The sequence below is a fragment of the Mustela lutreola genome, chromosome 10 (assembly GCF_030435805.1).
Source record: "Mustela lutreola isolate mMusLut2 chromosome 10, mMusLut2.pri, whole genome shotgun sequence".
In the NCBI taxonomy this organism is placed as follows: Eukaryota; Metazoa; Chordata; class Mammalia; order Carnivora; family Mustelidae; genus Mustela; species Mustela lutreola.
The window spans coordinates 33,125,527-33,247,422 of record NC_081299.1 but is presented as its reverse complement, the minus strand read 5'-3'; the positions used below and the strand labels follow the sequence as shown (position 1 = coordinate 33,247,422).

General features: G+C 44.3%; 3 protein-coding genes across 4 annotated transcripts; 2 read left to right on the top strand and 1 right to left on the bottom strand.

The window, feature by feature from the left end:
- The first annotated feature begins 8,200 nt into the window (after nucleotides 1–8,200).
- On the top strand, nucleotides 8,201–9,147 carry LOC131810192 (olfactory receptor 2A12-like). The gene is given in 2 exon segments (XM_059137832.1): nucleotides 8,201–8,540; nucleotides 8,543–9,147. Coding segments are annotated over 2 exon segments (945 nt in total).
- A 6,631-nt stretch (nucleotides 9,148–15,778) lies between these two features.
- LOC131810201 (olfactory receptor 2A12-like) lies at nucleotides 15,779–16,726 on the bottom strand. Its single transcript, XM_059137852.1, has one exon. It carries the CDS (start codon nucleotides 16,724–16,726, stop codon nucleotides 15,779–15,781), a length of 948 nt encoding a protein of 315 aa, XP_058993835.1.
- An 18,397-nt stretch (nucleotides 16,727–35,123) lies between these two features.
- On the top strand, nucleotides 35,124–43,839 carry LOC131809419 (L-amino-acid oxidase-like). 2 transcript variants are annotated; one of them, XM_059136475.1, is made up of 7 exons: nucleotides 35,124–35,303; nucleotides 37,389–37,603; nucleotides 38,049–38,161; nucleotides 39,238–39,439; nucleotides 39,957–40,025; nucleotides 40,242–40,378; nucleotides 40,902–43,839. In XM_059136475.1, the coding sequence occupies exons 2-7, from the start codon at nucleotides 37,412–37,414 to the stop codon at nucleotides 41,725–41,727; spliced, it is 1,539 nt and encodes a 512-aa protein (XP_058992458.1). In that variant the 5' UTR covers nucleotides 35,124–35,303; nucleotides 37,389–37,411; the 3' UTR covers nucleotides 41,728–43,839. The 2 variants fall into 2 exon arrangements, with proteins under 2 accessions (XP_058992458.1, XP_058992457.1); XM_059136474.1 differs by lacking the exon at nucleotides 35,124–35,303 and adding an exon at nucleotides 35,686–35,756 and having other exon boundaries at nucleotides 40,902–43,838.
- The last annotated feature ends 78,057 nt before the right edge of the window (nucleotides 43,840–121,896 follow it).

Here is a 121,896-nt window from a genome sequence, read left to right as displayed (position 1 = left end):
TAAACTCTTAAAAGAAAAAGAATCTTATAGAAATGGAATCACATATTAAGTGTATATCTGGCTATCTGCTTTACAGGGAATAAGAGAGGCCCCTCAATGTGGCTATACACTATTTCATGGGCAGTTGCTAATGGGATGGGAGAAACTTGGAAAGAAGAAGATTGGAGGATTAATGATGTGGGATCTAGAGAAGGTCATGTGGATGTGCCTCTCCATGACCCAGAACACTAACACAAACGTGTGCTACATACACATGCACAGTGAGCATATGTTACCAGTTATCACAGCATATGTTATCACAGTGAGAACAGTGTTCTCCATTGCCATAGTTTCACTTGCAGCATCATCTCTGAACAAGAGACACACTTTATCTCAAAAAATATTTTTATATATGTCTGTGTGTATATATATGTATATGACAATGACCTTACACTCACAAAACTCAATGGTCTCTCATTGTGCCCAAACACCCAGAAACATCTGGGTCTAATGGGATGAAAGAGTTACTACTGAAGGTTCTGTTATCATGTCACATGGGAGAAAACACCCTGTAAGTTTCTAGTGTTGTTAAAGAACACAGTTTGTGATTTAAACCAGCAATCACTATATGGTACCATCTTCCTCTGAAGGGAAATATGGATCCAGGTGTGATGTGAGTGGTCCCTCTCTCGAATGCATGAGTTAAAACTCTGGAGAAATTTCTGCTTCCTCTCTGCAACTTCAGGTTTCGTGTGTTTGGAGGTTCTAGTGCTCAAAGGGGAACCCTTTCATTAGGAAAGAAAACCTTCATTCTGTTTAATTAGAAGCTGAGATTGCCTCTTGGCCACCACTGCCAAACCAACAGGCACAGTGACATGATGATGGTGAAACCTGACTACAATGTTTTTGGGCAAGAATGTAGGACATGAAGTGGGGAGAGGAACTGCATACCACTTCCTCCAGAGGGGAGCAAAGAAATGGGTGGCAACTGGCAGGAAAATGGACTGCAAGGTGTTACCCCCTTTCCCTGCTCTGTTCAACATAACTAATGCGTTCTTTTTTTTTTCTCTTCAACAAAAACATAGAGGGAGTTTGCAGATAGGAGGATGAAAGTCAGCTGAGGTTTTTCCCTGGAAAACCTGGACATACCTGGAAAACCTGGAGTATCCAGTATCCAGTATCCCCTGGACAGGATACTCACTTTGCTGAATTGAATTGCACATACTAATAAAAAGAATGATAAAAAAAACTTGAAGGGGGCTTTTGAAACACCATACTAACTAATATCTACAGCATGTTCCACTAACCTCCCTCCAGTGCTCATGGCAGCTGTTACTGATCAATCATGGCAGTCTTTCTCAGTGAGCCTGAGGTGGCTCAGCATCTGTCCTGATTGGTGTTCTAGGCAGTTGCCACCAACCAGAGTTTGAACATAAGACAACTCCATTTGCCATCTCCAAGTAGCACTAGTGTTGGACTCCAGTGACGTGATTACAAATCAAAGAAGGCTACTTCAGACTTCTCACCTAAGTCACCCAAGGGGCTGTCTCCCCCATCCATGCTTGGGACAGATTCTGTCCACAATTATGAGGTACCTTCTATGTGTCCTGCTCCAAGCAAGAAGCAGATTGAGAAGGAGATGTTGTAGGGTCTGATCACTCAGAGTCTCGTAGAAATACATGTTTGTAGGTCAAGCAGATCAACCATCTGACATACACTAGGGAGTCATGTCAAGCATAAACAATATGCATATTTTACCACTATCCATCCTCCTACCTAGTCATATTTAATCCCCACAGCTACCCTATACTGTTATTGCCTCATTTTACTGGTCCAAAAACTGAGGTACAGGGAGGCTGATATCTTGTCCAATACTATACTATCAGTAAGTGGCAGAACCAGGATTTGAGTTCAGACCTTCCAACTGGTCAGGACTTTGCTCCCATGTGCAATATTTATCAATTGTTCATCCTGAGCCAGGTTCCGTGTAAGAGCTCACAATTGTTGGGGGTATATTCTCTACCCTGCAGGAAGCCACAGTCTTTGGGGGGCATAGGATGTCAGAGCATAACACAGGCCAGTACCCAGCAGGGCACGATGGAGAGAGTGCATCAGGGCCCCAGGGACTGAGAGCAGAACAGAGCCCTTCCTTGCCATCTTCCTTTTCCTAAAACCTCTGTGGATTCTTTATGGTCCATGGAAGACTTCCCTAGCCTGCCTGCCTAACCCTTATGTCTTGCACTTCTCAATCCATGCACTTAGGGTAACTGACACCCACCCATCTGTCCCCTTGGACTTGAAGGCAGAGTAGGAGGAAGCCAGTGGAGAGCAGAGAGGTACTGAGCTAGGAGGCTTGGAGACCTGGGCATTGTAGGCATTGAGTGCCAGTCTGGGGAGGTGAAGTGTGGTCAGGGATTGGGAACGCTGTGATGGGCCCTGGAGAATCCCACAACACAGAGGCTCATTAGGAAGCTACTTGATTTGTCTTCCCTGAGGATCAGGAGCAGAATACAAGAGAGGGACCTAGCAGGCTCACAACTCATTCCACACTGAGCCCAGTGCCAGGTAAGGAGAGAAGGGGCAGAGGCAGGGGCCCAAGCCATGCAGTCCCATCCCTGGGTACCCATGCCTGTCCCCGCCTGTCTCACTAGATGCCTGATTCCTTCCTTTCTATCCACTTCAGGTCCTCCTAGGCAACTGCTCAACTTCCTGACCTTTGTCTTCCTGTGACATTGATTTCTCTCTGTACAATGACCCGTCTGTCTCTTTGTCCTTCTCTCTCTCTCTCTCCTTGTCTTTTGGGTGTGCTCCTCAGTTGAGGGGGAGAGAGGTGGAAGGAAGTTAAGGCTTGCTGCTGTGGAGATAACACAGTTGGCTCTCCATGGAGAATCTAGGACAAGGCCTTGGTAGGAGAGATGAAAGTGGGGATGAGAAGTTATAGAGGAGAGGAGCCGGAGGGAGATGTTAGAACTAGGAAGATTTGCAATGCTCTTAACTGGGAAGGGGAGGGAGATGAATGCTTCCAAACAGGATACTAATATCCTATCATTCCTCTCTGGTACAGCTCCAGGCCAGACCATGGGGTAGCTGCCGAGAAGCCTCACAGTGGACTTGGAGGCCATTCATCTATTCCTGGCCCTTCTATCCCCTCCCCCACTACACTCCTCTTTTCCTCAATTCTGTACCATATTCTGGTCACTGTGTATGTAGCAAGGACCGGGGATGGGATGCCTTCCGAGAGCCTACTGCAATTGTCCAGGCATCAGACATCACGTCCAGATGGAGCTGGAAAGAGCACAGAGGGATGGCAAAGTCCTTAACTCTTCCAGATAGAGTAGACCAGAGAAACTCCTGCCCCATCAGCAGATCGGTCACAATGCATTTTGACATTTTTCTTTGGTAATATAACTGTGTACTTTTTAAAAAATTCAATTGGCCAACATATAGTACCTCATTAGTGTTTGACATAATGTTCAATGATTCATTAGCATTTTGACATTTTGTTTGATCCTATCATGGGGTCAGCAAGTTCACAGCCTTCCAGGCCAACTGATTCCATTGAATCTTGCCTCCCTAATGTAACTCCCAACTGTACTCTTGAGACCACCCAGAACAAGTCTGAGATAAGTCTTCCATGTGAAAGCTTTTCAGAGAGTCGGCCCTTGGCTTCCAGAATGCCTTTCACCTTTTATTCCACGTGGCAAACATCCCCAATTGCTTCAACTCTCCCTCATATGATGTGGCTTCCAGACCTTACCTTATAACCTGTTTCAACATAGCCACACTCCCTTTAAAATGTGGCCCCAGAGGGGTTCCTGGGTGGCTCAGTGGGTTAGAGCCTCTGCCTTCGGCTCAGGTCATGATCCCATTTTAAAAAAAAAATGTGGCCTCAGAAATGAGAAACCTGCCCCCATAGGAAGTCTGGCTACTGCAGATATGGTTCCAAAATACCTTTTGTTATCTGTCAGCATTCTTTATCAATGTTGTCACTCACATTGACTTTTTATTTTTATTTTTTTAAGATTTTATTTATTTATTTGACAGAGATCACAAGTAGGCAGAGAGAAAGGAGGAAGCAGGCTCTTGCTGAGCAGAGAGCCCGATGCAGGGCTCAATCCCAGGACCCTGGGATCATGACCTGAGCCAAATGCAGAGGCTTAACCCACTAAGCCACCCAGGTGCCCGTAACATTGACTTATTAGAAAGTTTCCTTACACTGATCCACTTTCAGTCCTCAGTTATTGCCCAATGAACTGCTACCCCACCTATGCTGTTATGGTTGGCTTTTTCAACCTAAGGAAGGAACAAAGGATTTTAACTTTGTGCTACAACATTTCTTTTCTTTTTCTTTTTTTAAAGATTTTATTTATTTATTTGACAGACAGAGATCACAAGTAGGCAGAGAGGCAGGCAGAGAGAGGGGAAAAGCAGGCTCCCCACTGAGCAGAGAGCCCAATACGGGGCTCGATCCCAGGACCCTGGGATCATGACCTGAGCTGAAGGCAGAGGCTTAACCCACTGAGCCACACAGGCATCCCCAACATTTCTTTTCTTGACATCAGCTTCTTGTTCTATCCACTTGAGATTCAACCACTGGATTAGGTTGTCTTCCTCACCATCTATGTAAGAGGCTGTGAAAGAAGAAGTCATGAGACTGATTGGTCCAGGGGAAGATGATCTTGAATTTTCTGATCTGTATGCAACCCATTCTTACCTCCTTCCCTTCCATTTGTACTCTTCCTAAAGCTGCCTCTCATGACTTGTGCCCTTTGTCCTGCAGCTGCCCACTGCCTCAGAGGCCTTGCAATGTCACTTCTCCCTCTCTCTCTTTCAGCTTCCCCTGCAGTGTACATATATTCTGAACTCCCCTCTCTCTTAAAAAACAGCAACATAAGCAAAACACTCCTCCCATCTTATGTCCCAACCTTAGATATCTCCCCCTTACTCCACTTCACCACCTAGTTCACTTCTCAAACCTACTGGTGTCTGATTTCCACCTACATCGCTCCACCAACATTTCCCACTTACAAGCCAAGAATAATTTCCACATTATTATATTTTTAAAGTTTTACTCCTCCTGCCCTCTCTGTAGTGTCTGGCACCGTGTGCCCTTTGGGAGATGCCAGCTCCCTCAGTTTGCGGCTTGCTCTTGCTCAAACCCTGGCTCTTCCACTGCTGACCTCTCCAGGATCTGTGCCCCAGGGCCACTTCCAGTGCTCAGGAGAAGAACGAGGCACAAACAAGTCAGCTGTAAGAGAAAGGGAGCAGGGGATGACAGCTGAAAGGACTGTCGCCCTGAACAACTCCTCAGTCCCCTCTTTATTAGATACAAGATAACAACCAACAAAGGAGAAGAAGGTTATACATTCGTCATAGATCTTACAGGTAAACAAGAAGAAGAATAGGGTGTGCCTGGTCGAGCAGCATGGAATTTGTAGTAGCCCAAGCACACTTAAAGGAATTATCTTTACAGCAGGCTTTCTCTGAGGCAGCGGAGACAACGAGAAAGGGAAGCAGGCAGTGTTCCACAATGAGCGAGCTAGGCACCCCCAGTTGCTGGGCTTCAAGGACGGATATCATCCTCTCCACCAGAGGCCCACTGCTAGTACATGTTTTTCTCAAGGTCATCTTTAAGCATGCTTGTGTGACCAGCACAACTCCTCATTATTATATTTTAAGCAGTATATTATTCTGAGGGATGCTTACATCCCAGGTTGCAGCTTTTGATCCCTTGTGATTTATCTGAAGTGTCCAGGAGGGTTCTCATCCATTTTGACTTTATTTACCTCCAAAATTTTGATCTACCACTTAAATCTCCATCCTGAGTTTCAAGGTTATCTGTCCTATTCTCTGATGGGGAGATCCTCAAGGCTACCCTATGTTTCAAGCTCTATGTCTGTAACAGAGTTAATCATTACCTGCCAATTATTTTCTGCTCCATGCCATCTCTTCCTTCTCCACCTCTACCCAAGATTTGTCTTGAAATGGTTACCAAGCCTGAAACGTCAAGCTCGTTTTTGTCTCCTCCCTCTTACTCACCTTCCGAACCTCTCAGATACCAAGTTCTGTTGCTTCAACTTCCTATACTTCTCTCTAATCTCTCTTCTCTTCTTCATTGTCTAGAATGTTCCATTGCTTCTGCCTTTTCCCCATAACCCTCAAGTTGTCTTCCTCCAATGTCTTCTTCTAACTTCCACCCAAGAAGTGATATCTCTAAAACCTAAGCCTCAGTGAATTACTTCTCTGCTTAAAACTCATCTGCAACTTGCCATGACCTAAATGATCAACTCCATGCTCCTTATCAAGGTATATAATACCCTTGATTTTTTTATTATGTTATGGTAGTCACCATACAGCACATCATTAGTTTTTCATGTAGTGGTCCATGATTCATTGTTTGCATATAACACCCAGTACTCCATGCAATCCTCCTTAATACCTATCAATCTTTTCCCTCTTACCCTGTGCAGGGCTTGTGCTCTGTGGATGCCTGACTGCATCCGTGTTTATGGTTTGTGCTCCGTGTTTTCACAAAGCTCTCCCTTAGTTATGGTCCTTTACAACTATTACTCCATCTTTTTAAAAACTCTTCCTTAAGTTCTTTATTTAGTTAATTCTTGCTCATCCTTTAAGATTCACATCATGTGTCCTCTTCTTGGAGAAGTCTAACTCCCAAAGACTACCTAGCTGCTTCTGTAATGGTCTCCGGTGGTGCCCTGTACTTACTTCTATTAGCAATTATCATTTGACTGCCATTCATTGCTTACCAGTCTCCTTTCTATGTATGGTCTTTGGGGTCAGAGAGTTTTATTATTGTATTCCTAGTGCTTAGCAAAGAGGTTTGACTGCTAGCACATATTTCCATCATAGTGCTTAACACATTGGAATATGGTTTATGTCTCTATTCCTCTATTTCTCCAACCAGATTGTAAGCTCCTTGAGAATTAAGAATATAATTTGTTTGTCCTCGTCTCTTTGCCTCCTAGAACGGAACCTGGTACGTAAGAGTTGCTCAATTAATGTTTATTGACCATTTGATGAATGACACCATAAGGAAGGGAATTTGATGGGAACTTACATTACTAAGCTCCTGCTCTGTCCTAGTCATAGTGCTATAGGCTTCACACCTATTATGTACTCCTTCTCACAAGATCTCTTCCTGGTAGGTATTACACAGAACTTACAAAGAAGGAAATGGGTTCAGCGAGATTAAATTACTTGAACAGAGTCATCATAGTTGAAGTACCAAGACTTGAAGTCAAGTCTTCTGACTCCAAGTCCCATGCTCCACTAGAACACACCACCTTCTATGCACCACAATCAAGGAAACAGTCCTATCTTTTAAGATATAAACTGAATCCATGCACAGTCTTTAAATATGTCTCTCTTCCAATCATAAACCTCAACTGCAAGAAAGAAAGAACTCCAAGGGATAGGTTGGGAGGGGCTTCCCACCAGGTTGCAAGGATTCAGAGATACTGAAGCTGCCTTTAAGCAAACAAACAAATAAACAACAACAACAAAAACCTGGTTATTATTCTACCTCTCTTATAGTTTTAGGGTCAATCAGGCAGATTCCTCCCTTAATTCGTGGGTAAAGCCAGGAGAAGGCAGAGTGGTGAACAACTTCATCTCAAATAAAATCACATGTGAAGAAGCTTCCAGAGACTCAAAAGATTTAAGAAACACAGACATGGGTAAAATTTTCTAAAAACGTTTAACATTTCTGGATTCATATATCCTCCCATATTTCTGACTCACCCACTTTATATATCTGTAATCATGGGAAGGTTAGAGGACCAAAGAAAAGTGTTCTGAGTGTTTGGTTTTTGAGAAGATGGATGGGAGAACTCCAGATCATCACCCCCCTCTATAGCCAGAGCTAGGGGAGAAGAATCCCAATGTACTATGTGATGGTAGCTCCTGAATGACAAGAAAGCAGGTGACATTGCTGGGGCTGATATAATAAAATGAGTCTCTGGCAGTCTTAAAAAAAAGATTTGGGCCTGAGAAATAGAGAATACCAAGAAGATTTCCTTCCCTTTACCCTCCCCAAAGTTAGCCTCGTTCTGGCTAGACCTCAGTCTCTAACTTCATATTACTTCCAAGGAGTATGCAAATAATCACTGACTTTGTCAGCAAGTGATTGTCATGGTACCTGAATGTGCACCCTATGCTGGGTTATTAGTAGTTCTCTTTCTCTTCCTGCAGCTGAAGGAGAATGCAGAACTTCCCCTGGGACAACCACAGCTTCGTGTCTGAATTCATCCTTCTGGGCTTCTCCAGGGATCCCTACATTAATGTAATCCTCTTCAACATCTTCTTCTTTCTCTATCTCTCTACACTTGTGGGCAATGGGCTCATTGTCACCTTGATCCACATGGACTCCCACCTCCACACACCCATGTACTTCTTCCTCAGTGTCCTCTCCATGTTGGACATGAGCTATGTCACCACTACTGTGCCCCAGATGTTGGTACATCTGATCTGCCAGAAGAAAACTATCTCCTATGTTGGGTGTGTGGCCCAGATGTACATCTTTCTGGTGCTGGGCATCACTGAGGGCTGCTGTTCTCTGTCATGGCCTATGACAGATATGTAGCCATCTGTTATCCACTCAGGTACAAGATTATCATGACCCCATGGCTGTGTGGGGCAATGGTGGTCTTTTGTGGATTGTGGGGAATCAGCTGTTCCCTAGTCTACACTGTCTTCACGATGCGTCTGCCCTACTGTGGCCCCAATGAGATCAATCACTTCTTCTGTGAGGTTCCTGCTGTTTTGAAGCTGGCCTGTGCAGACACATCCCTCAATGACCAAGTGGATTTCATCCTGGGCTTCATCCTTCTCCTGGTACCCCTTTCCTTCATTCTGGCCTCTTATGTCTGCATCTTTGCCACCATCTTGAAGATCCGCTCAACCCAGGGTCGACTCAAGGCCTTCTCCACCTGTGCCTCCCACATCACTGTGGTCACCATGTTCTGTGGACCTGCCATGTTTATGTACATGAACCCCGGGGCCAATGCCTCCCCAGAGAGGGACAAGAAACTGGCTCTGTTCTACAATGTTATCTCTGCCTTTCTCAATCCCATCATCTATAGCCTTAGAAACAAAGATGTGAAGAGGGCTTTCCTCAAGTTAACAGGCTGGAGCAGGGCCTCTGAGTGAGGCCACCAGAGCACAGGAGGCCATAGCCAGAACTGAAACCACAAGTGCCACCCCATTCCATTGCATTACCCACTGGATAGGCAAGAATCACAGACTGAAGGAAGATAATACATAAGGAAGGTGCCTGGCTGTGACTTGTTGAGCTACCTTCAAACATTAAGAAACCCAACTTTACTGTAGACAAAGTGCCAATCAGGACTTATGTCTGATTCATTTCTCTTTCCCAGGGCTTAGCCCAGGATCTGGAACAAACAAAACATCATTAACATTTGCTAATCAAATGGCAGAGTTCCTAAGGATTGAGCCTATTAAATCAACTCAAGATGGCCAGGACAAGAAGACTGACAGGACCCATATTAGTGACTTTATTTTATCTCAGTCAGGAGCATGAAGAAATCAAAGAAACACAGTCTCAGGAGAAAGGAAAAGTGGTCTTAGAAATAGGGTTCAGAAATCGGTCATTGTTCATACAGCACTTCCCATGGGAGTATGGGTCCAAGGTACACGGAGAGTCCCTGTTGTGGTGAAGAGATATTTTGAGGGGCCCCCTTGTATACAGATAAAACATCACCCAAACCATTTCACACTAGGTCAGAGTGCATACTTTGCAGCAAACCCTCACCTTGTAAGATTGCTGTGAGAAGTTAATGCAAGTAAGCTTCTCAAAATAGTGCTCGATGCATTGCACGCTTTATATAAACATTGCCATTCTTGTTATGCTCTACTTCCCTTTCCTAATACCACAATTACCAAGCAACTGATCAAGACCATTTCAGCTTCAAAAGAGGGGCCACTTGGCTCTCTGGAAAGGATAGCTAACATTATAAATGAAGGGGTTGGCATTTGTTTATATTTCATTCTGGTGTGGATTTAGTAAGTCTGGGTCTGTCACCAAGAAGCTCATGAACTCTGAATTGGAAAAACTACAGAAAAATTATGACACCCTTTCAAGATACCAAATGAAGAGAACCTGATTACAAACAGCCAGCACTCCTCAAAAGATACCTTTACTGATATCCTCACATGGTAGAGCTTTTTAATTTTTTAAAAGATTTTATTTATTTATTTGACAGAGAGAGAGATCACAGGTAGGCAAAGGGGCAGGCAGAGAGAGAGAGCGGGGAGCAAGCTCCCTGCTGAGCAGAGAGCCCAATGCAGGGCTCAATCTCAGGACTCCTGGATCATGACCAGAGCCAAAGGCAGAGGCTTTAACGCACTGAGCCACCCAGGCGCCCCGGTAGAGCTTTTTACTTTTTTTTTTTTTTTTAAGATTTATTTATTTATTTATTTGATAGACAGAGATCACAAGTAGGCAGAGAGGCAGGCAGAGAGAGAGGAGGAAGCAGGCTCCCTGCTGAGCAGAGAGCCCCATGCGGTGCTCAATTCCAGCACCCTGGGATCTGTGACCTGAGCCGAAGGCACAGCCTTTAACCCACTGAGCCACCCAGTTGCCCCTGGGTAGAGCTTTTTAAATAAACATTTCTTCAACTCTAAACTGAGTAATAATGGTGTTACAAGAATACTCGATTCAAGAGGATACTGATGGGAATGGCAGGATATAATGATCATAATGGTGCTGGCTTGTTTTACCAGTGTCAGAACTCTTTGCCTATAGCTGTGGCCCCATAGACTGCCCAGCCCCTTGGAGGAGGCACAGAAAAGTTGCTCCACAGAATCTCAGCAATTGAACTGACCAGCCAGTACCTATCAAAAGAGTCAGGCAATACTCCAGAAGCAAGAAAGTAAAGCAACACTTCAGTGAAGCCTGGATTAGAAAGGTAAGCTCTCATGAGGAGCCCCTACTGACCTTCACAAAATCTCCAAGTTTTGCCTTCAATCTTTCTACGACCAGGGGGAAAAAAAAAAAAAAAAAAGGAAAGAAGCAGGACTTCCTGGCATTCATTTTATCTTTGTCATGATTCTGAATTCCCATAGCCCACAAAACTATCCCAGCTTTTCCTGTTCCAAATTTGGCTTTGAATTTGAAATCTAAATCACCTAATGGATAAAAGTGACAGGTTATTCAGTGTAATGATGCCATGGAAAAGTACTGTTAGATTCTCGCTTTGAACACAAAGGAAATTCGAGACTATTAAGCCACGTTGTGATTAATATCAGGCCTCTTTAACCTCAGAATTATGGAACTTCCATTAACTGATAGTCCTCAATAAAACCAAAATGGTTCCAACAAAAGTTATACAGAGAGGCGCCTGGGTGGCTCAGTGGGTTAAGCCTCTGCCTTCAGCTCAGGTCATGATCTCAGGGTCCTGGGATGGAGCCCTGCATCCGGCTCTCTGCTCAGCAGGGAGCCTGCTTCCCACCCCCCACCTGCCTCTCTGCCTACTTGTGATCTCTGTCTGTCAAATAAATAAATAAATAAATAAAATCTTTAAAAAAAAAAAAAGTTATACAGATTCAACCCAACCAGATATCATTGAAGGTATTTTGAACTCAGCAAATCAAGTAGTAATAATTGTGGCATTAATGGCAGTTATTACTAGAACTTGTATTTGGAAGGATAATATTTGGGCTCACATTTCACCCCTGGTTATAGGACATTTACTGAACATATTTCAGAAAGTAGTAAGGAAGGAGGCTCGAGGAGAGATGCTGGGCATTGGGAGAGAGCAAGCAGATACCACACAGAAGGACTGACAGGACACACCAAGCCCCCAGATTACATGGGCAAAGAATGGATAGTAGAGATATTACAGGAGTTAGTTACGCTTTCCAGGCTACATCAAGATAATAGTGGTACAAAATAGGAGGAAATGGAAGGACAAAGGGATTGGATTAGGCCAGAGAACAGTATGGTGGTATTAAGGTTTAGAGAGAACTGGGGGAGTTCTGGAGGACAGGGAGAATACAGGAAATTTAGACTTCAAGGTGCGCAATATTCCAGGTGTTTAGGAAAAAAGTTAATGCAAGAGTGTTGCCTCTAGGAAAAACTCAAGGAAACTTGACTGGGAAGGGAGTAAAAACCAAAGCAAAAAACAAAAAACAAAAACAAAGAAAACCTAATTCATTGGGACCCAAATTAACAGAGAATTTATTTAATAATAATTTCTTTTCCTAAAGATTTTATTTATTTATTTGACAAAAAGAGTGAGTGAAAGAGGAAACACAAGCAGGGGGAGCAGCAAGCAGAGGGAGAAGCAGACTTCCCACTGAGCAGGGAGCCCAATGCAGGGTTCCATCCCAGGACCCCAGGACCACGACCCTATCTGAAGGCAGATGCTTAACCAACTGATCCACCCAGGCATCCCTAACAATAATAATTTCTAACTCCATCCCTGAATATACATCTGCCTCCTATGACCTGTGCTGGTTTGTAGACCAAATTCCAAGAGGACAGGGACTGTGACTTCTTTCTGCAGTGCCAGGGATCTGGGAATGACAATGGGCAATCAACTGGCTCCCATCCGCGAACTATAGGGAAGCAGAGATGGAGGTAAAGCTGACTTAAATAAAACCTTGCTAGCTTTCTTGATTTCTTTAGTTCACCAACACACCAAGACATCACGTATCCTTCCTTCTTCCTTTGTCACATCTTTCAGCATCTCCCCATTCACTGCCGCCATCCATGACAAGCACCTTCACAAACCATGCCGAGATCTCCCTCAGTAAGTGCTCTTCAATCCAACCCCTCATCAGGTATCCCAAGCCATTCTTCTGAAAATACTGCATCACCACCTCTCCTCCACCCCATCCCCCACCCCTGATGCTTAAAAATACAGGTCGTTCATCATTGTTAAGATAAAATCCATTATCACCCTGAATTACAAACTGTAGTAATCTGTCCTTGTAGAAAAACTAATAAAACCTCATCACACTTTAGCCACTAGACTCACCTCTCCACTACCCTGATCCCTGACTGTCTAGTTGTAAAAGAGCCACCAGGTGGACATCCCACCTTCTGGAAGGAACTCCGACAGCCAAGAAGACTTCTCCTCCATTATCGAGGTAGCCCACTTCCCCACAAGGCCTGAAGCAGGAAGCTCTCATCAGCTACCAAGTTCCCTCCACCAACCCCATAGCTTCCTACCCTGTCCCCAGATGGGGGAAGGAAACACTTCAAAAACCCACGAGACCCTTCACTTTCTGCCTGAAGCCCTCTGGAACTGCTGCCTGGCTCTTTGTCATGACAGATACTGGAGCCCATTGGTGCAGCTGTACCCACCCACCCAAATGCCCTGCCTAGCCCAGGGCTGTTTCATCACTGAGTAAATGTTTTTGGACAATACTAGCACCCAAATCTGCACCTAAGTACCAGAGACGAAATCTCTATCACCCCCAAACCTGAGCTCTCTAGTCATTCATTATTCTCAGACTCTGCATATCCCTCCCTCCATTTACCCAAGTCCCCACTTCTCCCTTTCTCCAGTTCTGTCTCTCTTTGCCATCTTGGCTTCATATTCAGCCACTGCGCCCACAGTATCCTCAACCTGGAATTCTCCCTGGGGACACCACACCCCCTGACGCTCTCTAAGAGAGAAGTTCTTGGTTCTCATTCCTAACCTGTGAGTTCCCAGACATTCTCAACCCAATGACCTCTTCTCCCACTTCCTTTCTGGTCATCTCAAGCCACACCCACAATGGAGTCCATCACTCCTAAAACGGCACTGCTCCTCAGTAAGAATCCAAACATTCCCACTGCACTGAGCATAAAGTAAACACTTTCTATAGGGCTCATTAGGACTATCTCTTTCCTACTTCTCAATGTCATCTCTACCTCTCCTGCTCACTTTATAGTGACCATAGGAGCCTTCTTCCAGCTCTTTGGAAAATGCAAAGTCCTTTCCTGACCTGAGGCCTTTGTATCTAGTATCCGCTTGCCTGAAATGCCATTTTCCTGGCTCTTTGCAAGGGTGACTCCTCTCATCCACAGATATCAGCTAAACCTTAAACCTTACAAGGGCCTTAACCTGTCAGCTTTCAGTAAGTAGATTTGCCTCCATTTTTCTCTATTGCAGAACCTACTTACGTCCTGAGACAACTATAACTTCATTTCTCAATAACTGAGCTTAGTTTCCATTTTGAGCTATCACTCCAGTGATGAGAAAAATAATACTCATTGGGATTTCTATCTCCCTCTCCCTGACTCCAAGTTCTGGAGAACTTACAAAGTGCTGGGGTATGCAGTGGGAATAGGAATGGGATGAGAGGTGGTCTGGTCCTCTGTGTCTGGCACCCATTGAAGAAAACCTCATTCCTATGAGGTCATCAATCCTTCAGAGTCACTGTGGCATTGGGTTTGGCATTGTAATTTCATGACTGTAAATCTCTCCACATATCTGTTTTGGTTTCCCCAAGGCTTGATACTTGGCCAAAATGGATGCTCAAGAAATACTGAAACTGAATCAACTCATCCCTGAGGCCTTTGGGCCACCACTGAAGCCTGAAAAGAAGCTGCATGTTCATGCTAACTCTGAGTCCCCATGCCAGGATTCTTAGCTTCATATGTCATTTAAATCCCTTGAAAGAATGAGAGTCACTGCTATGTGTGCTGCCCACTGTAGTTTACAAAAAGACAACACACATGCAGCGACTTTTATTCTTCTAGGTTCTCCTTAACCTATTTTGTGGTTCAGAGAGGATTCACAAGTTTACCGCATTCAAGTTTCATTTACTCCACTTTCTGTGGCATAGAATTTTAGAGATACAGAGGTCTTGGATACCATTACATTAAAGATGATCATTTTATAGATGAGTAAAGTGAGATTCAGAGAAAGAAAATGAATTGTCTAGAGTCATAAAACAAGTTACAAGGTTGGAACTAGAACCCAGGTCTCTTAATGTCAGATTCTGTGTCCTTCTACAACACAACACAGAGTATACCACTGACTCCATGAACCACATTGGTTCTGTGCACCAAGTCAGGTATCAGGCTACCTTGGTTCCATATACCAGTGGTTTAATTTTCAATGTTGGCTACATATATTCACTGTTTGCATGTACCACTTTGATCATCTACATCATCTTGGCCCTCTACTGTGTCCATGTACCATGTCATTTATAATTACCATGTTTCATGTTGGTTACATGTATCCGATTCCTATGTCATTATGGTATATTATATTAATTCCACCCCCATTATTGCTGCTTTCACTATAGAAGAATTCTATATCCATACTGCTGCCACATGACATGTATTACTTTTCTGTGGGAAGAAAATACTTCCTGCCCTTTTGCTATTGGGTTTGACCATATGATTTGCTTTGACCAGTAGGATATCAGCAAAGAGATGTGTTTCACTTCTGAGCAGGAGCTTTAAGAGCCACCATATGTCTTTCTCTTTGTTACAAGAATGGGATATGCCAGATAGAGCCTCCCCTTTCAGATTGGATCCAAGAATCCAATGGCAGAAGGCCAAAGTCCACCTACAACTGACATGGAAAATGAGCCATAAATGAGCTTCTGCTGTTGCGAGCCAGGAAGATTAGGGAGTTCTTTGTCACTGTACCACAATGTAGCAAGTTCAGCAAGACGGCCCTGTTGGTTTCATGCACCACATTTATTCCACTGACTAGGTGCTATATTTGTTCCAATGCACAGTACTGTTTGCAGACATAAATGCTGTCCTTTTCCTTAGCACTGGACACTTTACTTCAGGCCTCTCCTGTCTCCTAATTTACCAGGCCACCCTACCCCACCCCATCACTTTGAAAAAAGCCCCTTTAATGTCCTTGTTCCTCAGACTGTAGACCACAGGGTTGAGGAAGGCAGTGAAGACATTGTAAAAGAGTGAGATCTGCTTGTCTCGCTCAGGAGAATAGCTGGAGTTGGGCTTCATGTAGATGTATATGGCTGGAGCATAAAAGAGTGTGACCACGGTCAGGTGGGAAGCACAGGTGGAGAAAGCCTTGCAGCGGCCCTGAGTAGACTTGATCTTGAGAATGGTCTGGCCAATACGGATGTAGGAGGCCAAAATGAGGGACAGTGGGACAAGAACCATGAAGATACTGATGACCAGGTCCACCATCTCAATGAAGTGGGTATCCATGCAAGCCAAGCTTCGTACTGAGGGGCCTTCACAGAAGTAGTGGTTGACCATGTTGGGCCCACAGTATGGCAGCCTCATGGTGAGGAAAGTATGGATCAGAGAGAAGATGAAACCACAGGCCCAGGTCCCAGCTGTCAGCTGTGTACAGAGGTCCCAGCTGAGGATGACAGTATAACGCAGTGGGTGGCAGATGGCCACATATCGGTCATAAGCCATGACTACAAAGAAAATACACTCAGTTAGGCCCAGGGCACCAAACACATACATCTGCAGCCAACAGCCAGCGAAGGAGATGGTCTGAGAGTGAGCGAGGAGATGCACCAACATCTGGGGGATGGTGGTGCTGACATAGCCCATATCTAGCAGGGAGAGGGTGCAGAGGAAGAAGTACATGGGTGTGTGGAGCTGCATGTCCAGGCAGATCAGGGTGATGATGAGCGCATTGCCCAGGACTGAGCTCAGGTAAAGGAGAAGGAAGGCAATGAAGAGGACTCTGTTGGATGTGGGGTCACTGGAGAAGCCAAGAAGAATAAACTCAGAAACCCAACTTTGGTTCTGCCCTGGAGGCATCCACATGGTGGGGCCTATAAGGGAATCACACTCGTTTAAACATCATCTGAATCCAGCAAGAATGTCGGCCCTAGAGGCAGGGATTTTAATTCTGACCCCCATGACTCTACTGTCTTGAACAAATTACTTAACATCTCTGAGCCTTGGTCTCCTCATCTGTAAAATGTCGCTCGTAATACTCATCTCTCAGGGGCTTTATGAGGAGTAGAGGATATATATATATATGTGTGTGTGTGTGTGTATATATATATATATATATATATATATATATATATATGGATTATATATTATATATATAAAGCATCTGATACAATGCCTTAAAAGAATACAGAATGCCAAGTGCTCATATGCAATCACCCCAGTCTTACTCTCCCCACCCCTCAACGGACAAATTGGTTGCCCACATCTAGTAACAATCGATGTACAGCACATTAGCTCCAGCCCTCAAACCTTTAGAGGTGGAGTTCCCCTTTGCCTTAGAGATCCTTTGTCTGGAAGTGCCGCTACAAGCCTCTCCTCATTCCGCAAACCTTTCTCCTTGGCTGGCAGTCAATATGAGGCTTCGTCAATAGAGGGCGCTAGAGGGGCACTGTGATGTGCTAACCACGGGAAGGCACTGAGGTTGGGACTTCAGTCCTTCACTCAGCTTGAGAGCCAGTGGACTGGTGGAAGGGCCAGTAGCACTCACCTCAACTGACCTCAATGGACCAACTATAGTCACACACTCAGGCCACACTCTTCCCATCCAGTGGCCACTCCTATGCAAACCCTGGCCACCAGCAGCTGTCAGGTATCCTTGTGGTAGCCACACCCTCTTTGAAAAAGTATGAAATCCGTCTTTTGTGGGGGCGGGGAGGGGGTCAGGAGCAGGGGTGAAAGAGAAAGAGGTTCTAAATCCTCAGTTCCCCCTCCGTGTGTCCTTTCGTTCAGCCATGAGATAGTAGCTGCTTTTTTCCCCTACTTGCTATTTCTGGATCTCTTTCATCCTTTTTAATAGTTACCCACATTTTACCAGTTAATGATTCTTTATATTGGATTTTCCCTGTTCACACGACTGATGTGTTCTGTTTTCTGACAGCACCCTAACTGGTATGGACGTTAACTCTATGTCAAGTGAATTTGATAAGGAATGGAATGGGAATAGTTACAGGCTCTCTATCTATAAAGTATTATTAACTACCTAAGGAAGAAATAGTAGCTCTCAGTGGAGAAACTGGGCAATATCTTAACTGAGCGATTACAGTTAACATCACCAATAAGGAGCAGATAGACACACACTGTGTCTCCGTATGGGAAATCCTAACAATATAGCATTTATATATTAGTTCAGCCCCAAACGCAAAATCTGAATCTAATTATGAGGAAACATCAAAGAAACCTAAATTGAGGGATACTCCATAAAAATAACTAGCTTTTAATCTTCAAAAATATCTTCATCACGAAAGACAAAAAGAGGCTGGGTGAATCGGGGTGCCTCCACGGCTCAGGCCGTTGAGGCTCTTAGGCTCAGGTCATGATGGCAGGGTCATGGGATCAAGCCCCAAGTCCCCCTCAGCGCTGAGCAGGGAGCCTGCTTAAGACTCTCTCTCTCTCTCCCTCTGCCTCTCTCCTCACTCATCCTCCCGCCCCACACACGCTCTCTCGCACTCTCTCTCTTTAAAAAAAAAGAAGAAAGAAAAGAAAGGAAAGGAGAAAGGAAGAAAGAAAGGCAAGCCGAGAATCAATATAGGGGGAAGGATACTGAAAAACAAAGCATAACAATTAATGCAATATGTAATTTGGGAAGGGACGAATGGCATAAATAACATTACTGTGACAACTGATAAAACTGAAATAGATAACTGATAAAACTGAATTAGATTAGATATATGTGTCATTAAATTTCCTGTATTAGACAACTACTACGTAAGAGAATATTCCTTTATTCTCAGGAACTATTTACACAAGTATTAAAGGGTAAAGGAATGGGATGTCTGGAAATTACTCTCAAGTCATCTGGAAATTATAACATTAACATGACAAATTATTAAAAATTAATAAATCTGGGTGTGGGGCGTACGGGATTTTTTTGTAGTATTCTTTCAGCCTTTCTATAAATTTGAAATTATTCCCAAAAGTCTTTTAAAAATTAAAAAAAAAATATTTAAATGTGAAATAACTTTTTCAGACAAACAAATAGTAAGATTATGTGAAGGGAGTTCTTCAGGCAAAAAGAAAGTGATAGAAACATGAAAATGCAAAAAAGAAGGGCAAGTCCTTCAAGGAAAGGATAAATATGTGGGTAAAATATAAATTTAAAATGAACATAAAACAATAATAAACTCTTGTGGAATTTTAAAAAATGAAGGGCAAAGATAATGTAACAATAACACAAGAAATTGAGGGGGAAATAAAGTCAGAGTTTTCTAAGTATGCAGTGTAACTGGAAAAATGGTAAAGTTAATTATTTGCCTTAGACTTTAATATGCAAGATTTAGGTTGTATCTCTAAGGAGATCATTAAAAGAATAAATAATGTGGGGCGCCTGGGTGGCTCAGTGGGTTAAAGCCTCTGCCTTCAGCTCAGGTCATGATCTCAGGGTCATGGGATCGAGCCCCACATTGGGCTCTCTGCTCAGCAGGGAGCCTGCTGCCCCCCCACCCGCCTGCCTCTCTGCCTACTTGTGATCTCTGTCTGCCAAATAAATAAATAAAATCTTAAAAAAAAAAGAATAAATAATGCATTACTAACAACCTAAAGTAGTAGAAAATGGACAAAAAAATGTTTACTAATCCAAAATAATGCTCTTTAGAGAGAGGGAAAAAATCAAACAGAAAAGAGGTAGGCCAAATAGAAAATAAATAGAAAAATGGTAAATATGAACTTAAGTACTTAAACAATTACTTTAAATGCAAAAGGACTAAATATTTTAATAAAAGTCATATTTTCAAACTGGGTTTTAAAAAACCCTACATATTGCTTACAAGAAAAGCACCTTAACCATTTTCCAATATTTCAATGTATCGAATCAATGCACACCTTAAACTTACATAATGTTATGTCAATTATAGCTCAATAAAGGTGTGATGGAGGAGAGGAACACATTTTAAGGACACCAGTGCACTAGGAAGAAAGAACAGAAAAAAATATACCATGCAGAGACTAGTCAAAAAAACATGTCGCTTCATGAAACATTTATCAAAATTGACCATATGTTGCATCAGAAATGTAACATCTGAGGGCATCTGGGTGGCTCAGTCAGTTAAGTGTCTGCCTTTGACTCAGGTCATGATCCCAGGGTCCTGGGATTGAACCCCACACTGGGCTCCTTGCTTGGCAAGAGCCTGCTTCTCCCTCTGCTTCTGCCTGCCCTTCCCCCTGCTTGTGCTCATTCGTGTGCGCGCGCTCTCTCTCTCTGTCAAATAAATGAATAAAAATGACAAAGAAAAGAAATTTAAGATCCCAAAATCCAAAGGATGGAAGTCATTTAGAGTATATTCTCTGATTATCATGAAATTGGCTAAAAATCAATTTCAAAATAAATACAATAAGAAGCACTGTTTTTCCCCCATTAAAAATATTTTAAGTGTTCCCCATGACCCCTCACTTTAGACAGATTCACAGAGCCCTTCCTGAAAGATCTGCCCCCCACCCCTGACTTCTTCAGCCTCAGAAACCCAACCCTCTTCCTGTGCATCTCCTTCCATACAAGCCTAGTCTCCATACAGGTGTGCCCAATTTCCTGTATGTGTCTACCGCTGTCACACCTTCACACCTTTGCCGAGGTCTGCAGCATGGAGGAGTACCACCTGCTGCATCCCTCCACCCACATGCACTCCGTTTGGGCCACCCCTTATTCCTACATCAGGTTTCAGCTTAGGTATCATCCCACCAGGAAGCTGCCGCTGACCTACACCGCCATCTCCCACTCCTAAACCTCAACTAGATGCTGCCTCTATTTCTCCCAGAACACCTGTGCTTACCGGCAAGTTATAATCCCAGCAATCCTAGAGGGTTCTGATATGCAGCTGGAGATCTAATATCTTGGGAAATCCTTCCCCCGTTAACTTAATTCCCACCAATTGATTTGGAATACCTGTAATAAAGTATGGATATATGGGTGAATTTATAACCTTCTTTTCAACAACAACCACAATAATAATAATAATAATAGACAATATTTAACTAATTAACTAATAGATAATATTTAACTAATTTCTGTGTGCCACACATTGTTACACTACCTCATCTTCACAACAGCCCCTTGAGGTAAGTACGATGACCTCCATTTTACAGAGGGAAAAATAAAGGCACACAGAGAGAAGTGATTCAGTTCAAATAACGGGGTCTGTGTGGTGGAACTGGGGTTGGAGTGGAGGCAATGTGGTTTCAGGGCCAACTCTTAATTATTAACTTCACTGGCTTCCAGCAAACAGGCTGTACGTGGGAAGGGTGAAGAAAGCAAACTTCCCCATCAATGCATCAGTTTGATCTTGAGATTGGTCAGGAGCTACTCAATGGAATCATGGCCTCTGAGGTTCAGACAGCCACCGGACAAGATTGGATTGAATCCTCCCAAGGCAAAGGGCTAAAGTGGCAGCCACAAGCTCTCTCTCATCATAAAGCTCCCTCCATCTGCTCCCATCATATGGGTATGAGGAGCCACAGGATTGCACTAGAAGCAGACAGAATCCATGGAAGAGGGGGCACCTGGGTGGCTCAGTGGTTTAAAGCCTCTGCCTTCGGCTCAGATCATGATCTCAGGGTCCTGGGATTGAGTCCCACGTTGGGCTCTCTGCTCAGCAGGGAGCCTGCTTCCCTTCCTCTCTCTCTCTCTCTCTCTCTCTCTCTGCCTACTTGTGATCTCTCTCTGTCAAATAAAAAAATAAAATCTTAAAAAAAAAAAAAAAAGAATCCATGGGAAAGTATTGCCATTCTGGAATTTAGCAAATCTTCGTAAAAGCCTCTCTCAGAGTAGTAGTTGATTTCCATGGGATGAGGGACATCATTCAGTTTAAAAAAAAAAAAACAAAAAAACTTCTGAGATTCTGTCAGCCCAGTAGTCTCTGTCTTAATAGACAATACCCAAGCCAGACTTGCGAGAGCACAGAGGGGGGTCCTAGTCATCATGGCGACCCCTGTCATTGTTGCAGGCTTCTCCCAAGATAACTATCATCATTGTCCTTTCATGGATATAGCTCTCAGCTAGACTGGGAGATCCTTGAGCTCAGGAAATTATATGATTCATTTCTCTGTTTCTAGCCCTTGGAAAGTGGCTTAACACAGGGCAACTATGAATAAATATTTATTAAATAAATGAGTGAAAGAAAGAAGGGGGTCTAGGAAGAAGGAAGGAATGGCAGGGATCGAAGTGTGAAGTGGTGAGGTAAGAACACTAGGAAATAAGGAATCGGGGCCGGGAGTGTTGGTGGGGAGGTCCAGAGAAGACCCAGGGACTAGGGGACTGGGTTACTTCTGATTCCTATACATGCCTGGATCCTGACCACAGCCCCAAACCCAGTGACCATCCCACCCCTCAGCTAGCCACAGAAACAAGTCATAGAGAGGCTCTCACTTGAACTTGAGGAAAAGACTTAACAGGAGCACACCTGGGCAGTTGAGTCCAGTGTATCAGGATTCCAGACAGCCTAGTCTCCAGAAAAACATGAGACTTCGGAGAGGTTGGAGGCTGAACCCCCTGCCTTCTCCCCATTGTACAGCTGTCTGCACCTGGCCCGGCAGCTCTGGCTCCTGAAGGCCTTGCCTGCCTGGTCCTGGGGCACAGGAAAAGGGAGTTTTGGCTATCTCAGGCTCCTCTCAGTGGACCAAGCTGCTGAGGCTTTATGGACCCGCTCCTCACCAGGCTTTCCTAGGAGACCTGAAGAAGGGCCATCCCTCTGTCTCTTGCTGCCACCATCCCTGTCCCTGGTGAGGATGGCAAATGTTTCTGAACATAATTAACAAGAACGTTACAAGAAAGAGGCCTTTGGGGACACAGCTAAAGCAAACAACACCCACGTTGGGGTGGGGGCCGGGGGAGGGTAGTAACCTGACTTTCCTTTTCCAGCCTTTTGGAGGATATGCTTCAGCCAGAGGAGAAGGGGTTGGACCTGGTCAACTTGAAGAAATGTTAAGAACTTTAGGAAGGCCTCCTTCTCATTTGCCTCTTACTTCCCAAACCCTTGTTCCCCCAACTTATCAATTAGACCATGTTTGAGTCACATCTCTATTGCTTATTGAACCACCTGGGACAAATCACAATCCTCCCCCAATCCCCCACCAGTCAAATACCTCGGACAACTTACTCAGCCTCTCCGATGATAATTAAAGAGTTGGCCATGAAGCACCTACCCTATGCCAGATCTTGAGCCAGTCCTGGCAAAAAGTATCTGGAAAGGAAATGGAGCAGTCCCATATTGCCTATAAGGAAGTTGAGGTCCGGCTGAGTAAGGAACTTGCCCAAGGGCTCACATCTTCTGAGTACAGAACCAGAACTCAAAGCAGGATCTATCACCTTCTTGTGCCTGTTCTCTTAAACTTGCTGTTAGCCTGCCTCAGCTTTCTCCTCTGTAAAATGATAATAATTTCTTAATATCCCCAACCTTCTACAGTGCCTGGGAGAATTAAATATGATAATGTGTTGAAAGCCCAGGCAGGAGTCCTGGCCATGCTTCCATGACTATGAGTTCTCCCACCTGCCTTCTGTCTGGGCCTCCGTTCCCCGTCTATTCAGAATGAGGAGGCTGGGCTCTGATCACCTCCCCCACCAGCCACAGGCCACAGAGCCCATTTGAGTGTTCACAAATGTCATCAGAGGGTTACTAAACAAAGCCATTATTAAATTCAATCTATGTAAACAAGGATAAGTAAATGACACCAACACAAATGGCAATGGACCTTGAGGTTATTATGCTAAGTATAATAAATCAGGCAAAGACAAATACTGTATGATCTCACTTATTTGTGGAACATTAAAAACATCAAGCTCAGAAACAAGAATGGTTGCCAGACCCAGCGGGGTGAGGTTGGAGAGTCTGGTTAAGAGGTACAAACTTTCAGTTATGATCAAGTTCCGGGGACCTAATGCACAGCGTGTGACTGACTACAGTTAGCACTACTGTATTGTACGCTTGAAAGTTGCTATGAGAGTACAGCTATAACGTTCTCAAGACAACAACAAAATGGTAATTACATGAGGTGAGGATGCATTAACTAACTTTATAGTGGTAAGCATTTTACAATATATACCTGCATCAAATCATCACATTTGTATACCTGAGACTTGTGCAGTGTCATATGTCAATTATAGCTCAATAATTTGGAGCAAAAATCAGCTTACAAAATGAAAAAAAAAATCAAAAAGTGCTCAAAACTCTTCATACTTAATTATTCTACATTTTAGCGTTCTCCATGATCTAGAAGTTGTTTGCGTGTACTAGAGCTGTATGATGGAAATACTCCATAATGAGATAATTCTGTGTATCTCCTCCCACCTCTGGGTGCAGTGACATCATGTTTTTAGCTTGAAATTGGCCAGGATGGGATATTAATACCATAGAAATCCGCAAACAATACAAATCAGAACCCCTCTCTCCCTTCCAGGAATGATTATTACACATTTACCAGCACACCACTGCTTCTAGTCCTGAGTCCTAAGAATCTCGATATCTCAGGATAATCTAATGCCGGAGGCATTGGTAGGAATTAGGAGAGCCCTGGAGGAGCAGCTTCATCCAGGAGAGGCACAGCCCACCAGCTCCAGTCCTCTCCCCACCCCCACCCCCACGCCCCGACAGAGGCTCCCAGACAGTCTGGCATAGCCCCTGGCCCTTCCTTCCCTTCTGTCTGGACCTTTGTCAGCCTCCTCAGACCCATGGTCGAGGCCTTCTGATGCAGACCATGTAGCAGGCTGGCTCTGCCATTTGGCGCCTCCCAGGCCCCAGTGGAAGCAAAGGACAAAATCCCCCCAAGCTTAGTTTGCATGGGCACCACTTCAGCCTCGGGGGACAGGGATGTGATAGGTGAAGAAACAGTAGGGAACTTACCAAAGATCACATGGCTGAGAAGCAGAGGAACACTGGGGCAGCGTCCAGGCTTCCTCAGATGAGACAAGCTCAGTTTACACATCTCTAAAATAGGGAACACTTCCCTCTCCCTCTCCCTTTCCCGCTTTGTTACCATGCAAATCAACAGACGGTGAGAGATGGTGCGTGCGTGTGTGTGTGTGTGTGTGTGTGTGTGTGTGTTTTGGAGCCCAGGGTTTAGCATAGAAGAAGCACCCAGTAAAGGTTAATCTCATCCCTGTATCTACTTCCTGATCTCCCCTCACACTCCCACTGCCTCCAGTCACACCTGGCAGGGAGGGGACACATTCCCTCCTGCGTGGCATCTCTGGAGCTAGGAGCATGGAATTTGCTTTGTGTTTCCTTGGGCAGGGTGGGGTGAAGGGAACTGTGATCCCAAGCCTCTCTCCAACCCTCAGCTCTTCCTCAGCCTCAGCTACACTCTCAGGGGATTGCCCTGGGGTAGTCTTCCCCTGTACCCCATCCCCCCACTTCTCCCAGCCCCTCCTGATGAGCTCACAGATTCAGGGGAGGACTGATTGTGGGTGCAGAACTCAGGATGATAAACACATGCTTCATTCAATTCTCTTTCTCAGAACCATGATGCAAACGATAAGCACCCCTTGCTCGGACCCAAGGCCCTGAAGTACTTGTCTTGTACCCTCACCTCAGATGTGAAGAGGTATCCATGCCGGTGCCCACCTTCTCACTAAATGGAGGAGAAAAACTGAGGCCCAGGCAGGTACACTGACTTGCCCCAGGTCAGAAGCAATCTAGGGTCATAAACAGGATGAAACTCGGGACACCTTGAGTTTTCCATGATGGAATTACTTAAAGACTGCCAAGCATAGTCTACCTTCTGTTTCCCAGAACATGAAACATGGCCAGAAAGAGCCAAGGGATTTGGCCAAAACCACACAGCTAAACAATGGAACAGCCAGCACCGGAACCCTGGTGCCTGCCTCCCGGGCTGATGCTGTGTCCACAATATCACATGCTTCAGTGCTCCAATCTGGGCTGATGGCTATACAGGACCTCTAACTGAAGTCCTGCCTGCTGTCCCCAGAGCTGGTTGCAGTCGCTAGTGGGGGTGAGGTCAGCCAGGGGTTGGTATGAGAGAAGATTGTACTCCAGATGCTTGATTCTGGACCCAGGGGCTCGCAGGCCTCGAGGGGCAGAGGGTGGGCTCTTGAGAAGGGGAGGGCTGAGGCCCACAGTGCTAACCACCTGGGCTGTCTAATTGGCCCCAGGCGGAGAACGCCTCTGGGAGGGACCCTGTGGGATTTGGCCCTCATTTGCTAAGACAGGTGCCGCAGAAAGTTTTCTGGGTTTGTGTCTAGGAGAGGGGCTGAACAGATATAGTAGGAGGTGGTGATGATTCTAATGATCAAGATTATCTTATTGGTGCTTTGGGACGGGCTCATAGCACTTTACAGTTTACAGAGCACTTTCACGTGTGTTTTTTTCTTTTTAAGATTTTATTTATTTATTTGACAGATGGAGATCACAAATAGCCGGAGAGGCAGGCAGAGACAGAAGAGGGGAAGCAGGCTCCCCGCAGAGCAGACAGCCCGATGTGGGGCTCGATCCCAGGACTCTGAGATCATGACCTGAGCTGAAAGCAGAGGCCTCAACCCAGTGAGCCACCCAGGCACCCTCACATGTGTTTTTTATCACCAGGTCCTCTAAGCACTCCTGTGAGGAAGGTGTTATGGTCCTCATTTTACAGATGATGAGAACAATGGTGACAGACACTTGCTGGGCAGTTGTCACAGGCCAGGTCCTCAAGTAGGCATTGATAGTGGTTTTGGTCACTTTGATGCTGAGGTCAGAAGGGGCCTTCAAGGTCAGCATGCCCAGCTCCCCACTCCTCTTCCACAGCCAGGAAAATTAAGCCGGAAGAAGGAAAGTCATGGGCCTATATGACTTAGTGGAGGAGACTAGAACCCAGACCTCCTGCTTCTTGGCCATGGGTCCATTCCATCATCTCCAAGCTTCCCGCCCTGCTCTGCTCTCTGGGAAATTGGAAGAACGAGCTGTCCATCTGACCAGCAATAATGAGTCACTCCCAGGGACCCAACCATGCATCCCCTCAGCATCTTGACTCCTGGGTGTCTGTATCCCCCCCAAGGCAGTGAATCTTGTGTGAGTCAATGGCAGCCACCCAGACAAGCTACAGGGATAGAATAATAGTAACAGCAAACACAGTGATACTGATGATGGTAATGATAGTAGTCACAGCCAGCCCTTATGAGGTATTGCTTCCTGAGTGACTGGCACTCTTCTAAATCCTTTACTTACAGTAACTCATTTAATATTCAAAACATACTTATGAAATAGATGGTGTAATCTTCATCATTTTGCAGATGAGGAAACTGAGTCATGGAGATTTGTAATATGAACAATGTCTGAGAGCCACTAACTGACAGTGTGGGATAATGTTAAACGTTTAACAACCAACTCCCTAGAAAGAAAGGAAGGAAGACATGCACCCAGGTCAGCCTTGGTGAGTCAAAGCCCAAGTCACTAAGCCCATGCCTATCCTTCCTCCTTGCTACCATGGCCACTTTGTTCATGAACCCATTGAGCAGTGATTGTGGTGGCTGGGGAAAGAGGCTGACTTATAGATAGAACAGATTGTTCTATCCACTTGATTATTAAAATCTAGTTCTGGGGCACCTAGATGGCTCAGTCAGTTAAGTGTCTGCCTTTGGCTCAGGTCATGATCCTAGGGTCCTGGGATCTCTGCATCATAGGGCTCTCTGCTTAGCAGGGAACCTGCTTCTCTCTCTGCCTCTCCCCCTGCTTGTGTTCTCTCTGTGTCTCTCTGTGTAAAATAAATAAGTAAAATCTTTATAAATCAATAAATAAAATCTTCTGCTGGGGACACCCTTTGGTGAGCATTCATATGGAATGCAAACATCATCACATTCTTTGTTAGCTGGAAGAGGACTACCCTCAGACCTGGTCTCTCCAGTTTTCTTCCAAGTCCAAGTCCCCAGCCATCCAGCCAACCCACTGGCTACAGTCCACTAATTAATATAGATTCTTACCTCTGGCCATTTTTCCTTCCAGATGAAATGAACAACCAAGTGCCCAGCTTGATATTCTACCGCCTAGGAGGATTTCTTTACACCGTGGGCCTTCAGGGGAATAAAAGCAAGAAAGTACCCAGAAAGTAGTACAGCTGTCAACTTCCAGATGGTGCCTGTTTATCATGCAGATCCATCTGTAAACTGGGCCTGAGTTTTCTCTTCCTCATCAGTTCATCGCAGGGGACAACCACAAGACCACAGGCATTTGGGCCACTTTCTCGTGCGAATTACTTGTACCTTCAGGGATTGCTGGAGTCCAGTTTCACACATTTCACTTCTATTTGATGGTGTGGTATTACTGTGCATGACAATGTTGGACTTGGTAAGTCAGACAACAAGACCAAGGTCACAGTGGAAGTTTAGATGACATGCTCATTTGGTGGTTCATGGTCAAGCCTTCAGTCTCTATGAGAGCCCAATAGCAAGCCAAAAGCTGTTTTTCAAAAAAAGAGTAGTTATCCTCAGAGAGTATCAAAGCTTTACTCCAAAATCCTCAGAGTCTGTGTTGTGATTTACCTTTAGTGGCCTGTCAAAGGCCCCAAACAACATCTCTATCTGCTGCTGACTTTGAGCTCCATGAGATCTGCTGGACCATATGGTTCAAATGGCAGAGCAGCTTGCATGGAAGTCTGGACTTGCTACATAACCTTATCTTGTCTTGGGCTTCACTCAAAACTAAAGGCTTCTTAATCTCATCACCAATTTAACCCATCTTCAGATTGTATTCTATGCCCTTAATGCTGCTCCCCCGCAAGACAGTCATCAAGTGGGGGAAGTTTAACCAAATCCCTATCACTCTGTTTCAAAGAGTGGAGAGATAGAGAGTTGCCCAATGCATTTTATGAATTGAATTGACCCTTGACACCAAAACTAAGTAAGGGTAACACAAGAAGAGAAACTCATTGACTAACCCCCAAAATGAATATTAGTACAAAAATCACAAAGAGCGAAGTCTAAAGTCCCTCCTCCTCAATTCTAAAAATAACAACAAAACTCTGAAAACCAATTTCTTTCATAACTTATTTAGAGGCAAAACCTGGAACAGATTGATCTGACCTAAGCTGGTTTGAACATTTATACATTTTGGCGCTGAAATATTTAATTACAGCATGCTGCCCTACACCCAGCTGTGTTCTGTAAGTTATGATTTGGAGGAGCCTGAAGAGACAGGACAACTAAAAGTGGTGGCATCCTGGATGATCTTGGAAAAGAGAAAGGACATTTTGGGGAGGACAGTAAAAATAAGGAAATCTAAATATAGACCAGTTAATAGTGATACATTGATGTTGGTTCATTAATTGCAACAAATGTACCATAATAACATAAGATGCTGACAACAGGGGAAACATGGTATGGGGTATATGAGAACCCTTTATACTATCTTTGCAGTTGGGTTTATTCAAAACAAAACAAAAACAAAAGCAAATAAAAAAAAACCTCTTCGGACTCCACTTCATCCTGCAACTACCTACCTATTTTTCTGCTGTCCTTTACAGCAAATTTCCTCAAAAAAGCTGATCTACTCACTATCCCAAATTCCTCCTGTCTTTCTCTTTTGAATCCACTGTAATCAGCCCCCTGTTTTTATTTTTATGTTATTTTATTTTTTCAGTGTTCCAAGATTCATTGTTTATGTACCACACCCAGTGCTCCATGCGATACGTGCCCTCCTTAACATCCACCACCAGGCTTACCCAACCCCCCACTCCCCTCCCCTCCAAAACCCTCAGTTTGTTTCTCAGAGTCCACAGTCTCTCATGGTTCGTCTCCCCCTCCAATCTCCCCAACTCTCTTCTCCTGTTTTTAAAACAATTCTCGGTCATCATTCCCATTGACAGCACTTATACAACTGATCACTCCTTCCTTGAAACACTTTCTTCATGTGGATTCCTGGACATGGACCGCTTACTTCCTGTATTCCTCCTATCTCTCCAGTTCCCTGTCTCAATCTCCTTTGCAGAGTCTACTTCTTTTTTTTTTTTTTTTTAAGATTTTATTTATTTGACAGAGAGAGATCACAAGTAGGCACAGAGGGATAGAGAGAGAGAGAGGAGGAAGCAGGATCCCTGCCCAGCAGAAAGCCCTATGCAGGACTCGATCCCAGGACCCTGAGACCACGACCCACTCTGAAGGCAAAGGCTTAACCCACTGAGCCACCCAGGCAGCCCCCAGAGTCTATATCTTAAAGATGGTGTGCACCTGGCTCAGTTGTGGAACTTGTTCTCTCCTCTCTCTGCTGAACTCTTGTTGTCTTCAAACATTTGCTACTCTTCAGGAAAAGAAAGAACAACTCCAAGGGCAGAGGTAGAGAGGAAAGCAGAAGCAGAAGGCAGAGCTACAGGCCCAGAGGGTGGAGCGGTAAGGCAGGAGAGCAGAGCATCAAGCCATAAAGCATTCTTCTCCAGCCTTGAAACGTAATGGAATTTTCTGTACTGGATCTCAAACGTGCTTGACACCTGTGACACCTTTATTTCTTCCACATTCTACTTCTTTGAACAGGATGTTTACTCTTTGTCTTTCCACCATTGTATTTGAAAGCATATAACTGGTTTTTCAGGTTGCCATGTCCACCACAGAAAGGAATTTTGTCCTACAATGGATCATACCCAGAGTCTTCCCCATACCAGATCTAGATGATTCAGAAAACCACATTTGGGACTTTGAGCTGACAATATTTAGACGAGATCTTGGATTAAGATGATATTGTCATGTATCAAAACTTTGAGGGACTTGAGGCCAAATATGTTTGGCACGTGAGGCAGACATGAATTTGGGGAGGCAAAACGTAGACTGTAGTGAGCTAAAGAGTGGCCCCTCAAAAGCTATGTTCAAGTCTTAACCTTTGGAACCTGTAAATGTGACCTTATTTGGGAAAATGGTCTGTTCAGATGCAATTAAGTTAAAGATTTTTGAGAGGAAATCATCCTGGTTTAGGATGGGACCTAAATCCAGTGATGTCCTTATAAGAGAAGGCAGAGGGAGATTTGAGACACTTAGACATGAAAGAGGAAGACCATGTGAAGGCAGAGATGGGTGGTAGGCAGCCCCAAAATAAGAACACCTAGAGTCACCAAAAACTGGGGGAGGCAAGAAAGAATCTTTCCCTAGAACACTAAGGGAAGTGCCCAAAGAGCACGACCCAAGCAACAGCTGTAACTGAGAACTTGAAGCTTCTATAAATGTGAGAGAGTAAGTTTCTCAGGTGCCAATCTGTTATGGCAGCCCTAGGGAACTGCTAGAATAGCCAAAATAACTGAAAATAAGTGCTCAAATAATTGTTAAACAAATGTACATAGCAGCACTATCCACAATAGTGAAATGATGGAAACATCCTAAGTGTCCATCAAAGGAAGAATGGATCAACACAATATGGTATACATATACAACAGAATATTGTGCAGCTATTAAAAGTAAGGAAGTACGTACAGATACATGCTATATGTGGACGAACCTCCAAAACATTATGTTAAGTAAAAGAAGACAAACACAAAAAGGCACATATAGTATGATTCCATTTATATGAAATATCCAAAATAGATAAATCCACAAAGAAAGAAAACTGCTGGTGGTCAGGAAATGCAGGGATGGAGGAATGGGGAGTGGCTGTTTAATGGGTACAAAGTCATCCTTTGGGATGATGAAAATGCCTGGAACTTTTGATAGAAGTATCAGTTGTACAATACCATGAATGTGTTATGAATACACAGTTAATGTGCCCCTGAATTGTACACTTTAGAATAATTACTTTTATGTTGTATGAACCGCACCTCATAAGAAAAACTTCTTTAAAAACAAAAGTACAGGGCGCCTGGGTGGCTCAGTGGGTTAAGCTGCTGCCTTCAGCTCAGGTTATGATCTCAGGGTCCTGGGGTCGAGTCCCGCATCGGGCTCTCTGCTCAGCAGGGAGCCTGCTTCCCTCTCTCTCTCTCTCTCTGCCTGCCTCTCCATCTACTTGTGATTTCTCTCTGTCAAATAAATAAATAAAATCTTTAAAAACAAAAGTACAGGGCACCTGGGTGGCTCAGTGGGTTAAGCTGCTGCCTTCAGCTCAGGTCATGATCTCGGGGTCCTGGGATCGAGTCCCACATCGGGCTCTATGCTAGGCAGGGAGCCTGCTTCCCTTCCTCTCTCTCTGCCTGCCTCTCTGCCTACTTGTGATCTCTCTCTGTCAAATAAATAAATAAAATCTTGAAAAAAAAAAGCACAAAAATCATACTCTGAAAACTGTAAAACATTGTTGGAATAAGTAAATATTATCTAAATAAATGGAAAAACACCTTGCGTTTATGGATTGAAAATAATATTGTTAAAATGGCAACACTTCTCAAATTGATCTATAAATTCAAAGCAACCCCCATCAGAATCCCAGTTGACTTCTTCATAGAGTTTGACAAGCTGATTCTAACATCCATATGGAAATTCAAGGGACTTGGAATAACCAAAACAATTTTCAAAAAGAAAAATAAGGTAGGAAGACTCATTTCCCAATTTAAAAACTTACTATAGAATGTTCATTAAGACAGTAGGAGTGTCCAGAAATAAAACCACATGTCCATGCTCAACTGCTTTTCGACAAGAATGCCAAAATCATTCAATAGGGGAAAGACAAGTCTTTCCAACAAATGGGCTGGGACAACTGATAGTCTCATGCAAAAGAGTGAACTTGGACCCCTACCTCACCCCATATACAAAAACAACTCAAAATGGACTGATGACCAAAATATAAGAGTTTAAAATTAAAAAAAAAAAAATTAAGAGGGGTGCCTGGGTGGCTCAGTTGGTTAAGCATCTGCTTTCAGCTTGGATCATGATCCCAGAGTCCTAGGATCAAGCCTGGTGCTGGGGGACTCTGCTTCTCCCTATCCCTCTGACCCTGCTTCTGTACTCTCTCACTCAGTCTCTCAAGCAAATAAATGAAATCTTTTTTTTAATTTAAAAATTGAAAAATAAAAAGCCATTTGGAGAAAATATAAGGGTAAATCTTCATAACCCTGGATTTGGCAATAGGATTTTATATATGATATTCAAAGCACAAGCAATAAAAAGAAAAACAGATAATGTGAGTCTCATCAAAATTTTAAAGTTCCGTGCTTCAAAAAAACATCATCAAGAAAGTGAAAACCTGGGGCACCTGGGTGGGTCAGTTGATTAAGCATCCAACTTCAGCTCCAGTCATGATCTCAGGGCCCTAGAATCGAGCCCCATGTTGGGCTGTATGCTCAGTGGGGAGTCTGCTTGTCCCTTTTCCCCCACTTGTGTCCACACTCTTGCTCTCTCTCTCAAATAAATAGATAAAACTCTTTTCCAAAAAAAAGAAAGAAAGTGGAAACCTATAGAATGGGAGAAAACATTTACAAATACATGTGACCATATCTGGTAAGAGACTTGTATCTGGAGTATATAAAGAACTGCCCCATAATAGAGAGACAAAAAATCAGATATAAAAATAGACAAAAGATCTGAATACAGGTTTCTCCAAAGAAAATACACAAATGTTCATTATGCACATGAAAAGATGTTTAACATCATTAATCATGAAAGGAATACAAATCAAAAATACAATGAGATATCACTCCACACCCACTAGGATGGCTATAATCAAAAGCAGATAGTAACAGGTGTTGTCAAGATGGGGAGAAACTGGAGCTCTCATTTGCTACTAGTGGGAAAACAAAATGGTGCAGCCTCTTTGTAAACCAGTCTGGCAATCCATCAAAAGGTTAAACATAGAGTTAACATGTAACCCAGCAATTCCATTCCAAATATATACACTTAAGAGAAATGAAACTCTATGCCCACATAAATCTTATAAAAGAATTTTAGAGCGGCATTGTTTATAGCAGCCAAAAAGGGGGAAAAACCCAAATGGCCATCAACATGGATCGACTTTATGGTGTAAATGAAATATTATTCAGTCATAAATGGAATATTATTTGGTCATAAAAAGGAATGAAGTACTGATGCATGTTACAACATAGGTAAATCTTGAATACATTATACAAACAAAAGGAACCAGTCACAGATGACTTCATGTTGTGTGACGCCATTCATAGAAAATATCCAGAACAGGCAAATCCATCAAGAGAGAAAGCAGAATAGTAGTTGCCTAGGTCTGGGAGGACAAGGAAAATAGGCAGTGATGGTTAACAGGTAACATCGTTCTTTTTGGAATCTTGAAAATGTTTTAAAATTGATCATGGTGGGGAGCCTGCTTCTCCCTCTCCCTGCTATTCTGTCTACTTGGGCGCTCTCTCTCTCTCTCTCTCTAATAAATAAATAAATAAAATCTTGAAAAAAGATTGATCACAGTGATAGTAGCACAACTCTGTAAAGACACTAAAAACGATTGAATTACTCACTTTCAATGGAAGAAATGTAAGGTATGTGAATTATATCTCAATAAAGTTATTATAAAAAATAAACAGAAGCAGAGAGAGTCCTTGACCTGTGCCTAAAACCCAGCTTTCATACTGTAACCTCCATGTGTTATTTTCTTTGGTTCTTCCAGCCACCTTGTGGTAAAGGAATAACCTCCATTTGAAAGATATTATGAGGGCACCTGGGTGGCTCAGTGTGTTAAGGCCTCTGCCTTTCGGCTCAGGTCATGATCTCAGGTTCCTGGGATCAAGCCCCACATCGGGGCTTGATCTCTCTCTGCCTGCCTCTCTGCCTAATTGTGATCTCTGTGTGTCAAATGAATAAATAAAATCTTAAAAAAAAACGAAAGATATTATGATTGTGTGTAATCTGGTATCAAATCAGACCCAACCTCCACAAAAGAAAAAGGAAGCCAGTTTAAATGCCTATAGAGTGTAAGGTGCTACACCAGGCTCTTCGCAAACATTATCTTGTTTAATCCTGAGGCATCCTAAAAAGAAAATGTTATAGCATCATTTTACAGATAAAGAAACCCAGGCTCAGACAGATATAAGCCTTATGCCTTAAGACACACAGCATTGATATACTAAAACAGGATTTGAAACCAGCTCTGTTGGACGTCATTGCTTCTGTCCTTTCCCCTATGCCACCCGTGGCTCCCAGGATCTGAATCCTGTATCCCTGATACTGAGTGCTCCTACCTGCCCTCCTCCCCAGCTCCATGCTGCTAGATTGGTGCGTGTTTCCTGTCCACTTCTCTCACCAGCCAGACTGTCTCCACTCGCACTGTATACAGAAAGAACAAAAAGCTAGTCTTGGTGCCACAGCCAGCTGGCCTGATTCCCCAGGAGAAGGAATTCCAGTGCCAGAGAAGCTTGCCTGTGTCTATGGAAACCCCAGAAAATCTAGAGGAAGAGGGGGAAAAAACGAAACACTCCTCAGCCAGAGATGTCTGCCCAGCCTGCTGGGGGAGACCCTGAGAAGGGCAGGAAGGGCATCGTCCTCCATGGGAGCTCCTGGCCAGAATCCCGACCTTGGACAGATGTACAGTGGAACAGTAGGCTCACGGTGAGACAATAGTAGGACCAGACATTTCTCTGGTAGGAGCAGTCAGGTGCACTGACCTGGGCGAGGATCCCAGACACTGGCCTTCCAAAGAAGCCCAGACACATTAGCCTCAATCCCCACTCATTTCCTGGAAGATTGTTCCAGCAGGTTTGGGATGGCCCAAGGCTCCCACAACCCCACCTCCCCACTGGTACCCAGGGGCTGGGGACTGATCTGGGAGAAGGGGTTTTCCCTCCGAAGGAAGACAGTCCAGGAGGAAGATGAGGCCAGGTATGGGACTGAGTCATCCTGGTCTTTTCACCATGAGGGCAGGGCTTCTCTGCTTGGCCCAGCCCTGGGGGCAGGCTGGTGGGACGTGGCCAGCCACTCCTGGAGTGGAGCTAGCTCTTCATAAGGAGAGGGAGAGCTGCCCCAGACTCAGTAGGAGCTGCACGGCCATGACCAAGATGAGGGGTAAGTGTGGTGCCCCCTCAAAGTCTGAGAGTGAGGCACCTGAGGGTTGAATGTTGGATGCTGAAACAAGGCAAGGAACTAGATGGAGGGAGGGAGTGGAGATGGGCCAGAGCAGGAGTCTGGGCATGGAGCCATATGGACTGAGACAGGACAGGGCTAGATCAGGGGTTGCACATAGGTCCAGGTGTTGAAAGTGAGTCAAGAGAATGGGTACAGGTCTGGATGATGAGTCTGGGGGTTGGGCCCATTCAAGGAGAAGGAGAATGGGGCCTGAGACAGGAATGGTGGTAGCGCAGGGAGATGGGAGAGTTCGTCAGGTTAGAATAGATTTGGGAGGTTGAGGTAAGCCTGGAAGGTGGGGAGAGTGGGTGAGGGTTGGGGAATCTCTGCCATGGTGTGTGGTCACCCTCTCTTCTTTTCCGAGGAGTCACCCCAGCAGAAGGCTCTCCTGGGATTTGGAGCCCGCTGGGTCTCCTGCCCCTCTTCCAGGGGAGATCCCTGAAGATCTCTTTCCTTCTGTGTGCCTCCTGTGTCCAGCATGGACAAAGGCTGGACTAAGGGGGTTCTCCCACACCCAAAAATCCTAGGGCTAGTACAAGGGGGTACAGTGCATCACAACTCCTGGCTGTTCCCCTTCAGAGCAAGTGACACTCAGGAAACCACGCAGGCTCTTGTTGCAGACTCCCAGGTGAATTCTCTGTGCACCAGAGTGGTTAATTGTGGAGACAAAAACCACGTCACTCTGGACTTGTTGCATGTTACATATTAACTATGGTTTCCTGTCTTGACTGCACAGTAGGAAAGCTGGAGTGATTTGAAAAAATACCGTGAGGCTGGAGAAGAGCAGTGGGCCTGCCAAGATCCCATGGGGCACTGGTGATGCCACTGAGAAACTGACCACAATTCCCCCCAAAGAGAAGCTTGCCTCACATACTCCAGCTTCCACACACCCACCCTCTCACAAACGCACACATTCTCAAAGAACACAGACACCCTCTGGCTCTGCCACCCAGCCTCACACTCAAACACACTCACAGAATCACATACAAGAACACCAACAACCACATTCCCTCTCAAACTCCAGCAAATGCACACATGTCACACACACTCTTCAGACCCAGGCCACACACACCCACCTCACTGTCCCATACAGATTCATCCACACATCTGCTCAGGGGCCCGCACCACTCCACAGACACGCTTTCTTCCACGAAATCACAGATGATGCACAGTCTTAGAGGGCAACAATCACAAATTCACAATTACTGCAACTTACATCACAGACAGGCTCACACACACACTCACCAGCAGAAGCGGGCATATTCACAATCAGAGATGACCCTGTACACACTCATGAGTTCCCAATCACATGCACATACATGAACACAGCATTCACGTCTACTGTCATACAGCTAACACTAGCACGGCTCACCCATACATCAGTACCCCACACAACACAATTGCCACAACATAGACACAACCAGAAATAGACATGTTTACAACCACACATTTGATAGATACTGCCTGACCTCACCACCCCCCTCATTCACACCGCCAAACTCATCCTGGGTAGGGCAGGACACAGAGCCTGAATCCCAGAAAGGGAGCCCTCAATTCCCTTCTCTACCACAGGAATCCTGATCCTGGGGCTCCTGATGGCTACTTCTAGCTGCCTTGGCTTCTTGGAGGACCTGTTCACGTGCTTTCAGGACCCCGAATATGAGTCCATCCTCGTCACAGCGCAGAAGGGGCTCCACGCCTCCCCGCTGCCCAAGCGCGTGGTAATAGTGGGAGCTGGCATGTCAGGCCTAGTGGCGGCCAAGGCCCTACAGGATGCTGGCCACCAGGTGAGCAGATCTTGGAGGGCTTCAATCCTTTGCCCCCGGTTTGCTTTATTGGGTGGGGAAAAAAAAAAAGAAAAGAAAAGAAAATACAGCCAATTCTTAGATGGCTTCTCCTAACTGGCTGGGTCTCTTAGCCCTTAGTTACGTTCCTCACAACGCCCGAGACTTGACCCTAACTTCACTTATGTTCTCATGGGAACAAAAGTGGAGAAGAGTTACACTAACAAGAAAAGTTTAAGAGGCACTCAGTCCCCCACCCCCACAGAGCATTCTGCCCCACTTACATTACTCAGGACCTTGCCAGCCTCCTTCTGGTTATCCTGCACATTCAGGGAACCCACTGCTGGGAATTCCGGACTAGAGCCTATGGCGAGGAGGAGATGGGTGTGCAAGGTGGGAGAAGGGAAAGCATGATGCTGGGGAAAACCGCATGTTCTTTGGACCCCAGGTAACCATCCTGGAAACCAGCAACCGCATCGGGGGTCGAGTTAGCACAATCAGGAACAAGGAGGAGGGCTGGTACCATGAACTGGGGCCCATGCGAATCCCAGAGTCCCACAGGTAAGTCCCAGGGAAGGAATGGGCAAAAGGTAAGAAAGAGGAATTAGGTGGTGGAAAGGGGGGCGGTGAGCGACCCTGGGCCACCATGTCAGAGCTTCTCAGATCCGCTATCTCCTGTGGTTCAATCATACAAGTTGGGACAAACACCGGTCTCCCATTTGACAGGGAAGACTGAGTCTCAGAGCCCAGAAAGTGGTAAGTCCCAAACTAATAATAATAGTTACCATTAATTCATCAAATTGGGTACTTCAAATATGGACAGCTTCTTACATTGGCAATTATACCCCATTAGCCTACAAACTAATAATAATTAATAATCCCATCAGCTGCATTTTTCGAGCACCTCTATGTGCCAAGTGCCCTGCTGAATGCCACAGGTGCATTATTTCATCTGATCCTCTTATCTTCCCCAGTTACAAATCAAGAAACTAGGCTCAGAGGTATTAAATGACTCACCCAAGGTTCTCCTAGGAGAAAGTGACAGAGCTCCTCTTCAAAATCAAGGAGGCAACTGGCCCAAAAACATATGCTCGACCCCTACGCTCTAACTGGCTCCTGGAACAGAATCCAGCCCCTGGTTCTGAAGTTTCTAAGACAAAAGAGGTCCTTTGCCTAGTGTCCCATGTACCTAACTACATGGGACAGGACTACTTTTTTTGCCTTAAGTGTAAACTGAACCCAAGATTTGCCTCCAAATGCCACCAAAAACAAAAACAGAAGGAACTAACCCAAACTAGATTTGGCCTCAACTTCCTTAAAAATGGAAGATGGGATTTCAAATACTGTCTGAGACCAAAGGCCTTGGTCTCTACTTAAAATCCCGCACTTGGGGATTTCCTACAGGGCATTCCTTGGGGAATAGGTAAACTCTGTCCTTGCAATTTTCCTTGGGGCAAAAACAGAAGGAAGAGAATGAATACCACAACAGGAGGAAGCAGGGTTAGAGTTGAGGAAACAGACTGAGCTCCCTTGGCACATGAAGGAACTGGTTTCCCTGGAAATGGCTTCTATAGTGAGGACAGCAGGAATGAAGTGTCACTGGTAGAGGTACCATGTCATCCCTGTTTCTGCTTCAGGCTGATTCACACCTACATCAAGAAGCTTGGCCTGAAGCTGAACAAGTTCATACAGTATGATGGCAACACCTGGTACCTCATCAATGGACGACGCCATCGTAGCAAGGAGGTCCAGGACCATCCAGAGATCCTGGGCTATTCCTTGAGCCCAACAGAGGAGGGCAAAAGCCCTACAAAGCTCTTCCACCAGTCCATTGCCAAGGTACCTTCTGCCTCACTCCTACTAGGGTTGGGAAAGAACAAATTCTGGCCCAAGATCACCTGGCAAGTTAGTGGACAGACCCAGTGACCTGGTCCCATCTAGCACTCTTGTGATGGGTTTCTCCTCTAATGTCCCCTAAGAATGCTGCCACTCTGTCCTAGTGCCCCATGCCATCTTTTCCCCATCCCTCTTGGTCCAATGGCTCACTGCTTGATGGTGACAATATAAGGAAAGGGAATCACCAGGTAACCCAATCCTTGGTAATGAATCAATCTTCTTGAATTACAGTGAATGTCTCCCCCTTAAATTTTAGTCTCCAAACATCCTTCAATGAAGGGGAAACTTGGTAGGAAAAAAGAACATTTAGGAGATCTTGGAAGCATCCTTTCCCTGGTCTTTCCATCCCCCACATCTCTGTGTCCCCCCCACTTTAAAAGGACATCCAGAGAATGCCAGAGTCCTACCACTGGTTCTATGGTTTCAATCTGAGCTGCTTCCCCTTTCTACCCTTTCACAGGTCAAAGAAAATTTTGAAAATTTCAACTGCAGTCAACTGCTATCCTTTTATGATTCTTACTCCACCAAGGTACATGATGCACATAAATCCCAAGAGAGGGGTGGAGGGGGTCTGTGCCCAGCCTAGCCCCCTGGGGTTGTCTCCTGATGACCAGAAACTTTTCGTTCCACCACCAAAGACTTCACCTTCCTGGAGTCCAGTGCTGCCCCTTGCCTGCCCTAGACCCCTGCTGAAGCCCCTTCCTACATGCTGGGCCCCCCATCTGAACCTTCCACCTCCCCACAGGCTTACTTGGTGAAGGAAGGAGAACTGAGCGAAGGAGCAGTAAAGATGATCGGAACTGTGATGAATGAGGATTCTGGATACTATAAGTCCCTCCTAGAGTCCCTGCGGAGTAGCGTCATCTTCTCCCAAAGTAACAAGTAAGGCCAACTGGGACCAGGGCTGGAATCTGCCCTTCCTCTAACCCTCAGAGCAAAGAAATAGAACTACGGTTCCTGAATAGACACTATGTGCCAGTCACAATGACACTTTCCAAAAACTGTCCCATTGAATCACCTGGAAGATTGGTACTATTATTCAGACCCATTTTACTGGCGAGGATGCTGAGGCTCAGAGGAGTTCTATAATTTACTCAAGTTCACATAATGGGTGAAAGCTGGATCCAGAATCCACACCCAGGTCTGTGGGGCTCCTCCTGGGATCCAGGACTGCATGGTAGCTGAATCCATGGGTTATGGGTCTAGGCTATGCATGCCATTCTGGGAAAGTCCCTTTCCATCAGGTATCAGTTTCCCAAAGTATAAAATTAAACAATGATCCCTCTCTCCCAGAGACTAGTTAAGGAGACATATATGAAGCATCCAACATGGCTTCAGGAAGCTAGTTTCCTTCTAGGCCCAGGGCCCCTACACTCACCATCTGCCCTCCCCCTCACCCCTGCAGCTTTTCTGAGATCACCGGTGGCTTCGACCAGCTCCCCAAAGCCCTCAGTGCTACCCTGAAGACTGGAACCATCCGCCTGGGCTCCAGCGTGGAGACGGTAGTGAGGGATGGGTCCAAGGTCCGAGTTTCCTACCGGGTGGGCAAGCCCGGTTCAGTGCTGAACCACCTCACTGCGGACTTTGTCATCCTTACGGCCTCAGCCAAGGCCACACGCCTCATCACCTTTAAGCCACCGCTCTCCCAAGATAAGAGGGAAGCACTCCGCTTGGTGCATTACACCAGTGCCACCAAGGTGATCCTGACCTGTGAGGAGCCCTTCTGGGAGAGGGATGGCATCCGAGGTGGGTACTCTGTCACCGACCGGCCCTCGCGCTACATCTACTATCCCAGCCACAGCTTCCCCAATGGCAAGAGCATCCTGCTGGCCTCCTACACCGTAGATGACGACTCCCTCTTCTTCACCTCCCTAACACATGAGCAGATAGTGGATGTGATCCTGGAGGACCTGGCAGCTGTGCACCAGATACCCAAGGATGAGCTGCGGCGTATATGCCCCTCTTCTGCGGCCAAACGCTGGTCTCTGGACCCCCTCACCTTGGGCGCCTTTGCTGAGTTCACACCCTACCAATTTATTGACTATTCACAGGAGCTCTTCAAGCCCGAGGGCCGCATCCACTTTGCAGGCGAGCACACCTGCACGCCTCATGGCTGGATAGACACTGCCATCAAGTCCGGCCTTCGGGCAGCCAGGAATATCCAGGCCGCTGTGGATAAGGAGGCCACGGGAGAGCAGAAGACCTTCCCTAACACCCAGAACCAGGTCTAACCCAGGAAAGAAATCCCCGAGGGAACCTGGCAGGAAAAGTGCTGGGGGGTAGGAGCTGGAGGCAGAGACCCAGGAGAGAGGTCACCATTCATCCCCCTAATCCACAAGCAAGAATCCCAAAATGCCAAAGAATCATCTGGCAAGTCCACAAAGAATCACCCCCTTTCCAGTTTCTCTCCCATGCCCGGCCTTGAGGAGGGAAGCAATGGAGTCAGCGTATATGGAGCGTAAGGAACAAATCAAGGATGGTAAACGCTAGCATCAGCTGTTAGCTTGGATTACAAGCAAAAGAGAAACGCTCCAATAAACCCAAATTTCTGTCATATACAACTAAAAGCTTCTAAAGGAACAAACCCCAAACCGCAGCAATGTTAAACCCATAGTGCACGTAAACCCCATTATTGGGTGCCTGAGCTGGGGGCCTCACATCTTGGCCCAACATGGAGTCTAGATGGATGGGAGAGTTAAGGGCTCTTGTCTGTTCTTTTTGAGTTTGCAAGAGCAGGATCTTGGCTTCCCTGAGACACCTCCTGGCCCTCCTGGAGACTTTTCTTCTCCACTCTTACCTCCCCATCACCAACCAGACACCCCTCCCCACCTCTGCCTGTCCAGCCTACACATCTCCCTGGGAGGAGACAAAATTCATTCTCCATACTCCCCTCTGCTCTTCTTTAACAGAAGAGTCCTGTCCTTCCAGACCCAGCTAACTTATTCCCCCTCCCCAAATCCTCTCTTAACAGCCACACCCAAACCCCAGGGATCTTTCCCTCTCTTAAACCTCCACCCTTCCTCCTTAGAGTCCTAAATGTTTGGACTGTGGGTCTTCTTATGTTGTTACACAATTACTTTCTGAAAGGGCATATTATCTGCCCATCTACCCTGAGAGCCCCAAGTGCTGGGGTCATATCACATATGCTTTGGTTAATTTTCCCCCCAAAACACTACGTATATGCTCTTTCCCTAACCCTCTCAATAAATATTCATTTTGCATCTACCATATATCGGGCAATGTGCTGAATGCCAGATACAAAGAATAAGCAAAGTTATGCCGTTGAATCCAACCTCCAACCCTACCTGGGACCCCATACCTCCAATGATCAGCTCCCAAACACAGCTCATTTTTTATCCCAATTTCTTGGGTATCTGGGCCCAATCATGCAAAAGGAAGAACTAAGTAGAAGGGTACTCCCTTTCCTTGGAGAATTAGGGTGGCCCTGGAAGACTCTGAAGACCAGCTTGATGCAGGTAATGTTATGTCTTGAGACTGGTGCATTGCGTGGAAGGAAGGGAATAAAGAAACAAGACTCACATTTTCTTACTGCATTGTTAAAATCCCAGCTGGCTTTATTCCGGCTTTTTACTCACCCCTAGATTAGTCAGGGCCTTTTCGGTTACAGGTGCTAGAAACCAAACTCAGAAATGAAATGTTTTAGCTCACCTATCTGGAAAGTCCAGGGTAAAACTCACTTCATCCAGCCCGACTGGGTTTAGGAGTTAATTCATTGTCATTAAGGTTCTCTCTCTTTCCGCTTCTTGACCCTTAGCTAACTTAGTTTCCGTATTGAGTTAAATAATGTTCCGCCAAAAATTCATTTCCACCCCCCCAAACCTGTGAATGTGATCTTATTTGGAAATGGGGTCTTAGCAGATTTAATCAAGTTAAGATGAGGTCTGTACTGTAGTAGGGTGGACCCTAATCCAATAACGGTATCCTGAGAAGAGGGAAGTTTGGACAGAGACACACACAGAAGGAAGACTGCCATGTGAGGATGGAGGCAGGTGGAAGTGATGCGTCTACAAGACAAGGAATGCAAACGATTGCCAGCTACCTCCAAATGCCAGTAGAGAGGCATGGAAGAGATTCTTCCTCAGAACTACTAGAAGGAACTGACCCGGGTGACACCTTGATTTTGAACTTCTTTGAGTACCGTGAGAAAATAAATTTTTGCTGTTTTAAGCCATCGGATTGTGTAGTAATTTGTTATGGCAGCCCTAGCAAACTAATACAGCCTCCTTCCTTGTTCTGGCAACAAAATGTTCTGAATCCATTTGGAGGTCAGAAGCAACTCTAAGGTTGTATCTTCATAGGTGGTCATCCAAGGGGAAAGAAAGGGCTCTTCTCTCCCAATGCATTTTTTTAATTTATTTATTTTCAGTGTAACACAATTCATTGTTTATGCACCACACCCAGTGCTCCATGCAATATGTGCCCTCTGTAATACCCACCACCTGGCTCCCCCATCCTCCCACCCCCCGCCCCTTCAAAACCCTCAGATTGTTTTTCAGAGTCCATAGTCCCTCATGGTTCATCTCCGCTTCCAATTACCCTCAACTCCCTTCTCCTCTCCATCTCCCCATGTCCTCCATGTTATTTGTTATGCTCCACAAATAAGTGAAACCATATGATAATTGACTCTCTCTGCTTGACTTATTTCACTCTCATAATCTCTTCCAGTCCCATCCATGTTGATACAAAACTTGGGTATTCATCCTTTCCAATGGAGGCATAATACTCTATAGTATATATGGACCACATCTTCCTTACCCATTTGTCTGTTGAAGGGCGTCTTGGTTCTTTCCACAGTTTGGCGACTGTGGCCATTGCTGCTATAAACGTTGGGGTACAGATGGCCCTTCTTCTCACTACATCTGTATCTTTGGGGTAAATACCCAGCAGTGCAATTGCAGGGTCATAGGGAAGCTCTATTTTTAATTTCTTAAGGAGTCTCCACACTGTTTTCCAAAGTGGCTATACTAACTTGCATTCCCACCAACAGTATAAGAGGGTTCCCCTTTCTCCACATCCTCTCCATCACATGTTGTTTCCTTTCTTGCTAATTTTGGCCATTCTAACTGGTGTAAGGTGGTATCTCAATGTGGTTTTAATTTGAATTTCCCTGATGGCTAGTGATGATGAACATTTTTTCAAGTGTCTGATAGCCTTCCAATGCATTTTTTAAAAGTATTTTCACATTACCTGTCCACCAGCTGGATCAGGAGCCCACTCCTTGGCGTAGAAAGTTTGTCTTGTGACTGGCAGCCCCAGCCACCAGCGGAAGAGGAGAGAAAGGACCATCTCTTAAGAAGAGTATTCAGGGCAGATAAAAACAACAGATGTACACTACAAATGGCAACTCCTCCAGACCCCAGGGTTGGGCTAAAAGATGCTGCAGATAGCCACGCTAGATAAAGAACCAGACTACCTCCTTTGTTTCAGAGATCTCCATTGACTTTGGTAACTGACCATTTGGGCCATGTGTCTTTCATCTTCCTAAGCTTTAAATTCCTGCTTTTCTGTTTTAAATTCACCAAAAAAGAGTATGCCTATAAAACCTAGTTTCCCCACCCTCAACCTCAATAAAAACAGAACTCCAGGCCCATGTATGCCCTCTATCTGCAACTTTCCTATGTGGACCCAGGTGTGCTGGGTAATTCCCAGGTCTTATAAGAAATAACTCTTTATTTTTTCAACATTTCCTAGTGCTTGTTACTGAAAGGTGCCTTATAATCGTAAGAACCACAAGGGTCAATCCAGTCACAACACTGGTTTGGAAAGGGGAAATGTCTGCGGGAACCTCTCCAGGGCCAGGTGAGTGTCTCCTGGTATTTCTAGCCAACACTGACAGATTGAGACTGGCACAAAGCAGAGACACATGACTCCCAGGATTTGGATGGGAGCAGTAGGCAGAAAACGAAAATGTTCAGAAATACCAGAGGACTATCTTTGGGGACACATAGCTGCTACTCAGAGTTCTTGATGACAAACAATAGAAACCAAGTCTGAGTGACTTGAGTTGAAGAGGAACTTGACCTGTTGCTGTCAGAATGAGTTCTCAACTGTCCACTGCTTCTTTGTGTCATTTCCCTCAGACTCAAAGTACCAGATGGGAGCATCCAATTGGCTGAGTTGAGGGCGGTGCTCACTCCCCGCCTGGGGGTCAGGGAGAACAAGCAGCCAATACCACTCTGTCTTTTGTGGTGGGAGGGGAGGCACTGCCTTCCCTCAAACCTTACTGTGCTGGGTTCCCCAGGCATAGGGAATAAGTGATGACGCTGGCAACCATAAGACAGAAGTCAAGATAAGGCCCAAACTGATGATGGGGCACAGAACACCGCTACTACATTAGCCATTGCATACTCTAAGCCTCAACCAGTCAACAAGGACAGCACCCACCACATCACAGGTGAAGGGATTAGAGACTGTGCTTGAAAGTCACCTGGAAGGTCTGTGTACAGAGCACATGCAATAAGTCCTTGCACTTTAATGCTCTGAGAGAGGAATTATTCCCAATTTAAAGATGAGGACACTGAGGTTTAGCAGGGCTGAGGGACTTGCTGAAGGTTTGACCGTGCCTGGCTCAGAGAGGATTTGCAGCCAGGGCTGCCTGACTCAGAAGTCTAGCTCCTTCCACAGCACAACGTTGCTGGTCTAGCAGAGAGAGGAATGACTGGCATGAAGGAGATAGGGCAAAATCCAAACCAACAGACGCTGAAGAAGGCAAGGTGGCAGGAGCTCCCTGAAGGCCTAGAAGAGTGTGAGTAGAATGGACCACCTCTCTGGGTGATACATTATTCCTAGAATGTGACACTCCCTTATTTTCTTTCCTACATGCTTTCTTGAAAAGGGAAAAAAGGATGATGTTACAGCTCATAAAATCAACAGCCTCTCTACAGATCTCTGCTTCAAATTGCAGTAAGCTGCTTTTTTATCTCATGTATCAAAATCTGAGAACACTATAGAAGTGTGAGCACATTTAGCAGTATATGTAACATAAACCTTAACAGAAGGTTTGAGCAGTTGAGAATGACTCAATAACTATTAAGAGGTGAAAGCACGCCCCATACCTTCCCAAAATGCACCAGCCACACAATCTATTTGGAGGTCTAACTTCTGATCATTCCAGGCTGAAGCTCACTTGGGAGCATGGAGCACCTTGAACAAAACCTCACTTGGGAGTCCCTGGGCATGACATCTTCTCTCTCTGCCCACAGACATCTTCTTAGAACCTATAAGGACATCAAGGATCAGGTTTCAGAACTCTGATGAAGAAGGAGGGCTGGAACTTGGAGCTGGGCCCCTTGGATGCCAAGAACCCACTAATCAGCCCCAGGAAAAAGGGTGAAGCAGGAGGGGCAGAGAAGGAAGAGGAATTGAACCCTGCCAGGAGCAACAACTCAGCCTCTCTACAACTTCCTTTTCCAAGCCATTTTGTATTCATCACTGAATGTTAGTCGTCCTTTGACAGACAAGGAATTCAAGCCCCAAGAGTGAGATGGACCCAGTATGCAAGTGGAAGAGTTCAGACCAGATGATAGTAAGAATAGCCTTCACTACTCAGTCTCCACTTGCAGGTACTGAGCTAGAACCATACATTCATTTTCTAACTGAACCCCCACTCAAAAACAAACAAAACAAAACCAAAAAACCCTCTATGAAGTAGACACCATTATCATCTCCATTTTACAAATGAAGGAATTAAGAGCTAGAAAAGTTATTTTTCTAGAAGTTCCTCAAATGACCAAACATAGTTTCCATACAACTCAAAATTCTATTCTGAGGGTAAGAAATGAAAATATGCAGGCACATAAAAACTTGTACTTGAATGTTTACAGCAGCATTATATTCATACTAGCCAAAAGTAGGATTGCCTGGGTGGTTCTGTCAGTTGGACATCTAACTCATTTTATTTTGGCTCAGGTCATGATCTCAGGGCTGCAAGGTCGAGCCCCATGTCAGGCTCCAAGCCCAGTATGGAGCCTGCTTAGGATTCTCTTTCTCCTTCTGCCCCCACCTCCACTTGTGCTGGATCGATCTCTCTCTCTCTCTCTAATAAACATTTAAAATTTTTAAAAAATAAATAAATAGGGGTTCCTGGGTGGCTCAATGGGTTAAAGCCTCTCCCTTCATCTTGGGTCATGATCCCATGGTCCTGGGATTGAACCCTGCATCGGGCTCACTGCTTAGCAGGGAGCCTACTTCCTCCTCTCTCCCTCTGCCTGCCTGCCTGTCTACTTGTGATCCCTGTCTGTCAAATAAATAAAATCAAAATCTTAAAAATAAATAAATAAATAAATAAATAACCAAAAGATAGAAACCTCTCAAATGTCCATCAACTGTCAAATGGATAAATGTTTAGCAGTTATACAATGGAATATTATTCAGTCATACAAAAAGAATGAAATACTGACAACTAGAACATGAACCACTAAAGCATTAAGCTAAGTGAACGAAGCCAGTAACAAAAGACCACATATTATGATTCCATGTATATGTAATGCCCAAAGAAGGAAATTTATGAGATGGAAAGCAAATCAGTGGTTGCTTGATTGGGAGGGAGGACGGAGGGAATTAATAGCTTAAAAGGTATAGGTTTTCTTAAGGTAATGAAAATGAAAACTGACTATAGTGAGGTTGAAAAGATGACTATACTAGAAATCATTGAATTATATACCTAAATGGGTGAATGTATGGTATGTGGATTGTATCTCCAAAAAAGACTGTTTAAAAAAAAGAAAATTTATTTTGTTCTAAATTGAATAAATAGACATTTCTCTTTGGTGCCCTGTATGTCCACACAAACTTAAAGTTTTAGTCTGATAGGTAAATTAAATCAAAAGATTGCCCAGATCCCCTGTAATAAAACGTGAGCCAGTAAAAACCAGAGCCAGACTTAGTTCTATCTTTGAAACCATTTAACTCAAAAGAATCAGAATGCTGCTTCTCCCTTGATCCTCTAGCTATCTGAAGGGTTTTTCTTCAGTACAAGGGGTATGGCCTTGACCATCTCTCCAAGACTGGAGAAGAAGGAAACAAGCTCTCTGGTGATACTGGAAGGAGGTACAAATTGACTTTAGGAAGTATGTTCATCTGTGTACCTGCAAAGATTGGAAAATTGCTTTCATTAGAAATGGTCCCCATTGGGGTGCCTGGGTGGCTCAGTGGGTTAAAGCCTCTGCCCTCAGCTCAGGTTATGATCCCAGGGTGCTGGGATCAAGCCCCATGTTGGACTCTCTGCTCTGCAGGGAGCCTGCTTCCTCCTCTCTCTCTCTGCCTGCCTCTCTGCCTACTTGTAATCTCTCTGTGTCAAATAAATAAATAAAATCTTTAAAAAAAAATTAGATGGTCTGGTGGGAGGAGTCAAGATGGCAGAGAAGTAGCAGGCTGAGACTACATCAGGTAGCAGGAGATCAGCTAGATAGCTTATCAATCCATTGCAAACACCTACAAATCTAAAAGGAGACTGAAGAGAAGAAGAGCAACAGTTCTAGAAACAGAAAATCTACCACTTTCTAAAAGGTAGGCCCACGGAGAAGTGAATCCAAAGCGATGGGAAGATAGACCGCAGGGGGAGGGGCTGGCTCCCGGCAAGCAGCAGAGCAATGGAGCACTAAATCAGGACTTTTAAAAGTCTGCTCCACTGGGGACGCCTGGGTGGCTCAGTTGGTTAAGCAGCTGCCTTCAGCTCAGGTCATGATCCCAGCGTCCTGGGATCGAGTCCCACATCGGGCTCCTTGCTCCGCAGGGAGCCTGCTTCTCCTTCTGACTCTGCCTGCCACTCTGTCTGCCTGTGCTCTCTCTCTCTCTGACAAATAAATAAAAATAAAAAATCTTTAAAAAAAAAAAAGAATGTTAAAAAAAAAAAAAAAAGTCTGCTCCACTGAAGGACATTGCTCCAGACGCTAAACCGCGGTGAAGCCCACACGGGGTCTGTGTGGCCCCAGGTCCTGCAGGGTCACAGAAGGATCAGGGGTGTCTGAGTGTCACAGAGCTCACAGGTATTAGAGCGGGGAAGCTGGCTACAGAGACAGAGCCAAGGACTGAGCTCTCAACTTGGGGTTACCTTGAACTGGTCACAGGCTGGGTGAACTTGGCGCACAGCCAGAGCAGCCAGAGGCCAGGGAGACGGGAGGGATTGAGCGCTTTTCTCTGAGGGAGCACTCAGGAGCGGGGCCCCAAGCTCTCGGCTCCGCCAGGCCGGAAATTAGGAGACCTCCATTTTCATTCCCGCCCTCTGGAACTCTACGGAAAGTGTTCAGGGAACAAAAGCTCTCCAAAGCGAACGCAAGCGGATTACTTAGCCTGGCCCCTGGTAAGGGCGGTGCAATTCTTGGGGCAAAGACACTTGAGAATCACTACAACATCCCCCTCCCCCAGAAGATCAACAAGAAATCCAGCCAAGACCAAGTCCACTTACCAAGGAGAACAGCAGAATTCCAGAGAAGGAGAAAGCAAAGCATGGAATTCATGGCTTTCTCCCCATGATTCTTTAGTCTTGCAGTTAATTTAATTTTTTAATTGTTTTTTTCTTCGTCTAATTTTTTTTAACTTTTACCCTTTCCTCTTTTAACATTTTTAACTAGTTTATGTTAACAATACCCTTCATTAAAAAAAAAATAATAATCTTTTTTGAAACTTCATTATTATAGTCATATTTTATCCTTCATTGTATCTAATTTTATTTTTTGTATACACTAGGGTTTTTTCTTCTAAAAAATTTGGGGTACAACTTCTTCTAATAGTCAAAATATACCCTAAATCTAGCTCTGGGCTTGTTATAGTCTCCAGCCTGAGCAAAATCTCTCCTCTTTCTTTTTCTTTATTCTCCCAACCAACTTACTTTATCAACTCCTTTTTTAGAAATTAAAAAAATTTTTTTTTCATCTTTATAGACATATTCCATCCCTTCATTGTATCTGCCCTTATATGAATTTTTCATTCTTTAAAATTTTGGGAGGTAATTTCTTCTAAGAGACCAAAATACTCCCCATATTAAGTGGGTGACACTGTTGTAGTCATCAGTCTAATATATATATTTTTTCTTTTTTATATTTTTTTAATTTGTTTTCTTTTTTAAATTTTTTTTCTGAACTTCTTTTTATCCCCTTTCTCCTCCCCCCCCCCATTTGGGGTCTCTTCTGATTTGGTTAAAACACATTTTCCTGGGGTCTTTGCCACCCTTTTAGTATTTTATTTGCTCCTTCATATATTCTTATCTGGACAAAATGACAAGGTGAAAAAACTCAACCACCAAAAAAAGAACAAGAGGCAGTACTGAAAGCTAGGGACCTAATCAATACGGACATTGGTAATATATCAGATCTAGAGTTCAGAATGACGATTCTCAAGGTTCTGGCCGGGCTCAAAAAAGGCATGGAAGATATTAGAGAAACCCTCTCTGGAGAGATAAAAGCCCTTTCTGGAGAAATAAAAGAACTAAAATCTAACCAAGTTGAAATCAAAAAAGCTATTAATGAGGTGCAATAAAAAATGGAGGCTCTTACTGCTAGGACAAATGAGGCAGAAGAAAGAATTAGTGATATAGAAGACCAAATGACAGAGAATAAAGAAGCTGAGCAAAAGAGAGACAAATCCTGGACCACAAAGGGAGAATTCGAGAGATAAGTGACACCATAAGATGGAACAACATTAGAATAATTGGGATTCCAGAAGAAGAAGAAAGAGAGAGGGGAGCAGAAGGTATATTGGAGAGAATTATTGTAGAGAATTTCCCTAATATGGCAAAGGGAACAAGCATCAAAATCTAGGAGGTGCAGGGAACCCCCCCTCAAAATCAATAAGAATAGGTCCACACCCCATCACCTAATAGTAAAATTTACAAGTCTTAGCGACAATGAGAAAATCCTGAAAGCAGCCCGGAAAAGAAGTCAGTAACATACAATGGTAAAAATATTAGATTGGCAGCAGACTTATCCACAGAGACCTGGCAGGCCAGAAAGAACTGGCATGATATATTCAGAGCACTAAAAGAGAAAAACATGCAGCCAAGAATACTATACCCAGCTAGACTATCATTGAAAATAGAAGGAAAGATTAAAAAGCTTCCAGGACAAACAAAACAAAGAATTTGCAAACACCAAACCAGCTCTACAGGAAATATTGAAAGGGATCCACTAAGCAAAGAGAGGCCCTAAAAGTAGTAGATCAGAAAGGAACAGAGACAATATACAGTAACAATCACTTACAGGAAATACAATGGCACTAAACTCATAACTCTCAATAGTTACCCTGAATGTTAATGGTCTAAATGCCCCAATCAAAAGACACAGGGTACCAGAATGGATTAAAAAAACAAAACCCATCAATATGCTGCCCACAAGAAACTCACTTTAGACCCGAAGACACCTCCAGATTTAAAGTGAGGGGGTGGAGAACAATTTACCATGCTAATGGACATCAGAAGAAGGCTGGGGTGGCAATCCTTATATCAGATCAATTAGACTTTAAGCTAAAGACTATAACAAGAGATGAGGAAGGACACTTTATATACTCAAAGGGTCTCTACAACAAGATCTAACAATTTTAAATATCTATGCTCCTAACACGGGAGCAGCCAACTATATAAACCAATTAGTAACAAAACCAAAGAAACACATTGACAATAATACAATTATTATATTATTACTATTATTACATTAATATAATAATACAATAATACAATTATTCCCCTCACGGAAATGGACAGATTATCCAAGCAAAAGATCAATAAGGAAATAAAGGTCCTAAATGACACACTGGACCAGAAGGACATCACAGATATATTCAGAACATTTCATCCCAAAGCAACAGAATACACATTCTTCTTTAGTGCACATGGAGTATTCTCCATAATAGATCACATCCTGAGTCATAAATCAGGTCTCAACCGGTATCAAAAGATTGGGATCATTCCCTCCATATTTTCAGATTGGGATCATTCCCTCCATATTTTCAGACCACAATGCTCTGAAGCTAGAACTCAAACAAGAGGAAATTTGTAAAGAACCCAATACATGGAGACTAAACAGCATCCTTCTAAAGAATGAATGGGTCAACCAAGATATTAAAGAAGAATTGAAAAAATTCATGGAAACAAATGATAATGAAAACACAATGGTTCAAAATCTGTGGGCCACAGCAAAGGCAGTCCTGAGAGGAAAATATATAGCAGTCCAAGCCTTTCTCAAGAAACAAGAAAGGTCTCAAATACACAACCTAACCCTCCACCTAAAGGAGCTAGCGAAAGAACAACAAAGAAAGCCTAAACCCAGCAGGAGAAGAGAAATCATAAAGATCAGAGCAGAAATCAATGAAATAGAATCCAAAAAAACAATAGAACAAATCAACGAAACTAGGAGCTGGTTCTCTGAAAGAATTAGTAAGATTAATAAACTCCTGGCCAGACTTAACAAAAAGAAAAGAGAAAGAACCCAAATAAATAAAATCATGAATGAAAGAGGAGAGATCGCAACCAACACCAAAGAAATACAAACAACTACAAGAACATATTATGAACAACTATGCCAACAAATTTGACAATCTGGAAGAAATGGATGCATTCCTAGAGACAAATAAACTACCACAACTGAACCAAGAACAAATAGAAAACCTGAACAGACTTATAACCAATAAGTATCGCCCTCGCCCCGCAAGGACGACAAGAACCCTGGTTTTGGATGCATCTTCTCTCTCTTCTCTCTCTTTATTTCCGCAAGTCTACACACTTATATACGTTTACATGACCAATCAGCAAGCAGGGTATAGGAGGGAGCAAATCAGGCTGTGCACCTAAACGAACAACTTTGCTAGCAACCAATGCTGTTTACTTCGTCTTTGGGCGTTCCGCTTAGTCTCACGAGGCAATCCTAACCTGGCAACTAGCCAGACGCCATCTTTTAATGGTGGAGGCCGCCCTGGCCAGGGGCCTGCCTCCGACATCTCCCCCTTTTTTCTTTTATGGCAGGGATCATGCCTGTCTTAGGTTGTCAGTGGCGAGGAATATCCTTACCCGTCATCAGACGGCAGATATCAATGATCTGCGTCCTGTCTTAGGTTGGTATATTTCCCCCACCAATCTTACCCGTCGTTGACTACCGATCCAGCATACTTAGCCACACTTGGGGGGATGTTCCAGCCTCGATGGCTAACAAGGCCTGCACCATGGCTTGCTGTTGCCTATGTTGCTGTCACCTCCAAATTTGCAGTTTCCTTACTAGTAGAATCAAGCCCACTACGAGGATTATCATCAGACCAATTATGCTAGCCCATTGTTTCATAAAGGTTAACACATCTTGAAATGTTTTGATTATCTTTGGGAGGGTTGCAAGCTCACCTCTGGTGTTATTTATCCTTGTTATGCCTAGTAGCAGGTGCTGAGTATAGTTTTGGAATTCTGCGGACTAATTCCCCCGCAAGTATTGGGAGAGCTGTCGGGAGACATTCTGTAAGTCACTCATATTAGTATAGGCTATGGGAGTTACACAAATTGCTGGGAAGGGTGCTATACATCCCAGTCCCAATAGGGCCCCCCATATGTCCACTTGTTCTTGAACCAAATCCACTCTCTGGTTGACTATCAGGATTCCTGCTTGCAGATGTGCATTGATCTGACTCTATGTTTGAAGGGCAGCCGCCGTTCCTTCTGCAAGGGTGTTCACAGCTTCCACAGTGGGTATAGTTGTAGCAAGCGAGACTGCTGCTGCCGTGGCAGCTGCTGTAGGTATAGCCAATGCTGTCACAACAGCGGCTGTGATACCAAAATCTTTCTTCTTTCTGGATAGCACCACCGGTAAATTGTCCTCTGGAATGGAAACTGGGATAGGAACATGGGTAGGGATACGCATAATCACAGCCAGCTTGAAGGCTGTGACATTCCAGCACTGGGAAAGATAGCAATTCTTAGTGCAATTCAATGTATCATTCAGCTCGCTAGCATTTGTTACAAGGAAAAGGAACGGGGGCCAGACGCATATGGGAGTGGGCTGATAAGTAATATTATTGGGACAGGACACATTAACTGTTGTCTCAAAGATACTAGAGTCATTTTGTTTATAAGAACAGTTGAGGAATTTGCCACCATTTAACATGGACACTGCTGAGATTTCAGTACATGTTCCTAGCAAGTTACAGACCTGCCATGCATCAAAGGGAGAGGAGGGAATATGAGAGAAGAGTTAGTCACTGGTAAAGGATATAGCCATGCTTTAACCACTGCTCACAGCTCTCTGCCTTGAGTCCGCTGCAGGAGGTGTAGCATCCCCAGAGTTATCATCAGCATCTTCAGCATCATGACTGGTGTTTGGAGGCAAGGCTGCACGCACCAGCCGCTCTGGGATCCAAATTGGAGCCTCCTTTTCCTGTGGAAAAACACATACAGACCCCCTACTCCATACTAACACTGGATCTGGTCCATTCCACTTTCCTGTGAGGATGTCCTTTCAAAGTACTAAAGGCTTAGGGGAAGCAGCAGCATCACTTGCATGTCTGTCTGCAGCTGATTTACCCGTTTTGTCCAACGTTAAAAAATTCAAAATAAAGAGAATGGTATTGAGCTTATCTTTAGGGGACCTGAAGGTGTCCCCTATTCCCCCTTTTTGTTTATAAAGCGCATTTTTTATTTTAAGATGCGCGCGCTCCACAACACCCTGTCCTTGTGGGCTATAGGGTATTCCATGTATCAAGTGAATGTCAAGTTGTTGTAGGAAGGCTTTAAAGGGTTGTGAGGTGTAGCCTGGACCATTATCTGTCTTTAATTGGCGTGGCTTTCCCCATGCCGCGAAAGCCTGTAGGCAATGGGCGATAACATCTCTGGATCCCCCCCCCCCCCCCCGCCGTATGCACTGAGGCGAAAATTTTTCCAGAGCAGGTATCTACAGAGACATGAACATATCTTAACTTTCCAAATTCTGAAACATATGTGACATCCATATGCCATATATGATTAGGTAACAAACCCTTAGGATTAACCCCCAAGGACGGTGCAGGTAGTAAGATCACGCAATTTCTGCAGGAGACTACTATGTCCCCTGCCTGTGCTTTTGTTATGTTAAATTTGAGGCGAAGAGTTAAAGCATTCTGTTTCTTCAAATCCTCCCCTAAGTGGTCCCATTGAGGTATGTTTAGCAAGCCTTCATCTAGGAACCATGGAGCTGCCTTTTCCACTGTATTCAAAAAGGCCTGAGCAGTTTTTGCTTTTACGTGGACCTTAAAGACTCCCGGCTAAATTCCGGCTCTAAGGCCGCCCCGCTTCTTATTGCAGACTTGTAAAATCCCGGCTCTAAGGCCGCCCCGCTTCTTATTGCGGACTTGTACAAGTTTCCCACCACCTTCGTTGTGGTTTTACCCCGCTTACCTGCGGACTTCTCCCTTGCAAGGTTTTTCTATTTTTACTCCCCGCTTTACCGCGGAATTCCCACTTTTGAACGTGGCTAATGTCCCCGCTTACCTGCGGACCTTTACTCCCCGCTTTCCTGTGGATTACCTTGCAAGATTCCTTTATTTAGTTCCCGGGTGCCAGCGCCATTTATCGCCCTTGCCCCACAAGGACGACAAGAACCCTGGTTCGGATGCATCTTCTCTCTCCATTTCCGCAAGTCTACACACTTATATACATTTACATGACCAATCAGCAAGCAGGGTATAGGAGGGAGCGAATCAAGCTGTGCACCTAAACGAACAACTTTGCTAGCAACCAATGCTGTTTACTTCGTCTTTGGGCGTTCCGCTTAGTCTCACGAGGCAATCCTAACCTGGCAACTAGCCAGGCGCCATCTTTTAATGGCGGAGGCCGCCCTGGCCAGGGGCCTGCCTCCGACAAATAAGGAGATTGAAACAGTGATTAAAAATCTCCAAACAAACAAAAGCCCAGGGCCAGATGGCTTCCCAGGGGAATTCTACCAAACATTTAAAGAAGAATTAATACCTATTCTCCTGAAACTGTTACAAAAAAAAGAAATGGAAGGAAAGGGCGCCTGGGTGGCTCAGTGGGTTAAGCTGCTGCCTTTGGCTCAGGTCATGATCTCAGGGTCATGGGATCGAGTCCCACATCGGGCTCTCTGCTCAGCAGGGAGCCTGCTTCCCTCTATCTCTCTGCCTGCCTCTCCGTCTACTTGTGATCTCTCTCTGTCAGATAAATAAATAAAATCTTAAAGAAAGAAAGAAAGAAATGGAAGGAAAACTTCCAAACTCATTTTATGAGGCCAGCATCACCTTGATCCAAAAACCAGATAAGGATCCCATCAAAAAAGAGAATTACAGACCAATATCCTTGATGAACACAGATGTGAAAATTCTCACCAAAATACTAGCCAATAGGATCCAACAGTACATTAAAAGGATTATTCACCACAACCAAGTGGGATTTATTCCAGGGATGCAAGGTTGGTTCAACATCCTCAAGTCAATCAATGTGATACAATACATTAATAAAAGAAAGAACAAGAACCATATGATACTCTCAGTAGATGCTGAAAAAGCATTTTACAAAGTACAGCATCCCTTCCTGATCAAAACTCTTCAAAGTGTAGGGATAGAGGGCACATACCTCAATATTATCAAAGCCATCTATGAAAAACCCACCGCAAATACCATTCTCAATGGAGAAAAACTGAAAGCTTTTCCGCTAAGGTCAGGAACACGGCAGGGATGTCCATTATCACCACTGCTATTCAACATAGTACTAGAAGTCCTAGCCTCAGCAATCAGACAACAAAAAGAAATTAAAGGCATCCAAATAAGCAAAGAAGAAGTCAAACTATCACTCTTTGCAGATGATTTGATACGATATGTGGAAAACCCAAAAGGCTCCACTCCAAAATTGCTAGAACTTGTACAGGAATTCAGTGAAGTGTCAAGATATAAAATCAATGCACAGAAATCAGTTGCATTTCTCTACACCAACAACAAGACAGAAGAAAGAGAAATTAAGGAGTCAATCCAATTTACAGTTGCACCCAAAACCATAAGATACCTAGGAATAAACCTAACCAAAGAGGCAAAGGATCTATACTCAGAAAACTATAAAGTACTCGTGAAAGAAATTGAGGAAGACACAAGAAAATGGAAAAGTGTTCCATGCTCCTGGATTGGAAGAATAAATATTGTGAAAATGTCTATGCTACCTAAGCAATCTACACATTTAATGCAATTCCTATCAAAATCCCATCCATTTTTTTTCAAAGAAATGGAACAAATAATCCTAAAATTTATATGGAACCAGAAAAGACCTCGAATAGCCAAAGGAATATTGAAAAAGAAAGCCAAAGTTGGTGGTATCACAATTCCAGACTTCAAGCCTTATTACAAAGCTGTAATCATCAAGACAGTATGGTACTGGCACAAAAACAGACACATAGATCAATGGAACAAAATAGAGAGCCCAGAAATAGATCCTCAACTCTATGGTCAACTAATCTTTGACAAAGCAGGAAAGAATGTCCAATGGAAAAAAGACAATTTCTTCAACAAATGGTGTTGGAAAAATTGGACAGCCTCATGCAGAAAAATGAAATTGGACCATTTCCTTACACCACACACAAAAATAGACTCAAAATGGATGAAGGACCTCAATGCGAGAAAGGAATCCATTAAAATCCTTGAGGAGAACACAGTCAGCAATCTCTTCCACCTCAGCCACAGCAACTTCTTCCTGGGAACATCGCCAAAGGCAAGGGAAGCAAGGGCAAAAATGAACTATTGGGATTTCATCAAGATCAAAAGCTTGCGCACAGCAAAGGAAAGAGTTAACAAAACCAAAAGACAACTGACAGAATGGGAGAAGATATTTGCAAACAACATATCAGATAAAGGGCTAGTATCCAAAATCTATAAAGAGCTTAGCAAACTCAATACCCAAAGAACAAATAATCCAATCAAGAAATGGGCAGAGGACATGAACAGACATTTCTGCAAAGAAGACATCCAGACGGCCAACAGACACATGAAAAAGTGCTTCACATCACTCAGCATCAGAGAAATACAAATCAAAACTACAATGAGATACCACCTCACACCAGTCAGAATGGCTAAAATTAACAAGTCAGGAAATGACAGATGCTGGTGAGAATGCAGAGAAAGAGGAACCCTCCTACACTGTTGGTGGGAATGCAAGCTGGGAATGCACTCTGGAAAACAGCATGGAGGTTCCTCAAAATGTTGAAAATAGAGCTACCCTATGACCCAGCAATTGCACTACTGGGTATTTACCCTAAAGATACAAACGTAGTGATCCGAAGGGGCACGTGCACCCAAATGTTTATAGCACCAATGCCCACAATAGCCAAACTATGGAAGGAACCTAGATGTCCATCAACAGATGAATGAATAAAGAAGATGTGGTGTATATATATATACAAAGGAATATTATGCAACCATCAAAAGAAATGAAATCTTGCCATTTGCCATGACGTGGATGGAACTAGAGGGTATTATGCTTAGTGAAATAAGTTAATCGGAGAAAAACAACTATCATATGATCTCCCTGATATGAGAAAGTGGAAATGCAATGTGTGGGGGGGGGGGTTGGTGGGTAGGAAAAGAATAAATGAAACAAGATGGGATTGGGAGGGAGACAAACCATAAGTGACTCTTAATCTCACAAAACAAACTGAGGGTTGCTGGGAGGAGGGGGTTAAGGAGGAGGGGGGTTATGGACATTGGGGAGGGTATGTACTATGGTGAGTGCTGTGAAGAGTGTAAACCTGGCGATTCACAGACCTGTACCTCTGGGGATAAAAATACATTATATGTTTATTAAAAAATTTAAAAATGAATTAAAAAATTAGATGGTCTGATTTTTAAAATAACTAAGAACTTCAGAGGGAAGAACCATAAATGCAATTAGAAAGACAAGGAATAGGGCTGCCTGAGTGGCTTAGTTGTCAAGTGTCTGCCTTCAGGTAGGGTCATGATCCCAGGGTCCTGGCATTGAGCCCGGCATCAGTCTCCTGCTCCATGGGAAGCCTGCTTCTCTGTCTCCCATTCCCCCTGCTTGTATTCCCTCTCTTGGTCTCTCTGTCTCTCTCTCTCTCTTTCTCTCTGTCAAATACATAAATAAATAAATCTTAAAAGAAAGAGAGAGAGATATCACCTTACACCAGTTAGAATGGCCAAAATTAGCAAGACAGGAAACAACATGTGTTGGAGAAGATGTGGAGAAAGGGGAACTCTCTTACACTGTTGGTGGGAATGCAAGTTGGTGCGGCCTCTTTGGAGAACAGTGTGGAGATTCCTCAAGAAATTAAAAATAGAACTTCCCTATGATCCTGGGTATTTACCCCAAAGATACAGATGGAGTGAAAAGAAGGGCCGTCTGTACCCCAATGTTTATAGCAGCAATGGCCACGGTCGCCAAACTGTGGAAAGAACCAAGATGCCCTTCAATGGATGAATGGATAAGGAAGATGTGGTCCATATACACTATGGAGTATTATGCCTCCATCAGAAAGGACAAATACCCAACTTTTGTAGCAACATGGATGGGACTGGAAGAGGTTATGCTGAGTGAAATAAGTCAAGCAGAGAGTCAATTATCATATGGTTTCACTTATTTGTGGAGCATAACAAAAAGCATGGAGGACATGGGAAGTTAGAGAGAAGGAGGTTGGGGTAAATTGGAAGGGGAGGTGAATCATGAGAGATTATGGACTCTGAAAAACAATCTGAGGGGTTTGAAGTGGTGGGGGGTGGGAGGTCGGGGTACCAGGTGGTGGGTATTATAGAGGGCACAGATTGCATGGAACACTGGGTGTGGTGAAAAAAATAATGATACTGTTATGCTGAAAATAAATAAATGAAAAAAATAAAAAACAAATAAATTAATTTAAAAAAAAGAAAGAGAGAGAGAGAGAAAGAAAGACAAGGAATAGATTAAATAGATTCATCTGGAAAGATAACCAGCAAACTAAAGGAAAAAGCTAAAAGATGACAAAAAGATAAAAACTATGAAAAATAATATAACAGCCACATAGGACAGAGGGAGAATATCCAGTATAAAACTAATTTGGTATATAGCAGGAAAGACCAGAATGAGAAAAGGCAATACTCGAAGAAATAATTACTATGAAACACCTAAAACAAGAGACACAGGAAGTCTTGCAAATTCCCAAGCTGGCTAAGTGGCTAAGTAAAAAGAAGTGCACTCCTCAATACATCACGGTCAAACTGCTGAACATACACACACACACAAACCCCAAACATGTAAAAAGCATACAGAAAAGAAAGATCACCCACAAAGGACTGCCAATTAAATTGATAGCTGAATTCTCAATAGCAACAATAAGATCACAATACACTGAGAGTATTACCTGCAAAGTGATTAGAGAAAGTAAAAGTCAGCCTAGAGTTCTAGACCCAGCAAAACTATCTTTCAATAATAAGGGTGAAATAAAAACATTTCTGGGGTGCCTGGGTAGCTCAGTCAGTTAGGTGCCTAGTTCTTGATTTTGGCTCAGGTCATGATCTCAGAGTGGTGAGATAGAGCCCCATGTCAGGCTTGCACTCTGTGCAGTCTGCTTAAGATTCTCTCTCTCCCTCTTCCCCTCCCCAATTCATGCTCTACACAAATAGATAGATGATAGATAGATAGACAAAATCTTCTTTAAAATTTTTAAATTAAGGCATTTCTACACAACAAAAACTGGACAGGCTCTCCAATGAACAGAACCTCACTGAAAGAACTTTTGAAAGGTATACCTCAGGAAGAATAAAATGAGTCCAAAGTGAACATCTGCATGGAGAAAAGGAATAGTGAGCAAATAATATTGTAAGCATGTGGTAAATCTAAACAAACACCAACATTAATAAGACAATAATAGTTATGACCAAAGGGGATTTTTTTGTTGTTGTTTTGAGGGGGGGGGTTGTTTGGGTTTTTTTGTTTGTTTGTTTGTTTGTTTGTTTGTTTTGGTAGCAGAGGAGGCCAGAGGAAGAGGGAGAGAGAGAATCTTAAGCAGGCTCCATGCTGGGCTCAATCTCATGACAAATCATGACCTGAGCCAAAATCAAGAGTCGGATGCTTAGCTGACTAAGCCACTCAGGCACCCCTCTTAGTGTTAAAAGTTTTAAGGTAGAACCAAATTCCCAGACAAGAATAACCTATAAGTCAAGAGGAAAGTGATTTGAGAAAGAAATACACCATGTGTCTGTAAAAGAAGTAACACTGTACAGTCCATACCAAGATAAAGACTTAGTAGAGTTAATTGAACTTCAAAGATATAAAACTATGTGACAGATTACCTACCCATATCAGTTATCCCTTCATTAATAATAGATCCCTACACTGTTTAAAGATTTTATTTTTAAGTAATCTCTACACCCACTGTAGGGCTCAAAACTACAACCCCAGTATCAAGAGTCATACATTTCCCTGACTAAGCCAGCCAGGTGCCCCAGATCCCTGTACTGTTTAATGGTAATGTGCCCAGCTAAAACCCACATTTCCCAGCCTCTTTTGAAGATAAATGAAATATAAACCAAGTCATTGAATAAAGCACCTAGAAAAGCTCCTTAAAGGAAGATGACGCTGAGGGAAAGGTCTCCCTTTTGGTCCCTTGCTCTTTCCCTTCTTCTTGTCTACAATTCAGTGAGATGGCTAGAGCTCTGGCAACCATTCTGTAAACAATAGATAGCCTCCAACTTAAAACATTAGGGCAAACAACCAATAGACTAAACGTAAGGAAAACAGAAGAAAGAATTTAATAAATCCAGGGCCAGGAATATCTAATTAATAAATATACTAATTACAAAGTAAGACACGAATATTAATACATGCAAGAGCTTTCTGAAACAACAAATGTAAGTTATTAGCTAACCTATTCAAGAAAAAAATAGGAGGAAGCACAAATGCATAACATAAAAAAATAAAAATGGGATATCACTAGCATGGAGTAACTAAAAGAATCGTACCTAGACTACTTTTCCCAGTGATATGGAAGTAAATTTGATACTTGAATAGATTATTTTCTCAGAAAATGAAAATTAACAAAACTGGCCTCAGGAGAGATAGGAAAGTTTAAATAGAACAATCACAGTAATTAACATAAAGAAAGCTATAAAAAGGCCAACCCTCCCTCAAAGAGCACCAAACCCTGATGTTTTCACATAATTTTACCAAAACTTCAGGAAACAGATAATTTCAGTGCTATGTAAACTGTATCACAATGAAAAGGAAAAGTAATAATAGAATTTTTAAAAGGGTAATAACTATAGACAATAGCAGTTTTTCTTAATCGTAAGAGAATACTATGAATAACTTTAGACCAATAAATTTTAAAATGAATAATTGATCAAAAGGACACATTTATTTAAAAAATAATTTGGTGGGCACCTGGGTGGCTCAGTTATTAAGCGTCTGCCTTCCGCTCAGATCAGGATCCCAGGGTCCTGGGATCGAGCCCTGCATCAGGCTCCCTGCTCCTAGAGAAGCCTGCTTCTCCCTCTTCCACTCCCTGCTTGTGTTCCCTCTCTCACTGTGTCTCTCTCTTTCTCAAATAAATAACTAAAATCTTTTTTAAGGGCGCCTGGGTGGCTCAGTGGGTTAAGCCGCTGCCTTCGGCTCAGGTCATGATCTCAGGGTCCTGGGATCGAGGCCCGCATCGGGCTCTCTGCTCAGCAGGGAGCCCGCTTCCCTCTCTCTCTCTGCCTGCCTCTCCATCTACTTGTGATTTCTCTCTGTCAAGTAAATAAATAAAATCTTTAAAAAAAAAAAAAAGATTCTAGTCATTCTCTATAAAAAAAAAATAAAATAAAAATAAAATCTTTTTTAAAAATAAATAAAATAAAAATAAAATTTGGTTTGATTTCTTGATGGCTAATGATGAATGAACATTTTTCCATGTCTCTGTTAGCCATTTGTATGTCTTCTTTGGAGAAGTGTCTGCTCATGTCTTCTGCCCCTTTTTTGACTTGATTATCTGTTTTTTGGGTGTTGAGTTTGAGAAGTTCTTTATAGATCTTGGATACCAGCCCTTTATCTGTAGTGTCATTTGCAAATGTCTTCTCCCATTCTGTGGTTTTCCCCTTTGTTTTGTTGACTATTTCCTTTGCTGTGCAGAAGTTTTTTTATCTTGATGAACTCCCAAAAGTTTGTTTTCACTTTTGTTTCCCTTGCCTTTAGATAAGAGTTTTGGAAAAAGTTGCTGTGGCCCAGGTCAAAGAGGGTACCGCCTATGTTCTCCTCTAAAGTTTGATGGATTCCTGTCTTACCATTGAGGTCTTTCATCCACGTAGAGTTTATCTTTGAGTATGGTGTAAGAGTATGGTTGAGTTTCATTCTTCTGTATATAGCTGTTCAATTTTCCCAGCACCATTTATTGAAGAGATTGTCTTTCTTCCACTGGATATTTTTTCCTTCTTTGTTGAAGATTAGTTGACCATAGAATTGAGAGCCCATATTTGGGCTCTCTATTCCGTTCCATTGGTCTATGCGTCTCTTTTTGTCCCAATACCATACTGTCTTGGTAATCACAGTTTTGAAAATATAGCTTGAAATCAGGCAAAATGATGCCCCTAGCTTTGTTTGTTTGTTTGTTCCAACATTTCCTTGGCGACTTGGGGTCTTTTCTGGTTCCGTACAAATTTTAGGTTTGTTTGTTTCAGCATTTTGAAAAATGCTATTGTTATTTTGATTGGGATGGTGTTAAAGAATAAATTGCTTTGGGCAGCATAGTCATTTTAACGATGGTTATTCTTCTGATCCATGAGCATAAAATGTTTTTCCAACTTTTTGTGTTTTCTTCAATTTCTTTCATGAGTGCTTATTAGTTCCTAGAGCATAGATCTTTTACCTCTTTGTTTAGGATTATTCAAAGGTATCTTATGGTTTCAGTGCTATTGTAAATGGAATTGATTCTCTAATTTCTCTTTCTATAGTTTCATTGCTAGTGTAAAAGAAAGCAAGTGATATTTGTGCATTGATTTTGTATCCCGCCACATTACTGAATTGCTGTACAAGTTATAGTAATTTGGGGGAGAGGACTTTTGGGTTTTCCACATACAGTATCATGTCATCTGCGAAAAGAGAGAGTTTGACTTCTTCTTTCCTAATATGAATACCTTTTACTTCTTTTTGCTGTCTGATTGCTGTTGCTAGGACTTCTAGGACTATTTTGAACAACTGTGGTGAGAGTGGGTATCCTTGTCACGTTCCTGATTTCAGTGGGAAGGCTCTCAGCTTTTCCCATTGAGAATGATATTTGCTGTGGGGTTTTCACGGATGGATTTAATGAAGTGGAAGAATGTTCCCTCTATCCCTATACTCTGAAGAGTTTTTATCAGGGAATGATGCTGTATTTTATCAAATGCTTTTTCTGCATCAATTGAGAGGACCATGTGGCTCTTGTCTTTTCTCTTATTTGTGTGTTCCATCACATTGATTGATTTGCAAATGTTGAACCACCCTTGCATCTCAGGGATAAATCCCACCTGGTCATGATGGATAATCCTTTTAATGTACTGTTGGATCCTATTAGCTAGGATCTTGTTGGGAATTTTGGCATCCATATTCTTGAGGGATATTGGTCTGAAATCTCCTTTTTGATGAGGTCTTTGCCTGGTTTGGGGAACAAGGTAATGCTGGCTTCATAGAAAGAGTCTAGAAGTTTTCCTTCTGTTTCTATTTTTTTGAAACAGCTTCAGGAGAATAGGTATTATTTCTTCTTTAAATGTTTTGTAGAATTCCCCCAGGGAATCCATCAGGCCCTGGACTCCTGTTTCTTGGGAGGTTTGTGATCACAATCTTCAATCTCATTACTAGTTATTGGCTTATTCAAGTTGTCAAGTTCTTCCTGTTTCAGTCTTAGAGGTTTATAGGTTTCCAGAAATGCATCCATTTCTTCTAGGTTACTAAACTTACTGGCATCTAGCTGTCAATAATAATTTCTGATGATTATTTCTTTTTCCTTGGCATTAGTTTTGATCTCCACTCCCTCCTTCATTCATAATTTTATTAATTTGGGTCTTTTCTCTTTTCTTTTGGATAAGTCTGGCCAGTGGTTTATCAATCTTATTAATTCTTTCAAAGAACCAGCTTCTAGTTTCATTAATGTGTTCAAATCAAAACCACACCAAGATACCACCTTACACCAATTAGAATGGCAAAATTTGACAAGGCAAGAAACAACTAATGTTGGAGAAGATGTGGAGAAAGGGGAACCCTCTTACACTGTTGGTGGAATGCAAACTGCTGCGGCCACTTTGGAAAACAGTGCAGAGGTTCCTCAAAAAATTAAAAATAGAGCTACTCTATGACCCAGCAATTGCACTACTGGGTATCTACCCCAAAAGATACAGATGTAGTAAAAAGAAGGGCCATATGCACCCCAATGTTCATAACATCAATGTCCACAATAGCCAAAATGTAGAAAGAGCCAAGATGCCCTTCAGCAGAGGAATGGATAAAGAAGATGTGGTCCATATACACAGTGGAATATTACTCAGCCATCAGAAAGGATGAATACCCAACTTTTGCAACAACTTGGATGGGACTGGAGGAGATTATGCTAAGTGAAATAAGTCAAACCGAGAAAGTCAATTATCATATGGTTTCACTTATTTGTGAAATATAAGGAACAGCATGGAGGACATTAGGAGAAGGGAACAATGAAGGAGGAGAAATTGGAGTGGGAGACGAACCATAGGAGAGAAAAGAGATGGACTCCAGGAAAGAAATGGAGAGTCTTAGAAGGGATGGGGTGGGAGGATGGGTGAGCTTGTTGATGGGTATTAAAGAAGGCATGGATTGTATGGAGGACTGGGTGTCTTACACAAACAATGAATCATGGAACAGTACATCAAAAACAAACGATGTACTGTTATGGTGACTAACAACACAATAAAAAAAGATTTTAATTTTGAAGAAATGGGCAATTGCATAAGAATGTAATTTACTGGGCCACCTAGGTGGCTCAGTCAGTTAAGCATCTATCTTCAGGTCAGGTCATGATCTCCTGGCCCTGGGATCCAGCCCTGCATCAGGCTACCTGCTCAGCGGGGAGTCTACTACCTCTCCCTCTGCTTCTCCCCTGCTCATGTTTTCTCTCTCTCTCTCTCTCTCTCTCAAATAAATAAATAAATAAATAAATAAAATATTCTAAGAAAGAAAGAGAGGAAGGAAAGTAGATAGGAAGGAAGGAAAGAAGGAAGGAAGTAAGGCAGGCAGGCAGCAAGAAAGAGAATATACTTTACCAAGGGGCACCTTTACCAAGGGGCTCAATTGGTAGAGCGTGCAACTCTTGATTTCAGGGTTGTGGGTTTGAGCCCCACATTGGGTGTAGAGATTACTCAAAAATAAAATATTTTTTAAAAATAATATAATTCACAAAAACCAAATGAAGAGAATGTTTAAAACTGGCATTGATGTGTAACCTTTAAATACATAGAATGAATAGTTTATAATAACTTGTTTCCTTTAAAAAAAAAAAAGCCCTAAAATTTTAAAGCTAACTTCTGCCAAATGTTCAACTGACATACGATCCTAACTTTATACAAAGTATTCAAAAAAAAAAAAAGTTTTTTTAAGGGAATACTCTCAAATTCATTTTAGACGGCCATTTTACTTTGCTACCAAAACCAGTAAGAGAAAGTTGAAGAAAGAAAAACTATGGATCAATGTCACTTATGAACAAAGATGTAAAGAGCACTGATATATTAGCAATGCATTTCCCATGTATTAAAAAAAAATCTCTTAACAAATAAGATTTGAAGGAAACTTCCTCAAGCTAAAGGGCATCCCCTAAAAACCTATAGCAAACATCAAACTTCATGGTTAAATATTAGATATAACCCCCCTATAATTAGGGATAAGGCAAAGATGCTCAAAATTACCACTTCTCTTTACATTCTCCTAGTTGTCCTAGCTAGTGCAATAAGATAAGAAAAATAGATATAGGGGCATCTGAGTGACTCAATGGGTTAAGCCTCTGCCTTCAGCTCAGGTCATGGTCTCAAGGTCCTGGAATCGAGCCCCACATCGAGCTCTCTGCTCAGCAAGGAGCCTGCTTTCTCCTCTCTCTCTGCTAGCCTCTCTACCTACTAGTGATATCTCTCTCTCTCTGTCAGATAAATAAATAAAATCTTTTTTAAAAAAAGAAGAAGAAAAATAGATGTAAACTATAAGAATTGGTAAGTAGCAAAGAAAACTGTTAGCATTCACAGATAATATCACTGTTCATGTTGACATTATACCATTGTCTACAAACACCAAGAGGAAATAAAAGTCTAAAAATTATTAGCATTAGCAAAGTCACTGAAAATAGGTCAATATACAAAAACAAATTATATCTTTATACCAGCAAAAATTTTAAGATGGAATTTTTTAAAGATATAATTTACAATTGAATTTCAAATACCTATGGATAAATCTTACAAAAATTGTGTAAGACCCTTACACAGGAAAAAGTAAGTTGTTTTTGAGAGAAATTTTAAAAGATCCAAAGAAATGGATATAAAAATATTCATAGACTGAAATACTTAGTTTTGTGAAGATAGCATTTCTCCCCAATAAATTTGTAGTTAATGGCTACCAAATCCAAATTCCAAGTGTGTGTGCATGTGAATGCATGTGTATGTAAGTAATTTTACAAGCTGATGCTAAAATGTTTGTGGAATTGCTAGGGGCCAGGAATAGCCAGTAACACATCCTTGAAAAGGAACAAGATGAGCCAACTTGCTCATCTTGGGATATCATGGGATATTGGGATATTATAACTTTATCTAAAGCTACAGTAATTAAGACTGTGTGGGACTGGCACCGAAACAGGCAAAAAGACAAATGGAACAAAATAGAAAACCTAGAAAGATGCTTGATTTATAACCATAGAGAAGTAGAGGAAGGATGGTCTTTGCAATAAATGCAACTGACATGAGTAAGTATGTGTGAGGGAAATAACTTGCTTCCTACTACACATACTACACAACGGATCAATTTCAGACAAAAAATAAAGCTTTTAGAAGGGAGCATAAGAGAACATCTGAATTTCACTGGGGTAAGGTAAGATTTCAAAAGCAGAAAACAAAAAGGATTAACTGTTGATAAATTCGACAGCCTTGAACATAAGAACTTCTATTTATCAAAAGATAGCTTCAAAAAAGTAAAATGTAAGTCAGAGGAGAGACAATAACTTGAAATACATACATCAAAGGATCTGCATTTAAAATATATAAATAATTGAGGATGCCTGGATGGCTCGGTTGGCTAAGCATCTGCCTTTAGTCCACTCATCCTCGTCGATGTGGATGGAGTACCACATGGGCTCCCTGCTCAGCAGGAGCCTGCTTCTGCTTCTACCTGTGCTACTCCTGCCGCTTATGCTTTCTCTCCCTCTTTCTGACAAATAAATAAAAAATCTTTAAAAGATAAAATATATAAAGAACTCATACAAATGATGGGGGTGGGGAAACCCAATAGGAACACAAGCAAAAAACGTGAACAAATATATCATAAAGTTAGAAACACAATTTTCTAATAGACATAAAAACATCCTTAACCCCAGCAGTCATCACAGAAATGCAAATCAAAACCACACTCTCTGAGTGCCTGGGTGGCTAAGTCGGTAGGCATCTGCCTTCAGCTCAAGTCATGATCCCAGGGTCCTGGGATCAAGTCCTGCACTGGACTCCCTGCTCAGCAGGAAGCCTGCTTCTCCCTCTCCCACTCCCCCTGCTTGTGTTTCCTCTCTCACCGTGTCTCTCTCTGTTAAATAAATAAATAAAATCTTAAAAAAAAAAAAAAAAAACACACTCTCTAGACTAGCTACAACAGACAAATGACCTTTTTAAGTCTAAGAAGGAGTGTTGCAGAGGATGTAGAGTAACAGAGGTTCTCTGCACTTTGTAAAAGTTACAGAGGGTAAAGAAAATAAAAAACAGTGGGCATAAAGGAATCACTCAGTCAATCAACATCTATTGAAACCTACCTGTAGCAAGTTCCGTGCTGGGAGTAGGACGTGCAAAGATGTACAAGATAGTCCTTGTCTTCAAAAGCCTATTGATCAGGAATCTTCCCCACTCAATACAAATCCATGTGGGCTTTGGTTAAGCATTAACAAATTCTCATGTATATACCCAACAACTAGATTTCTAAAGTCCCTGAGAGTAGGAACCATTGTGTTCTATTTCTCTGGTGGTCTCCAATGACCACAGGCACCTAGCTGATCTCACTATGGATGGATACTATATGAGGGTTCCAGAAGAAACTAGAAAGGAGGTAATGCCAAAAAATCAAAAGTATTAAAGGTTTTCATGCAATGCTGGGGGAGGGGTGAGGGGAAGAGGGACTGGGCAATTCACAACATCATAGGTTTCATGCTATAACTTTTACAAAGGTGAATTCAAATTCTACAATTCTTGAGGCAAACTGAAAGCTTTTTTTTTTTTTTAAGATTATATTTATTTATTTGTCAGAGAGAGAGAGAGAGAGCACTAGCAAACAGGGGGAGCAGCAGTCAGAGGGAGCCTGAAGCAGGCTGGGATCCTGGGATCAGGACTGAGTTACCCAGGCATCCCAACCTAAAAGCTTCAATAGCTGGCCTTAGCGTCATGAACGTAAGTGATAACAACAAAAATGTTCTCAAGACTTATTTTGAGGGGCACCTGGGTGGCTCAGTGGGTTAAGTCGCTGCCTTCGGCTCAGGTCATGATCCCAGAGTCTTGGGATCGAGTCCCGCATCGGGCTCTCTGCTCAGCAGGGAGCCTGCTTCCTCCTCTCTCTCTCTCTGCCTGCCTCTCTGCCTACTTGTGATCTCTCTCTGTCAAATAAATAAATAAAATCTAAAAAAAAAAAAAAGAAGAAAGAAAAAAAAAAAGAAACCTTTAAAAAAAAAGACTTATTTTGAGTTCAGGTTCACAGAGAAACATATGATGATATCGTATTCACCAATCCTGGCTCTACACCTGATTTCCAAATCAGAGAGAGCCTTAGGGGGACCCTCCACCTGTCTCTGTTTAAACACTCTGTAACAACGGGTTTGGCCACGGAGCACCTGGGTGGCTCAATGGGTTAAAGCCTCTGCTTTCAGCTCAGGTCATGGCCCCAGGGTCTTAGGATCCAGTGAGGCTCTCTGCTCACGGGGGAGCCTGCTTCCTCCTCTCTCTCTGCCTGCCTCTCTGCCTGCTTGTTATCTCTGTCTATTAAATAAATAAACAAAATCTTAAAAAACAAACAAACAAAAAAACAGTGGGTTTGGCCACAAGGATAAAGTCACAGGATCACAAGCAAAATTCACAGATCAAATTGCTAAACTCAAGAGAATCATAAATGTTCAATGGCATTCTACATTAACTCAGTTACTCTTTCCAAAAGCCAACTCTGATTTATGCAACACTGCAAATTGATACATGGCACACACGAGCTTCAAACAGATTCGGGATTTAAAACAATCTCAGATTTATGGTATCTTCTATCTTTGGAAAGAGTTGAAGAATATAACTCAGGGCAGATTTCTTCCACAGGTTAAGACACATCAGAGACAGAGACACCCTGTCCACAGAGCAATCAGGATTCCTGCTCCGGATCCATGAAGGCACTAGCGATTATGAAGTCTTGTTCCCTACTGGCCACATCAACTGTTTTTTCTGAGTAAGTTTTCTGATTGGTAGTGCTGAAGCCCTTTCCACAAGAGGGACATCTGTAAGCTCTCTCCCCTGCATGGGCTCTCCGTGATGCCCAGAGAGAAATGCATTGCAGCTAAAGCTCTTCCCACTGCTGACAGCAACCACAGGGCTACTCCCCTGAGTGCTGCCGACTTCCACAGAAGCCCCGACCACCCTCCAGGCACTCAGGGCCTTTCTCCAGTGTAAAGGTCCTGTGGGCACGCAGGCTAGAACTCTGGCTGAAGGTCTTCCCATGCTCACAGGGCTTCTTCCCCCTGTGCAACCCTTGCCGTCTAATTAAATTTGAGCTGGGTGACTCAGTTTGTTAAGCGACTGCCTTCAGCTTGGGTCATGATCCCAGAGGCTGAGGATCGAGCCCCGCCCCCCCCCCCGCCAGTCCAACATCAGGCTCCCAGCTCCATGGAGAGTCTGCTTCTCCCTCTGACCTTCTCCCCTCTCATGCTCTTTCACACTCTCTCTCTCAAATAAATAAATAAATAAATAAATAAATATTTTGAGCTGTCACTGAAACTTCTTTCCTAGTCTGGGAAATAGGAGTATTTCTCTCCTGTGCAGTTCAGTTGTTACTTCCTTAGTGACACTCTGTCCACATTCAGAGCATCAATTCTACACGGGACCCCTCCTGGCTTGCAAATAACCTTACGCTGTCTTCTTCAAGGGTGGAGTTCCCCTGCTGATGTTCCAGGGATGTTATTTCATGCTCAGTTTCAAAGTCCTTTCTTTGATAATACTGTACAGAAGATAAAAACGCACCAGAAGTCTCAGCAGCATCAGAGAGTGACATGGAATCCTCAACGTCCTGTCCTGACTCAAAAATATGACCAGTTTCCCAGCTTATCCCCCTGTACCCTGGGCCACTTCGCAGCCTGCCCACTAGGCAGAATTAGCCACAGTGGGGGAGGTGGCGACAGCAGCAGCCCTGGCACCCTTGCTGGGTACTTCATATCCCAGCTGCAAGGCTCTGTCCGAGCTCAATGCACACCCCTGCCATGCAGGCGCAGGACCCAGAGTCCATGTCTGTGGTGGCTTCCCAGGAGGAACACACTCCTTATCACTGTTGGCTGTGGCCCCTTTGCAAACCTTTTGCCTCTTTGCCAAGTCTTTTCTTTCTTTTTTTTTAAATTTAATTTTATTTTTTCAGTGTTCCAAGATTCATTGCTTATGACCACACCCAGTGCTCCATGCAATACATGCCCTTCTTAATACCCACCACCAGGCTCACCCAACCCCACACCCCGCTCCCTTCCAAAACCCTCAGTTCATTTCTCAGAGTCCAGAGTCTCTCATGGTTTGTCTCCCACTCCGATTTCTGCCCAACTCCCTTCTCCCCTTCTGTACCCAATGTTCTCCACGCTATTCCTTATGCTCCACTAGTAAGTGAAACCATGTGATAATTGACTTTCTCTGCTTGACTTATTTCATTCAGCATAATCTCCTCCAGTCCTGTCCATGTTGCTACAAAAGTTGAGTATTTATCCTTTCTGAGGGAAGCATAATGTTCCATTGTATATATGGACCTTATCTTCTTTATCCATTCATCCGCTGAAGGACATCTTGGTTCTTTCCACAGTCTGGCGACCATGGCCATTGCTTATGAACATTGGGGTACAGGTGGCCCTTCTTTTCACTACATCTGTATTCTGGGGGTAAATACCTAGTAGTGCAATTGCAGGGTCATAGGGTAGCTCTATTTTTAATTTCTTAAGGAATCTCTACACTGTTTGGAGATAAGCGTGGTGCTTCTTTCCATATTTTAACTTTGAAAAGACTAGACTATTCAACAGAATTCTATTCTATTTGATAATGTTGTATAGAATGTTGAATAGAATTCTATTCTATTCTATTGAATAGCCAAGTCTTTTCAAAGTTAAAATACAGAAAGAAGCACCAAGCTTATCTCCTTATCTCAATATATCTTACCCATTAGACTTGAAGAAAAAAAATGTTCTCTTCTGTATTATTGTCTTTCTTCTTACTTCCCAAAACTTGAAAGAATGAAGAGAAAATTCAGTTATGGTACTTTTCTTTATCTAGGGAAATTCAAGATTAGGATTGAGGCATCCTAACAGAGTTTTAAGGGGGAGGGTGTTTAAAGGATTTCTTACCTTAAGATTTAGACATTTTTTTTTAAAGATTTTATTTATTTGTCAGAGAGAGAGAGGGAGAGAGCGAGCACAGGCAGACGGAATGGCAGGCAGAAGCAGAGGGAGAAGCAGGCTCCCTGCGGAGCAAGGAGCCCGATGTGGGACTCCATCCCAGGACGCTGGGATCATGACCTGAGCCGAAGGCAGCTGCTTAACCAACTGAGCCACCCAGGCGTCCCTCTTTTTTTTTTTTTTAATGGTTGTTTTTTTCCTGTTGACAAGAGCCTAGATTCAAAACTTTATCTGTCTATATTAGCTATGTAACCTTGAACAAATAAATTTTAGTAATTTAACCTTTTTTTAAAAATCTCTAATATCTCTAATCTAATATATACTTCTTAATGGTGAGGAATAAATAAACTAATGTGTGTGAAGTGTTCTACATACTAACTAGCCCACATAAGAGCTCAGCAGATGTTTGTTACTATTAAAAATGCCAGCAAACTATGGAAAGAGCCTAGATGTCCATCAACAGATGAATGGATAAAGAAGATGTGGTGTACACACACACACACACACACACACACACACACAAGAATATTATGCAGCCACCGAAAAAGAAATCTTGGGACTCCTGGGTGGCTCAGTCAGTTAAGCATCTGCCTTCAGCTCAGGTCATGATCCCAAGGTCCTGGGATGGAGTCTCACATCAGGCTCCTTGCTCAGGAGGTAGCCTGCTTCTCCCTCTGCCTGCCACTCCCTGTCTTGTGCTCTCTCTCTCTGACAAATAAATAAAATCTTTTAAAAAAATACATATTAAAAAAAGAAATCTTGCCATTTGCAACAACATGGATGGAACTAGAGGGTATTATGTCAAGCAAAATAAGTCATTATCATATAATCTCACTGATAGCGGAATTTGAGAAACAAGGCAGAGAATCATAGGGGAAGGGAGGGGAAATTTCAGGAAACAAACTGAGGGTTGCTGGAGGGGAGAGAGATGCAATGGCTGGGTGATGGACATTGCAGAGGGTATGTGCTATGGTGAGCACTGTGAATTGTGTAAGACTGATGATTCACAGACCTGTACCCCTGAAACAAATAATACATTATATGTTACTACAGAAAATAATAAAATAATATAATAAAATAAAAATAATAAAATAAATAATAAAAACACAAGCTAAATTAGAGAAATGAAAATGAGAGAAAGCAGAGCACAGATAAAGAAAGACCATTTCCCGATTCATGCTTCAAGGAAAACATAACCCTGATATTAAAACTGGATGATAGTACACAGAAATAGAAAACTATAGACCAATTTTACTCATATATATAGATATAAAATTCCTAAATAAAATAAGAGCAGAAAAATATTAAAACCAGTAGAGTTCTAAAACAAGAATGCCATGTCCAAGAAATGACTAAGATATGAGGCAGGTTTTTAAGCTTTTCAGTATCTCATTGTCCTCATCTGTAAAACAACATGACAATAACACAGTAGCACCTGTGTCATAGGGTTGTGGTGTTGAGTTGTGCTGAGAACTGAGTGGCCCATAGTAAATTCTTAATAAATGTCAATTATCAATATCTTCATCACCACGACTATTGCCAACTCTGACATACAAGAATGGCTCAACTTCCGGAAAATAGAAAAACCATGGTCATCCAAATTGCTGTTGAAAAAGCATTTCATAAAACTCATCACCCATGTCTTTCAAAAATACTTAGCTATCAAAAGAGGGGCGGGTACCTGGGCAGCTCAGTTGGTTAAGCGTCCAGCTCTTGTGTCAGCTCAGGTCCTGATCTCGGGGTCATGAGTTCAAGCCTGGCATTGAGTTCAAGCCTCCACCCAGGGTGGAGCCCACTTAAAAAAAAAAAAAAGTGGGGGTGGCATCTGCGTGGCTCAGTCAGTTAAGCATCCAACTCTCGATCTCAGCTCAAGTCTGGATCTCAGGGTCATGAGATCCAGCCCCACACTAGGCTCCACGCTGAGAGCAGTCTGCTTGTCTCTGTCCCTTCCTCTGTGCCCCTCCCCTCACACTCTCTCTCACATAAATAACTTTAAAAAAACAAAAAACAAAAAAAGACCTTAGCCACATAGAAATATAAGTAAGCCAACTATGTACCAAAAAACTATAGGAAATGTCATTCGTGGAGAATGTCTATTATCACTTACAAGAACAAGAAACAAGAGGTATAAATATTAGAAAATAAGAGGCAAAACTCTCTCTTGCAGATTATTTGCAGATACTCTAAATAGCCAGAAGAACCTGAGGCAGGATGATAAGCTTAGAAACTGAGGATTTAGGGAGGTGGGTAGGGAAAGGGTGGTTGGGTTATGGACATTGGGGAGGGTATGTGCTATGGTGAGTGCTATGAAGTGTAAGCCTGGCGATTCACAGACCTGTATCCCTGAGGCTAATAATACATTATATGATCATTAAAATTTTTTTCAAAAAACCAGAAACTGATGATTTAGTGAGATGGCCTGATACAAAAATAATATATAAAACCAAAGCTTCGGAATGCACATCAATAAAATGGAGATTATGATATTGCAATTATAAAATGAAACAGTAAGTGCAAATACAGTATTTAGCAAAATGCTAGGCATATAGTATGCTCTCAATACACAAATCATTATGAGAGTTCATTTATTTGAAAAGCTTGCTCTGAAAATAACACTTACATATAGTATGCAATAATTTTGTTTAGACTCGGCTGTTTCTGTAAATGAATGGAATATTCTGTAAATGAATGGCAATAAACAATCAGACATGTTACATAGTTCAGATCTTATGTTCAAGGCATTTTGCTGCCATCTGGTGACAGTTTATCTAAAAATTACGTCAACACCAAATTATAGTAGGTCTCATGGCACTTTTTCACCCAGAGACAGATGCTGACCTTATAATCTCAGGAAATCCAGCTGCTAACTACAGACAGAAATTTGAGAGCCAATCTTAGCAAGCAACTTTAGAAAAAATACTTCCAGGAAAAGTCAACTATCTTTTGCTTCTGCTTACTTGCCACATTCCAAAACCTAGCCAGAAGCAGACATGGCTAAGAGTTCATCCGGCAAGGGGTATCATTATTCTGGGATGGGAAAAACGATGAAAGGAATGGGGGAATCTGGCTGAAGTGGGACTTGTGAAAAGTAGGGGCTCTGGAGCTAGGAAGACCGAGATTTGATTCCTACCACCATCATCATCACTCACAACCATATGACCCAAAGAAAGTTTCTGATCCTCAACTCATTTTCTTATCTATAAAACCTGAATTGCACCTACTGGGCAAGGTTGCAGGATAAAATGTACAGTTGAGTCTGTTCCACTCCAAAGACTGTTCCTATGGCACAAACTAGCTATCCTGTGACTCACATAAGGGTGAGGGTGTTGTTATTACACAGATGTCACACGGGTCCATACATAATTTTTCCCACATAAATTGTTATTCTCGGTGCCTGATTTTATATACAGTGTGAGATTTGTCGGTATGGCATGATAGCAGGTGTGTCTGTACTTAGCTGACCCCCTCCAAAAATAGAAGCTCTCTCCCCTGTCCTCCAGAAGCAGAACCGAAATGCAATAATAGCAGAGGGAGGTTGGGGGGGGGGGTCGGATAAGTGGGATGGGCATTAAGGAAGGCACTTGATGTAATGAGCACTGGGTGTTCTATGCAACTGACGAATCAATAAATTCTACCCTGAAAGTAATAATACATTATATGGTAACTAACTTGAATTTAAATAAAACCAAAATAAAATAAAATGCAGTAATAATGATATCTCATTTATGTAGTATTTACTAGGCACCAACGCTTTTCTAAATGCTCTATTTATATTGCTGCATTTCATCAAATCTAAGACATCATCAATTTTAAGATGCATCATTATTTTATGTACCGCTAAGAGAGAAAAAACTCCGCCATTTAAAATATAATACAATGCTTTCTTATTACATTGAATTTTTATTGAATAAATATGGAAAGAGCTTTCTTATATTTTTAATCTTTATTATTGCTGTGTCTATATTAAAAGGAAATCAAGTTGGTGATGTAAATAAGTGAAATAAACATGTAAAAGTAGTCCTAAAACTTCTTTATATTCAGTTGGACTTTTCCGAATTAAATTTTGACTCAGAGTTGTCAGTTTACATATTTACAGACAATTTACAATGTATTGCCTTCTGTACAATTATGAGCATTAGGCTACAGCATGTCTTAAATGGTGCCTTGTGAACTAAAAGCCATTTGGTGCTGGGTTACCATGGCTCCCCCAGCAGGAACACTGCTGAGTACATTTCATTTACTATCTTCCCCACCCCTCCCCTCAACCATTTCCTTCCTGGGAGCTAAAATGGCCCCCCACTATTATCTCCAAGATCATCTTCCAACCCACTGACTCCCGTTCTGAAAAGTTTGATGTTTAAGTTTTTGATATTCGCAAACACACAGATAATGATTTTATCCCTATTGCCACCTAGCCATCAAAGATTGTAAGCTGTCTGCCATCAGCTTCAAGAAATATTCCATTTTCAGGGTGCCTGGGTGGCTAGGTCTCTTAAGCATCTGCCTTTGGCTCGGGTCATGATCTCTGGGTCCTGGGATCAGCCTTGCATTGGGCTCCCTGCTCAGCAGGAAGTCTGCTTCTCCCTCTCTCTCCCTCTGCCCCTTCCCACCGCTCATTCTCTCCTTCTCTCAAATAAATAAATAAATCTTAAAAAAATAAAATTTAAAAAAGAACCATTCCATTTTCAAAGGTATAAAAACATGGAAAAATGTGCATCCAAAAGAAAATCATTAAAATGGGTACCATATTTAATTCGTACAATAACCCTATGGCATAGGCACCACTGTTACCTTCGTTCTACAAATGAACTGAAGCACAGAGAAGTTAAGTAGCTTGCCAGGGACCACAGAGTTTCTCAGTGAAGCTAAGATTCAAATCCAGGCATCTGGCACTGGGACCTATGTTTTTAAGTAGCACTCTGCTTCAGAGCTCTCTTCCTAGTTCACCAAAATTTTACTCTAAAATATCCAAGAAGCAAACATTGACACCATTCTCCTAAGTCATGCTACATGGTACAAATCATAATTAGAAAACCCCAAGGCCCATTGCGGGCTTTTAATTAATTTAATTATCCATATAGAAGGCTGCTGGAAAAGTGCCACATCTTACAAATAAGAAATGTTAGTCTATTCTCCCCAGTGCTTGTTCTCAAAACACTTACCTTGGTGCATTTTCCTCAAGGTCACGTCTCTCAAGACTCAGCATTCTCCCCCTTGTTGTTCTAGCCTGGAGAACAACATAGCTTTTGAATATAGGATTCCCAAATCTGAGGAAAGACAAGGGTTATGACTATAATTTTCTCAGAGCTCTGGTGTTAGAGCCACAGATCAGGGATATGCTGAGACAAAAGATCATGTGAAGCAATTCAAATGACTATTACTTAGTCTTAGATGAAATACTCTCCCTTAGACATTAGGACTTTTTTCTGATGTAAATCTTCAATTAATGTCTATCTCCCCTCAGAAAACTCAAAGCTCTATGAAGGCAGGCGCCATATTGCTTTTCTCACCATTATATGCCCAGCACCTACAACAGGATGTGATGCATTGCTATGTAAAAACCAAGTAAAAACTGAAATTATTAAACACATTTTCTCAGACATATTTGCTTTCTAAATCAAGACCATAAGGAAGGAAATTTTTAGATACACAGACTGCCAAGAACTTAAAAAAAAAAAACAGATGGAATAACACAGATCCCTCCAAACTTTTGTCAGCTGAACACACCAAAGGTTATCAAACTTGCTTACCCCTCTAAGCAGCCAAAAAAAAAAAAAAAAAAAATCTGAAATCACACTATCTACATAAACATTTTTTATTACTGCAACAAACACATCCAGTCTCAGTCAACCAGCTTCCCTGGCTGCCTCTTACTGAAACTTCAGATGCCAGAGAAAGTCAGCTTCTGGAGTTGACTGGGGAACAGGAGCCTAGACACATCCCAAACACGGACCAGATACTTCATACCATGGATTATCAGAAGTGAGGCCAAGGCATTGAAACCTAGGCTGGAATCCCACCTTCTTTGTCTGTGGCCAACTTTCCCTATAAAGTTCTAAGTGGGAAAAATGCATTTTGTATATCATTCAAATAGAAAATCATTTGCCTATCTTACAATCTATTGGCATGAAGTAACGACAGCACAGCAATCAAAAGACACAAAAACAAGGGGTGCCTGAGTGGCTCAGTCAGTTAAGTGCCTGCCTTCAGCTCAGGTCCTGATCCCAAGGTCCCGGGATTGAGCCCCGCTTTGGGCTCTCTGCTCAGCGGGGAAGCTGCTTCTCCCTCTCCCTCTGCTGCTCCCCCTGCTTGCGCTCTCTCCCTCTGTCAAATGGGTGGATAAAATCTTAAAAAAAAAAAAGAAAGAAAGAAAGAAAAGAAAGGAAGAAAAAGATAACAAAAACTCTAAAACTAAACTCATCACACATTACAGAAATAGCCTAAGATCCTGGATCACAGAACTAGATGACTATTAGTTTCCATCTGAATGTTTATAAGCTGAGTTAAAGTCTCAAGACTTCACACCTTGAATGGAATTATGCTGACAGGCCCTCACCTGTGTGTCTTGTTTGGCATCTCCTCTCTGGGGAATCCTGGGAACCCAAGAGCCATGAGTCTTCCCCTTATTCCAGCCAAAGAGTAGCATTAGATTGGAGGTTTTGAAGGCCTGTTAATGTGACATTCAAAGAGGGTAAGAAGTTAAAATAAGATTACCTGAAAAAAATCAACCCTCTCGGGGCGCCTGGGTGGCTCAGTGGGTTAGGCCGCTGCCGTCAGCTCAGTTCATGATCTCAGGGTCATGGGATCGAGTTCCACATGGGGCTCTCTGCTCAGCAGGGAGCCTGCTTCCTCCTCTCCCTCTCTGCCTGCCTCTCTGCCTACTTGTGATCTCTCTCTGTCAAATAAATAAATAAAATCTTAAAAAAAAAAAATCAACCCTCTCTCTCACTCTCTCCTTCTCTCTGTCCCTCCCCTTGTCACTTCCCCAAGCCCACCTCATGACTTTGTGCTTCTCGAAATTTTCCATTGAAATACCTGTAAAATGTCCATGCCCATGTACTCCTACAAAGAGATGGAGTCTGGAGAACAAGATGAAGGCACCTTATTATAAACAACAAAACACTCATAAAAATCTTTATTTTATCTCAGGATTTTGTGCGAAGTTTGAAATCTACCTCAATAAATCTGTTTTGCGGGGCACCTGGGTGGCTCAGTGGGTTAAGCCGCTGCCTTCGGCTCAGGTCATGATCTCAGGGTCCTGGGATCGAGTCCCGCATCGGGCTCTCTGCTCAGTGGGGAGCCTGCTTCCTCCTCTCTCTCTTTCTCTGCCTGCCTCTCTGCCTACTTGTGATCTCTCTCTGTCAAATAAATAAATAAATAATCTTAAAAAAAAAATCAACATTGCTCTTCAATACAGCTTTGTTTAAAAAACATAAATAAATAAATAAAATAAACCTGTTTTGCTTAACGGGAAGGTGGACCATGGCACATGGCCCCATGTCTTTGAAGTTTCGATGGCACCAAATTTGAGAAGTATGTTCCTATAATATCTACAAAGAACCCCAGCTGCAGTTCCATTAGCACAGCAACCTGTTCACAGTAATCCACTGAACAGTGGGTGTCCAATAAATGTTTGTTGGATGAATGGAAAGATGGATGGATATCATTTGGAGAGGTATCCTTTAGATTTGTGAGAAAAACAAAACAAAACAAACAAGTTGTTCTTGACCCAACCTAAGGAAGTCCCAGAGTCTCAACAGGATTAAGTATAAAAGCAAAATAAAACAAAGCAAAAACAAATAAGCCAAACTGGAAGTTATTTAAGCCATGTGTTGGGGGCGTCTGGCTGGCTCAACCAGAGCATGGGACTCTTAATCATGGGGTTGTGAGTTCAAGCCCCATATTGGGTGTAAAAATTACTTAAGAATAAAATCTTTTGGGGAGCCTGGGTTGCTCTGTGGGTTAAAGCCTCTGTCTTCAGCTCAGGTCATGATCTCAGGGTCCTGGGATTGAGCCCTGCATCAGGCTCTCTGCTCAGCAGGGAGCCTGCTTCCCCCTCTCTCTCTGTCTTCCTCCTTCTGACCTCTCTGTCAAATAAATTTTTAAAAAATATTTTTTAAAAATAAATAAAATAAAATCTTTCAAATCAATAAAAATTTTAAAATAAAAATAATGAAACCATGGTTTTGGAGCAATCCCAAATGCTTGCCGACCCAGATACAAGCCATCAGAGTACATTTATTAGTACCTCTCAAGAATGTTCAAGTTAAGGGGAGCCTGGGTGACTCAGTGGGTTAAGCATCTGCCTTCAGCTCAGGTCAGCTCCAGCTCAGCAGGAAGCCTGCTTCTCCTCCCTCTGTTCCCCGCTCCCTGCCCTCCACCACTCGTGCTCGCCCTCTCACTTGCTCGCTCTCTCTCTCAAATAAATAAATAATAAAACCTTTTTAAAAAGCCAAATTGAACCAAACTAATTACACTAAAAGAAAAGGTAATAGGTGGAAAACTTTCAGACTAAATTAATTCCCACCCTGACCGAAATTCTCCCAATTAAAGAGAGGCAACAAAGCTACTCAAAGCAAGCCCTTCGAAGAAGTCACTTAAAGAAACCCCCTGACCTCTGAGTGAGTTCTCTGCCCTGGCCTTTCCAGCACTAAAAGGTTTTATGTAGAAGCACGTTTGGTGTGTCTTTGCATTTATTCTTACACAGTTCAGCTGATGGATGTCTCAGGCAGGCAGGATCATTAGCCAACTCATCAATCAAGGTACTGTTTGTAATTCTCTTATAAAAGGACACCATTTGCCAATTTAAATAAATGGCCACAGCCAAGTTTTAAAAAGACCTCAGTCTAATTTAAACAATAGTCTAACATTAGCCTATTCTTGTTATGAAAAGCAAGTATGATATAAATCATCTGCTCCTGGCACAAATGACTTTAATAATGGCGGGGCAGCACAAGAAAAATGATGGGTCTTGAGAGCAGATGAGTGAAAAATAATTTGCCTTTTAGATGATGGTTTTCTCTCTGCCTTTCTAGTAAGGTCTTCAGAGGAAAAGCAAATTACAAGTCCTATAAGATATTCAAACTCTTGGGGCACCTGGGTGGCTCAGTGAGTTAAAGCCTCTGCCTTCCGCTCAGGTCTTGATCCCGGGGTCCTGGGATTGAGCCCCGCATCGGGCTCTCCGCTCAGCAGGGAGCCTGCTTCTCTGCCTGCCTCTCTGCCTACCTGTGATCTCTGTCTGTCAAATAAATGAATAAAATCTTAAAAAAAAAAAAAAGATGGTGCAAAAACAAGGAATACTGTTATGCCGATAATAAAAATAAAAAAATAAAAGATACTAAAACCCTCCTGTCAGACACAGGGTTGGAATGTCCTCTCTCATATCACATTCTATGGCTCCAAAGGACTGATAAGCCCAGTCTCATGGAATTCTACTTATAAGAACTCTTACAGTTCCTGGGTGCCTGGCTGCCTTTGGCTCGGGTCATGATCTTGGGGGTTCTGGGATCCAACCCTGCATAGGGCTCCCTGCTTCTCCCTCTGCTTTTCCCTCTCCCTCTCCCCCGGTTTGTGTTCTCTCTCTCTTTCTCACTCTTGCTCACTTTCTCTCTCAAATAAAAAAATAAACTCTTACCAAAAAAACAACAACAAAAAAACAAAACAAAACCAAAGAAACCTCTTACATTTCCTAGTTAGAGGGGGAAATGAATTCTTACAAAGAGAGACTATGTTCCCATAATTCTCAGGCATCATATCCCTATAAAGCTGCCTTTAAGCCAGAGGCATATACTTCCATTCTCCCTAGAAAAGAGAAACACTCATATCATTAAATATCAGTGATTTGTGCAATGACTCAAAGACCCAGTTGTCACCTCAGGGTAGCAAAAGAAAATCAAGTAATAACATCCTCAAAATAATAATCATAACAATATCATCTTACATTTATACAGAGTTTATAGCTTTAGAAAATATAGTCACATATTGCCATCTCTCCAAGTCCTTACCAAAAATATTCTTGGCACTCTGCACTCAGCTCCAGCGACGCGCCCGCTGCCCTTCGGGCGCTGGACCCCAGCAGCCAGCCACCTGCTGGCCTCGCTCACTCCTCCTCGGGGATTGGCCAGTGAGCTCTCGCCCCGAGGAGCCGTTGGGCAAACTGGGAGTTGTAGTCTTTACCGCGGTCTCTGATGAAAGACTGGCCCTTTTGCGGACTCCCCGGGGAACACCGCGCTGGAGATCAGAGCCGCCGAGGTGACACCAGGATGCTGAGAGGTGGACCTGTTAGCATCTCCCCACCCCGCCCCGTCCCCCAAACTTAACGTGCGTCCTGTCGTCAGGGCCCACGGGCACCAGAGCTGGACCACTGGACCACTCTCTCCCTAAGGCCCAAGCAGCCAACCTGTCGCAGCAACTAGACTTATCCTGCCCAGCCCCACTCATCAGCATTCCAATAACTTTATTATAATTACCTCCTACTTCTTTCTTTTCTTTTCTCTTTTAAAAAAATTTTTTTGTATATATCTATTTTTTTCTATTATCAACATCCAATGGCTAATCCTCTCTTACCCATTAAAGAATAGAGGTGATTGTGATCATTTCCCAACCCCTTCGTTTATTTTTCTTTTAATTAACATACAATGTATTATTTGTTTCAGGGCTACCAGTTTGTGAATCATCAGTCTTACACAATTCACAGCACTCACCATAGCACATACCCTTCCCAATGGCCATAACCCAGCCATTGCATCCCTCCCAACCCCTAGCACCGTTTCTATTGGGTTTTACGGAACACTAAGACCCTTCATATGCTCCTTTCTGAGCTAGAGTTCCGCGGAACCTCACGTCTTTCAGAAAATGATTTCCGTGACTCTTTTCACAATTCCCTCAAGGATGACACCTAGCAAAGATCGTTCTAGATGCCTAGTAAAGACGTTAATTCCTTGCAGACAGTAAGATGCCTAATAGCATTAGGGCACAAATCTCTAGTGAAGATTTTCCCAGCGGGACTGTAAGGCTCTTATCATCCCCATTTTGTCCACGGGTAACTAAAGGATGGAGGAGCAAAGAGGTGCTAGGATGGTTAGCATCAAAGCTAAACCCAAAGGGAGAGCATGCATCTATTTCATTCTTTTGCACCCTTAGAGCCCCTCTTAAACTCCTTTATCTACCTTTATCTACTTAAGTCTGATTTGAATAGAAACCAAATTCCTTTTTGTCCTACCGCTAGTACTACTAAATCTCTCACTTGGTAGAGCATTTTTCACCGACGACCATTATTTTTTATTGGCTGAGGAATAAGCAAGATGGCTTTGCTGACTTGCCCAAAGTCGCCCAGCCAACCAATGATAAAACACAGAGGAGAAGCCCCTCCTGAGTCCAACCAAGCACAGTGTACTTTCCAGGGCATTGGTCACCTCTCTGAACTGGAGTCCTGCCCTCCCTAAACTCCCGAGGCGTAGAGAGAGGCTACATCAGGCTTCCCTAGGTCCTTCAATTTGGAGATCGGCAGAATCAGAAGAGAGAGCATCAACAATAAAGTAGAGGTTTAATCATTTAAAAGTGCAATTCTCCCAGGAGCTCAGTTCTAGTAAAGCATAAAACAAACATCTGTTTCTTAAATGAACAGCAATTTTTGATGATGATTCAGGACTGGAAAGTAGCAACTGAGCTTCTGCCAATGGATCACTCCGGGAAGAGAGTCAAAGAAGAGAATCTGAAAGGCTGTGCTGGCTTGTTTACTGGAAAACCAATTTGGCTTTAGAAATAAATGGAAACACAGCAAGGATGTCCTCAACAGATTTATTTATTAAAGGAAGGAACCAAAGAACCAAAATCTGACATTTATTGATCACCTACTATGTGCCAGATTTGCTAGGTGCTTAAAGGATGAAAAAGATATAGTTCCTGCCTTCCAAGGGCTCACAGTGCAGTAGGATTAACAGACAAGTTATATCTCAGGGTGCATTAGGTTGGCCATTATGAAACTGCTGATCTTTGAATGTTTTTACATGCAAAATAGCAGTTTTATGTGGATCAACTTAATAGATGCCAATGATTGTATGTCCCACATTCTACTTATTAATATGTCTTTTTCCATCCCATGAGGTAAGTTTTGTATCTCTGATGTTTCATTTTTTTTTTCGTTGCCAATTAATGAAATTTCAATGCGTAAGCCTTCAAACTGGATTTTTCTACCTGCTGGTGAAAGAAACTTTTCTAGGTAAGAAGAAAAAACGTTCCTTTCTTCTTCACAGCTTCAGATATGCAAATACTTTTGTGCACCATACAACTGTTCCTGCAAATATTCTTTCTAACATGATTGCCCTTCATCTTTAAAATATTTATTTATCTAAGTAATCTCTATACCCAGCGTGGGGCTTGAATTCATGACCCTGTGATCAAGGGTCACATTCTCCTCCAACTGAGCCAGTCAGGTGTCCCTTTAACAAGACAGCCCTTTGAAACACTGGGCTGGGGAGCCTCGGTGGCTCAGTCACTAAGCGTCTGCCTTCAGCTCAGATTGTGATCCAAGGGGCTTGGGATCAAGCCCTGCCTCGGACTCCCAGCTCGGCAAGGAGTCTGCTTCTCCCTCTGCACCTCCCCCACTTGTTGCTCTCTCTTTAACATGCTCTCTCTCAAAGAAATAAATAAAACCTTTAAAAAAAAATGCATTGGGGCTTCTCAAATTGCTGGTGTGTCTTATGAGGATAATTCATAAGCTCTAAAAGACTTTTAATGATTGGATGTCTTCCTTAATAATTGTTGGCATCTCTATTTTATGGAAGATGTAAATATTTGTGACTTTTTTGGATTAAACCAGAAGGGGATCATTGGCATTTTTCTCTTCTCATACGTGTATAGAGGAAGAATGCTTAAATGACACTACCAGATTTCTGATTTAAACAAAGGTTTAGTATCTGTGTCTCATTTAAATTTAACTCTTTTTTTTTTTTTTGACAGACAGAGATCACAAGTAGGCAGAGAGAGAAAGGAGAAAGCAGGCTCCCCGAGGGGCAGAGAGCACAGATTCAGGGCTCGATCCCAGGACCCTGGGATCATGACCGGAGCCAAAGGCAGAGGCTTTAACCCACTGAGCCACCCAGGCACCCCTAAATTTAACTCTTGCAATAATTCCCCAAGATGGGAATGAGCATATAATGGCTCAGGAGTACAGAAGACCACCTCTTGGGCTATATTTGGAGATAGCAAGAATCTGGAGGTGCCTGGGTAGCTCAACTGGTTAATCATCTGCCTTCAGCTCAGGTCATGATCCCAGGGTCCCATGATGGAGCCCTGCATAGGGCTCCCTGTTCAGCAGAGAGTCTGCTTCTCCCTCTATCTCTCCCCCAGCTCACGCTGCATCTCTCTCTCTCAAATAAATAATAAAAATCTTTAAAAACAAAAAAACAAAGGGTCCTGGACTGGTTGACCATCCCACAGAGCATTACATTGATGATATCATGTTAATAGTACTTAATGAGCAGAAACTGACAAGAACCCTGAATGCCTTGGTAAGACACATGTATTTCAGAGAGGAGGGGATAAACCCTACAAATTTCAAAACCTTTAATGAAAAGATCTCTGAGAATGTTAGAAATGGAAGGGACTTTTTTTAATTTGATGAAATCTGTAAATAAAAACCTATAACAAATATTGAACTCAGCATAGGATATTAGATGTCTTCCCAGTAAGATCAAGAATAAGAAAGAGATGCCTGCTATCCCAGTTACTGTTTAACACAATACTGGGTGTCCCAGGCAATATAATGAGAAAAGTAAGTATAGAAGTGAGAAGAGAAAAAATATACTGTGACTATCTGCAAGTAATATGCAACAAACACAGAAAATCCAAAATAATCAAGGGACTAAAACCAATACAAAGTATTCAGCAAGGTTTCCAGATACGAGATGGATTGACTTGAAATTCATCTGGGGTTATTTCTTCCCAAAGGACCAAAGCTTGTCCAAACGTGAGGAAACATCAGACAAATCAAGGGGCATTCTAGAAAATAATTAAGGGGCATTCTTGAAAATAACTGGCCTATTGTGGGAGGCAGATGATATCCAACCATAAGCCCCAGGACCTGTGACTATGTTGGGATACATGGCAAAGGCAATTAAGGTTGCTAATCAGCTGACTTTGAGATGGGGAGATTATCCTGAATTATCCCATGGGGGCGGAATGTATTCACAAGGCTCCTTATGAGTGGAAGAAGGCAGGAAGCCGAACCAGATAGATGGTTCTTGACAACCTAAGAAGGTCTGTCAACACTGCTGGCTCTGACAATGGAGCAATGAAGCTTCGGGTCAACGAATGCAGGCAACTCTTAGAAGCCAGAAAAGGCAAGGAAATGATTATCCTCTAGAGCCTCCAGGCAGAATACAGACTTGCCAACACCCTAGTTTTAGTCCCACGAAGCCCACCTTGTACTTCTCACCTCCAGCTGTAATAAATTTGTGTTGTTCTAAGCCACTAAGTTTGTGATCATTTGTTACAGGAGCAGATGTAACAAGTGTTACATACAACTGTACCTTCAAAAAATTTCCAAGTCATGGGGCGCCAGGGTGGCTCAGTGGGTTAAGCCTCTGCCTTCGGATCAGGTCATGATCTCAGGGTCCTGGGATCAAGCCCCACATCAGGCTCTCTGCTCAGCAGGGAGTCTGCTTCCCCCTCTCCGTCTGCCTGCCACTGCCTGCCTGTCGGTCTGCTCTCTCTCTGTCAAATAAATAATTAAAATCTGTAATAAAAAAAAAAAAAATTCAGGGACTCCTGGGTGGTTAAGCAGTTGGTTAAGCAGCTGCCTTCGGCTCAGGTCATGATCCCAGCGTCCTGGGATCGAGTCCCACATCGGGCTCCTTGCTCCGCAGGGAGCCTGCTTCTCCCTCTGACTCTGCCTTCCACTCTGTCTGCCTGTGCTCGCTCTCGCTCTCTCTCTCTCTGACAAATAAATTAAAAAAAAAAAATTCAAAGTCTTGAAGACTGAAGAACTCTTCCTGTCAAAGGAAACTAAAGAGATAACTGGAACCTATGCCTGACCAAAGATTTTCTGTTGCTATAAAGAACTCTACAGGAACAATTGGCAAACTCTGAATAAGGCCTATAAATTAGAAAATAATACTATGTCATTGTTAATTTCCTGGTTTTGATCATTATGATAAGGTTCTTAAGGAAATGGTCTTTTCTGGGGGATATATTCATGGAAATATTTAGGAGTAAAGGGGCATTGTGTGTACAACTTACTCTTGAAAATTCAGAAAAATTATACATGTGCATAGAGAAATGCCAAAGTGTTAACAATCAGTTCGTTATATTACTGCTGCAACCCTGTTCTAACTTTTCCAAAATTTGTAAATCCAAAATTGAACCAAAACTAAGTTAAGAGAAAAATTTTTTAGTTCCAGTTGTAGCAAAAAAAAAAAAAAAAACGAAACCAAAAAAGAAAACCAGTCACATTTGCAGGCACCTTGTTTATTTCTAATGCCTAGAGGCACGCCCTTTTTGGTAGAATTCCCAAGTATAAACATTTTATACTAAATATTGACACTGATAATCTAAGATCAGTTAGCTTGTCAGGATTAAATTGTTCATGCAAACATTTCCAGATAGAAGTCATACAATGCATTTTTTTCTCTCCCTTTATCGTTTTTTGTTTCTCTAGTATCAGTGGCAAAGTCCCCACTTTCAGTTTATTTATTTATTTAATTTTTTAAAGATTTTATTTATTTATTTGACAGAGAGAGAGACAGTGAGAGCGGGAACACAAGCAGGGGAAGTGGGAGAGTGAGAAGCAGGCTTCCCGCTGCGCAGGGAGCCTGATACCAGGCTTGATCCCAGGACCCTGGGATCATGACCTGAGCCGAAGGCAGAGGTTTTAACCCACTGAGCCACCCAGGTGCCCCTGGTTATTGATTTCTAACCTCATTCTGTCATGGTCAGAGAAGATACTTTCTATGATATCTCTTAAAATCCGCTGAGACTCAATCTGTGGCCCAACACCATGGTCTGTCCTGGAAAATAGCCCCATGTGTGCTTGAGAAGAATTTGTATGAGAATATTCTTGAGAAAAATACCCTAGAAGGTATTCTCATTGGGTAGAGTGTATGCCTGTTTCATCCAGTTGGGTGATTGTGAAGTCCTCTATTCCTTTATCTTCTGTCTGCTTCTTCTATATTTTACTTTTATACAAAGACATTTGCTGCTTTTTTTAGGTTTATTTATTTATTTATTTATTTCAGTAATCTCTACATCCAATGTGGGTTTCGAACTTATGACCCCAAGATCAAGAGTCTCATGCTCTTCCAACTGAGCCAGCCAGACGTCCTCCAAAGATATTTGCTTTTACTGCAGGTCTTGCCATCTCACATTCATCCTCATATCTGGTTATATACATTTTATATGCATTCTTATCTAATCATAAACAGAATCACAAAATAGCAACACGATTTCTAAGAATACAGTCTATTATTAGATTTTGCCTAATCACGTCTTTTTTGTTCCAAGAATCCTTTACAAGTAATATTATAGATTTCCAGGCATTTTATAACATCCATTTAATTTCTTTTTTTTTTTTTTAGATTTTTTTTTTTTTTTAATTTGACAGAGAGAGGGAAAACACAAGCAAGGTGAGTGGTGGGTAGAGGTAGAGGGAGAAGCAGGCTCCTTGCTGAGCAGGGAGCCTGATGCGGGGCTTGATCCCAGGACCCCAGGATCATGACCTGAGCCGAAGGCAGCCGCTTAACCGACTGAGCTACCCAGGCTCCGCTCATCCATTTAATTTCAATTAATATGTTGTCAGATTTGTTGCTCACCCCCATCTTCTGTACTATCCAGCTTCTCTACTCTTGAGAATTTCTATTCTAATTCAATTTTCAATTTGATAAAATATTTTTCTCAGATATTTCTCAGATATATTTCTCAGATATTTCTCAAAATTTTTCTCAGACAAACATTTTTCTCAAATATTTTCCACGTGTGGTAGTTTCTCTTAATCTTCATACGTTTTTCTTTTGTCCCGTCAGATGAATTGTGTCCTTTCTAGATTAAGGATTACTAAATCACACAACCTGTTTCCCTCTGCCCATATTGATCAACTATCTTTTATCCTTTGTTGTTGTCAATGAAACAGCCAGTGTTAGATTCTTTTTTTCCCTCTGTAGGTAACTTATTGTCTTTATAAGAGAAGTTCATAAGATTTTTCTCCTTATCCTTGAAGTTTAGAAATTTCCACGGAATTTTGACTTTTTGCCTTTTTCAAAAAAAAATCATTCCTGGGGCATCTGGGTGGCTCAGTGGGTTAAGCCTCTGCCTTCCGCTCCGGTCATGCATGATCTCAGAGTCCTGGGATTGAGCCCACTTCAGGCACTCTGCTCAGTGGGGAGGCTGCCTCCCCCTCTCTCTCTGCCTGCCTCTCTGCCTACTTGTGATCTCTCTCTCTGTCAAATTAATCAATCAATCAATCAATCAATCATTCCTGAGATTATCTGAGCTCTTTCAATGTGCACACTCATCTTTCTTTTGCTCCGGGAGGTTTTCATCAACCCCTCTTTTTTTTCTTTTCTTTTAATTATATATACTCATGTGTGTTTGTCACATGTAGGCCAAGGAACTGGAATGAGTGTGGGTTTTTCGATGGTAAATTTAGCTCACATCCAACTAGACAGAGTTGCATTTTTCTATTCATGCTTTAATTATTACTTCTCCATTTATTTTCCTTTTTTACCCTCTGTAATTCCTATTATTAGCACGCTCAGCCTCCTAGATCTATCATTTGAGTCAATTCCTTTCTTGCCCCACTCAAAGGTTCTATTTCTTTTGTATTTTTACTCTGGGTTATAAGATTTTTTTTTAAGCAATCAGAATGGTAATTCACTAAGCTCCAACCATACTTTTAAACCAATCTACCAAGTCTCTAAATTCAGAAATCACGTCCTGCAGTTTTGGAAAGTTCAGTTGCATCACCTTTGGAGGTCTTTTTGGGTCTTTGTTATGGTTCTCTTTTTCATTGCCGCTTAGCTTTGAGAGTACCCAACTGTTACAACTGTCCAGCTTCATCCCTCTCCTTTAAGATACTTTCCTCTTAAATGGACTGCAGTTGGTGTGTGAGCTGGGGACCCCTATGCAGTTTCAATCAGCAGAAGGTGAAAATAATGCAAGTTTTTGTCCTGGAAGGCCAGTGGCAAATGCATTGGGAGATAATGACCACTCCTTTGTTTTCTGGCCTTTCAGGTTTGTTTTTTTTTTAAAAAAAAGATTTTATTTATTTATTTCACAGAGAGAGATCACGAGTAGGCAGAGAGAGAGAGAGGAGGAAGCAGGCTCCTGCTGAGCAGAGAGCCTGATGTGGGACTCGATCCCAGGACCCCGAGATCATGACCTGAGCCGAAGGCAGCGGCTCAACCCACTGAGCCACCCAGGCGCCCTGGCCTTTCAGGCTTAAGTTGAGGTTGGTATTCATCTTTTAGCTAAACTTACAGGCATCACCCACCTTCCAAGATTGCCAGCAAGGTCAGTCCCTCCAATGACACCATATGGCAAGGGGGCTTATGTGTTCTCTCTCTTTGAAGGAGTTGCCAGCGTTAGTAAGCTGGAATCAAAAAAACCTTGGGTCATGGGGCACCTGGGTGGCTCAGTAGGTTAAAGCCTCTGCCTTTGGCTCAGGTCATGACCTCAAGGTTCTGGGATAAAGCCCTGCATTGGGCTCTCTGCTCAGCAGGGAGCCTGCTTCTCTCTGTCTGCCTGTCTCTCTGCCTACTTGTGATCTCTGTCTGTCAAATAAATAAAATCTTAAAAACAAAACTTATTTAAAAAACAAAAAACAATCCACAAAACAAAACCTTGGATCTCCATACCAGAATTTGAAGAAAGGGATGCCTTTTCCTTTGCTATTCATCATTTTTTTCCTTCTCCATTTTCACAAAGAACTCTTTTTATCTTATTGCCACTCCCCAGAGGACTCAGAAAACCTGTGGCCTTATACACATACCCCAGGTTCCACTCTATGCTCACTTTGGCTGTTGGGAAGCTCCAGAGTGGGGCAGAGGGCTTTGGGAACATGCATTTAAGTGGCAATCTTCCAAACCCTTTCATTTGTGTGTGGGTGTGTGTGTGGGGGGGTGCCTCATCAGACATTAAAACATGTAAGTCCACAAAAACAGAATAATCTGGGGCACCTGATTATTAACCTGATTAACCTGACCTGGCTCAGTTGGTTAAGCATCTATCTTTGGCTCAAGTCATGATCCCAGGATCATGGGATCAATCCCAGCATTGGGCTCTCTGCTCAGCAGAGAGTCCGCTTCTCCCTCTGACCGACCCCTACCCCATTCATGGTTGCGCTCTCTGTCTCTCTTTCTTTCTGAAATAAAATCTTTAAGCAATAAAAATAAAATAACAGGGTTTTAGGACCCACATTTCATACCACATGTCAAAATAATAGATTCAAATCAAATGAAAAAAATAAAATAACCATTTACCAAAAGAATGTAGATAGTTATCTAACTTCTAGAATATGATAGACTTCTCAAGCATAAAAGAATAGAGGGGTGCCTGGGTGGCTCAGTCATTAAGCATCTGCCTTCGGCTCAGGTCATGATCCCAGGGTCTTAGGATAGAGCCCCACATCGGGCTCTCTGCTCAGCAGGGAGCTCTCTCCTAGTTCCCCTGCTTGTGTTCCCTCTCTTGCTGTCTCTCTCCATCTGTGAAATAAATAATTAAAATCTTTTTTAAAAATTTAAAAATAAAAAATAAATGCAGACTCTCAAGCCTCATCCCAGAATTATGGAATCAGTGGCTACAAAAAAAAAAAAAAAAGAATAGAACAAATGAAAGGCACACGCACACACACACCCCTGGTAAGGTACTGTCCCCAAGCTGGTGCTTTGGCTGAGTTTGCACTGTTAGGTCAAGCAGGCTACTTCTAAGGTTATATTACCCATTGAGTCATGTAGCGGTCAGTTCACTTTCTCATGTTCTTTGCCATAATGGGTCTCTTGACTTGAGGCAATCTGTGAGGTATGCCATGACAACGGACAGGCATTCTGTAAGACTTCAGATAATGGTGCTATTGAAGATGATGCAGAGAATGAAAATCTATCAAATTATCAATTCTAGCAAGAATAAAATGCTGCCTCCTCCAAGGTGTAAAGCATCCAATGTGGTCCACCAGCCAGTAAGTAGCTGGCAGGTCTCTCTGAGGAACAGTACCACATCGAGGGCTCTGCATCGTTTTCTGATGCTAGATGGTCAAGCATCAAGTCACCCTTGTGACAGGGAGCCAGGGTAGTGGAGCCCATGCAGAACTGTCATGTGTCCATGACATTATGGCCATCATCTTTGGACTCACTGGGCAAGTTCTAGGATGGCCAAGGAGAGAGGCTAAGGTTGAGTGAGTGTGTGTGTGTGTGTGTGTGTGTGTGTGTGTGTGTTAAGTGTCCTAAGTGAATGTTCTCTTCTAGACATTAATGTAGGAGACAGATCTGCATGTTTTGTGCCCACTCCCACAAGTCCATTAAACATAAGTCTTCCCCAAGACGCCCAGTCTTTGTTCCTTCTTGGCCAATGACCAATTGGCTGAGCCATGTATCATGACCCAGAAATCAATGTGCGTAGGTATCTTGGGCCATTTTCCCCTCTATAGGGACTCCATGACCAAATAGAATGCTTTGAGCTCTACTCACTGGGGATGTTTCCCATCACTCTCGTCTTTCAAGACAATCCCTGATAGGGTCTATCATCAGGAACAGTCCTCTTCTAGCACCAGCAAACCACACTGAACCATCTGTGAACCAAGCCCCACCCTGCTCACTCTCCCTCAGTTGGTCATAGGGACCAATTTGTGATGCTCACGACCAATGCGTGAGTTGCATTATTAGATGACATGGGAGTCTGACACACCTGTTCTTATAACCCTCAAATGACCCTCGAATGACTACTTTCATCATACAATGCATTGCTGCTGTGCCCACCCAGTCTTATGACTCAGTGAACCTGCAGTGATCCAGTCATACCAGCTCAAGATCGGCAGCTATGATCACATAGTCTCTTGGTGTCACGTAGTCGGGCATCTGGTCTCTACCAAGGCTTAGAAGCAGGCCAGGAAATATTTTTCAAATAGACTATATTTCTCGGCTGCAGAAGTCATGCTCCTGCTTTAAAACCCAGAAGTCTGCCCAAGACTGTTTATTGGAGCTTACCAAAGACTCCAAGGTCCTCATTCTCCACTTTGGGCACCACCCTACTTGCTAGTCCAATAGCTGGAGTAGCAGGACAGCTGGGACCACAGCCTGGACCACCTACACAGCCCTCTTTTCTCACGGTTCTAGTCAAAACTGTAAGTGTGGTAAGCGCTACCGCCAAAAAGCCAGCAAAGGTTGTGCCTCCTTCTACAAAGCTTCTACCCAATGCTGTCTGCGGCACAACTTTGCATCTAGTGAGCTGTTGGGTGAGGTGTGCATTAACTCTCCCTGAACCCCCAAACTCTGAAAGGATGAGTTTGGGTTATTCGGAGCTCCTCCCACCCTACTTCGCTCCTGAGACAGGCAAGATCGAGAATTCTCCTCCGCCGGGACATGTCACATTTGGAACAGCAGAGGGCGATGACTCCCCACAGATGGCAGTGCCTGGGCCAACAACAACTAAACCAAAGGTGCAATGGACCAGTTGTCTTCTGGCCAGTCAGGACTGCACACCCAATGTCCTAACAATAGAGTACAAAGATTCATAGCTTTGGTAACAGAGAGACCTGTGCTTGAATCTCAACTCTACCAGTTACTTCCTAGGACCTTGAACAAGTAACCTCCCCTCTCCAAGCCATGGTTTCCCCATGTGAACAAAACGGGATACAAAAATAGTACTTACTTCCTCGGGTTGCTGGAATGATCAGTGAAATAATGTAAGTAAACAGCAAAACGTTGTCCAAGTATTAGTTATTCTTGGGCTTTGTAATAGTTAATCTAATTTGATTCTCACCAGAGTTATTCCCATTTTTCAGACGATTGATTCCCAGATTAATTCCCATTTTTCAGATGAAGAAACTGAGGCTAAAGGTGCTTAAGGACCTGGAGAAGTAAGATGGTAACAGCAGTTTCATTTTCTACATCTGTCTCTCAACCATTCCACAGTGATAGTAGCAGGCCTTAGGGACCCATTTATTATTCTTCGAGATTCTGGGAGTCTGAGGCCCAGAAAGGACAAAGAGACTACATAGTGAACCCATGGCCAATCCCAGACCCAGTGAGACAGCCCACAGGGCTCCCTATCTGGTATTGCAGCCATGACCCCCACACACCACGAAAAGACTGCCTCGTCGTTCATCTATCTGTTCATGATTGCTCACTGTAGGATCCTGTCTGTGAGTCTCATCTCCCTCAGTACACCATGAACAGAGAAAAATTCTCAAGGGATACATATTACTATGGAAAATCATATTGCTAGACGAGACAAGGGATCTACAAAACTGGGGGTACGTGATCCCAGGATGTATTTATGTGGATCAGCAGAGAAAAAAGTGGAAGATCATAAAACTCAGTGGTCAAAATGCTTATCTCTGGGTGGTGGAATGATAGATTTTTAAGTTTTTCCTTTGCACGTGTGTGTGTGTGTGTGTGTGTGTGTATGTGCTTCCAGATGTATCCAACAAGCATGTTATACTCTATGATCAGAAAACAATGTGTGTGTGTATTTGTGTTATGCTATTTCAAGTGTCCATTTAGCAAACTACCACATTAAGAGTCAGAAATCCCAGGCTGTCATCCGTTTCTCGTTACTTTGCACAAACGCTGGGCCCCTGCTAAGCCTCAGTTTCTCCACCTGAAAAGTAGGGAGGATAACTCCTGCTCCCCCTCTTCACCTGGAGGCTCAGAACCTTCCAGTCTGGCAGCCACCTGTTGTTCCCTCTTCTCCTCAGCCAAGCTTTTGGGCAGTTGCAACCTGTCCCCATCCCCCCCCCCCCCCCCCCCAGCCGCCACACCTCTGTCTCCACTCCACAGATTCCACTAATTAATCCTCTGCCTCCTGACAACTTGGGTTTTGCTCCTGGTCTCCAGCCTGGACTCCACAAAGATCACTGGTGGCCTCCTCATTGCCAAAGACCATGACCCCATACTTTCTCTCTAGCTCTATCTCCGTCTCCAAATTCCTCCCAGTTTCCCCAGCAAGGGGCTCTCATGGTTGGGCCCTCCTCCCTGAAGCACACTCTTCCCTCATCCCCTCAGACCATGTCTGGCTGGGGTTTCCCCAGTCCTCTGGCTGTGGCTTCTCCAAGGCTCTGCTTCTCAGAAGGGGCTCCTGGCTCCCAAGGTTCTTCCCTCTATCTCTAGCCAGCCTTGTGGACCATGAGCCCATCCAAGGTCTCCCACTCCCATCTCCAGCCCAGGCCTGGCTCCTGAGCTCCAGGCCTGATAACAAATCCAACAGGGGCCCACACCACACTCAGCCTACTGGGCTGAGCCTTTTCTCTTCCTGGCCCCTCTCACAGCTCACCAGTCCCCCTCTGTTGTCCACTCACAAGTGCTCAGGCCAGACTTTGCCTCACCTCTCCCCTGCCACCACGACTTGTCCCCAGATCCTGGTCAGTCATCTCACAAGGACTTCTCAAATCCATCTCTCCTTTCAAACCCCAACACAGACCCTAGCACCTCTCTTACGACTGGCAAAGCCATCCTCAACGTCGGCCTCCCACTCCCATCCCATGACCACTCAGCGGGAGAGTTTTGTCCACCTGCCCACGATACCCCAGACCTTCTGAGCATCTGCCTCCTTCCCTGACCCGCCCAGGGGATATCATCACAGACCTTCACAGCTCTCGTCCGCACGACATCCACACCCTCCCCACGAGTCCCCCTGCCTTCACTCTCTCCCTCCAGCCTACGCTAAATACAGGTTACCTCATCAGAACTCTTACTCAGCCCTCTGGCGTGTCAGCCGTAGAGGGCTTCACCCACATTCTCACTCATGTATTCCTCACAACAATCCTCTGAGGCAAGTACTATGATTATCTCCCTTTCAAAGATGAGAAAAGTGAGATGCAGAGAATTTAAGTAACCCCCTCTTGGTTATGTTCTTAATCCCAGTTACTAAAGTCTTGAAACTAGGGTTTGAATGCATATGATCTGATCTGACCGCAGAGTAATCAGCCCTTAACCACTTCTCCACACTGCCGATTTGCCTTTTCGGCAGAAACACCTATAGGGCGAAGTCCACACCATTTTACCCAGCCTCGGACCCTCCCGCAGAACTCAGACACCTTTTCAGTCCTACCACCCACTGTGCCCAACAGGTACCCCCACCCAGCCCTCTGACTGTATGTCTCAGCCACCTGGTGTCTGGTGGCTCAGCCCCTCCTCCAAGACTACCATAAATGCCGCATATTCCACGCAGAGCAGGCTGGGCTCAAAAGCGGCCATGATGGAAAGGCTGGTGTCTGGGAAGCAAGAGACCTGGAAACCTGATCCTTGTCCTGCTGGAAGGTCTCACTCTGGGCCCCAGTTTTCCCGTACATGAAATGGAGGGGTAGGACCAGATCATGTTTAAAAGCCTTTCTTGCTCTAGCAGCCCTGGCCCTGTGTTCTCTCCTGATCCCTGAAGTGGAGGTGAAATTTCTCTCTTTGCATCCCTTTAACATTCACAGAATGGAGAGAATGTCAGGACTGGGAAGGACTTCAAAGAACCTATAATCCTACCCCCTCTTCTTTCCCCCCAGGGATGCTGAGGCCCAGGGAGGGGCAGAGGCCTGTCTAGGCATCTGGCAAACGGTGGGAGGGAGGCCACGCTCCCCACTTGCTGGAGGACCCATCTCAGCAGGTCCCCAGGCCGGCAGAGAAAGGGGTGGGAGGAATGGAGGAGGGCAAAAGCCGCAGAGCCTGGCTCCGGGCTGGCTTGGCCTGCCCAACCCCCAGGAGCCTCAGTAGTTTTCCACAACCAGGAGGCCTGCAGCCCAGGACCTGTGCTCCTCTCTCCCCTTGCCCCCCACATTCCTCTGCACACTCAGGCAGCAAAGTGGCCTTCAGGGCTCTGCTGGGGCAGGAAGCAGGCAGAGACCCAGACACACACAAACACTCAGCAGTATCAATACAGCCATAAACCACAGGCCAGAGAGATAACGCAGATCCAGATGAAGGAAAGGTGCCCAGACACAAACCGCACGTGCAGATACGCCGCGCCCACCCTGCCAGGCACGTAGACCAGTTCGCAAAGGCACACACAAGTAAGGCTGTTTTCCAGAGATATACTCGTCCTAGGCACAAACACAGACGCATTCACACCCAGAGGCTTACGTGCCCACTCAGGGGACACCACCACCCACCCAGGCCCCTGTCATCCCCCCCACCCACCCCGAACCAGCCCCTGTACTGCCTGTCTCGGTCAAACGTAGGTCAAGAAAGGGGAGAAAAAAAACCTGAGCGGCCCCAATCCTGGGAGGCGGGAAGGAGCTAGACAAAACCCAGGAGCCAGCCAGGCTCCCTCGGCACTGAGAAGGCGCCACTTTTTCATTCCAAAGAATTCACTGGACAATCCCCACCCTGTTCCCAGAGGCCAGCGTGAGGCTGGTTCTGGAGCACCACCCCCTCTATGACCCTTTCTCTAGCCTCTGAGATTCCAGTTTTGTCCCCTGCTGGTAGAGGCAGAGCAGGGGGGCACCCAGGCCCGCTCCGCTGGTTCATTTTCTCTCCAATCTTCTCTCCACCCCACCTGACGCCTCACACCGGTCTTCCTCACTGTATCCCCACCTCCAGCCCCACATCTGTCCTCCAACAGATTAACTCCACACCTTCACTGGGTCCACCACACCCAAGAACCCAGAAACACAGCTCCTTGACCAGATGTACCCAGTGACTTACATCCTTGCCAGAGCCTCCCCCTGGATATTCCATGACTAGCTGGGGGCAGGTGGGTCCAGTACGGCGACCCCAAACCCATCCTGCCTCAGGTCCAAGCTGGCAGAGTTGGGCCCCAGTCCCAGCCTGTCTTAGAATCTCGGCCAGTGGCTTCAAAGCTCTGAGCCTCAGTTCCCTCATTTATAAATGGAAATCATAATGCCGCTCAGCCCTCAACAATATACATATAGTTTATCATGGGGCCTAGTATGGAACCCTGGTTTCAACCAGGGGATGGGCTGTGCGACTGGGGTCTAGTGATTCAACCTCTCTCGCCTCAGGTAGCCCTTGCTACCTCGAGGGGGTGAAATAACCCCTGTTGGGGAGCAGATGGTCCCTTATAGGTGCCTCCTGCCCAAAGGCTCCCCACCTCACCCCCAGCCCCACTCCGGGTTCCCACGCCGCCTGGCTCCAGCCGGCGTGGGCTGTCAGCCGGAAGGGATTTGCAGCTCGAAAGCAGGGATCAGCTGCGTCTGCACAGAGGCCGCCTTGTCCCGCTGGGGACCCGAGGCCCCGGCGGGGCTCCGCCGTCACGTTGCTCGGCTGCCACGGTGCCGACGGCCACCCCACCCCCACTCGACTTGGGCCCGCTTCAAGGGCCGGCGCCGGATTTCCTGGCCCCGCGCCCAGCGACCCGAAGGCGGTTTGGGTGAGCGCAGCGCGGGACCGCGGGGTCTCCAGGCCGCCGGGTTTCCGCCCCAACTGGAGGGGGCCGCCCGCACACTGCCCTCTCCGCTCCCACTCTACCTACCCGCCGGCAACTGACCGAGCCCACCCACCCGCCAGGCTGAAGCCTCACCCCTTCCCGCAATAGGTGCGGGCCGGCCTTCTAACCCCCTTCCCCAAACCCGGGCATCCTGACGCATGCTCAACGATTTCCCTGGGAAAAGCCGTGCAACTTGGGAGATCTTTCAGGATGAGCTCAACCCAGGATTGATGGGGACGGAGGGGGTGGGGTAGATGCGTGGGTAAGTCTGATCCACGTTGGAACCAGCTCTGGGGTCATGGTGCGGGGATCCAATCAGGGTGTTCCCGGTCTGGGTCTGGGTCTGAGCTGGAGGCCAAGCCAGGTTTTACCTGGTCCAGGTGCTGGAATCCTCTCTCAGTGTTCAGAGTTTGGATGTTGGGACCCTTTCTGGGTGGTCTCAACTTGGATGTTGGGATCTTTATTGGGGTTCTGGATCAAGATGTAGTCATCTACTCGGGATGCTCTGGGTTCATGATGGAAGCCTATGCAGATGCATCTAGTACAAGTGTTGGGATATTTTCTCAGTATTTTGAGTCCAGATGTGATGTTCTCTAGTTTATATTGCTGGATCTTTCTCTGGCATGGCTGTTGGAAGTCCATCCAGTGTATGTGACCCAGTGCTGATCTTCTCTGGGTGTCCAGTGTCTGGCACTGGGACCTGCCCTGGCAGGTCAGGCACAGGTGTTACCGGCTGCTCTGGATTTGCCTGGGGCCTCTAGACAGGAACACAAGGTCCAGCTCCAGACCCTCCCATTGGCCTGAAAGCAGACATCACCACCAAGTCTCAGGCCCAGCTCACCAAGATCCCTATGAGACCAGCAAGGGAGGGCCCCTGCAGCTCAGTTTGACATCCCGCTTCAGAACCCAGGAACTGATGCTTGGAATCAGTCATGACCTCACCCTGTCCAGAGGCACATCTCTCTCCTTCTCTAGCTCGTTTTCTGACCAAGAAAGTGAAGGAAACGGACTTGATATTCTCCAGGGCCCCTATGCCACCCTCTCCCTGGTCTTCCCTACACACCACACACACACACACACACACATGCTTTTGCCCACTCTGATTTTTTTCACCTGGAATACCTCCAGCCTCTACCAAGCCCTCAAGTCAGTTTCCTTACAGAAAACTTTCCTCCTCACCCACCCCTTATCCAGGGGCAGGGCATGATCCCTTCCTGCCCTGAGAAGAGACCCCAGGAAGTCACTGACCCTGCCAGACTTCTCCATTGAGCTGGGAACTCTCTGAGGGCAGGGCCCTGTCTACTCGGGAACCCCGGTCTGATGCCTCAGAGTCTCATGCTCAGATCAGCCACCATTCCAACCTGGCAGTTGACCCTTTAAGAAGAAAAAGAATCTCTTTAGTCTCTAATATGCCATATGGTGGGGTGGGCCCTAAGAGGATTTGGAAGCCTGTCTCCTGCCCGCACCAATCCTCCTTTCCAGGCCACTGCACCCATGTGACAGGCAGTCTGGGGCGGTGGGGAGCCCTCAGGATCGCGTGAGCCCAGGCAGATAGCTGGAGACTGACTGCCCTGTTCTACCTCTCTTTGGTGGCTGTGTATCTCAAAGACAGAAGTCAAGAAACCCAGAGGTCAGGAGTGATCTAGAGCAATTACTCTGTTCTCTCGACCAACCTGCACAATCGAGCATGTGCGCATGAATGTCCACATACGTACTTGCACACACATGTACGTGCACACACATGTACACTTCTCAGGGAGGGAAATGAGCCAGAACCTGAGCTAGGCACTTGGCAAACAATATTTTTTTTAATCCCCACAGCAGTCTTGTACAAAAGTTTAGCTTTATCTGCAGACAAAGCAACCAGGGTTCAGAGGGGTGGGGCTGAGCTGAAACCCGGTTAAGTGTGGAAATCAGAAGTCAAAGCAATATCCTTGCACACGCACACACACACAGAGTCGTATGTAGGTACACACCATATACATTCATGGACATTCATTCTCACATGATCCTTACACTCACGTATCTACTTATACACACCCGCACTCACATCCATGCTCGCTCACTCCTACATCACGTGTACCCACCATCCTGACGCAAGAGATAAGTTGACCCCAATCAGAAACCCTGCACAGCTAAGGCTGGTCCCCAGGTGGGAGCTATACACTGAGCCTTAGGAGGGGAGGCCCTGGAACCAGCATGGCATTACATGGGTGTGTCCTGGCATCACTCACCATAGCCCCGGGGAGTGCGCTCTGCCCGCAGGTTCCCACACGCTCTGGCAACTTGCCTTAGCCAAACCTCAAACCCGGCAGGTAGCCCCAGAAAGTGCCGAGTCATGGGCCAGGAGTGGCCAGGCCAGGCTGGCGGATGGACTGGTCCCGGCTTGTGAGCTAGTATCTGTCTTCTGCCTAGAGCCACATGGGCCCTCCAAGGGCCAGACCCTGAGTCATGAGGCCTCTTCCTACATCCACCTAAGATAAGAATTGAGGGGCCAGGGGCACCTGGGTGGCTCAATTGTTGAGTGTCTGCCTGTGGCTCGGGTCATGATCTCAGGGTCCTGGGATTGAGTCCCACATGGGGCTCCCTCCTCAGCGGGAGGCCTGCTTCTCCCTCTTCCACTCCTCCTGCTTGTGTTCCCTCTCTCGCTATGTCTACCTCTGTCAAATAATAAATAAATAAAATTAAAAAAAAAAAAAAAGAATTGAGGGGCCAGGCTTTGAGGGCAAAACCCCCAGAGCTGTTAATGGGATTTGCCAAGGTTGGTGAACCTGCTGACTCAGGCTTCAGAATTACTCTTTGAAATGGGCTATTTAAATCTTTGTCAGTGACTGATACCCTATGGATGTAACAAATACAAACTAATCTCAAAATCTAGCCCATAAACAGTGACAGCTGTCACAGTTCTGTAACAGATGCTCTAAGCTGGACAGACCAGACACATGAACAGATAATTACAATAATTACAATGGAGGCGTTGGGATCTGTAACACAGAGGTAGATGGAGCACGGTGGGGGCACAGGGCAGGGAGCAGCCAGGTTGGACCAGAGGTGGGGCCGCTTGACCTGGGTCTTGAACAGTGAGTCAGAGCTCACCAAAGAGCTTTCCAGAGAGAAAGCCGTGTTTCAGACAACAGAGAGCAGCTTAAGTCTGGGCTGGATGGGAGAGCAGAGGGTAGGCAGAGGTACAAGGCAGACTGGAGGTATTAGAAATGAGGCGAACAGGAATTGAGCCATTTATCCAACATCAGTCAGGTACCTACCATGCGCAAGATTATGTCACATAAAATACACAAGCCTGTCTCGCAAAGAGCACAAGTTCAAGAGTCCCAAATTTAAGTACTTCCGGGTGCCAAGCGGGTGCTGTGTTGTGGTGAAATGGGAGGGTATAAACAATAGGGAGTGGTGGGGCTTGTGTCTAGCAGGTTGGTCCATGCGAAGCATATGTTCAAGGATATTGGTTGATCCTGTGGCAGCCAAATAAAGCATCATTTGTGGGCCGGCTTCCGACGGTAGACCCTGAATTGACAGCCTTTGGTTCTTTTTTTTTTTTTTTTTTTTGGAGGGGCAGACACAGAGGGAAAGAATCTTTTTTTTTTTTTTTTTTTTAAGATTTTATTTATTTGACAGAGGGAGAGACACAGTGAGAGAGGGAACACAAGCCGGGGAAGTGGGAGAGGGGAAAGCAGGCTTCCTGCCCATTAGGGAGCCCGATGAGGGGCTCGATCCCAGGACCCTGGGTTCATGACCTGAGCCAAAGGCAGACACTTAATGATTGAGCCACCCAGGTGCCCCTACAGCCTTTGGTTCTAAAGTCTAGAACCTAGACCCTAGAATTTGAAGGAAGCCTTGCATATGAAGCTAAGGAGTTTGAACCTGGCCCTGTAATGGGCCAAAGAGCCAAGGGAGGTTTTGCCATGAAAGAGCATTTGTCACAGGAGTCTCCGAGGAGAAGGCTCTCACACCATGATCACTGAACATAACGAGCTGTGTGTATTGCCCAAGACCCAGGAGACAAGGATAAGGTTCTGTGCCCATCAACACTGTTCCCTGGCAAGGGCCATTCTGTCTTCATGTGAATCTCCTTCCTCACCCCTCTCTCCTACTCTGACCTCAAATCCTCCTTTTTCTCCCCACATCTTACATTAAAAATCTGAGTAAACTGGATCCCCCAAATTTCTCCCTCTGACCCTGGGCCCCCACAAAGGATATCCACCCCGACAACACACACCTACGCACACACAACTCTGTAAGGTGAGAGGCTTACACTAGTTGATCCAAGAATGGTTCTTCGTGTGTACCATCTCATGGAAATGCCAGAATGTCCTTCAAAATGAAAATGCCTGACTTGGTGTTCTAGTCTTCCTAAAAATCTGTGGGTACCTGGGGACTAGGTTGGTGTCCAGACAAGAATGGGGGGCCCCCAGGGTTCAGATGCAGCTGTGCTATTGTACAGAGAAAGAGGGAAACATGACCAGGCACCCAACACAGCCTCCCCCCTCCCCAACACATATGCAGACCCCAGGAGCCTGTGGAGCCTGGAAGCTGCCCTGGGCACAGCTGGCACCCCTTCCTGCCCTCCACCAGCCGCAGCCTCCCTCCCAGTCCCTCATTAAATTATTCCACCCCACTGGTATGAGACTCAGGCTGCCTTTGATGTGCACCCGTCCAGCTTCTGAGGCCAAGACCAGGTCCTTCACACCAGGCCAGGCTGATGGGCTCTGACAGGTTCCCTGGGGCCCCATGTGGCAGGAACACTGAGGCCCACATTCACACCCACAGGACACATGCCCAGGCCGGTGCACAGCCAGAGATTCCCACACTTACATACAACATACTCTCTCTCTCTCTCTCTCTCTCTCTCACACACACACACACACCCTGTCCTAATAGAACCTGCGTTGTGACACACACATGTGCACCTGGCACACTCACACGCCCTCAAGCATGCCCACATGCACGCATTTGTGCACACCTATCTATGACACCTGCAGCACATACACCCTCACACACTCTTCTGATCTCGCACAGTCACTCACGGCACCTGGGCTCTCACAAACTGTGTGACTGTGTGCAAGTAACTTATCTCTCTAGGCCTCTGTGTCCCTGTTATAGTGGCACATTGCAACAGTTGTTTTGTGGCCTCAAAGAGTCTCTGTGCTCCCCCACTTAGAACAGTGCCTGGCACATAATAAGAATTCAACAAACGGCTATCGTTTCTTGCCCCTTCCCGTCCATAACCTTTGCCTTGGCCATCACAAAATCGTTATGTTTCCTAAGCCTGTCCAGCTTCTACATGCTTTGGATTCTTGACTAGGTTGCTCCTTTTACTTGGAACATCTCTTCCCCACTTCTTCATCCCCCCCATCCACCTGGAGAGCTCCTACTCATCTTTTAAAAGCCCTACTCAGGGGGGTCGGCCCACGGGAAGCCTTCTGTGCCCCCACCGGCAGAACTGGTCACTGATGGCTTTGTGTCCCAGCCCCTGACCTGAACTGTCCATTTCCCTAGATGGCGAGCCCCTCGAGGACATAGACATGTGAAATCCATCTCTTTGGTCCTGTACCCAGCACTGGACGAGGAGCAGCACCATGGGCATCAGCCATGGGTGAGGGAGTTCATGGTGCCACATCATCACGAGTATAAGAAGATGATACAGGGTGCCTGGGTGGCTCAGTGGATTGGGCCGCTGCCTTTGGCTCGGGTCGTGATCTCAGGGTCCTGGGATCGAGTCCCGTATCGGGCTCTCTGTTCGGCAGGGAGCCTGCTTCCCTCTCTCCCTCTCTGCCTGCCTCTCTGCCTACTTGTGATCTCTCTCTGTCAAATAAACAAATAAAATCTTTAAAAAAATAAAAATAAAAAATAAAAAAAAGAAGATGGTACAGAAACCGTGGTCCAGAGCATGGACAGGAGCAACAATGCCACACTGGGATTGACAGCTGACTTTGCTGAAGGGGAGCTCAGAACGGAGAGTTCTCTCTGTAATGTTTGCGGTGATGCTCTGAGGCTGTGGCGGTGAGTGAGGGAAGCACGATGGATGGTTGCCGCGGAAGACTAGACAGTAGCAAGAAGGAACAGAACAATCGACAGACAGTGACGTGCTGTTGCGTAAGAAGAGTGGGAAGCAGAAACATTTATAGTGCAATACTATTTTTTAAATTAGCCCCCCAAATTGCATACTTTACAAAGACAAGCCCATTTTAAGGACATATTAAAACAACAACAACAGGGGCACCTGGGTTACTCAGTCTGTTGGGCATCTGACTCCTGATTTCAGCTCAGGTCATGACCTCGGGGTTATGGGATTGAGCCTCGCATTGGGCTCCACGCTCAGCACGGAGTCTGCTTGAGGTTCTCTCCCCCTCTCCCCCTGCTCCTCCCCTTGCGTGTGCATGCACGCTTTCACTCTCAAATAAATAAATTAAAAAAAAAAAAAAAACATATTGGAGGGGCACCTGGGTGACCATATTTCAGTAGATTCCTGGATTGAGAAAGGGAGTAAGGAATGAGAAGGGGGATCTGGGAAGAAGGGGTGAAATTAAATTAACAAAGAGGAGTATGAGTAACCAGCTCCATGCACCCCAAATCCAAACAAACAGAAAGGAAAGGTATGGGAGGGTAATGAGAGGGCACCATTTTTGTGTCTTTTACAGTTGAGAAAATAAACAAGTTATACAGTCATTCTTTGATTTAGGTGTTGATGTTATGGCATCGAAATAGCATCACTGTTGATAGTTTTCCTTAATTCAAAAAAAAATTTAGGAGTGCCTGGGTGGCTCAGTCATTAAGCATCTGCCTTCATTCGCCTCAGATCCTGATCCCAGAGTCCTGGGATCAAGCCCCACATCAGGCTCCCTGCTCAGTGGGAAGCCTGCTTCTCCCTCTCCCACTCCTTCTGCTTGTGTTCCCTCTCTTGCTGTCTCTCTCTCTCTCTCTGTCAAATCAATAAATAAAATCTTTTCTTTAAAAAAGTTTACATTTTCATGTGATGCTTTCCCTCTCCCGCGCGCGCTCAGAATCATCTCCTAAAGCCCCGACTGGAACCTACACTAAATTCTCCCTGGAACAGGGACAGACCTCACAACTTGCATGTCCTGCCCATGAATGAACGAATGAGGAAAGGAATGAAGGCATAAGGGAAGACAAGGGGAAGACAGAGAAAGAGGTAGGAATGAAGGAATGATAAAAGATCCCACAGAAGCCTCCGTATGGAAAGACTCTCCCAGAACTTTCTCTTCCTTTCTCCAGCCCGTCCTCGGCATGAATCCTAGGTTGGGGCAGGGAAAGGGTGAAGGCTAGATACAAGACTGCTGATCTCCTCAAATCATCCCGTCATGAGAAGGGTTGCTTCCCATGTCAGGAGGGGGCAGGGGCGGGCACAAAGTCCTGGGACCCTGGGGTAACATGGCTGCTGCTGCCCCTCGGAACAATTTGTTACTTAAACTGTAACCCCTGGAGGATTTTACTAGTTGCCAAGCCCATTGAGAGATGGCCTTAAGAAATACATATACTGGGGCACCTGGGTGGCTCAGTGGGTTGAGCCGCTGCCTTCGGCTCGGGTCATGATCTCAGGGTCCTGGGATCGAGTCCCGCATCGGGCTCTCTGCTCAGCGGGGAGCCTGCTTCCTCCTCTCTCTCTCTCTGCCTGCCTCTATGCCTACTGATCTCTCTCTGTCAAATAGATAAAGTCTTAAAAAAAAAAAAAAAAAGAAAGAAATACATATACTGATAACAGGTCTTTGGGGAGAAGGACGATGTATGACCACGAAGCTGGGCCGCTGGGGATGCCCGGCCCGCCCAGGGCGGAGCGCCACCTGCTTCAGGGAAGCCGAGCACCGGGAACTCCGGGCCAGCTCAGGGTGGAACGAAAACTGCCTGCTTCCCTTTTCCGTTATCGCTCCTTTCTCTTCCCAGAAGCGCCCGTTATTAGTTAGATGAGTCTGAGTCCTTTGAATGTGCTTGTTTGACTATAAACTTTAGCCTCCTTCTTGCTTGTCTGCAAGACGGGATTAACGTTTGACCTTCATCAGTCCTTCTGTTGGCTATTGTTTCTATCCAATAAAAGTGAGACTGTGCAGTTGTTCGTGGCAGCAGTCTTTTTCGACTGTTGTCCCCTGCTCCCAATCTCTTGCAGTTGACTTGTTTGTGCCTAATTCTTCTCTCGTCGCCGACTGGAAGCGGCAAGTGGCGCCCGAACATGGGACGGGGCCAGACCAGACCTGATCTGATCAGAAATAAAACAGGAGAAGAAGCCCCAACGTGAGTTTTCCACAGCCGTGCCTTTTTCCTGCTGGTAAATTGTGGGCCATTATCGCAGGGTATGGATAATCTAGAGAGCACAAACGTTTATCGCCCTTACGTGTATTTATTGAGAAGGCTCCTGAAGGCGGGAGCAAAAGTCAGCGAGGACCAACTTACGGAGCTTTTAAAGGTAATTAAAGAACATTGCTCCTGGTTCCCTATATTAGGGACTTTAGCTTTACAAACATGGGAAAAAGTAGGTCACGAGTTAAAACTTTCATATACGAAAGGAAAGCAAATTCCAGTCACTATATGGCCTACTTGGACCCTCATTCGCTCCGTTTTGGAGCCTTTACAAACCCCTGATTCGGAGAGCGATAATGAATGTTCAGGAGAAACTAAAACAGAGGAACCTGAACATGCTATCCAGGAAGAGAAAGAAACTATTAAGGCCACCAGGAAGGAATATAGAAAAGAGGAAACTCCTCCTCCTCCGGTAACAGAACAAAAGGTGCCCATGTCACTGTTGCCGTCGGCTTCGCCGTTCTATAAGAAGGCACCATTTAATGAAAAAAATGAAAAGTACATGCTATCGGCTGTTTAGAAAGGCCTCCTTGAAGCACAGCGAGCGGAAGACCTAGATGCCTTGCATTTTAACTTCCCGGTTGTTATTACAGAACATGTCGCTCCAGGACATGATCCTAACAACCCTAATGGTGTCTATGAGGCCAAGCATGAGCAATTTCTCTTCAAATTGTTGAAGGAACTAAAACAGGCAATACAAAACTATGGAGCTAATTCTCCATTTACAACGGGAATTATTCAAGGCATCGCAGAAGGCAATCGACTTATTCCGACAGATTGGTCATTGCTAGCAAGAACAGTTCTATCTCCCGAGTGAGTTCTTGCAGTTCAAAACATGGTGGCAAGATCATGCAGAAATAGAAGCTGCCCATAATAGAGCTCATAACATTCCTATTTCCATGGAACACCTCATGGGTCTTGGACCATGGGCCCAGGTTCAAGACCAGGTATTAATGAATGATCAAGCTGTTGACCAGCTCAGGCTTTGCTATTTTAGAGCATGGGAGAGAACAGAATCTCAGGGAGATAAGTGCTCTTCTTTTCAAAAGGTGGTACAGGGTCCAAGAGAGCCCTATACTGATTTTATTGCAAGATTACAAGAGGCTGTCAGAAGACAGATAAATAATCTTGAGGCTGCAGATACCATTATGCAAGTGTTGGCTTATGAGAATGCTAATTCTGATTGTAAGAAGTTGCTAGCACCCTTTAAAGGCAAGGGAACATTGACAGATTATATTAAGCTATGTCAAGGAGTAGGAACAGAGACCTATAAAGCTGATTTGTTAGCTCAAGCAATGGCTGACCTGACCACAGGAAAATTTAAAGGACAGTGTTTCAACTGTGGGCAAACAGGGCACAAATATTAATCTTACTTTTGGATATCAAAATAGGCTAATATGTATCGACAATCATTCCAGTTCCCTTATCCCTGCTAATCAGAGATGGTTGGTGGACCTTCCCACTAATAATTATTTGACTAAAGTTCAGTTACATTTATTCTCCGTTAAAGGATTCCAAGCCTACAAATATCGGGGTCCTAGCGATAATGCAGCACCCCCTATTCCCAAATGCAAACCAACACAAATGTTGTGATCTGATGAGGAAATTCGCCCTTTATGGGAGGATTGTAGAGCAGCCCACCCCAGTATTGTTATTAATGATTCCTATGGAATTGTGTGGGACTGGTCCCTTAAGGGGATAGCAGTCACCAATTGTACTGGGGAACCCTGCTCCCCTCATCAAAAGTTAAAATGGCAAGTTTTTGATGATCCTATTTTACCGCAAACCTTAGCTTCAGGAGATGCACCTCTGGTGTGGCTTGGGCAAGGACTTTCTATGCCATCTCCTTTTGTTGATTATCATAAAAGACAAAAGGATTTATGGAAGGTTACTACTGCTTTAAGACACGTAAGAGTTTGGAAGGCTCTTACATCCATCAGTCTAATAAATATGCATTTTCTTTTTTCCTCATGGATGAAGAATGGGTAAGAGCTTGTGTTAGAGCTCTTACCCATTTTGTTATTGGAAAAATGACTTTTATTCATAGTAATTGAGAAATAGACTGTGTAAACTGTAAGATGTTCACCTGTGTAGATAAGAATGTTTATAAAGACAATTCTATCAGTCTTTTACCTAGAAGAATAGGCATTTGGCTACCAGTGAAACACCACCGTGTTTGGGCAAGTTCTCCAGACATACATATACTTTTAACAGTATTGAAGAACTGGGTCCATAGAACAAAAAGATTTGTTGGGTTACTTATAATAGCTGTTCTAGGAATTCTAGCCATTACTGCTACAGTGACCAATGCAGGAATGGCCTTGCATCAAACTGTAAAAACTACACAATTTGTGCAGAAGTGGCATGAGAATGCTAGCAAGGCCTGGAATCAACAAACGTTCATAGATCAAAAATTAGATGAACATGTCTCTGATTTAGAAACAGCCATGATATATATAGGAGATGATCTTCAGAATATAAATCTTAGACTTCATATTTTATGTGATTGGAATGTTTCTTCTTTCTGTGTTACTCCCCATGCCTATAATGAATCAGAAGTATCTTGGAGCAAAATTCGCCGACATATTACTAACCATTATGGTGATAGTCTAACCTTAGATATTAAACAACTTCAAGATACGATTCTAAGTATTACTCACTCATCATTACAATCTGTTCCAGGAGTGGGTTTTACTCAAAGAATTAATGATATTCTGTCTGATTTAAACCCTTCTACTTGGATCACACAAACTGGTCTCGGTGATATAAATGGATTGATTATACTTCTTATTGCTGTAATCTTTTTATGCTTAGTCCTCAGAAGCACGCGGAAATCCCTCCAATGACTGAAAAATCAAGAAGCTGCAAAATCAACTTTTCTACTTCTTCACAAACAAAAGGGGGGAGATGCTGCTGCCCCTCGGAACAATTTGTTACTTAAACTGTAACCCCTGGAGGATTTTACTAGTTACCAAGCACATTTAGAGATGGCCTTAAGAAATACATATACTGATAACAGGTCTTTGGGGAGAAGGACGATGTATGACCACGAAGCCGGGCAGCCGGGAATGCCCGGCCCGCCCAGGGTGGAGCGCCGCCTGCTTCAGGGAAGCCGAGCACCCGGGAACTCCGGGCCAGCTCAGGGTGGAACGAAAACTGCCTGCTTCCCTTTTCCGTTATCGCTCCTTTCTCTTCCCAGAAGCGCCCGTTATTAGTTAGATGAGTCTGAGTCCTTTGAATGTGCTTGTTTGACTATAAACTTTAGCCTCCTTCTTGCTTGTCTGCAAGACGGGATTAACGTGTGACCTTCATCAGTCCTTCTGTTGGCTATTGTTTCTATCCAATAAAAGTGAGACTGTGGGGTTGGCTTGTGACACCAGTCATTTTTGACTGTTGTCCCCTGCTCCCAATCTCTTGCAGTTGACTTGTTTGTGCCTAATTCTTCTCTCGTCACCGACTGGAAGCAGCACATGGCTCTAGGGGTCCAAAATCTGACGTGATCTGAGCACCCTGCTCCAGAGGGATGCTGGGGCTGGCCCGTGTACTAGCCACGGGAAGGACAGTAACAACTACTGAGCTCTTTTTTACGTTCACCCCCATTACATCCCCTTCAATTCTCATTCAGGTGTGACATTAAGGACTAATAACTCTTAGAGTTATTCAAGTCCGTGTAATTTCAGCAAACACTCCGAATGCCCTCTCCATGCCAACTCTTCTAGCACATCGTCTTCCTTAAGTCATCTGATCTCCCAACAGCAGCTATCGCCTCTGTCTCAGATGATGAGCGAGGATGCAGAGAGAAGTGACTTCCCAGAGTCACACACAGTTAATGTGGGGAGGACCTGGAAATTGAGGTTAGCTGGTCTGGCTCTAAAGCTTTCCCTCCCCACTCCCAGGCTGTGCTGTCTCTCCCACAGCAGAGCTGGGCTTGGAACCCAGGATGAACCAGCCCTGTGGAGTGGGTTTGGCGGGGGTGGGGGGGTTGGAGGGGGCAGGGCAGCTGGATTCATTGACACTTGTGGAGACTGGCTCCCTGCCAGCAGAATGGGGGCCTGTTGGGAATGAGGTCAAGGACACGCAGGGTCTGTTGCTAGCCTTGCTGGGGCCCCACCATCTGCCCATAGCTTTCCCCAAGGGCCTCTAAGCCTAGGGAGATGGGAGAGGCCACCACCCTCCCCCTTTCCCAGCCAGAGCTGAGTGAGCTAATCCTGGGGAGAAGACACATTAGTCCAGGAGAATCAGTCCCAGCCTGCTCTGCTGAGTCAGCAGGAAATACGGCCCCTGCTCTGCCAGCTACGTGAGCCCCGGCACGGCCACCTCAGCTCCGCCCTGCCTGCCCAGTGTGGCCCCCTACCATGGGCATGCCCTTGTGTGCCTGTTTCCTGCTGACCTGCCCCCTAGAGCACTCTCCGGCTCAGCAATCCTGAGCCTCCCTCCCTGTCTATTTGTCTAGCAACAGACCTGTTTCCAGTATCATCCCCACTGACCCCCAAAAGACAGCCTTCTCCTCCTACATGGACAGATAATCCTCACCAGGATTGCAGCAAATGGGAAGGAGCATTTGGGGGGGAATATAGTGAGTCTTTCCAAGCCCAGCACACTGTCAGCTCCAGAGACCTCACATAATATTGGGATCGCTGCCTGAATTTGTTCCACTCTCCATGTGATCACCACCAACCTTTGTCATCATCCCTGTCTCCCTATTACTGCAAGTATCGCTGTGACCCCACCATCATTGCCACTACCATCAGCCTGATAGAAAGGCTGCTGTCAAGTTCACCACCAATGCCAGCACCCACACCCTCAGTTAGTCTCATCAACTAAGACGGGTGGTGCTGCCAACACCATCAAAAACAGTATGACGCCAAGACCACTATTGTCTCCGCCAACACGAAATATCATTAAAATCATTTTCACAATACCCACCCCATCCTTATTCCAACCCCATCATCATGGTCTCCACCACCCAAGATAATTGTCCATTTAGTACCCAAAATATGACCACCATTTGCAACACCAACACCACCACTGCCTTTTCCCACTCTCACTAATACAACATGATGTCCACCACCACCACGATCAGGATTAGCACTACCGTACTCAACACCACTGTCATCCTCACACGACCCATCACTGCCCTTACTGCTCCCACCGTTGCCATAACTACAAGCAATACCGCTAAACTGGAAACCGGCAAAACCAACCTCCCCACCTATAGTGACCGCCATAACTGTAAACATGGTCACCCTAACCATAACCAACACCGCTAAACGTGGTCTTCCCAACATCTACGCCGCCATCACTGTCACCGCCACACCACGACCATAGACCCCTCGTCACCCCCAACACTGTTGCCACCACCCCACACCTCTTTATGAGGGTGAGAGACGTTTGCTGTTTACCTGAGCCAGCTTCTGTGCCAGGCGGACTGTGAAAACAACAATTGGAGAAAAGCAAAAGCAAAGCTCTTCCAACTTATTGTTCTGACTATACGATTACATGCCCACTCACTTCCCATTAATGTCCTCCTCTGAACAGACTTGATTGTTTGGCTAAGTTGGTCTGTTCAGCAATTCGCTGAGGCACAGCCATGCATGCCTGAAAAACACAGAGGTGGTTACAGGAGGCATGCCCTTACTGCCTGTGACATCAAGAAGGCCAGCTCCCAACATCACACACCCTTTTCCCTTTGAACCTCCCTCCAGACTTGTAGATTTCTCTGTCCGATGAAATCTTAATCCCTTCCCTTCTCCAACTTTTGTTCCACTCCTCTAGAGCAGAACAGTGTGTGGAAAGAGTCCTGGTCTGAGAGGCAGAGCCCTATACCCTAACTTTGGTTCCACCGCTAACAATCTGTATGGCCTCAGTGCTCACACTTCCTCTTCTCTGCCTCAGTTTCCCCACCTGTAAAAGGGTGACCTTCTGACCCTGGCACTTGAAAGATTTTTGTGAGCTGAGGCACTCCCAGGCCAAATCTGGGCCTTTTTGCAGAAGATCCCTCCAAATGGGAACTCAGAGACTGTCTAGTCATCTCTTGGTTGCCCCTGTCCGGGGATCTCAAGCCCGGAGATGCTGCTGCCTGGGCAGGGTGGTGTCTGAAGGGTTAAGCAGGTCAGGCTGTGTGTGAGCAAGTATCTCAGATGAAAGTCTGGTCCGAGAGAATGACATGTGGCTGTTGTGGTTGGCAGGCTGGGGCAATGGGACCAGGCTAGGTCCCGAAGGAAACCCCCTCCTGGTCTCACTAGAACAAAGTGGTGTTTTACGAAAACGCCATTGTTCTTGGGCAAGTCTTTCCCATCTCAACGTAAACCAGGAAGCAGTGCTTCCTTTCCTGGGGCGAGACCCCAAGGTCCCCCCACCGGTGGGAGTGGGGGGAGAAGAACAGAGTTTTTCCTGCTTTGAATGATCTACCACAAAGCCCCTACCCAGCTCTATCCAAGGCTTCCCAAGGTTGGGGTGTGTGTGTGTGTGTGTGTGTGTGTGTGTGTGTGTGTGTGTGTGTGTAGTGAGGTAGGAAGAAGAAACAGAGGGGCACCTAATCCGCTGTCTTGCCTCCAAAAGAACTCTGTAGCCTAAGCTGAGCCATGAAAGAGCCATCACTACCCATTCATCTCACCTCATCCTGGTATCACTCAGGCTTGCATCTGTCCCCACCATCATGGCAATCCTGTCCCTTCCTAAGGCCTCTGCACGTGCTGTTCCCTCTGCCTGGAACTCTCTTCTCTGCCTGTCACATGCTTGAAGGTCTCTGTTCTAATCTCAGTAAACCAGCGTCTTGACTTTCTGTCAGCCATTCTGGCTGCTCCGTGAGAGCAAGGACTAAGCACCGTGTGTCTTACTCATTGCTCCGTCCCCAGCTCCTAGCACTGGACGCTCCCCATGTATGCGTGCGTATGCATGTGTGTTCCTTACTCCTCCACCACCTCCAATGAAGAAAACAGATCACAGCCTCTCAGGCAAGGGAGCCATCTCCCTTCTCCAGCTGGAAGATCAGAGCATTTCAGACCTTGGCGAGTATGCTGTCCGATGACTCCACTTTCCTGGAAGGGGAACTGAGTCCTGGCCCACGTTTGGTCCATGAAATGGCTGAGTTAGACTCCGGATCTTCTGGTGCCAAAGCTGCAGGACAAGTCACCTAGTTCCCAAGCTTGGGCACAGCCTGCTGCTAACTCTCTCACTTCCTTGGAAACTGGCCCTAGCAGCACACTGGCACATTCAGAAGCCACCCAACCCTTTCCCCACCTCCCTGAGAACTGAACCCTTCCATCAATCACTACCACCTCGCCCTCGCCATCTAGCACTTTTTGCTTTTCCAGAGAGAAGTAAAATAACCCTCTGGGGTGTCCCCCCTGGGCCAAGGAAGCAGAGCTCTTACTTTCTATCCATTTATATTTCATTTTTCTTTCTTGCAAACAACATTTCTGATTTTGTTTGTCCAGCTTTTGCTTGAACTAGGAAGGCTCACTCTCTTAAGTGTTTGCGGATAAGGAGACTTCGAAGGGATATTAATACTTCCTCCTAGGGGTTGTTGGGAAGAGTAAATGTCCCGAACACAAGTAGATGCTCAGTTAATGCTAGATCCCTTTGAAAAATGTAACCATGCCATGCAAATGCAAGAGACTGTTACTTGCTAGGCAAGCAGTGTTTACAAACTGCTCCTTTTATAAATGTGTGTTTAGACACTCTGAGTAAAGAGAGCGAAGTCCCAGTTAAGAACGGTTCCCAGAGGTTGGCAGTAACTAGCATGGGGAGGGAACGGTTAGCTTTTTTTTTTTTTTTTTTTTTCCCTATTCTTTACAAAATAAGGCATACTCCCAGGTAGGACATCAAGTACGCAAAGGAAGTGGAGATGAACCTGCAGACACAGGTGACACTACCGCCACTTCCCAAAACAAGAGAGACCCTGGAAGAGCCGGTAGGAGCTTGCTGCATTCCATTCCATCTCTTTGTGACTGCGAAGTTTATCTCAGATCCCCAGCTGGGGGGAGGACACAGACAGAAAGATTTGTGCCTCCTGGCAGGGGCAAGATAAGGACCAGATAAAATTCCACCCAAAGAAATGAAGATAAGCAGGTTGTTAAAGGGATTTAAACCCCCCTTGTGGTTGGGATAGAGGGTGGGGAGGAGAAATGGCCCCCACTCCCAGGAAAACTGAAACGGAGCATGTGAGGCCCAGAGAGTTTCTCACCCTGGGAAGGGAGAGCAGTTGAATTCCACTTAGTGAATCCAACCCTGAAACAAGAGGGGGCTAATAACCTTTGAATCCCCATAGAGATGCAGCTTAACCTGGGCAGTGGCTATGAATTTGCAATCATAAACTCAAGTGTGTGAGTTCCTTCAAATCAAATTAAAATGAATGATGCATCCCTTTATGCTGTGCTGATGGAAAATTCCAGTTCCATTATTGTCAGGAGGGTCTTCCTGTTCTTTTTTTTTTTTTTTTTTTTTTTAAAGATTTTATTTATTTTATTTGACAGAGATCACAAGTAGGCAGAGAGGCGGGCAGAGAGAGAGGAGGAAGCAGGCTCTCCGCTGAGCAGAGAGCCCGACGTGGGACTCGATCCCAGGACCCTGAGATCATGACCTGAGCCGAAGGCAGCGGCTTAACCCACTGAGCCACCCAGGCACCCCAAGGGGGTCTTCCTGTTCTGAGGATGCACAAAAGTCTGGAAGGCTTCTGTTGTGTCCAAAAAAAAAAAGAGAGAAGGACCTTTTGAGCTCCTTGCTATGCAAAAGGAGGCCTGACGACCAGCACAAGAGTCCCAGGGAAGTTTGTTGGAAACCTAGAATGTCAGGACCCACCCACACCTGCTGAATCAGGAACCCGGCGATTCAGGCGCACATTAAGAAACCCCAAATCCTGAGAGCACAGTGGATCGAAGGAATGTGGGAGCCTGGGGTCCGACCCGTCCATCTAAGGGAGCCACGCTATGGTCACTACTGGCTACAGTTCTGCCTGTTCCTCCCAGGACATCCCCCCCACCGCCCCTCCTTCCTTCTTTCGGCACGATCCCCTCAATCAACTCAGACTTTCAACCAAAAAAAACCTGAAAGTGAGGTGCCCGGTGGCTCAGTCAGTTGAGTGTCCAACTCCTGATTTCAGCTCAGGTCTTCATCTCAGGGTCATAAGGTCAACCCCCGCATTGGGCTCCAAGCTAGGTGTGGCGCCTACATTTAAAAAAAAAAAAAGCCCGAAAGACCAGTTGTCAGCTGGTGACTTCTGATTTCAGCCTGGCTTCACCAACACCCCCTGAGATGAAGGAGCACAAAGGCCGACTCCCTGCTCTACACCAGGGATGGAGTTTGGGCAGGTAGGGGACCGGAACCAGGGGAGAAGAAAAACCACCAACACAAAACAGCATCTCCATCTATTATCCTGCCACACTTGTAATTCTTTAACTCTTCCTCTCAATTATATCTGGATTTAAGAGTACAAAAAGGGCGTATGCAGTAATTTTAATGGTTTTTATAGGGGAAAAAAAAAAAATGAGTCCCAGAATCCTAGAAATGATTGCTTCTGAGCCTCCCAGGGATTTCATGAACTCCTAACTTAAGGATTAAACTTTTCTTTCTTTCTTTCTTTCTTTTTTTTTTCTAAACATCTGTGGCATGTGTCTGCAGCACGCACTTCCAAAATAAACCACACGGAGAATCCTGTCGTACAAACCAGAAATCAAGTTGGTGGTCAGGTAGGGGCACAGAACCCCAACTGATGTTTCCTTCTGTTTTCATAGCAGCTCCTGTAGTGACTCAAGCACACCCCCAGGCTCCAGGGAGGATGGGGTGAAGAACCAACTTCAAGCCACCTTCCACCCAATAGCAAAGCCTCTTTGTGGCTTCTCTTCTCCCGCCTGGGATCACTCACGGTCAAAGGGAAATAACACGGGTAAACGGCCGACCTCCTCCTCCAGCAGGACCCGGGACTGGAAAACACTTCCCGTATGATGACCAGAATTTGCTTCTTGGTCCTGTTGTCCCACAGCCCCCAGTCTGCCTAGGGGACTGCAAGGGATCGTTCTAGCTCCTTGTAGACATGACATACAGAGCATATGTCTCCCTGGAGTCTCTTTTCCAGATGAAACAGGCACCACACTATGTTAATGGGTAAATGGATGAATAAACGAAAAAAAAACATCAAAGGAAAGGAATGGATGAGGGAATATGGTACTGTGTTCCAGAATGGCTGCACCCCAGTTTGCGTGTCCACTGGAGGAAACACCCTGGTTCTTCTCCTTTGAACACCCTCTGGCCTGAAAACAGTTTTCTTAGAAAATGACACTGGTAAAGGCAACTGTAGCTTTGGGAACTGAACACAATACTCTAGAAAGACCTTCACCCAGCATTTTTCAAACTCTCGATGGTGACCCATGTTAAGTAGTGAAAAACGACATACTGGCTCTCAGATAACAATTGGCTCGGTGAAAGGACGGAGAAGAAGAGAATGGACTAGAACAGAAAATGCTCGAGTTCATCAATCAGCCCTAAGGTTAGGAATTGTTTGGAAGACCTTTTTCCAGCTATCCTGCACATGTACCTCCTGGGTCTTGGTGTAAAATGTATTTCGTTTTTATTTTCAATGTTTCAAGCTTTTATTTAAATTCTGGTTAGTTAATATATAGTGTAATATTAGTTTTAGGAGTAGAAGGTAGTGATTCACCACTTACCTATAACACGCAGGGCTCATCACAGCAAGTGTCCTCCTCAATCCGCATCATCCCTCTAGCTTATTCCCCCCACCACCTCCCTCCGTCAACCCTAAGTTTGTTCCCTATAGTTAAGAGTTTCTTGTGGTTGCCCCTCCTCTATCATTTCTGTCCCCTGTATTCATCTGTTTTGTTTCTTAAACTCCACATATGAGTGAAATCATGATTTGTCTTTCTTTGACTTACTTCGCTTAGCATAATGCACTCTAGTTCCATCCACATCATTGCAAGTGGCAAGATCTCCTTCTTTTTGACAGCTGAGTAATATTCCATTGTGTGTATACATACCACATCTTCTTTATCTTTTCATCTGTCAAAGGACATCTTGGCTCCTTCCATAGTTTGGCTGTTGTGGACATTGCTGCTATAATCACTGTTGTGCATGTACCCCTTCAAATCACTATGTTTCAATCCTTTGTGTAAAAACCTAGTAGTGCAATTTCTGGGTCATAGGGTAGCTTTCTTTTTAACCTTTGGAGGAACCTCCACATTGTTTTCCAGAATGGCTGTACCATACCAGTCTGCATTCCCACCAACAGTGCAAGAGGGTTTCCCTTTCTCTGCATCCTCCCAACACCTGTTGTTTCTTGTGTTAATAATTTTAGCGATTCTGACAGGTGTGAGGTGGTATCTCATCATGGTCTTGATTTGCATTTCCCTGATAACGAGTGATGTTGAGCATCTTTTCATGTGTTCTTAGCCTTCTGTATGTCTTCTTTGGAAAAATATCTATTCATGTCCTCTATCCATTTCTTAACTGAATTATTTGGTTTTGGGGGTATTGAGTTTGATTAGCTCTTTATCAATTTTGGACATTAGCCTGTTATCAGATATGTCATTTGCAAATATCTTCTCCCATTCTGAAGGTTGCCTTTTAGTTTTGTTGATTGTTTCCTTTGCTATGTAGACACCTTTTATCTTGATGAAGTCCCAATATTTCATTTTTGCTTTTCTTCCCCGTGCCTCTGGAGACGTGTCTAGCAAGAAGTTGTTATGGCCCATGTCAGAGATGCTGACTGCGTTCTCCTCTCGGATTTTGATGGTTTCCTGTCTCGCATTTAGGCCTCTCAAAATGTATTTTTTTTAAGATTTTTTAAAAATTCATCTATTTGAGAGAGAGAGAGAGAGAGCCCAAGCAGGGTGAGCAGCAGAGGGAGAGGGAAAAGCAGGTACCCTGGTGAGCAGGGAGTCTGATGCAGCGTTCCATCCCAGGACCCTGAGATCATGACCTGAGCCAAAGGCAGACGCCCAGCCATCTGAGCCACCCAGGCGCCCACAAAATGTATTTCTTACCGTGAGTCACAAGTGAAAACATAAAAGTCAGTGCTCTAACCCTATGAAAGTCATCACCATCATCCCCATTTTCAGGTGAACAAAATAAGACACAGATAATTTACTAACTTGCCTAAGGTCACCCAACTCATAAATGGCAAAGCTGAGACTGCAGTGGGATGGGGTTAGGAGGAGAGAAGCTGTCTACTCCAGAACATAAACTTTGAACCTCTCTACTCCATGGCCTTCTGAATAGAGATGGTCAAGCCACGCAGGTGGGTGGAGGGTAGTGCAGGACCAATCTCAGGACCAGAGGCATCCAGCAGGCTTTTTCTCTCACACAGCAGACACACATTCTTTTCCTTTGCACAGGACACACTCACAGCAGACACCAGTGAGTGATGGTGGCAGGGCCACATTGTTGATGCTCTGCGTTATGAAAGAGGCTGAGTCTCATCCAAAAGAATCAATAAATGCCTTCTACCCAGTGTAGAAGGGTTCAAACTGCTACATGAAGCCTGAGCTACCCTGATTGGGTTCATATTTCTCCATTAACCCTTAAAGATTTGTGTGAGAGGCATTTAAAAAAAAAGATATTTCAATAGCAAAATTGACCTTGGTGCTGATGGTGCTTGACAAGGAAACCAGGCCCTCCTTAATCCATGTTGTATATTCTTAGAGATTCTTGAGGTTTTATTCCCCTGGACAAATTCTACAGCCTTTCTAGATCTTAAATGCTTTATCGTACTAAGACTTTCACCCTCTCAGATGTTGGTTGCCAAAATCCATGGCCTCAGAGCATCTCATCTTCCTCCATTGTGTGTCCCAAGACTCCTCCTCCATTGCTGACCACAAGACAAATTTTGGCAGCACTCTTGAGTCTCCTCTCCTATAAAAGGAAGCCTATAATTTTGATCTGTAAGGAGTTGGGGTGTGGTAGATTCCAGACCCGGGCTGATGAACTCTCTCCTTTCTTCCTCGATGTAGTTGTTATAATGGCAAAGTCTTCTTTTTAAATCCTGCAACATGTTCTGATCCCCCTTCCTACTGGGGAAATCTGGAGAGTTAGACATGCCTTGACCTAAGGGAACCCATCTTGGCTCCCAGTAATCCCTGCTTAGGAAAGGAACTTCTGGAATTTTGCCTAGGATTATGATAAGCTCAAGGGACAATATTTTTCCCATGCTTGAATGGAGGCAGCATGTTTTTGGCTTTCTTCCTGGCACCTTTCACCTTCCCAGAAGGGCCTGTGGAATGACCCATCTCTGCCAGGACGGCCTCGAACAGAACAATGGCATCTGAGGGCAGCCCCATCTCAGCCCCACCTGGCCTTTGGTTGTCGTCAACCAGGAGGGATTTTTTTTACTTCTCTGGTTTAGAGAGATTTCTCCTTGATGCAGAAGCAGGGTCCTTTGGGATCTGTTCTGTTCTGTAACATTCTGTCTGTCCTACAAAATTAGGTGCACACCTTATTTGTTCTCTCTTGCTCTGAATGGGGTTTAGAAAGTGGCGTCCACTCTCTTTAGGTCTCAGCATGTCAGGGAGGTGGGACATACCTTAGATCCTTTCTGTGATCTCAGCCCCAAACCCAAACCCAGGGCTTGGGCTTGGGCTTGCTTTGAGAGGCCAGAGCAAGGGAGGAGTGGTAAGCAGGACGGGCCTGGCCAAGACACGGTCTGTTGGGTGAGGGGCATCAATCATGATCGGGAGGAGATGTGGATCTGTATCTCTGCATCAAGGAATGTGTGTGAGC

Excerpts from the sequence above, each read along its gene's own strand:
- LOC131810201 (XM_059137852.1), bottom strand. The coding sequence starts at position 16,726 with ATGTGGATGCCTCCAGGGCAGAACCAAAGTTGGGTTTCTGAGTTTATT.
- LOC131809419 (XM_059136474.1), top strand. Across the intron at positions 38,162-39,237 it reads CGAATCCCAGAGTCCCACAG|GCTGATTCACACCTACATCA; the intron begins GTAAGTCCCAGG and ends TTTCTGCTTCAG. Across the intron at positions 40,379-40,901 it reads ATCTTCTCCCAAAGTAACAA|CTTTTCTGAGATCACCGGTG; the intron begins GTAAGGCCAACT and ends TCACCCCTGCAG.